We start from the raw sequence: 144,179 nt of genomic DNA on the forward strand, positions 1-144,179 counted from the left end.
TATTTCTGCTGGCTTAACTGATCGACTGTGGGTCCTGGAACTGCAAACAGGGCTGGTTTCTGGGATTTATATTCACATATTTGGACACAGTTTTAGAAACTGGGACCATAATGTTCCTCATAGCTGGGGATTTCATGTATTACACACTGCCAGGACAATCTCTCACCAGGGGTTTTTGGAGAAAGAATCCATCAGTGTTAAGATTACCACTATGTAACTGCCTAATGGTTGACCAGGTCAAGCTATCTACATTTAAGCCCTGGAGGCTAGGTCTGGAGTTATAAGAAGCCCACACCAGAGAGCCTTGGCCCTGGCCTGCCAGGCACTTGTTTAAGCCTCCTCTCTGATGGTTGGAGGCAAATTCCTCTGCCCGATTAACACCCACAAGGGCACTCCTTGTCCCGCTGACCATCTCTCCTCTCTGACCACAAGAACGATGATGATGTTGGGGCCCTGTTTCCTCTTCATCCTGCCACACTCCCCCAGGAGCCCTACAATGCCCCCAAGGAGAGGCAGCTGCAAAGACCACAGACATCCCAATTTACATAAAATTATCTCACTCCATTTTATTTAAGATTTTTTTCTCCAGTTAGTAAAAGAAAGATGTGTCTCTCTTTATACATATGTACAAGTTCAGTTATAAAAATAGACAGCACATTCAAAGAGAAAAAAGGCTTGGCATTTTTCTGATTCCCTCTAAACAGCATCTGTACATGGGAGTCTGGGTTTCGGCAGGGGAATCTTGATGATTTAAGTTAAATGACTCCCCTACCACCCCTACTCCCCCCAAAAAGAGTTTTAAAAATCAATCTATCTAAACTCAATTCCGCGATTTTCAGGTGTGCAAATTAGAGGCTGGCCTGCCCAGAAGCACCTGCTCCACCAGGGACATCAGGTCAGGGACAGGCAGAAACACCTCCCATGCAACCACCACCCCTTTGCCTCTCCTGGAGGGAAGCAAGCTCAGGCTGGTGGGGCCGGGCTAGGAGGGTGGGTGCTGAGCTTGCCCTCTCCATCCTCTCCACCTCACTCTGCTGTCCCTTCCTTTCTCAGTGCAATACAGACAGTGCATACAGCCAAGCAGGGGGCTGAAGGGCAAGGGTGGGGAGACTGTGCATTCAGGAAGGGCAAGGGGAGCCTGCAAGAGGGGCAGTGAGGATGTCCTGCTGATTGAGGTGGCTCCTGGTCTCTTTACTGGCTTCTGGGAGTCCCCGGGTGGGAGCTGCTGCTACTGTTGCTGGTGGGACCTGAAGGTTCTCTGGTACGAACCATGCAGGACAGGAGAGGAAATGCTGGGAAAACAACTGCCTCCAGGCGTGCTTCCTCTAGTCTTCTGCATCCTTACAGACCACTACCTGCCCTTGCATTCACTGCTCTCCTCAACGGTGACACTCTGGCAAATGGGGTTTGGAGACCCGGGGAGCTGCCCGACAACTGAGGACACGATGATTTCCTCTCTTTTCAGCCCCACAGGAAATCACAGCTCAAAAAGAAGTCTCCACCATGGAAGGCTCTTCACAGCACTTGTGGAGTCTTTGCAAGGGACATGGCCAGAGCTGAAGAGTGGAATGGGGATGGAGACTGTGCCTGAGCATCTAAAGGGGGTCTATGTCAGGCCCTTCCCCCGTATGAGGTTTAAGACTTGCCTATAAGTTCATTCCAGAGGCTGTGGGGCTGATCCCTGTCCTTGGGTCTTTTTCCTACAGGCAATCCCAGAGCATTCCTCTTGAGACACAGGTGATTAAAGTGCTCACACCAACCACCTGCCTGTCTTTGCCTTGCTGCAACTGGTCATCGCTGCCCTCTGACTCGGGATGGAAGATGCTGCACTGGGCAAGCCATCCAAAGACCATTTGCAGGCCAGGACTCTAGCCCTGGGTTTGGTCGAAGGAAGCGGGAGGGTCAGATGGTTACCGTCCTCCAGGGGGGTTGGTGCCTTTGCCCTGTTTCCGAACCAGGGAGTCTGACGCTAGGCTGCTGGTCAAGTGGAGGCTCTTGGGAGTCCCAGGAACATTATTCCCTTTGCTCAAAGGGGAGCTCAAGGGAGAAGAGGCGCTTGAAGGTCCAAAGTCAGCAAGCCCAGCAGGCCGAACAAGGGACGTCTGCAGAGGACTGCTGGCGGAGATTCCTGTGGGGATGGAAAGAAAGGCAAGAAGAATGTAAGCACCAGTCTTGGCTGAGCTGCCTCAGCACCTGACCTTGGTTATTGGAGGCTGGCCTGGAGATGAGGCTGTGAGGCTGTTTCTGCCACTCTTCTTAGCATATTTGCCTACTATGCCTGTCAACGGTTTTTTCAGTAAGAGGGATGTGTTTTTAAGAGAAAAATGATACCTATCCAGCCCTCTCCACACTACCTCATCTACAGGGAGTAAGGCATCACCTTGGCGCTCTAGGACAGAGTACACGTTACACAACCCGGAGAAGCCAAGGCCGTGGGATGAGCTGTAACTTATAGGCATGAATGTATTTTCTTATACATTCCTTCTTCCTTCTTGGGACACCACTTGTGATTAGCTGCTTCCTTCTTAATTTCAGAAGATGTCCTCTACTCCCCAGTCTGGCCAGAGGGCACAAGACTGCCCACTCCATCCTGTGTCTCTACTCACACAGTTCTCCTTGTGTTGGATGTGGCCACACCTGCTCTCCAAGCCCTGCTACTTCAAGGACCCAGTTCAAATCTCCCATCTCCAGTAATGGCTTTCTGGGCAACAACTCTTTGTAACCTTCTTAAAAGAGAATGCTAAGTGCTTGGTAGGCAGACTAGTGTCTCCTCTCATCCACAAGGGAACTGCAGGTGACATATGAATCTGTCCTTTCCCTTGTTTTCCATTCCCAGTCACCAAACACTGTCAATTTTTCCTGTGACGCTCACCCCCTGTTGCCTCCTTCACCCCTCCTGCCCCCTCCTCAGGCCAGGTCTCCAGGGGAAAGCCTGAGGAGTGTCATGTTTTGCCCTATCGGTCAGTGAAATCCTGCCATGGCAGCCTTGACTACTGGCATGATTGTTTTCCAAGGATGTGATGAGCTAGCAAAAGGTTAGGAAACACTGGGCTGGGATATTATACTTCATATTTGTTGAATGAACAAATAAACAAAAGCCGATATTCCTGCAAGAGGAGAAAGGGGACGTCAACTGACAGCAGTAACTTTCTACTCAATAATGCTCTTACTTGCTGCAACAACCCTAAATCCTAAGCCCATGTTTTTGTTTGTTTGGTTGGTTTTTAAAAAATTGTATTTATCTATTTATTTGCAGGGGGAGGTAATTAGGTTTACTTATTTATTTATTTTTTGACGGAGGTACTAGGGATTGAACCCAGGACCTTGTGCACGCTAGGCATGCACTGTACCACTGAGCTATAGCCGCCCCCCTCCCAGCCCATGTTTTGAATCGGGAGAGAGGTCTGTGGTGAGTGCTGCTCTTCTCACTACCAGCAGATGTCCTACATTCCACCGCTACAATTATTCTCTACGTGTCATGGTCACAAAAGCCACCTCCCTTCTCAAACTTTCCAGGGCCCCTGATCATACACCCGATAAGCTCTTGCCCATCAGGTCTTTCCAACCTTGACTCTCACAGCTCCTCTTCAGCACAGCCTGACTGACCTGCTCAGTGACCCTCAACCTGCCCTGGTCACTGCCAACTCTCTGTCGCCAGTCCAAATCCTTCATCATCCTTCTACTTCCTTCTGAATTAGTCTGACAACTTTGTCATCAGGTCCATGGTTCTTCCTTCTTCTGATCTACAACCACCGTCAAGGCCTTCCCTCTTTTTTCATTTAATACATGCATACTGCCTTGTACTGCTGTTAAACATATTCCGCACAGCTTCTCCTTCTTATTTACATTATACACCCAGGTGCGGGGTCCTTGTTATACTCCCACGCACACGGCAGATGTTTAACACCTAAGGTGATGGATCACAAAACTGGGTAAATGTTAATGCTAGCCTGGACTATTCAAATTAAGTACTAAAATGTGGGTCTGGGAAAAAAAAAAAAGTGCTCAAAGCAGAAAAAATTTCTGTTTAAAGTAGCATGGTCAAGAAATCCAGCTCTCTCTTTTCATAGTTACTGCCACTTTGAAGGCAGCGCTGTGCTAAGTCAAAGGTTAAGGGGAGAGTCAGGACCATTCAATGCAGAGGCAGAATCCAATGTGGGCTCTGGGAAGGAGCTTCTTGTCTAGGGGTGTCCTACCTGCTCTACCAGGCAGAACACTCAACAGACTCTCCAGACTGTCCCCGACCAGAATGGAGCCCACAGTTCCCTGGGCCTCCGCACCTTTAGACACATTGTACCCGTATGCAGCGTAGGCGGCTGCGGAAGCTGCCGCAGCCCCTGCTTTGGCTCCTGCCATTGCGGCAGCACTGCCCGCGGTGGACTTTCGGCTCCGGCCTTTCCCTGCTCCTTTGGCTGTGCTTCCTGAACCTTTGGGGCGGCCTCGGCTTCGGGCTGAGTGACCACGTCCTGCGGCTGGCATTTCCTGAATGGAAATTCCTGTGGGAACAAATGGGCCAAGAGGGGAAAAAGTCAATCTTTTCATATGTTAACAGAATCTTGTCCTAGACAGGGAACAGGCTGGACAGGCTTTCAGGGTGTTTGTTTCAGGACTCCCAGGGAAGTCTATGTCCCTATTTAATGACTGGGCCACAGAATAACACAGAATTAGTAAGAATGGTAAACAGTAAAACAGCTGGACACCTCAAACAACAGAGTGGTTCCATTGGTCCAGAATTTCTTCTTTACACTAGTTCATTACTAAACGAATCCCAGGATCATTCTACCTGTGATTCACCAGCACACACCAATGTTCTCCTGCCTGGGAGAATCAACTTTAACTCCTAACTTTTAAACCTAGAGCTCCTCAAGAAATAGTAGCAACACTGCGCCCCAAAGAACAAAGTAAGGAAAGGCCCAGAAAAGTTAACTTTCAGAAGTTTGAAATCTTTATGAAGTTCTTATTATTTTGCTTTCCCTAAGCCTTCTCTTTCTCCCGTTCACCTGAATGGGCTAATGAAAGAATGAGGCTGCAAATTCTTTTTGCTTTACTCCACTCTTCCTTAAAGAAAGTAGAAAACACCATTATCCTAGAAGCCATCGGGACCTCGTCAGAAGCATCCCTTACCATTCACGGTGTCTGAGACAGAGCCTGTTATGGAAGCGGGAGAATTGGTGGCTCGAGACTGAGGGGCTGAGGAGGCTGGGTCGTCCACAATGACCAGCATGTCGCTGCTGCTCTCATCAGGGGGAATGGAGCCGGTGTGCAGCTCACTGCTGATGGAGATCTAGAGGAGGAAGGGCCACAATCACTATTACTCCTAGTGTCCACAGCCCATGGCCCTTGTGTCTATGTGAGGACGGGCTTCTCAGCTCTCCATCATTTCCCTCTCCTGCCTGGCTTCGATCCTAAAAGTCAGACCCCCTGCTTTGGCTCCAGAGAAGCCAGCCTGTCCTCATTTGCTTTTCTCCTTATGGATTCCATGTGCAACTCCTTTCTACAAGGCAGGAGAATTCTAGGAAAAGCAAAGGCTACCAGGTCAGAACACAGTCCCCACTGCTGCAATGAAGGCATCCAAAAGGAGCCTCACCTCACTGAAAGGGCTGGGCATGGCCGAGTCCACGCTAATGAAGGAGTCGTCCCCGTCCGCAGAGAGGTTGGAGTTATCAGCCGAGGGAACAAATGGAATCACCAGGTTCACACCCTCCTTTCTCCTTTTCCCATCCAATTCATCTTCCTTTTTCTTCTGGGAACATACAAATCAAGAAATATGGAAAAAGCATGAGGATAGGCACCAAGAGAAAAGTAGAGTTGGAGAAGAAGGTGATGACAGAAACTTGACTCTTTGTAAACTTCTAGGTTTCATTTTATTCAATTAGCATAATATTAAGGAAGGAAAAACTCCTAAGGAAGGAAGAAAGGGATGGCTCAGTGAGAGTTTATGTATATTCTGCCACAATAAGGGAGAGTTGAAAGGTCAGTCACACTGAACCGAAGCTGTGCCTAGTCTACTCCTCATGGGGCAAGGTGCGTGGTCAGATTCTACCATGTCCAAGCTGCAGCACACTCATCAGGCACTGAACTGATGCAGTCCCACAAGGGGAGGGCCAGTTCTCCTAGTATATTTTCTGCACATCTGTTTTCACTTTGCCTTCTTTTTAAATACACATAAGGAGAATGAGGGTTCTTATCAATACACAAGGGATATTAAGATAGCTTTTGTCATTATTTCCTCAATTTAGATAAAAACGCTTAAGGACTGAGTGACTGAGCTACACTAAACAGTTCCAGAGCCAAGTTTAGTAGGGCTCTGTCACAGATTAGAGATGTAGAATCACAGAACATGCTTTGAAAATTCTGGGAATCACAACCAACCACTGCACCTAACTGCATTTGTATCTAGACCTATATTAGGGATAATATGGTATGCCTTTGTGTAGTTTATATTACCACTGGGTATTTATCTGAAACTTCTATGTTCAGATTAGGAATGGCACCTGCTGCAAACTCAGTAAGCTCTATAATGCCCTGTATGAGAAAACCTTTTCTTCTTTGCTATTGTTTCTGCATAGCAGTAATTTTTAATTCTAAATAACAGTAAGCAATAGGTTAGAAATTTGAGAGTGAAGTCATAAAAGAGAACCTGAGGACATGTGTAGAAAGAGCAGCCCAGTCTAGGAGGAATATGATTCTTCATTCCTGGGATTTGTCAACTTTGTAAATATAGTGACTACCAGGGGTATCGTTCAGGCTAGAAATAGTCTTGCTTAGTAGAAGGTACAATTGAGGGTATGGATTTTACAATAAGAAGAGCTGTATATTTACTGGAAGATGAACATATAATATAGGCAGGCTCTTAGGCTGCTGACCAACAAGGCCCAATATGAGCTTGGATAAGGCGAAGAAGCCGACCCCCACTTAAAACAGAACCAGCTTTAACGTGTGACCAGACAATGTGCTTCAAGCAAACCAAACAGTCCAGGAAAATGAGGCATGGACAACTGTCGGACTTGAGGGCCCAGAGCTATGGTGATGCATAAAGCTTAGTACAACCCAAAGGTAAGCTAAACTCACCAGAAAAAATCTGGAGGGTAGTAAAATGGTTTCAAACTAACAGTCAGGGCGTAAGAAGTCTGGGAACCTAATCAGAACTAATGGGCTGATTACTGAAACAAGAAAAAGTCCTGAAGACCCCATTTCTGATTTACATGTGAATAAGGATCAGTGATAAAGATTACTGATATAACACTTTGGTACAAACAGTAAGACAGGGATGAATGTAGGGGAACTACATCCCACTGTGCAGTTAGCCTGGTGGCTTCAAGCAGGAAATGTCAGAAGGGAGGCAAAAACCAGCTCAAATCCTTGGCATGAAATGGAGAAAATGGAGGATCATGTTCCACTTAGACTGGGCTGCTATTTCTACCCATCCTCAGGTTCTCTTTTATGACTTCACTCTCAAATCTCTAACCCATTGCTTATTTAGACTGGCCAGCAATTTTTTTTTCTCTTTTTAAAAAGTTTGTATACAATTTTTAAAGGTTACTTCCCATTTACAGTTATAAAATATTGGCTATAATCCCCATGTTGTACAATATATCCTTGAATCTATCTCACACCCAGTAGTTTGTACCTCCCACTCCCTCAACCCTCCCAACTGGTTCCCTATATCTGTAAGTCTACTTCTTTTTTGTTATATTCACTAGTTTGTTCCATCACTTATATGTATGACATATAAGTGATATCATACAGTATTTGTCATTCTGTCTGACTTACTTCACTTAGTATAATGCCCTCCAAGTCCATCCATGTTGCTGCAAATGGCAAAATTTCATTCTTTTTTATGGCTGAGCAGTATTCCATTTTACACCCCACCCCCCAAGCCCCCCCATCCTTTATCCATTCATCAGCTGATGGACATTTAGGCTGCTTCCATATCTTGGTAATTGTAAGTAATGTTACTATGATACTGGGGTGCATGTATCTTCGAACTGGTATTCTTGTTTCCTTCAGATATATACCCAGGAGTAGAACTGCTGGGTCATATGGTAGTTCTATTTTTAGCTTTTTGAGAAATCTTCTATAGTGGCTGCAACAGTTTACACTACCACCAACAGTGTAAGAAGTTTCCCTTTTCTCCACATCCTCCCCAACATTTGTTATCTGTATTCCTTTTGACGCTAGCCATTGTGACAGGTGGGAAGTGATATCTCATTGTGCTTCTGATTTGCGTTTCCCTGATGAATAGCGATGTTGAGCATCTTTTCATGTGCCTTTTGGGCATCTGCATTTCCTCTCTGGGAAAATGTCTGTTCAGTTCTTCTGCCCATTTTATTTTTCTAGTAGTTAGGTGACACTGAATGGTACACTAGCAGAATTATGGTGGAAGGTTTGGATCTAATGACCTCTTAGGCCCTTTCTAAGATTCTGCAAAATCTAATAATGTAACTAATATCCATCTTACTCACATTTAGCCTAAGCTTTTCAACAGTCCCAACAAATGGTTTCCAAAATTGCATGTGACTGCAGATAGGGTAAGTCTCAGAAGAGTACAGATCTACCAAGGCTGCATTTCTCCCTATAGAACATCAGTCAGCACAGATCTGCTGCATATCATAGAGATGGAGCAGGATACCAACCAGTAACCAGGACAAGCAATTTTCTCTGAAGTACCTTTTCTGTAAGTACCACCCTGTCCCTCACCAGTCCCTATTGGCCACCCCAAGCTTGAGATACCTTCTCTGCATACTTTTCCCTCTTGCGCTTGCGTTCTTTAACTCGGTTGGTTTCCTCCTGCTGCCGTTTCTCTTCTTGCCGGAGTCTCACTATCAAGAAAAAAAAAAAAAAAAGATCTGATGAAGTACCTGTGGCAAACATAATCCTCATTCTCTGAAATTAAGGTGGCCGTATTCTCTGACATTTATGTTTCAAGGTATGACTTCTATCCATCTAAGGCAGATGACTGGTGGTTTTCTAACTTAGAGAAGGAACAGAGTTCCTTGAATTCTTAACAGTTTTGGGATTCAACCCATGATTTCACTTTCATTATTACGAGTCTTTCCTTGCCTTCGTTCTTTTTCCTTTTCTTTTCAGCATTTTAACCTCTCTCTGCATTGCACAGATCAAGTATGGTTGTAGAGTCCCAAAAGGTTTTTAGAAGGTGGTGGGAAATGTGAGCACCATAAGAAAGGAGCTTCATCACATTCTCTGATGTGATGCTATGACGTCCTCAAAGGTTCACAAGGTAAGTTAGAAACCCACTGTTCTCAAAAGCCAGGAATGCTGGGAGAAGTCTGTATGTTACATACAGCAGTGTGCTTTTCCAAAATCGCCATAAAAAATTTCTCTGGACAGAACAGAGTAAATTAATTACTGCTGAGGAGTCTAGGGATATAGCTTTCCTGGTACAAATTTATTTCAAGTCATATTACTCTAAAAGGACATGTGAATTTTGCCTTCTACTCCATAACACATCCTTGTTTTATTTGTGTGTGTGTGTGTGTGTGTGTGTGTGTGTGTGTGTGTTTTCAGTGGAGGTACTAGGGATTGAACCCAGGACTTCATGCATGCTAAGCATGTGCTCTACCACTGAGCTATACCCTCCCCACCTTTAATTTTTTTTGCTTTGGTTTTAATATAAAATATTAACATAGAAACATCTTTTTTAGGGAGGAGAGAGCATTAAAAAAAGGTCTAGAGTACGTACATTTCTTTTCCAACTCTTCATCATCTAGAAGAAGACTAACCACCTCTTTGGGTTTCAAGGTATCTGGTTTGAAGTTCCCACCAGAAATCACCATCCGCTGAATCTATACAAAGCAGATCAAAACATCACTACCAGGCATCCATTTTCTTATGGCAAATATCCAGAAAGCAAGAAACATCTTTTTCAATCTGCTCTTCTGGTGAAGCCTCTGGATTTCTATTTCTTCTCCATTCACATGACTGGCTCATCCAGATCGTTTGTCCAACAAAAAGGACAATAAGACCTTCTTTGGTTGGGACTGTCAATCGATAGCTATAAGATCCAGTAATACTGAATCAAGAAGGAAAAGAGCCAAAAACAATCATTTCTTTAGAAACTAGCAAATATGGCACACAACTCAGAGGCTGATTACACTGGAAGTACTAGGGTGAGATCTCAAATATCATTCTTTCTTCCCATGAATAGGCAACTATGTCAAACATGAGGACCATGACTGGGGTTCTCTTCTCATGAACAACAAATGGCTGAATGTAGGTTGTAGACAGCACTCTGGTAGAAAAGGAGCAAGGAATGGCCAGGGCAATACAGACTGCTATTGTACAGGTCCTGATTTTATTTTCTATTCAGAAGAAATTTTAGAGTCTTTCTGACGAACTAAAGGCAAGGGAGTCTTAGTCAGTCAGTGTGGTTGGATTTTTCTCTACCAGTATAGCACTTCCTTTGCCTTCTGCTTACCTCACTCTTCTCTTTGGCTCGCTGCAGAATGCGTTCTTCAATGGTGCCTTTACAGATGAGCCGGTACACGGTAACCTGCTTTGTCTGCCCCAAGCGGTGGGCCCTGTCCATGGCCTGCTGGTCCACAGTGGGGTTCCAATCACTATCATAAAAAATCACCTGCACAGGCAGGACAAGAATATAGCAATGACTGAGGCAATCTCAGGGGAAGACCAGAAATTCTGAGACCAACTCAGCCACTCATCTGTTGCAACAGTTTAATGCCAGACTTTGGTCTATGATTTAAAGATGAGCAGATATCCACTCATAAAACCAAGCCATTCCTTCACTTGCTGTAGGCGAAAGGGACATACTCTGGACATTTTTCAGGGTTTTCATTTAATAAGAGAGCGTGGCAATAATATTAGTAGTTAACACTTAGGGCTCACTATTTGCCAGTCATTGTACTAGATGCTGTATGTGTATTAACTCCCTTAAATTCCACTACCACTATGATTTAGGTATTATTAAAGACCTCCATTTTATAGATGAGGAAACAGAGGCAGAGAGGAATTAGAGACTTTATCCAAGATTACACAGCCTAAGTAAGCAGTGGGCCTGGGATGTGAGGAATATGAAAGCCTTCCTTTTAACCCTAGGCCTACCTTGGTAAGAGACAGGCATAGCTTTCCTAGCATTCTCAGGTTCCCAACAGCAGGATCATTTCCTGTCCCTTGAATTCCAGGCAAGAAATGTTTAAAGGGTTCTCTGGAAGCTACTTCTAGTTTGCTAAACAACAAACACAAATAGCAACAAAATGTACTCCCCTGTCCCCTGCCCCACAAGTGAACCTAAAACCAATAGACTCCTAGGGCCTCAGCCTTGAGGCTATTATCAATACAGTGGACCTTCTAAAAGAAAGCCAGTTCAAAATGACCCTCATCTCTCATGTGTCCTCTCCGACATTCAACCAAGTCACCAAATCCAGCCAGTGCATCTTCAGAAGCAAACTTATCCTTTCTCCAGTCCCAGTGTCATCTCCTGGGCCAGGCCCTTAACAGCTACATCTGGCTCACTATTGCTTCTAGACCAGTGAGCTTCCAAGATTTATCTCTTTCTTCTTCAGTCTACTTTGGGTACCACTGGTGACCACTCCAACTCTCTGCTTATTATACTGCAACACACCAAGTCCAAACTCCTCTCAATAATCAGGCCTTGCTATACTAAGCCAACTTCATTTTCATTCTTTCCTAACATAAACACAACTTCTCCCTTTTGTCAGATAGGTCTCTTTGGTGTTCTTTACTTATATTACATTTGTTTGCATCACTTCTAGCTCAAGCTGATTTTCTGACTTGGAATTCCTCAACTCTTCTCTATTGGTTAAGGTGCAGTTTAAGCTTCACCACTTTCAGGAAGACCTCCCTGACTTCTCTTGCCTGTAACAATGTCTCTTTTTCCTATTCCTCATGAATTCCTATTAGAAATAATAACAGCTGCAATCTGTTAAGCACTTCCAACAGATGTGTATACGTATTTCACTAATCTTCATAAAAACCTTATGTATTTCCTTCATCTTATAAATTAGGAAGAGACTGTCCTGAGTTCACAGTCTTAACAGTCTCCCTCCACCACCTGCACTATTGGCAAAACGTTGCACTGCCTACCCTGGTCCAAGTTCCCACTTAATCACTATCTTAATGGGTGTCCAATTATTTCATGTATATTACATATTTAAAAAGATCTTCCTATCTAGTCCTACATGAGGACAGACACCACCCACCAGTGCAAAGTAGAATTCAACAAATACTAATTGATTGGTACTAGAATCTCTTAGGGGCGATCACAACTGGACAGAGCCTAGAAATGTAAACTGAAGAGTGATGCATCTCTCTTGAAAATGTTCCTCCAGATGCTTTCCCCAATGCTTAACACTATCCCTAAGTAATTTACTTGTTTTCTCATTTTAAAATGGAAGCAATTCTTCTGCCATTTTCTACAGATTTCACTTTGAGTGAAGATGGATAAAAGACATCAGCATTTTCAATGTTCCTGCCTCTAATAAGGACCCTCACTTGTTCTTTGTTATGATGCTCCTTTTGTCTTGCCTGTAATAGGAGGTATATTCCCTCAATTTTTAGTATAGGTTAGAATCTTGGAGGAAAAAGTTTCAAACTGCCTGCCAAAGAAAAAAAAAATCATTACGAAAGCTTATTGTTAATCCATAGTGCCCACAGATCTAGGATGTGGAAGTACACAATGCCTGTCACTTGCAGGAGTATAGCAAATCTGACCACGTGACATTTTGGAGCTTGCACAGGATATGCAAAATTCTAGGATATCCAGTTTATATTTTCAGGGAGAACAAACGAAGGAAAGACAGAGTTAATGAAAATGAGACCTCCAGTTGTACTGGGGAGTGGGCATTATTTGCTCAACATACCTAACATGACTATCTATGTGGACAATGAGAATTGATGTCTCACTCAAAAAACAGTGGCTTTAATAGTCCAAGCCTGAGGCAATGGTTCAGCATAAATTCATAATGGGGAATCCTATATTATGAATCATTTCATAGGTGCTTCCTCCATATTTATATTTTTTTTCCTGGAAGTCTCAGTGACAACCAAAGCTGATTCAACTTGGGTTCTTTTGAGATCATAAACAGTTAAGAAGATTAAAACCTAAGGAGATAGGCTTGCAATTTAACATTAAGGTACCCGCCCCCATTTAGTGCCTATATATCATTCAAATGAATTAAAAGAGGTGAGGAACTGGGGAGAGAAAATAAAATGAGATTCTACTTAGAAAAATACCCAGGGAAAAAGAATACGAAGTATGTATAAACTAATAAAGACAAGAACAAGAGTAAGAGACCTAAAAACCAAGTTAGATGTATGGTTATTATCTAATGTGACAATAAAATGAACACAATCAACCATGACATGAACTTGCAGAGAGGAGTTCAGGGGTAGACAACACCCATGAGAGTGGCACAGAGATGACACCTGTATTTGGTAATCAAGTTTATGGAGCTCAATGAGACATTCTACAGAAAAACAAATAATTAAAGAACTGCAACAACTGACTTAACTAGGAAAGATTAAAGCCAGAGAATTCACAAAGCGTGGCTCAACAATGACTAAAGGAAAATATATTAATAGTCAGTACCTTTATGGAGTTGTAAACACCAAGCTGGACAGGCACTGGGGAGGGATGAGGGGAAGAAAGCAAAGAAGGTGACAGTTGAGATGGGGTGGAGGCACCTGGCTATACAGGTCAATAAGGGATTTCAGGGGATGAGGAAGTGAAATGGAAAACAGGAAAATTTTGAGAGAACAACTGGAAAAAGTTGCACCAACACTTGGAGGGTGGAACTTTCTCCTCTAAGAGAATGGGTGGAAGTTCAGTCCCCTGGGAGGGCTGAAAGCTGTACCATGTTGTCTCATGGGATATAGGACTTCTCACATTGCTATGAAGGGACAAAAGTGCCTCAATCTCTCTCTAAATATAAACATTTAAAACAGATCTGACAGAAACAAACCAACAGTGCAGTTCATAACAATCCCTCACTAAACAGTGTCAAATGCAAAGAGATCCCTACTTCAGGAAGAATACACAAAGAACAACAAAGGCAGTAAGGGGCAGCTGCCATTAATCACATGTTAAAATCATGTTTTACTAACAGAGTGAGCCAGACAGAGTCCCACTGTTTACAAATACATGTTTATATATGCATTCTCAATCATAAAACATTAAGTTTTTCCTAACGTTTTAGGCTGACTAACCTCTTCCTTATTCATAAATGGTTCTGGGGATCTTCCAAAGCTAAATCTCAGGACAAAGGAAAAATGCCAAGCAAGCAGTTAAACTTATTGTTTCTCTTATAATACATGCACACAGAGTATAACTTGACTTCATACAAAGCATAATCTAGGAACTCATTTCAATCCTGTGGTCTCATTTTTTTCTGAGGAGTATTCCAGGAGGTTTTAATTTACAAGTGAGTCCCTAAGCCGTACCCTCGAAATTAAATGTAAATTATTTTGGAATTGGGAACTCAGAATATTTAGAGCCTCTCTCTAGGCCTCAGGATATAAAGGGAATTCCCACTTCTACTCCTCTAGCTCTGGGGTTAGGGGTCTACTTTGGTCCTCTGTGGCTACCAGGAGCTCCCTAGGCAAACTATGTGAACTCTAAAAACAAGATGCAGATCTTCTCCCTTAAACCTGCTTATTTTTTGGCCATTCAAATGAACAACTATGGGAACCATTCCTTAGGAAACCACAGACTAAACCTGAGATAGGCAGGCTGAGAAGAAGGGAAAGACATTTTAATCATATGAAATATTGCTAGACCTCCTCTCATCTAGCCTCTGGCCTTAAATGTTATCTATGACCTGATGATTCCAAAATACATCTTCAGCCCTAATCTTTCTCCTAAACTTCAGACCCTACTGCCTGGGTGACACTGCTACTGAGAGTCTGCTAAGATTCTTACCACCTCCACTGCTTTAATCATTGTCCAAGTCACCATCATCTTGTGTCTAAATCCTAATTGAACTTCTTGCTTCTACTTTTTCCCTATAGTCTTCCCCACCCTACCCACCTGAAGCCAGAAGGACACATTTAAAACTCAAGCCAAAACATGCTCTTCCTCTCTTCAAATTCTTCCAGTAGCCTCCCACCCCAGAATCCTAACCATGGCCTACAAAGCCCTACATGATATGCTTCAGCCACACTCATCTCACACCACTTTCCTCTCATTCATTCTGATCTACCTACAAAAGGCTTGCTTTATTGCTTGATTATGCCAACTATGTTCTCACCTCAGGGCTTTGCACTTATCTCCTCTGCCTGGAATGCTCTTCTTTTCTGCCAGATATATAATTGGCTTGTTTGTCTCACTTTTGTCAGATCTTGGCTCAAATGTCACCTTATCACAGAAGCCTTACACTAGCCCATATAAAACAGCAACCCCTCATCGCGAATAAGGTTTTGAAAAACAATCAGAAGTTTACCAGGTGGAAGAAGAGATGTGCCCAGGAGAATGATCTATGCTGAGGGAGTTGTTAATGTAACATTGTCCTGGAAACTACAAGTCAATCATTATTTCTGGAGCATAAATTCTGGAAGGAGAAGTAGTCTGGCAATTAGACTGGAAAGGGAGATAAAGGCCACTAAATGAAGGGCCTTGTATGTATAAAGGATCTTATACTTTATCTTGGAGACGATGGAGACTTCCTGAAAAGTTTTAAGCAAGGAAGTAGGACGATTAATAAAGAAGGTTATAAACAAACTAACAGAGAAAGTATGGGGCTAGGGGCTGAGACTGGCGTCTAAAAGATCAGCTAGGAGGAAGTGATAAATCCTATACTCACATTAAGAGTATGACTAACTGGGACAGTATGGAATGCTTGAACAATAGAGAAAGCAGAGTACCAAGGGGCAAAGAGAAAGCCAAGTTTCTGCTGATATGACATCAAGTGAGCTACCACATCAGAGAACCTACCTACCACCACCAACAGCTGTCCCTTAAGATGACTGAGGCTTATGATGTGCACATTAGATACAGCATCTACCCAGCTGTGCTTACAGCAATCCTCAGGCCCTGGAACCCTGTCCCAACCTAATTAACTGTGACAAGGTTTAGATGCTGAGGAAAGTTCAGCTAAGTCCTATGGTCGACGACTTGGTGATATTACAGAATCTGTTTTTCATTCCTGAAGGCAGGCAGTTCTACAGTGTAGCAGTTAACAAAGAGAACAGACACAGCCTAGAAGTTGAGGCTGGGAAACTTGGGATCTAGTTCCAGCTCTACTATTGTGAGCTTATTCAAGCCTCTTTACCCCTGCATTTCATTCATTTCTCCACGACCCTCCAGGGTTTGCATCCCCCTCATATTTGTGGGGATTTTGATGCTCTGTATTTCACAGAGGCATCACAATGACCACATTAAATGACCTTTTTAGGGTTATGTCTTCTACAAAACAATTTCCTACTTATGCATTTTTATGTCTCTAGGTTACTGAAATTGTTATTAAATATATTTGAATCCTGGGGATAATTCTGAGGTTCAAAAGGAATACCCTTCTCTTCTCCCTTTCAGATGCTGAAGTATTCCTCCAAGGAGATGATGTATGAAAGGATACATAATTTGATGGAATGTCTTTTTATTTTATTTTTTAAATTACCAATTGTAATGCCCTCCAACCACCTTTTGAAGTTAGGGATACAAAAATATGAGCTTTTCCTATGATGGAATAATGTATAAGAGTAATAAAACAATCCTTTTTGATTTGTTCAGTTACAGCTTCTGAAACAAACAAGTCTAGTTGGTTGAACTGACTAATTTTTCCCAGACTGTGTATTCACTGACATATTCCAAATGTTTAGAACAGTATCAGACACACAGTAGGCATTTACTAAATATGTACTGAATGACTGTGTAAGAAACTTATTCCAAGAGAATGGAGAGATAAGTCCCAATAGAAAGCTAAAATGTCCCAGTTCCAGGCAAACTGCAACCATTATTTCTTAACATAACAAGAGGCAAAGAAATGAAAAGTCTGTGACACAAAATAAAGGGCAATACCAACTGAACGATATATTTATAATAGAAAAACTGCACTCCCAGTGTGTTTTTGTGCTCTTGTTACTTACTGTGTCTGCAGCAGTCAGATTGATACCCAGTCCTCCAGCTCGTGTACTTAGCAGGAACACAAAGATGTCATTTCTGCAGAAGAAGGAGGGATATTTTAGAGGGAAAAACTGAGAAAGAAAAATGGCATATGGCAAAAGAGAGGGATCTCTGAATACAGAACAGTGTCTAGGCCTAGAAAAGTTTTGGTGGTTACTCAGACTTGACCCATGTTTCTTTGACACACTGTACAAAGGTGCTCTGTTGCTAAAATCAAACCATGGTAATCATCTTCCAATTTGCAGATATATTTTTGCTGCCCACTAATACTGACTGATATGCAATATAAACATTTGGCAAATATCACATAGAAATTCGCTATGGAAGCAGAGACCTCTGTCTATGTAACAGTCATATTGTTAGCAAGTTAAATCATTCCTAGTTCATACAGAGGGCAAGTCAGTCAGTATTTCCTGATGTTTCCCCCAAGAATCATGACTTCAAATAATTTGGGAACCAATGATTATAATTCCAAACCACTCAATTTCTTATGAAGAAAGTTAGTCCCATAAAAATGACCTGAGGTCAGGATTAAGGCTCAGGTTATGACTCTGACTTCCATGTAATAAGTTGAATTTAGGATCAATCCATGAAGATAGGATGGAACTAAAGTTCTTTTTGATGAAGGCCAAAATAGCCCTTAACAGAAACAATAAAATACAATTTTCTGTTTCCCTCTACATCCTACATGCTTTTAAAGAAATCTAGAATTACAAATAAACCAGTAGGTGCCATTGTCACTCATTTTGGCAGCAAATATTTACTGAATATCTTCTAGGTACAAGGCCCATGCTAGATCACAAAGAGCAGGCTTTGACTACAAGATCTATCTCTGTACACACATACAATTAGGGGCTCAGTTTGAACCCAGTTCTTCTGGATAAAATTAACATATTTTAAGATTATCTTGCATTTTCATGTTCCTGCCATCTGAGGTTGTTTTCCAGAACATTTCTAAGGGAAAGGGATTGCATTACACTGGTTAGCAAACTTTACAGTCCTCTAAATCAAGCTGCTAATCCTTTTTCTTCATGACTATAATGAAGAATAAAAATGGAAATTCATTTACGTCGGTGTTACTCAAATTACACGTCACATCTATCATTGGTCATGAAATGAGTTTGGTGAGTCAACACCACATTAAATAAATAAATTAAACAAGGAAATGGAATTGATTAGAAAATACAGTAACACATCAAAGGTCATAAGGATAAGTACTGTTTTATGATTTCAGATACAGTATATATGTACTAAATCCCATAGTAAAATGAATTTTATTGTGTGGGTCCTATTTTAAAAAAGAAGAAAAAAGAAGCACATTGACATCAGGATGCTCTCAACTCTTAATGCTGTTCTTCCTTGGTAAAGTCACCTGCTGAAGGTCTGTTTCCTGCAATTTAAAATGAGGATGCTCTGAATATAGTTGAAGTGACTAACTGATGACATATCAATGGCAAACATGAATACCAGTGAAGGAACTATTTTGAAGTAAGAATTCTAGTTAATCACTAAGTTGGGTAGGTCCTAGTAGAAATCTGTCCATTATTTGCATTCAATTAAACACAGCCTTCCTAGAGGCAGGCATGGGTAAGTAACATCATGTTTGGAGGCCTCTTGTAGGGCATAATTCCAAATGTTCTGTACTCTCATGAAAGTTCTACTAGTTTATCCCTGAATTTTATCATAAAGTTTAATATTTCATAATTTTATATACACGATGTCATCTTTTATGGTTAAATCATAAAAGGCAAACCAGAAAGTTAAAAGGCAACTGCCAGTTGACAAACACATTTTCCCACAGATACAGGATAATGTAAATGGAAATTTTGATACCTCATATCCCAAAGGAGAATATTTAGTAATAAGGGTTAAAAAAAAAATTGGTGGAACTTTCCAGGGCCTTAATAATTTCTACAGAGTAATTCTTCCACTCTGGCCTTAAAAAGATTGCTCAATCCATGCATCTCTCTCTCCTACTTTGGTAGGTAGAGAGGCAGGGGTCAGAGGCTTCTCTTTGATCTCTACGTAAGAGCTGATGGAGTCATCCAATGGCTGGGACTTTTTCTTGGGGTGGAGATGGGGGAACAGGGATGGGACAGGGAGGGAGACAGAAGGCAAATGGGATCTACAATAAAAGAAAGAGTAGAGGCAGAAAGATGGGTTATGTCCATAGTCTGGACAGCCAGAGAGATAAGTCCCCAGACATGGTAATCACTCACAAACAGGTACTATATACAAAAAAATACCAGAGAAAGGAATCTATGTAAAAATAAATTAGTAGCAAAACTTAGAAATACAATAGTGGAAAATGTATTTTTTTTGAAATATTAACTATGTATTGAGAAGATGCTTTTTAATGATGAGGTAGGTGGTACAAGCAGCAATGTTTGGTTGCATTCAATATAATTTTATCATACTGTCATGGAAAAAAATAAGGATTATGGGAACCTTGGGTTGTTAAAATCAAAGAAATTAGTGTCCATCCTGGATCACACACTGTTCAGTTACAAACAAAAACATCTAAATCAAACTGCTGAGAAGTTCCTTTCTACTTAATAAATCTAGTATGGATATAACATGAATTAATGTTTTGGGGGCTAAAAGGAAACAGAATCCCAGAAGGCAACACGATGGTTTGGGTGCCCTCTAGGGGGCTGAAAAGGAATTTCAATTCACGGTTTCTGCTGGAACAAGCCTTAGAGAACAGGCTTCAGGGTGGTCTGGGAAGGAGCCTATGAAGTCATGTAACAAGGACATGCCTAGGTCTCACTCTTGTTCTTTAGTTAATAGCCTCTGAGGCCACTCTGCACCCAAATACCCAAACAGTGCTGGGCACAAAGCCAACTGCAGGAAAGACTTGCTGAATGACTGAAAAAGCCAGAATGAAAGAAGACATTGGAGCTTTATACTCCCCACCAGGAAAGAAAAATTCACACTACATTTACTTTTTCTCATGTTTTTCAAAGGGTCACCCTGAATGGACAGATAATCGGGGGGATCCACTTGGTAAATGTCATGGGGTAGGAGGAAGGGAAGCAAAGGCCAAGGCACCAAAGAGCAAAGACCTTGTGAATGGCTTCTAGGATCACGCACTGATCACATGTTCTGAATGTTGTCCAGTCAGGACATCCTGGCCAAACAGTCTTTAGTCTCAGTCAGACTCTTTCCTGGAAGGATCCCTCATAAATAAATCTTGTATGAAGGGAATGTAAATGGCTTTTTATAGGAGTTCTTGTTTACTCTAGCTGACCTTTGAGCCACAAGGCTTTCCAGTTGAAACCACAATTTTTTCTTTTGATGTCTTTTCATTAATAATAACGAAAACATTTGGCAAGGCATGCTTTTTTATTTTAGAAAACACCTGTCTTTTTCTCTATATTGGGCTACTGCAGCCACTCAGATTTGTAAGTTAAGAATTTTTTCCCACTTGGAGGGGTCTGCCTGACAAGATTCTGATCAGCATAGGCATAGTTCAGATTCTATACATGAGGAGATTATTTTTCCTACCCATAATCCTAACTCTAATCATTTAGCTCATAATGCAGGCAGGGAAGGAGAGTTTAGTCCATTTTTTCATTTTGCCTAATGTTAGATGCAGGTGTTTAAGTGATGGTTACTCAAATACTGATTTTAAATAAAACTCATTGCTCCCTAAGTAATTCTCAGTTGTAGGGTTTGGAAGCTCAGGTAAGGTATCCCAGGAAAGCTGTGCAGAATAAGGTATTTATTAAGTAGATCTTGTTCAGTTTAATGGTAAAAATACCCTTCTTTAAGAGCTAGGCTTTTCAAAACTAATGTGTGCTACTGGGATTGCCCAAATAACTGCTTCACGAGTTACATAAGAGATTTTAGAAGTAATAAATTAGGTACATCTACTGATTTTTTCCACTCAAACACACTAAGCACTGGATCTCACAGTCCATTTTTCTGGGAATTGGTTTAGCTAGATGAAAAGCTGTAGTTCTTAATCAGCAGAAAAAGCAATCTGACAACATGCACAGTCTTAAATGTTAATACTCTTTCAGTAATTTCTCTTGCTTGAATCCATACTAAGAAAATAATCTAAAATGATGACAGATCTTTATAAACAAAGATATTCAGTCAACATTTTAACAACAGAAAAGTGGTATAGTATACTCAGTGTAATGGAATATTTGGTCATTAAAATAATGATTACAAAGACTTCTTAAGTGATATGTGAAGATGTTTATGATATACTGTTAAGTGGAATAAATGATGACACAATCATATCTACAATATGATGTGAATATAACCACAGACACACATTGAAGACTAGAAGGATATACCAAAATGTTAACAGTAATGAGACTGTGGATGATTTTTACTTTCCTCATTAAATAATTCTCAAATTTTCCTCAATAGACATTTTACATAATATATAATGACCCAACTATTACTGGGGGAAAAAAAGCTTTTCTGTAAATGAGATTCTCAGATGTACAGTATCAAACTTATTAATGGAAAAAAAAATCAAAACCACGAACAGTAGTGGGTAAAAAGACCTCTATTATTCAATGGTTTTTCTTCTAATATACAACCCATGCTGCCTCATACCAATGTGCCCAAATCACCAAGGTGCTGACATGCCTGGAGAAAATACAGGAGAAAACATACAGTCTATGGTTCTTGTATGTAAGAGTCTTGTCAGCTGGAGATCTTAAGGTTGGACTAGGTAAGGACATACTGAGATATGCTTCGTTTGATTTCAAAGTCAAGAAAAGATGAAGATCAGCTGGTAAACTTCTTTTCTGGGGGAGATGAAGCACACAGCAAAATCGTGGGGCTATGAGGCACTACTATGTTTATACATGTCTCAAGTAGTCAATTTAAGAATCAGCTGATAGCTTCTACTAGGTGAGAGGCCAAACAGTTGGTCCAAGGTGATTAACTAAAATAGTTTCAAAGCAGCTCTTCCCCTCACTGTTGGTCAAATAGCCACCTGAATTCATAAGCAGTTTTAACTTGGGAGTTATTGGTCTGAGTATATACTGTAAACCAAAACATCAGGATGTAACTCTTTACCCTTGCTCTATTATAAAGGATCATGCAATAGCTAAAATTCTCAATCAGATGGCATTCTATGTTGAACTATGGAGTCGTTTTATGCTAAATTGTTTTACATTTGAAGCAAACCATGCTTTAAAACTGAAATGAAAGAAATTAAAAATTGTAACCTAAATACAAATGGCTATGTGTTTAATTTTTTTCCCAAGAACCCAAAACGTAAATAGTAATAGACTCCACAATTATAGGCCTGAAATTCCGAACTGTTCTGATTTACAGAACATTGAAATCTACTCTATTCCTTAGTTTTCCAGGTCTAAGGAAAATTAAGGGTGGATTTCAGCAGACCTATCACTAGCAGAGCTTGGCTCTTTCCTTGGAGAGAGCAGTAACCAGACTCTGCATATTATAATGAGAACCTGCACTTAAGATAATTACGGCTCTGTAAGCCATCAGCATCCAGCGGGCAGTATTTGAAATTTCATAGGCTCATTATCAAGTGGGAGAAGTGCTGTGACTGAGAGCTACCAGCTGAACAGATTGCACACTATTGCAATTTGTCATACTGAACTATATTACTACAGTGCTAGAGGGAAAGCAGGAAAAAGGAAGGTATTTTTTTTTTAAACTTATACAAAGTGAAACAGGTAAGCAAAAACAAAATGAAAATCAACTATACGACAACACCCAGAGATAGCCACTTAATATTTAAGGAATATAGGCTTGTAGACTTTTCCTACATACATACTAATCACATAAGGAAGATTCTAGTTCATACTCAGAAATTGTTTCTTTTACTGCCCAAAGAAATAGACACTGATTTGGTAAGAAACATTTCAAACACAAAAATTACCAACTCCATTTCCCCTCTCTCTCATAGACACACAGATCTATAAACAGATCTAGCTACCTCTAAAAATGGTAGGAACCATATCATGATTGTTTAACAATCTGAGATGTGTTGGTATTTCTTTTAAACTCACAAACTCAAGCATTAGAGGAAAATCAAATGAGAATTTCTCTAATTCCTACTAACATTACCTGTTCTGAAAATCAGCAACCATGTCCCGCCTCTCCGAGATCTTGGATGAGCCATCAAGTCTCATGTAGGTATGCTTCCTGTAAACCATATATTCCTGTCAATCAGAATAAAAAGATATAAGTCTGATGCAAATTACTGTATTCTAATTCCCACAAGCATCTCCCTACTTCACCTCCAGAATGATGAGAGAGAAATCTCAAAAGTACAGGAATATAATTTATAAATGAGTTTACTGCCAGTGTGTAAAAATAGTGGGTAACCTGAAGATTACAAACACCCACAATTTCAACTTGGAAGCTAATCTTATTCCTGCAGATGTCTGTAGATTTTGTGGAAAAAAACCAAACCAAACCAAACCAACCAACCAACCAAACAAAATGCAATCTCCAAACCAAAATGGCTTTTCAGTCACCAACCAGATGTCTCTCACGGCTATGGAATATCCAGTTTTCAGGGGTGAGGGGACGTTAAACATCAGAGTGAAGAGAAGACAAGGTAACTTTCCATGGCAGAGAATGTTCTTGGCATTATCTGTATGAAGAATTACAACTTTTAAGAATGGAGAAGAGACTTCAAGAAATGCAATGGAAAAGATGTATCTCCATTCTTGGAAATTCCAATTCCTCTTACAGATAATGTCCAAATGAGCACTGGTTTCCTCTTTCTTTACTCCTGATTATATGGATTACACTTTAAAAAGTCCACTTGTGGAAGGACTATTATCAAAAGCTCAAAACAGCTGCCCATTTATAAGAAACACCATGAAACATTTTTTTTCAGTTCTAGATAACTCTTTCCTATTGAAAATGATTAATCATTTCTACATTTAAGAGGTGTTTTTGTTAATTAATTTTTGGTGGTCAAATGTTCTTTTATTGCAATATTCTCATTATGTGGCTCTTATACCTGGCTGGGTATTTCAGCACAAAAGGTTGTTAAAGTTTGGTATGGCTGGTGCACTACTCTTAGAGCAAGCTGAATACCAGAAACCCCTTAATGCCTTGGCAGAGGTCTCTGGTTAGGGTACCTGTGAGGTGAAGCTGGCTAACAAAAGTAGACAAGCCCATCAAGAAATTATCTTCATTGTGTTTATATCTCTGTCTCTCTACATATATATTTCTTTCTGTCTCCAGGTGGTTCTTTAAGGGTTTTGATAATCAAAAAGAGGCAGCAAATATTCAGTCAAAGCAAGCTTCAAGTTCACATTTAGTGGTATAGTCCCAAAATGGGACTGGGTTAACAGCAAAAGAATAGGGAGTGTTTTGGATAAGGAGGAATTCAGGAAAGAAGAAAAATGACAGCATGATGGTCTTTAAAGCCTTACTATACTTTGGCAGCTAATCCAATCAGGGGATGTTGCCATCCAGAACAAAATACCTAGATTATAGAGAGCCCACAGATATGAACTTTAACCAAAAGATGGGCTTTGTGCATAGGCATTCTTTTGCTTTTTAAACCAGAACTTCTAACCTCAGCGAAAGCACTGATGAATGAATCTTCTTGTAGATCTTGTTGTTCATATCATTTATATATCAAGGTCAGAACACCACCAGAGATATTAATCCTAGACCATAATCAAACCAATGCTGATTACAGGCTGCCTGTTACTGAGGCAACGGAAGTGAATTTTTCCCATTTACTGATTTAAGCCTTTGTTCTCTCACCCAGGGGAATAGTGCGCTTTCAGAAGGCTTAGATGAGTTTAGATCCTATTTCAGTAAATAGCTTCGAAACAACAAGTAAATGGACATGGAAAAAGCATAAAAGCAAAACAGAGGAATGGTTACATTCTCAAACTACAGAAAAATGTCTGAAAGACAAAGAATGAGCTAAAAAAGCAATTCAATATTTCTTTCTTTCACAAATTCTGGTTATACCAAAGCTATTCTAGACGTCTCTCTAGAATACTAGGCCACTTGGAATATACTTAATCAAATGTTCATCTGGAAAGAAAAGCCTCATTTTTTTCCAATTGTTCCTTTCAAGAACTGTGCCCACTTCCATTTTTAGTTTAGTTTTCCTATGATCATAAAAACAGCTAATGATTTAATATAAAATTCAATTCTACTTTGTTAAAAGAAAAATGCAAATTCTAACAAATGATTTGACAGCAGTCGTAGCACTTCTGAAAATTCAGTTAAAAATCCATTTTAAAAAATCTGTCCCCACTTAATCTCTGTATCAAAAGGTTTTCTAATATCCATCTTAAGAGCCTTGCTTAATATATTCTTTTCAAAGCCAGCAGCTGAGAGCTCGTTAATGAGTAACTATTTGCTGGATTCTGCAGTCAGATATCTTTTAAAGATGGCACAGCATTCCTATTTATCCCCCAACCCTCTGTAATTCACTCTTATGCTTGAGGACTACTGCTGGATGATTACTGCTTGCTGCATAACTTCACTGTGTTTTGTAAGAACAGTGTCATACTCAGCACTCCTGTGCATTAAGAAAGGCTTATGGGACAGAAAGGCCAACCATTACCCTATTCTTCCTTACACTTGCACTCTGAAGAAACCAAGGGTCTCTCTCACCCAAGTATATTTGGGGTACTTAGGAAAGGCTTTGAAAATGATCCATCAGTATGATTAAATTTCCTGGAATCCTGTAAAGCAAGAATTCCTTCTGCCACACTTAAGTTAGCAAAGTGAAAAGAGAAACCAAATGTAGACCTTCTTTCTCTCCCAGAAGCCTCATAATTTAGTACTCTCATTTAATTAAACTTAATTAAACAAATACGAATACCAGTACTCTCAAGTGGATCATGTCTAACCAAAGTAAGTTATAATACTGCTTGAACTAATGAAATAAAAATTATGGCTTTTAACATTTAGGAAGTCTTAAGTCTTGAACCTACATAGTTCCAGTAGATACTATTTTTAAAAATTAAGGGGTTATGGACAAGATGTACTCTTGGCATTTGAGTAATGATTTTCAACTGGGATTAGAATTCCTGGGTCCCTCTCCAAGAATCCTGTCACTGTAGGTCCGAGTTTGGGCTGGACTGGCTTATTTTTAACAAGCTCCAAACATGATTGCAATAGATATCCTTTATCTGCAGCTGAGAACCACTACAGAGGGAAGGTTGGGCAGGGTTCCTGAGAATCATGCTATCTCAGATGAGCAACACCTGAAGTTTGTTAGAAATGATGAACTGAGGGGCCAGACCTAATGAATCAGAATTTGCATTTAACATATGTGACTTGTAAGTACATTTACACTGTTGTAGAGCATACCCCTATGCTATTTTTAAAGCTCTGGAACACTTTTTTCAAGCAAAATATTACACGAAACCTATCTACTATAAGACAGATAAACACTTCTTATGCAGTAGCATGCACACAGAATTACTAGCATAACTCAAAATAGTTTTGCAAGTGCCTCTCAATCCTTTAAAGTATACTAAATAAAAGCAAATATTCACACACCAGATGGTGTAATACAGAAGGACTAGGTTCATCCTGAAGTAGTAGTGATAATGATGATGGTTAGCATTTATTGAACATTTACTAAGTGACAATTATTCTGTGTATTTTACTTGGTTTTGCTTATCTAATTACACTATAGCTATAGCCTTTAAGGTAGGTGTTATTATTGTCAATTTCATTTTACAGATGTTAAGTGAGGTCTCTAAAGTGACACAGGTAGTTGTAACAGAGCCAGGATGAGAACCCAAGTAGATTGGTTCCAGAGCCTTTGGCTTAACCCCTTTACCTACTGCTTCTCAGACAGAACAGAAAGTCATCACCACTAGTGGAAAAAAGGGGGATGGAGAAGCCCTAAGAGGTTCTGAATACATTATGTCCATAACCCTCAATCATCATCATAAAAAAAGGTAATTGGGCACTTGAAAAAATAAAGGCAAATGCTTATATATTCTTAATACAAACCTTCCATTCCGAGAATTCTTTTCTACTTTAAAGTTGCCTCTGATGTTCATTCTAACCCAACTTCACTGTCATAAAACAAACTGAGGGAAAGACTCAGTATGATCCATTTAAAAAAAATATATATATAATATACACATTATATATAAATATATAATACACATATTATGTATATATATAAATAAAAATACCCCACTAGATACATACTTTGAAGTCAAAGATCACATTTAACTGGTATTTACCTCTGCCTAGCACAATGCCTTGCTCACAACTTGCATGAAAAAGAAACGAACTGAATAAACAAGTGAGTTTGTAAGCTGACATTTTCTTCTACCATTCCTAAGACCTAATGAAAATGCTAGTTAACAGTAATTCCAATTTGTTTTTCATTTCAAGGGGCAGTTTTAAAATACCCAGCTTCCCTGCATATTCAGAGTCACAGCTCCCAAAGGCTACCTGAAGCTCTAAGAAAAGCCAGCCCATAAATGATAGAACGCCTGTTTGGGATGGATCCTTCCCCAGTGAGGTACTTGCTGACTAGGCAAGTTACATAACCCAGCGTCTCAAATGTCATCATTACCTATGGATTATCTGGATTTAATTCTGTGTTGCATTATTTTCATATATTGGTACAGTTCAACATTTGTTTGGATTTCAGTACTTAACAATCACACCACATACAGCACCAGTTGGCTGACCCTTTCCAGTACTTTCGTACTGCATAGAAAATACTGAGGCTCATTTCCTTAAATTACAGACTCAGTTGCTTGATGCAACAGGAATGAATCTCAAAAGAGACAACCCGGAGATAATGTACGTCATCTGTTGTGAGTTAAAAAGCTCTCTGCAACTACTAGACTATGGGGTGGGAGAGTGTTCCAAACCAGGATAAAAATGGTAGTGGTGGAAAAGTTTGTCTGACATCCAGCTGGATGTCACCATCTCAACTGTATAAGGGCTTTGTGTCCATAGTGCTTCCAACCAGCCAAGACCTTATAGCTGACTCAGCAAATATAACTGATAACATAATATTTAGTAACCTGCCATACCCCCCCCCATTTATATCCCTGACATCTACCCATGGCACACTAAAAATTCCTGGCCCTGGATATTAAGTAGTTTCCTTTTTAAATCCTCTATCCAGAAATACTATTTCGGTATCATGAGAAAACATAAAACATTTCTGAATACAAAATTCTATTTGGAAGAAGATCTGACATATTCATTAGAAATTTAAAGTCAGATTTTTGCCCAACAGAGGCTATCAATCACTTTAGAAAACACTGAGCAAATACAAAGTGCCCAGAACTAGTACTTTTCACAAAATGGAAACTTGGCCATATAAAAGAATGTGAAAATTTTCACTATCTTTTAGTTCTTCTGAGTCCCAGAAACAAACATACAGCAAGACTAAGACACAGAACAAAAAACCCAAAAAGACTGTTGGACAAAGAGATGCTGACATGCTCCACAGCTACACAAAAGAGCATCAACAGCCCCAAGTGAGTTCTAACTCCTGCTCTGTTGGAAGTGTTTCTTCCCTCTTTGATATACAGGGTACAAGACGTCAAGGGAAAAAGAGAATCCCAAAGGGGAAAAAAAAAAAAAAACCCCAAACAATCAAGCAAACAAAAACCACAACACTTTGAGAATGAAGAAGCAAGGCCAAGGTCAAGGTTTTTTTTTTTTTAAAAGAAAAGGTCAAGTATACTAAAAGGAAAGCACCTTTATAGATGGGCCATTCTATAATGTGATCCTTAGGGTACATGTACCTACATTATTTTAATGTGGAAACATGACTCTTATGGATGTTTACAATGAAAGCTTCCATCATGAAAATAACTGAAAAACTCATAATACTCTTTGAAAAGATAATGAAAAGTGGATCTAATCTTGCACTGTCCCAAGATCCATAATACATTTACATTCCTATAAATGATCAGACATGTACTAAACATTGTGGGTACTGTAATTTCATACCCACAAAATAAATTTTGAGGACTAACCTCTTAGAATACTTAATGTGGTTCCTTTGAGTAAATAATATTAAAACAGACCAAGGGGGGGAAAAAAAGAACTTTAAAGAAAAGCAATGTTAAAAGGAAAAGAATAGTATAGTATTAAGGAAACTAGACAACAGTTTCATTTTAGTTTTTCAGTACAGTTGCAACATTTTCTGGTTTCAGCATCCTGGATGCGTATTACACACATGGCTAAGAAATGTTAGCAGTTGCGAAATTCAGGCTTTGAATTTGCTTTTCCCTAATTTAGAACTCCCCATAGAGAGATATAACTACATGTAGAGAAGATTCTCAAGTTGCCTAGTTTGCAAAGCTTACTCACAAAGTCCACACCCCTCCAAAAACCCCATTGGACTACAGAGAGATAGGAAGTGACCCTGGTAGGTAGGGTTTACAGTATGCATCCTGAACAAAATTCATTATCATACTCTGAATTACTTATCTTAGTCATATTTATGAGTACCTAGCAGTGTGCAATATACAAAAAAAGGGACTAAAATGTAGGACTGTATCAAACTTACACCACCCACACTCATCTTCGTCTACCAGAGCTAGCTTTTTTTTTGATGGTTCACTCACTTTTCCTTGGAACTTCCCTTTAATATGAACCATCTTTTAGGACCCTGTAATATACTGATATAGCCTTGGAAAAGAAAGATCATTAACCCCCTTACAAAATCCTTAGCATATTGCTTTATCTACAATTCTTAGCAGCAAAAGATCACTACTTCATCTGTACTTCCCTGACTCTTCAGGAAAAGGCAAGTGACTTTATCCAGAGTCTCACTGAAGGAACGTTACTCATGTTTTGGCTGGTGGCATCATTTAGTTTGAACAGAACATTAAAGATACAGGCAGTCCTTTTATTTTGGATTATTGCTGTTAGGAACTTTTACACAGTCAAGATTTACATCAAACACAATGGCTTAATTACCTCTACTGTGACTTATAGTCACTTATAAGCATTTTTCCATCATTTAGAAATAGGTGACCTACTCGCAATACAAACCAGCAAGTTTCACCGGCTGACAGCATTCCAGGGGCTAAACACTGTATTAAACATAAGACTTAGTGATTAAATTGACCTCGAATATCATTTGTTATGTCTCTTGTTATAAGAAGTTGCTTATTTAAAAAAATCTGCCACCGAATTCAGATAAACTCAATGCAAAATTCAGCAAGCCAGCCTTGGCTTGTGAAGAACCTAAAATTCTTCCCTATTGCTACCCTTCATTCCTTCTGTAATGATTCCCTTATTCCTAGATAGAGATAATCATGATCCAATTTCTACTTATTTATTACCAACCAGTCCCTGGAGTAGCAGGGTTAGAATATAAAGCCTCAGAAAAACATGAGAATATTTATACACTACAGATATCCAGGTGCTTTCACCTCTTGACAGGTGGCTTTCCAACTTTCTTAAACTAAAGACTTACTCTAGTGGTTTGTTATTATTTGTCTTCACTTTCACTCCTGTTTCTATGTTCATGATTTTCTCTCCCTCAAATAAGCCATTACTTCGACAAGAAAGCTGAGAGAATGTCAACACAGGAGTAACGAAAGAAACAAAACCTGACTTGCACAGTAAGACACAGCTGTATTGCTCACCATAACCTAATGGTTGTCAACTTTGGTTGCATGTTGGGAGCTTTTGACTATCCTGATGCCTGGGTCTCATTCGAAACTTATTATGTAAGAATCTCTTGAGGATGGGAGCAGACATTATTATTTGTTAAAGCTCCCCCAGAAGACTGCAAAATGTAGTCAGGTGGAGAACTACTACATTAGTTCAGGTTGAACACTGCTGTTTTTTTACATAGAGAACTAATCCTAAATCTTGTTTTCTATACAGGATTTAGGAGGATTGTTTAAGAAATTCCTAGGTTTCAATCTACTTTAAAAGCAGGGAATTTCTTCCCTAGTAAGGGAAGGGAGGAGGAGGGGTTCTATTTCATTGACATAAGGTAAGAATCAGAAGTCCTTTGCACACTCCCACATCTGCCAGGAGTTATTTCTCCTCCCTTTCTAGACAGTAAAATCACAAAGATAAGTTTTAAGTTCCCAACAGGCAGGACGGACATTAGTCATGCATGTCTGATTCCACAAGTTAAATATCAAAGTGTTCTAGGTCCCCAAGGTTCTTTCTCCTACCTCCAGCAGGTCTATCATCCTGGTCATCTGAGAGTAGATAAGGACCCTATGTCCTTGAGACTTGAGCCGAGTCAGCAGGACATCAAGGGCATACAGCTTTCCACTGTCAGTGATGAGGCTCTCCTTGCCTAGGGAGAAGAAATGGGGGGAAGCGGGAAACTATTTAACTGAAGCAGCAAAATCACTCACTGCAAAGCTGTATGCAGCCAATATTACTACAACCAGGATGCTTGTCATTGTGAGAGCGGACAAGTAGAGAAGAATGCAAGGCACTGTTAAATCATATCCAGTAGTGCTCTGGGAAGAAATATCCTTAAAGAGTGAAGTGTAGGTCCCCTCCCAGCTGACAGTTCCCAATCAGACATCTGCTGCTAAGGCATCTGAAAACTTCCCAGCTCCACATCCTTTATTCAAGAGACAGCAGGTGCACGTGGACATCTAAGAGTAATGCCCATGTCATACCTGCTTTAAGTGACCTGAGAAACCTGTTTTTTCTTTGTTCATCCTATCTCTAGATACGTTTCTGCCAGTTCTATGGCTAAATGGTTTACCTCTTGAAGGCATGCGAACACAGAGAAACAAGGGCTGCTCTTGTCTGCCCCTGAAGACACGTAACCACCAAGAAATGCACTTTTTAAAAAAACAAAACAAAATCAAAACTCCTTCTCTTGGATGATTTCAAATATGTTGGCTGGTAAATGTCATTATCCTAGGCTGTAATTCAATAAAGACACTAGGGCTTATTCAGCTTTTCAGAAAGACTTTGGGTTTCTGTGAAATGGAAGCTGCTTTCACTCACTAACTTGTGCTTTCTCCTTCCTCTTCCCACTTAAAAAAAAAAAAAAAAAGCATTTCAGGCAGAGATCTTTAAAGAACACTTAACTCACAATTTTTCATCTTATCCATTCAGTATCATTCAACTCCCATCACATTTCAGGAAGGAGAGTTTCCTGTTTGCAGACCAGTCCATAAACATGCCCTGAACAATTGCTGCTATTAAAAGGGGAAGAGATGAAGCTTAAGGAGCTGAGAGATGTAAGAGTGTATTTGGAAGTCACTGTGGGACACAAAAAGGGAGACAGAAAGGCTAGTGATATCACATAGACAACTAACCACTGAAAGTGAAAAAGAGAAAACTGTTGAGAAAAACACACTGTCTACCCTTAGTTTCTGGGTTTGAACCCATTATTTCCCCTCTGAATTGCAGAGGCTGACTGTTGAGAGCAATCCAAGAGTTTTCAACGGTCATTTCTCTGTTCTCACCACTATCTGCCAAGTACACAATTAATTGTACACACCAAACAAGAAAGGATGTGCTGACAGCACCACAACAAATCATCAGCCACTCTGTTTTTGCTACAAAGCCACAGGTCCTGGATGTTTACTTCTCTGCACTGCAGCCTGCCTTTTCCCACCTTCGGAACATTGCCAGGTCACATTTCTCCCTCCACCACCCCCTCCCTGATGCTGTGGCACACACCTTTGTTCAGTCTCTTTGTTTGGTCCTGTTTAGATTATTGAAATGCTCTCCTTTTTGTTGGTCTCCTTACCAACACAATCAAATGACTGCAGCTGGGACAGAACCGATTGCTAAGCCCTCATGCTGGCACCAGACAAGGAGGTCTGTATAAGTTCCCAGTCTCATCAGGCAGCAATGCTTTCATAACAACTTCAAGGGTTTCTTCTTGTTACAATTACCCTTCAACTTTAATTGGGGTCCCTGGTGACCCTCAATTTTGATAGCTCCTAAACATTCCCCACAGAGCTACCAATCAGCTTTAGACAATAAAGTTCTTTTTTTTTCCCCTCATTAAAAGCACAGGAAAGTGAAAAAAAGAAACCCACATATTTCTCAGTCACTGAGTGAGAGTGGGCAAGCTAAGCTCATCAGATTTCTGCAGCTTGCCTATCTACTCTCTCCAATCGCATATACTCCCTCAACACAAATATTTAAGCATATACAAATCTGTCTTGTGTCTGAATTTTAAGAGGCTTCTATTCATCTCAAAATCATGATTTAATGGTTTTCACACAATCCTGCTTCCCATATCTACTTTATTTTGCTAACCAGAACAAACTGATGCTAGGATTAGGAAAACTCAGAAATGAAGATGTATACACACTTAGAAGAACGCAGCTCTGAATTCGCCTAAAAGAAGCAAGGAATCATGTCTGTTGTTAGCTTGTTATAGTGTAGGTAGGGAAGGTGGAAGTGAATGAACTGGATTTCTTTGGACTTCCCTGAAGGAAGAGGCCCAAGAAGGAAGAGACTTCGGTAACAGCCTTAAAACTCTTAAGGAGAAAAAATAGGTTTCTTTCACTGCACACACTGATGTGTTCTGGGCCTGGCATCCATTACCCAATTTTCAGAAGCTACCACAGTTGCTCTGAACAAGAGCACCACCTGTTGCTAAGAAGGGCATAGAGCCAAGAAGAGCACAATTCCCTAGGAATTAGGCTGATTCTGCTAAGTCAAACCTGTGCCCAGCTGCTTCTTTAAAACAGAAGCTTAAAAAATGCTGAAAAGAACAGATCTATCCTACTTTCTTGCAATCTTCCCTACAATCCTACAGTACAATCTTACAGTATTTTCACTTAGACACAAGTTCTTACTGACCACAGTTTAAGATCCTGCTCACAGACAAAACGAATGCATCCCATGGCAGTAAAATTAGGGTAACAGATTAAATAGTATCTCCTTTTTCCAAGGAGAGGAGACTTTTAAAGAGATTCTACATACTTCTTTCTCCTGGTGAAACAGAGACACATTCAAGGTGTGAAATTCAGGAGATTTTGCTCAGTCTCTCAAGGAATGTAACAGAACCAACTCTTCCCAGGGAAACAGAAAACATAAAAGTATAGAGGAAAGAGAGATAAAATACAGGTTCCAGTGACCCTTCCACCCTCTACTGCCCTGCCTAGCCAGTCTACCGAGCACAATGGGGTCAGTGAGGAGCTGGTTGGTTCTCACAGTAAACAGCCAGTGAGGCTGGTGCTTTTTATCGATGCGAAAAGAACTCAGACACTTCCTGCTATTTAAACAAGGTCCATTTTTCTTTCAAAGAACAGGAAAAGCCACAAGAGATTCCCACAGCGCCAGCAATAAGCCTTCTCCTCCTGTACTGGGAATTTAGGAGTCAGTATGCAGAAGGGATAAAGAAACTTGTGCTCATCTGCCTGGGACTCTGTGGTCTCCATACCTGCTGGCTTCTACTCCTCTATTCCCACTGCTACTCAGGCCTGCTTTACACCTGGGCTTTCCTCTCATCTTCCAACAATATACCTTCGCCCGCTGCTTTCATGTGCTCTAAGTCAGCTAAGGCCATATACATATAGTTCTCATACACCCGAAATGGTGTTTTCCAGTTCAGAGCACTCCCAAAGCTACTAACAAGTAGACTCAAAGTCTCTCAACATTTGACAAAGTGAATATTAAATGGAAAAGCCAGGCCTTAAGCCCTAAACCCACTTATCTCTTAGAAATAGCAGAGCCTCTCTTTTGAATGCTTAACTCTAGTTTACTTCCATTACATGCCAATAAGATGAATACAATCAAAGTATCAGAGAAATTTGGACAACTGAAACGAACACGGTAGCTCTAAGCTGCCACTCCAGTTTGTCAGCAGGTGTAAGCAAAGAACATGAGTCTATGAATCCTGCATTTGGTTTCCTTAAAAGTAGTCTCACTAAAGCAAAGATGAAAACCTAGTTTCCTTTCAACCCTCGACCTTGACCCTAGAAGGTCTGGGAATCCGCTAGCATTTTGGCACTAAATACTGTTTTTCTTCTGATTATCATTCAGATCTCTAGTGCTTCGTGCAGGACACTGTTTACGCTACTTAAACTAGGCTTTCTGTGAGTGACGACATTCTCATTCATTCCACTGGCAATGGCACAAGACAACTGTACTCACTCGACCTGGAGACTTTCCTACCAAGTTTATTTTTATGGCCCCCCTCCCCTCCAAAGAGTGGTATTCCTTTTTTTAGCTGTAAGCTTGTCGAAAGAGAGTATTTAGGCAGAAATCTAAAAAAATTTATCTCCACTCCAGTCACAAATTACTTAAGTATTCTTACCTATAAGTCGCTAAGGGCAAAAGAGGAAATAGAAATCCCAAGAACTCTGAATTCCAAATATCTGAAACCACCAGAGTATTTCCCTGGTTCTTCTCTTGCCAAAGCTGGGAACATATGCCAAGAGAAAGGAGGACTCACCTGGAATCCTGATGAAAGACCAGCCATTCTGAGGCCTAATGCTCCACAGTCCTCCTGCTGGCTCTGGGAAGAACTGGGACCTTCGATTTAGCCAGTCTGCCGCCAGTTCAGGGGCCCCATTCAACAAACACTGCTTGGCTGCCAGACTCCCTCCTTCCTTCAGCACTCGCCGCTCATATTCTGCACTTCGGTCATTGCAGTAAGAATCCAATGGCACCGCGGTGACCTGCAGGGAGATTCACATCAGATGGCTCTTTCACATTTTTCCACATCCACTAAGCCTTTTGGGAACTTCAACTCTGAAATCAGACTAATCTGGATAATTCTTAGGCTAGTGATTTTTAACTTCTCTGCTCTGACAAACTAAGCCATCCTTAATAACTGACTTAATGAGCTTCCCCAAGTAAAAGGCCAACCTCCATAACATGAACCTGCAACAAATTAAAGATCCAATGAGTGCTGGAGTTTGCAGATAAACTGGAATACCAGGTCAGGAATAATTCTACCACAAATGTATAAATATCTGTTCATTTTGCTACCTCCCTTCATTGCCAGATAGTGCTTTTGGTAAAGTTCTATTAGCCAAACAAAGGATGGTGAGGCCAAAAAGGGAGCTAGAGATAGCCATCATTAAAGAACTAACAGTATCCACCTGGTGCATCTGAAGCTCTTCTTTAATGCTCGATGGCAAAGCTCCCAAGTTTATCAACACTTCTTTTTCCTCTTCCCTGACCAGGTTGCTGACTGATGGAAGATAAGAGAATCTTTCTTTCAGATCGTAAGCTGTGGGGAGCAGTATGCGTAGGGAGTGGAGCAAGCAATTGCCAGACAGTAGTGGATTCACTTCTTGGCTAGGGCAGAGGCTTTGCACAAATTCTTATCTCATCACAAGGTGCAACAACACTCAAATGCTGCTCTTCAACGGAACAGAAGGCTCCTGGCAATTTAGAAACATAGGCTTTATCCTTCTTTAACAACCTGGGTTTATTCCCACTCAAATAAGCAGTTATGTATTCAAATGGCGGTGAAATCATCTGATAAGGAGCCTGACGTTACCTTTTGTTAAAATTTGGAGGCTGTGATTACCTGTAAGTCAAAGTGGATTAAAATTGTAAAGTCCCATTATAAGCGGTAAATTGCTCAGAAGAAACTTGGAGCCAGACCAAGAAACAGGGAGAAAGTGGGTATAAGGAGCTAGGGCAGAGGTATGGGAAAGATCAGAACATTAACGTATTGACTGTACTTAGGTAGTTCTATTGTTTCTATCATTTCTTAGAAGTCAGACATTTAGGAAAATCTATCTTGCTATTAACTTTTCTATTTCCATGCCCATCAGTCTTTAGGGCAATGTCTGTCAAGTGTTTGTAGGCATAATAACCTCCTTGGGAGCTTATCTAATGTGTAGATTTTGATCCACATCTAAGGGAGGAGTCAATAGTTCTAGGTTTTTAACAAGCACCCCAGCATCTCAAGCCAAGCCTTGAGGAATACTGCCCTTGGGTACATGAACAGTCAGCAAGCTGATTATGGGCTGCAAGTGCCTCTGCTGCAAACAAGGATACTGAAACCAGAGAAAGCATCATTTACCAATAACCACAGAATACACTACTCTGGCTTGCAGGCTGAGTTTAAATTGCGTTTGCTAGGGAGCAGTGCCACCTATGGTCCAGATGGGAAACTAGAGTGCGTCATAGCAACCTGGGCCCCTGGACCTCTAAAACCCAGGTAGGCTCACATGTAAATCAGTTTACTCAGATAGTACTAGAAATAGGTTTTGGTAATCTCTTTATCACCTTTACCCACTCCAAAAGGAGTCTGTTCTCTTGCTTCGAAGTTACCCATTTTTCCCACTGAAAGTTGAGCATAGGCAAGTGAAGACTGAAACACAAAGGTGATTAAAAACTAGGTTTCTGCCATGACTTGCCCTGGCAGTAGCCCAGCAGATACTGGACCAGAGACGACATCCACCATCTAGGGTATGAATTCCAGAGCCTGACAATCAATAGTGGCTATACTTCCATAAAAATGGTTTGAGAAGCAGTGACCTGGGCTACAGAAGTATGACCAGTTCTATATAGCTCAACAGCACGTACACTCTTGGATGAGTAAGCACACTTAGTCTTTTCTAATGAGAGATTCATATTGACCAATTTTATACTCAAAGATAATTGCTTTAATGTTTTTCTTTATTTTGTAGAAAAGCAGAACCTATAATGGAATTATATATAAGAACTTTGGGCCCATATTCTCAAGATGAAAAAGCAAAAGCTAGAAAATCATGAAGGAATAGGGGGAGAACAGTGACATAGGAAAGAATGTTTTTCCTGTCTGGGACTCATTTCTAGGCACTCTTACATTTTAAAAACAAAACAACTTTTTCCAGTTACAAACTTTCACCTATTTTCCAATTTCATTTTGCTGACAGCCTTCCAAGCTCAGGATTAAAAACTAGGAGGTTTGCAAGGCAGTCCTTAGTGAAGTATTTTTTAATGTTTTGATAAGCTTCTTTGGTAGGAGCCCTGGATCAAGATATATGTGGAATCATAGAATGTCACTGTCCTCTTTTAAGTACGTAAGCAGTGAACTCATGAGGTCTAAAAAGAGGCAAACAAGTCCATTTCTACTTAAATCATGCTTTCCAAGTCAGCTCTATCCTAAACAGCCTCCACCCATTCTGGTAATTCCAAGTAGCCTTCCTGATTGCTCAGAAGCAGGGGTAGGTGAAGCATGACATACCATTCTCCCCACCCCACATCTCCACAAATGGAAATGTATACTCCCTGTAGTCCCATGAGCTAACCCCGTTTCTTGCTTCATTAACTTCCTAAACTATAGCATCTTCAGGGGCTGCCTCCTCAAGCATTCAGCGCGTCCTTCCTGAGGACACGTACATTCCTGCTCTAGCTCTAGGAAGCGTGACCGCTGCAAGCGCTTCAGTTTTCTGGTATGATGAATTCCCAGGGTTTTAGTTTATTAACCCTACAGAATGATTTCCTCAGCTAATGATAATTCCTTCCTTAGTGGCACAGTTCTTTCTGAAATGACCCTAAAGTTTTCATAGCATGTGCCACGGAAATTAGTCTTAACTCAAGGCTGGGGCTGAGGCTTCAAAGGAAATCAGTTTCTCCCCCATCAGAGATGCGCTGGAAATCAATATAAGATAACTGCAGCATCTCATGAAATGTTACCTTATTCACAACCCAGGCCAGATCTGAAAGGTTAAGAGCTTGTGTATGTGTGTATAAAATATTCAGACATGTTTAAACCTCTTCCTCCCGTCCTCACAACTGTGGTGTAATTACTCCCATTTCAGGTTTAGCGTATGCTACATGAAGAAGCTCTACAAATAAACCTGGGGAGAGGGGCCGAGCAGGAAAGGGTACTGGCCCCTGAGCCAGATGAGAAAAGCTTTCTCCTGCTTCCTGCCTGCCACCACACCTTTATGCTACTATAGCCTTCTTTAAGCTACTATTGTCTTTGAGGGAAACATCAGTACAAGGCATGACGGTTTAGACTTCAGGCTCCTCAGAAAACAATACTTAAGTAGTACAGTGGGGGTCTGCATGTGTAAGAATGTCAGGAGAGGGGTTATTCTTCAGAGCGGTTGGCTACAGAGCTCTGAATGGTACAAGTGAAGATTTTTTATGTCCATAAATGCAATTACAGCCTAGGGCAGCTCACTTTTTATTGGCTCTATAAAACACCAAGAATATGAGAAGTAAAAAATGTCTTGACATCCCTTTCTCAGAAATCTAAACTTCCTCTTATAGGCCTCTCATTATACACAACAGATTAGGAGAGAAAGGAGGAAACAAACCACACAATTATGAAGCCTGAAGAAAGCCTGCTTTCTATGGAAGCACTTGGTTTTAGATAATTCCTAGAAAAACTGCTTTTCCCTGCATCAACTTAAATTTCAAAGACCAAGAATGCTTTGGAAGAACCGGACATACACAAAACCCAAATACTTTCTGGATAATCAATAAAAATGAAACAAAGCTAACAGTGGCAAGGGAATCAAGTTTGTGTAGCACAGGACCAGGAAAATTTATGCAGGTAGGTAATCAGTGGGACTCAGTACTATCACCTCATTTCCATCTGTCATCTTTCTTTGGACCCTCTACCAACTTAATAAAGATGCAGGCTGACATAAATAATGGTAGAGAAATATCACTAAGGAAGATTTTTAAATTTCCATCTTCTTTGACTGGAACTTTGAAAACAACAGACTTGCTAGGATGAGCGGAGGAAACAAGATAAAAACACAGAGGGTAAGGAAAGTCAGCCTCTTAGTCTTCGGGCCAACTGAAAGTTGTCCCTTAGAGCAAAAGAAAACAAGCTGAGAAGACAGAAACTCACATTTGCTCTAACCACAGTCTGGCCACATCTTTACTCTGCGTCTCTCCTTTCATGTACTTCTTCATGGTTGTAAGAGAGCTACTGTCTGGCTCTGATCAGCAAAGACAGTAAAGAGCGGAAGATGTATAAAGTAAAAAGCTGTGGGGTGCTGGGGGAGCCTTTGCAGTGATGCTGTCAGCAATCACCAACCAGAGTGCCCTGTTTTGATAAACAGGGTATTAGGAAGGATCTAACAGCTGTTCAAAGTTGAAAAACACAACAGAAACTATTTCCAATCTGCAAGTAAGGCTACAACTGCTGAATGGCAGATAAGGCGCAAAAGACATCTTTCAGAGGGAACATACTTATGAACGACAGTCCAGGTAGGGCTGCTGAGAAAAGCGAGAACACCAGCTAAGAAATTTCTTGATGCTGGAGTGTTATGTTTCCTTTTGTTATCTGGAGACTGTACTGAGGCGATAAGGCCAGATCAAATCTCCCTCCCAAACTGGCCCCCTCCTCTGAAAAACCCTCGAAAACCTCAATGCAGGTGACAAATGGCTCCCTCACCTTTTCAAATATCCCACTGTCCCTGTCCCTGCTTTTGGGTGATAATCTACCTGACAGATGGCTTGCTCCCATGGTAGTTTAGCGCCCCAGACTAAATGAGAGGAACTACATAGGAGGGAAAGAAGCCACTGCTAACTACCATACAACTATTCTCAAACCAACACAATTCAAAGTGAGGAGTGCAGTCCTGGGAAAGCCAGGAGCATGGATGCTCTTCCGAAGTACTGAGCATTTATATGTTTCTCCAAGTCCAAATAGCTTAAAACAGTTCTGTTTAAGAAATGGATCTCTTGAAAACCGGTTTATTTCTTCAAATACCACCTATTTTATCTCTTTCCTTCTGTGGCACTTACTCGTGGACTGGCCACACACAAAAAAGATGGCAGCTCAGTGAGCAGGCAGCAACGAAGCGAGGAGGTAGCTGATCTCCGCTGATGGATGACCTGGTCTGAGTAGCCACTCACTGCTTTACAGTGGCTGCTGAAAACCAGAGACTACAAAACAAAAATGCAAATTAGTACCATTGACAATTATGTTCAACGTAAGAAAAACGACATGTAGTCAAGGTTCATGCTAAGTTCAAAATGTGCTTTTATTAATGTACCTTAAGTAAATATCATTTCTAAGTCTGTTTTTTTCTGGAAAAGATACTGTTTATTATAAATAGTCACTGCAAAACGTCTATTAGACAAAACAATATTTTGTGTATGTGAGGGGAAAGTTTGGTTCATTTGTTAAACTGTGGATACAAACTCTTGTCTTGAGTTAAAAACGATAATGACCAACAATGTTTCCTTCTAAATTTTTCTTTAAAGAAGATCAGCTTAGTATCATATGCGTGTACTAACAATGCAGTGCCGTTCTAGGAAGGTTCGATGTTTTATTTATTCAGAGACATCAATACAAGCTGTCAGGAACAGGAAATGATATCCTTTAGTTGCTCTGCCTCACTACTATTCAAAAATTTAAATTCTTCATTTATTTACCATATCAATTCATTTTAACAGACTTAAGTTCAGGTTAAAGCTTTAGTCTGTAGCCATTCATATGAAAAATTTTTAAATTGGAATGTTCACATACAAAGAATCTGTCAGTGGGATTACAATGCTGTATATCGCAGAAGCAGTTCTTCAGTTCAATGTTAGATATTTTTATCTTTGGATCTTAATTCTTCATTACTTCACTTACTTGTCTTACTGATTTCTCAAGGCAGCTGATAATCTAAGTAACTCTATGAATAAAAATAACACAAAAAAATGCAAGATGAACAGTAATCAGGATCCTCTGCAGAAGACTAATACTTATAAACCCAGCACCAAGAGTGTTCAGTACCAAATCTCTTCAAAGCTTCTTTGTTTAGTGTGTATCTTCTCCTGAAGTAAATCAGTTCTTCAGGATCACAGTTTGAAAGAAGCCATCTCAAGTTGTCTAGTGGGACCTATGTATCATTATCTGCTTCCACGAAGCAATCAGCATCTTCTAAATAACGGTCACGAACTGAAAGGATTTAACTGTTTCCAGCAGAGTTGGGACATCTTCAGTGGTTTCTAACCACACCATATGGAAGGCTTTACAACACTTTATTACAATGCTGGACCTCTGTAGCTTTGACACATTTGGTATTTTTCTTTAGATGCTAAGGTCCTTGCCATTAGCCAGAAAAGAATTTTAATCTTCTGATATAATTTTCTAACACTATCTGTGTTCTCATATTTATGTTGGCTAGCATCTGCACTGAAGTTCATCCACCTCTCTACATGTTTATGCCCATTATCATCCGAATGCCAAGTGTGAGGATCATTATGAAGATTAACAGACCAAGTGTCACCCTGTTCTTCCAATACTGAATAATGAAGAGCTAGAACACTGAAGATAAAAAAATGTAGCCAATTTTCTTGTTTTCCTTAAGTCCACTTCCAATTATCAGTGATAGCTCCTCCTGCCCCTCCTGGGGGTGGAGAGAAGATACAAGCCTAGCAACCGCTACTCAAATCAGTAGTAGTTCAAGGCTGCTAACTGGGGTGTCCACTGCCACCCAGGTGGCTGAGGTAGCAGCAGTGGCTGGCCTGAAGACTTGAACTCTTACTAACTTCTAAAGAGCAGTAGCTAACAGGGTCTCTGTCAGGGATCTCTTAAAGCTAACCCCATTTCCAGAATTCTTAAATGGCAAAACCCAACAGAAGCCTGTTTCTTACTTCATTTCTACAGTATAAAGGTAAGAGATGAAAGAACAACCATTTCCTTCAATTATTTTCTCTTCAATATTGTAGGTATTAACAAGAAAGCAATATAACAATCACTACAGGTAGTATTTTTTTTTATTTATTTATTTATTTATTTATTTATTTATTTATTTATTTATTTATTTATTTATTTATTTATTTATTTATTTTACACAGTATGTTATTTGTGATACCTTTCTGGGAAAAGTCTAATGATGATTCTATTTCCAGGGGTGGTCATTCCTAAATCAGAACATGTTCACTTGCCTTATAGGAGCTAGGTTAAGTTGGTATTCTCCCTGGAAGTCTCTAAGTCAAGGTGATTTGTAGCTTTTTGATTCCAGATTTAAAAAGTAACTAGCTAGCTCAAAATGTTCAACATACACAGCCTTGGCTTTAGAGAAGCCCTGAATACCCCCAGCATATTTCACTCAATCTATTCTTTTCTCTTAACATTAGTTTCACCAAATCTTACTTAGTACAGGTGGTCCTTGGTACCATATTACCCGTATTCCCTTCACATAATATGAACTGCTAGGCACTGCTAGATACAGAATATTTTAATGCTTAATACATAAGAACACAAAGGACACCTTAGACACCATTATGTAGGATGCCTGGCGAGGGGTGGGGGTTGCAGGAAGTAGGAATAGAAATGAAGGTTCTTTACTTCTTTAGTCTATTTTGGCCTAAAACAAAATTTTTTTAAAAAGAAAGAAACAATGTCACACTGTGGGAGATGTGACTCAGTAATAACGCGGTCACAGGTTTTGCTCTTCTATCGTCCCTTCTACATGTGCTTGAATGTTTTGGTACCCTGCAGGCACTGACAACTGTGTGTCTTGCTGCCAGCACCACAATATGCACACAGCAGCGAAGTCAGGCTTTTGTAAAGAGTCTTTTGGCACCATGAAAGAGTCTCAAGTGAAAATAAGTCAGGCAGTATAATAGGCCCCAGAGCTGTACACTTCTTGCCACTGTGTAGCATAGAAAACACACAGATGTTTGTCTCTCAGATATAGACTTACCCACTTAACAAGGGACTATATTTTACTGTCTTATTTAAAATTAAAAAGAATACTTATTCCAGTGTTTATAAATCAATTGCTCAGACTATATGGATTCTATTTTCACAGATATTTTAAGTGACCAAAAAAGGGGGGGAAATAAAATACAGAAAAACCCTGGATACAATGGCTTCCCAGAGCTTTCCACAAGGAGTGTTGGCAGCCCTCATGATCTCAGGAAATGATGACAGATACACACCATAGTTGCAAATTAACATCTAGTGGAAGTTTTTGGAAACTTTCTGTTTAGAGGATTCTTCATCAATAGCCATTCAAACCTCTCTAAGCAATTAATAGAGAATAATGTCTAAAACTTAAACACACACAACTCTTTTCAAAACAATTCTTTATGTTTAGATTCTTTTGTCTATTTTAAATTGCAAAATCTGAAATGCCCCCAATTTCTTTTTTTGATGGGGGGAGGTAATTAGGTTTATATATTTATTTATTTGATGGTGGTATTGGGGATGGAAACCAGGACCTCGTGCATCCTAACACGTGCTCTACCACCGAGCTATACACTCCCCAAATGCCCCCAATTTCTATGAGCTAGTTGGCTCACTAGAGTTGCAGAGTATATAAAGCTTTCAACATATATAATGCCTAAACAGACCATTACCACAATAGCATTACTGAGACTGGGACAGGAAATGGAATCAATGCTGGTACTCCTGTTTCTGCCAATCATCATTTTTAATGTGATACTTGCACTCTAACCTTGCAAAACTGTACAAGAAAGAGCTGGACAGAGCCCATAATGGGGAAGGAAGTGTGTAAGAATGAGTTCATGGAAGTTTTGAACTAAATACTATTCCTCCTTGAACTTATTATGCTGGCTTTTGCTCCACAAGCATCACAAGAGAGGGAAATACCAGAAAAGCATTCATGTCAAGTAAGAGATTTTAAAAGGCCCTAAACTTTTTCAGAATGACGATAAGATGTCATCTTATCTGTGTCCTTAGCCTAGTTCTTAGTTCCTTGATGTCAATGTATCATTCCAAAGCCAGTATTATGAGAATGATACTTTCTTGAACTCTGTAACACAGAATTCAAATTCAATATTCACTGCAGAGTGAAAACAAGAGTTTTACAGACACACTTAAGTAGGGAAGAAAAGAGCTTCTCACTATCCAGATTCTATGGGTGGGAAGAAAGATGGGAGGATTGAGTTAGACTGCCGAATATAACGTCAGGTAGTACGTGATATGAGACAGCTTACCAAGAACAAGACTACAACATAAAGCTAAGTCAACATTCACTGACTGTCTCCTCAGAGGAATAAGAACAAAGCCTTCACCTTGGTCTGATGATAGGAAGCCATATTTAGGAGAAATGCTGCTGGAACAATACCTACTACTCTTCATAAAACAAATGAAGGTACAGAAGAGAACAGAATGAAGGGTTTTCTTCAATAAGAGGATAAAGGTGAATATGGAAAAATTAGTTCAAAGTTAATTTAGTAGCTCCAAAGATTTTTAATCAAAATTATTACTTGAGTCAGATGAATACCCCCAAATGTCTGCCACCATGTCTGTGTCCCCAGGGTGAGCCACAGCTGCCCCATGCTTTCCCAGGAGACCCCAAGATTAGCAGGCCCCCCAAATCTAGACTCACTCTGATCAAACAGGTCCATCTGTGCATGTTAAGATTGAGAAAACAACTGGGAGTCCATAAAGATACGGCAAGACAGATATTCAAATTTGGAGTTCAAGGGAGGAGTTTAAATTGGAGAAATCTGTGAGTTATGGCATTACATCTTGAATAGATAAATGCAGAGCTAAGAGATGGTATACAGATACTGTTTAATACCTATGTACCTCCATTCTTATTTCCCATCCACCTGATTCCCACCCTCATCTCACCACAGGTTATTTGGAAGCCATGAGACTTGTGCCCATGGTTTTGTAGGACCTTCAAAGAAGGTCTGTCAGAAGTACCAGCAGAATGACTAATCTTTCTTCCCAGACCCAGCACCATTCAAATCACATGAGTAACTGACTGGCTGCCTAGTCCACCCACACCTCCTTCCTGAGCAGCTATGGCTTGTAAATTAAAGTACTTCCAGCTACCACTACCCCAATAAATACTCAGAAGAACTATGGGCCACTCAAAAGAATTTTTAAGAAATCCTTCCATGTAACAAAAAATAATACGAAATATATTCTACATATACACTGTATTTATATACATTAAAAAATTATTTGAATAGTACAAGAGAAAGAATCCTGGTACTTGCTTTCTATTTTAGCATTTCCCCTTGTCTCTTCTCTCAGGTTTGTCTGCCTGAAAATAATCCCGAACTTTACTTTTAAGACTGACTGTGAACGTGGAATCTGAATTCATGTTCTCCCACCAAAACGCTGAAACATAATTTGTGTTTACTTTGCATATTAAAACAAGGCTACTCCACTTTCTAGTATCATAAATGAAAGCAAAACCAAGAGCTGGAGAAACAGCACCTCTTCAGCATTATATTTACAATAGTCAAAGTTACATAATCAGAACTAGGTTGGCAAATCAAATGAAAATGCAAGATACAGAACAGAACAGAGATTGCAATGAAAAAAAAAATTGCTCACAAGGAGTTAGGGCTTATGAGCAATGAAAGACATGTATTATAGTGTAGTAATATCTTCCCCAACTGACATCTGCTGTGACTAGTAAAACTGTAAACAGACAGGTGACATGGAGAACATGAAGAGATATCAATATCCTTTCCAATTTAAGAATTTTCATGGTGTCATAGAATCCATCTATAGCCTAAGTCAAAATCTCAGAACAAGGAATACCAAAACAAACTTGATAATGAAGTAACTAATATAAAAAGCACCGTGGCTCCTCCTTGCTCTTTCTCTTGAATCACTCACTCTGGGGGGAGCCAGCTGCCATGCCATGAGGACACTGACACAGCCCCATGGAAAAGTCCACAAGTAAGGAATTGAGTCTTCCAGCCAACAGCCAGCACCAACTCACCAGGCATATAAGTGAGCTAACCTGGAAGCAGATACCATGGCTCCAATCAACCTTTCAGATAACTGCAACCCTAAGCGTATCTCCTGACTGTAACTTCGTAAGATTTTCTGAGCCAGAACCACCTACCTAGGCTGCTCCTAAGTTCCTGACCAACAGAAACTCTGAGATAGTAAATGTTCATTGTTTAAAGCTGCTAGGTTTTGGGGTAATTTGTTTATATAGGTATAGGTAATTATTACAGGAGCTAACATCCACAGTTAATATTCTTTTTGCAGTTACTCTTGAGATGTCCACACATTAGCTTCTTTCTGCTATTTCACTCCCAAGAAATTCCTCTAGTTCTCACTTAAATGCAGAGTAAAAATAACTAATGTGCAATAAATCAATGAAGGATCAAACAAGACACCAATCCTACCCACATTTCCCAACCCCCAAAGAAAAGTTAGAATTCTTCACAAAATTCTATTTTAAATATAGAGTAAGACAGTGTTTCTAATTTCAGGCTGAAGGACATTCCCTCAGATAAGAATACACAGCAAGTTCCAAAGAGAAAATCAACACTAACACAATGCACCAACACTCACTAAGTCATTCAGTAAACGTTTACTTAAACTTGTAAGTTCAAGATGCCTAAAATAACCCAAACACAAAGACAAGAGGGACCATATAAAATGTCCAAACACCTAAATTCTGTTGTCACTTGGGAGGAAAAAGGAATGAAGAAAAAAAAAAAAAATGGAAAAAACGACAGAACTGTTTAATAGCACTTGTTTTTTTTTTTCATGTTAAGCTTGATTTCATTCTTTCTAGACAGTGTGAAACATTCTTTGGGTTCAAGAAGTATCTTTCTGTTAATTATAGCGCTCCTATCAGTATTAACTAGTTTTCTACCATATGAAAAGAGTGATTAACTACTTTTGCATCCCTATTAATCATCTTTCTTGCATGTTCGATTTTCCTCTTAACCGCCTTCTTTACTTTTCATCTTCAAATCTGAGTCTCCTCTCTCTTATAAACCCTGCTTTTAGTTAAATGCAACTGTCCCTCCTGAATTACCCTCCTATTCTTTTTAACTGTCACACTTCATTACCCACTTTTTACACTTTCTTGCCAGAATCTTTCCCTCAGTAAACCCCTGCCTCGGGGCCTTCTCTGTTATATCTGTACTCATAATATCAAAGAGCTCCTAATCTCATTCCTAAATTTCCACTTTAAACTTGATATAGAATTTATCACTCCTTCTGAATCCTCTCTTGAACTCTGGGTTTTGGAAGTTACTCCTTCACTGCCAGTTCTCATCCATATCCAAATCAATCAAGAGTCCCTTTACCTTTTTCTTTGTCATCTTTTGGTTACAACCATTTCTATTGGGTCCTTTGTACCTAATACTTGGAACTTTAGTTTAATACCCTCCTTAACATGGACCCGTGTCCAATCTTTCCTCATATCACACTCTCGAGATTAGTCATCAAGTGCCAATGGCAGAGATCCCCACTGGTGTGCTGTAATGAGCTGAGTGATTTAATAGCCTTCCTGAAGCCAACTACCAGATTATTCCTCCCCATGGCTTGAGGGTAGCCATCAAAACTTTATTTCCCCAGGATTACAACTGTAGCATCTGTTGAAAAAAGTGAGCCAAAAAAGGGCTGAAACTCCTGGTTTAATATCTAAACTCCAATAGATTAGCATTCAAAGACCTCTTGGGAGAAAAGGTGATTTACCTTTCTGGCCCTTTTTCTCACTATTGCCCTTTATTTTGGCTCGTCTTTTAACTTAGAATATCACTCTTCCTAACCAGATCCCTACCACTCAAGATCCAACTAAAACAATGCCATTTCTATAAAAGAGTTTTTTGTCCATTTCAACCTAAAGTGACCTTTCATCCTGAACTTTACTAGTAATCATCTACCATTAGCCTGGCAGCTAATTATGTCATCTTTCAACTCTGACCTTGAATCATTTTTATTTTTAAAGTATTTTTAATTTTGTGCAGGTATTTTTACTATATACATGAATCATTTTTCAAAGCAGAAAATAGGGACCATGACTGTTAACACACCATGCCCACAGTAAACACTGATGCATGACAGGTTTGTAAGCAACATTAATTACATGTGCTTTCCCTCTGTGGGAGCAGACTCACACTGGGAAGAGGCTTTTCTGAAGGTAGCCTGGACAAGGATAAAAAAGGAGCATTAGAAAAGTCCCAGCTCTTAACCCAAGATCATATTCTATCACTGGAGATTCATTCACTTAATAAGCTCTTCTGACATATAAATCAATGCACCCGCTCACTCAATACCACTGTGCCTTGGGAGCAAGCAACTGAAAATAGCACTAGAGAAAGAATGAAGAGTGTGTGAGGAAAAACAGGAGTACTTTCTCCAATAAATAGTGTGTCTTCCCCTCTATTACATTCCTTACTCAATTAGGCTTCTTTTACTGTCCAGATCACTGGTCTCCAAAAACGGAACCTGCAAGCTTCACAATGTGAATTATATTAATATGTTATTATTTGTATTATCATTTTAAGTGAAATAATACATAGGTACTGGCAAAATGGATAAAGAATGTTTTAATAACAAGGGGGACACAATCAAAAAACATTTGGGGCTACTGGCATGCACTGTCTACATTGCTGAAAAGACTTTAAATTAAGATAGATAAGCTGATCCAAAATTTACATGAAAATGCAAAGTGCCAAGAACAGTGAAGGCAACTGCAGAAAAACAAAGCTAGAGGACCTGTGCGCTACCAGCTATCAAGCCTTATTATGGACCCATTAGTTATTAAGGTAGAGTAGACAGACAAATGGACTAACGGAAGAATCCAGAAACAGACCCACATATATATATACAGCCACCTGTTAGACAAAAGTAATGCAGCAGTGCAATAAAGCAATAAGGATGGTCTTTTCAGTAAATTAAGTTGAGTGAAATGGACATGGATCTCTATATGTAAAAAAATGACAACCCATAACACAGACAAAAAACCCAGTTTCTTGCAGATTTGAATGTGAAAGGTAAATCAAAAAAACCTGTGGAGAAAAACAGTGGATTATCTTCATGGCCTTGGTATAGGCAAAGATTTCTTCAACAGGATAGCAAAAATGCTAACTATTTAACAGAAGGCACCACTGAGAATGAAAAAGTAAGCTACAGAGTAGAAGATATCTGCAATACATAAAGAACTACAAATCACTATGAAAAATACAGACAACCTAATAGAAAAATAAGCAAGGGTCTGAATAAGCATTTCATAAAGGAGGTTATCCAAATGGCCAATGAGCTTTAGGAAAGGTATTTGATATCACCATTCATAAGGGAAATGTAATTTAAAGCTACAATGAGATACCACCACATAGAAGGGCTAAAAGGAACAAACAATATCACATTCTGACAAGGACATGGAGCAACTAGAACCTCTTATACACTGTTAATGGGAATGAAAACTGGTGCAGCTGCTTAAAAAAACCTGTTTTGGCATGTCTATTAAAGATGACCATAAATGCATATCCTGTGACACAGCAATTTGACTACAAGATATATATACCTCACAAAATACATATGAATTTTCATTAACAGGCGTGTTATTCATAGGAGCACTGTATGCAATAACGAAAACTAGAAACCACCCAAATATGTGCCTATAGTAATTCATGTGGGGAGGACATTGGGGAGGAACAGCAAATGGAAGTGGATACTAAGGAGCTTCTGTAGCAGAGTTCTGACAGGGTTTTGTGACCTTATCAGGCAGTATGTACACTTAGATTTGTGTCCTTTCCCATATGCATGTTAATATCTCTAGAAGGACAGCCAAGGCAACAAGAGAAAAGGTTTAACATTTTTAATATACCTATTACTTCTCCTTGTCTCTCTAATCTACTTGGCCTGTTACCTACTAAAGTAAAGCCAATGGTCAACTTTACAGAAAATCAAGTTAGCTGCTTCTTATGATTCACAAATTCAAATGGTTATTAATTTCATTAGAAAAAAATTTTTAACTCCCTAATAACTTACTAGGGTAATGGTTATCATTTACAAATTTTCTTCCTATCCTCTCAAGCTTTAAAGATAGAGCAGAGCCCACATATAAATGTCAGTCCTTTTTTATTCTTTCAAGACTTTTCTTGTCCTTCCTGAGTTTCTAACTCACCATATGAAAGATAGCAAATACCTCTCAAGTCATATTTTCAGGACATTTACTGAAAACAGGAAGCACATTGTAAGTTTGTTTTTTTGTGAAAAGATAAAAAAATTTTCTCTCTGATTTCATAGTAGTAGCAACCTATTTAAAGGGGTCTTCCAGAGGATTTGTAAATTGCATTAGCAACGCCAGAAGTATTTTTATAGGTCTCAATAATAAACAAGTCATATCAGTGAAAGGCACAAAGCACATACATGATAAAATTATCCTACATGAAGCAACAAACAGAAGGAACCCAAGACCTTGTATTTAAAACCAACTGACAAATCCAAACAACAGCATGACAGTAATTATTACATTTAGTCTCTGCATTGTTGTCCAAATTTGAAGAGTTATCTTTCAAAAAAGACTCATTTTGTCAATCATGCTTTTGTAAAAGACTGTAAACTGGCAGATCAGAGTAGACTATGAAATCTGGAAATGTGTTTTTGATGTGTGTGTGTGTGTGTGTATATATATATATATATATATATATATATATATATATACACACTAAAATATCATGCATCTTAAGTTTTGACTTTTAATTTATATTCTTAATGAATGAGTTTTCGAAATCTGTTCTAAAGGATTAATTTTCTTCTCTACTCCTCTCTGCAAAACAATGTTATATTCTCTAGAGAAATGTTTCCTGAATAAGGAAAACTCAGTTCGGAGAAACCAGTCTGAGAAACAGCACAATAGTGGTAACAGGCATATTCTAACAAAGCCATTCTGGGGGGACAGTTCCCATAATGAACTACTTTGCTCAAGTTTGAATTGGTCAGTTCTTTAAAAATTACTTATCTTTATTTATACTGTCTTTGAATACCAGGGATATAACAGGTATATACCAAAAATACACTAAGACAGAGACGGACCCCAAACACTTAACTACATGTCAGGGTAACTGCGATTAAATGTACATTCTGCCTTCTGAGTGACTTCTGGTCGTCTCTTTCATACTCAGAAACCGAGACTCTTCCTTAAGTCCCAAAATGTCAGTTTCTTTCCTTTCTTACAATTAAAAAGAATGATCCAGAATCTTTTTTTTTCAAGATCCAGAATCTTCTACATGGTGATTCTCTTTACCTAGTCCTCTGGGAAGTCTAGTATTGTGCAGTCACTGAATGATGTATTTTTCAAACTTGAGTAGTAAGGTCATGAAATCATTTTTTAGTAAGTTCCAACTAACATTAAGAGCAATGAATAAAAGGAAAAAATCAAGGAGCACTGTATATGAGGGTAAGGAGTGTTTCACGAATATTTTGTCTCAAAACTTTACATATGTGTATGTAATATCTGGTGTATCTATATAACTACCATGTTGTATAAAATATTCTTGTGTGTCATGGCCACAGTTCAAAAGCCAGAGATATAATGGGTTTTATTATATTTTATTAATTGTTACTAATGGAGCTTCAGCAAAATAATTCTTCATTTAGAACCTATTCTAATCCTTAAGGCTAGATACCATGTAAAAATCATTCTGCTTAATTGAAAGCAAATATTTCTTAGAATACACAGATCGACAAACTGGCAAGATACACTACCTGGCTGGTATTTCAATGTATGTATCTTGGACATAAGGATGAATGAGACCAAAATCCTGAATCATAATGCCCACATTTGAATCTCTCAGGAAATTAATCAGTACAAGGATCTCACTGAACAGGTGCTCTGAACACACACTACTGTATTTTCAGAAAGTAGAATATAAATAAGTGGTGCATATCTTTCAGTGTTAAGATACAAGTGTCTACATGATAGGGCATAATAAACCCCTGGAAGAATGGTGCTTTCTGTACCCAAAATAAAACTAGTAAAAAATTGTAAATGTAGTAATATACAATACCAAATGTAAGGAAACTGGTATGCAGGAGGTTAAGCAACTCTTCCTCAGACATTACCAGTATTGACTAATAGGAAGTCACCTTGCCACCACTGACCATATTATTCCAAATAGGTTGGAACCCAATCCTAGTCTCCTTTTGCATTAACAATCATATCTTGAGTCCAAAAAAGTACATGGAGCAATGCTTAAGAAACCAAATGGGAAAATAGAAGAGAAGGAAATTGTATGGGTCTTCAGTGTATAGGGGTAAATATCAGATCCACACAAAGAACATCCTACATTCAATAGCAGTTAATTATTAAACTAATATGACTCATTAAATTTTCTGAAGCATACAAAGAAAATGTTCTACCTTCTAAATTTTTATTCTAGTTGAAGAACTATAACATATAAACATACAAATCTCTTCTCAAAACCCTTCAGTGTTACCCATTTCATTCAGAATGAAATCCAAATCCTTAGCAATAACTTATGAGGCCCCACATGATCTGCACCTGCATCCAAAACCTTATTTCCTATCACTGTTCCCCTTACTTGCTACACAATGACCAGCAATTACACGAAAAAGTGCTCAACATCATTACTTTCCATGGAAATGAAATTTAAAATCACAAATTCAAAAAAACTGACTGACAATACCAGAGGTAGGAAAGGATGATGAACAACTGTAAAATCTCACATTGCAGGTGAGAGTGTAGCTTTATAAAACCATTTTGGAAAAATATTTGGCGGTGGGTACTAAATCTAAACATACACGTATGTAATGATATAGTAATTCTACTCCTGGATATAAACCCCCCAAATCAGTGGTAACATTCATCAAAGACATGTACAAGAATGTCTATAGCACTTTTATTCACTATAGCTCCAAACTGGAAGCAACCTAAATATCCAATAACAGTAGAAAAGAGTAATAAATTGTGGTTTATTCAGACAATGAAACACTTCACAGCATTAAAAAAGAATGCTATAGTGCGACATGAATGAATCTGATAGACATAATAACTGAGGGAATCTCACAGACATAATAATTGACACAAAACAGTAAATACTGAATAAAATTCCATCTACATAAAGTTCAAAAACCAGCTAAAATAATCTGGGATGATAGCAGTAGAATAGTGACTACCTTTATTTGTTGGTTTGTCATGAACTAGAGGTATTAAGTGAGAAGTATGAGGGAGACTTCTGGGTGCTAGAAATGTTCTATACCTTAACCTAGGCAGTTGTTACACAAGTGTATATACATATATAAATTAGAAGTACTATACATTTAGGACCTGTGTACTTCATAGTGAAGTTATATACAAAATATGTATTACACATACACACACACACATATAAAATGTCTATAAAGTTATATATTATATATAATAAGTTATAACAATACGCTGCTTCTACTACTCTGGGAACTTTCTGGATCTGTCAGGCCATCATTTACTTTATTACTTTTATTGATTCAAAGAAAAGGGAAGGGAGTACTACACAGATAATTGATGCTGAAATAACTGCTTACCTTTAACAAAGGGCAGTTGCAAAGGTTGGGAAAGGAGAGTGGAAAATTAACCCCAAGAAGGAAATCCTTGTTTCTCAGATATTTCTGCTGGATTCCCCCTTCTGGCTCTCCCCAGGAGCGCAGCTGATGGAGCCTGTAGGAGGCTTTCAGAGACAGGAAAAGAGCTAACCATCTGAAACAAACCACAGCAGACATGCTTATTCAGTGCTCCATGGAGGTTTGAGGGTAGTTCATAGCAGCAAGGAACCTTGTCTCTCATTAACATGTCTCTTTTGTAAATCTCGAGCATTTTAGCATAGTTCTTTCCTACTTTCAGATAAAGTCATTTCATACTTTTGTTCTATAAATTCTATCTTTGGCATGACTTGGTTTGCTACTATGAAAACGAAAATCCTCCGTAAAGCTCCTCTCAGTATTAAGGAACAGTCAACTCTAATCACAAAAACTCTCATAAAAACATCCTCATGTTATGGAGACAGCATCTCCTAACGAGGTCACTACTTATTACATAAATGCAAAGTAATAATTTAAGAAAAAGCCACTATCCCAAAGAACTAGAACACAGAACTAAGTTTCCCATAATAGTTAAGGCAGGCTATGCTGCAATCACTACTAATTAAAGGAATCAGCCATCATTTGCCTTATAGAAGCAAATAAAAACATAGTAGTCTACCTTGAAATTAAGAAGACTTGAAGACCTTCTGGTAGCATTTGGAAGAAGAGCCTAAATAGTTTTTATTTAAGGTATACCAAGAAGCATCATGCAATTATTAAATGATCAGAAGAAAATTATGATTTTCTTATAAAACTTTTATTCTTAACAAGACAAAAAGAATGAGAGACTTTCTAAGATGATATAATATTAAATATTTAATCTCACAGTATTCAACCTTTGTCCCTATTTATTTCCAACTGTTCTCTCATCAAACAATGAACCAACTTCTTACCTGGCCAAAAGTCCCTGAAGCATGAGGTTTGCCATTTCGGCTGGAGATACATCAATAAAGCGAAGGAAAGAGAAACAGCTTTCTTCATTAACACCTGGAATATCAAAGGACAAAGTTTAACTTAAGAGAAAACCAAGAGATAATATTCAACTAAAACCTGCTGAACTGCTGAATTTTGACTTAAGAGACAAAGGCTTTTCTAAAAGTTCTGATACAGCCACTTTGATAGAAGACAGACTGTCATATTTTTGTACTACAATCACAAGTAGAAGGGGCAGACCTATGAGATATGCTATCTATGGGTCAGAGTGGAGTTGGCTCATCAGTTCCCATTGGGGTTTTTGGATCCTTGGCTAACCACCTTTCCCTTTTTATCATGCCAGGAGAAGAAAAGGAAAGCAAAGAACAGAAGTGAAAGATTCTGAACCTTTGCGCTAATACTTTGGACAATGCTCAAAGTTGAGTAGCTTCTTTTCCCTAGACTAAGGAAGAGGGACCTAAATCACATTAATAAGAGTCCTGCATTGTGTGTCTCACACCTCTATTCAAAAATTTAAGGAAAAAAAAAAGATAAAAGATATTCTTAAAAGGCAGCTACAAACTAGAGATAGACGGTCAATCAAAATGAAAAACAATTAATCCAAAAAAATTCTTATTGCTATCTCCTATAGCCATAAAGCATAGCATCTATAGATGAGGGCTACTAATTTACTTAAATCTTATGAAGACTTTATAAAGGCCTAGCATTCAGGCACAGCATCTACTAGTTCCAAATCAACAAAACAAAGAGCATCCTGGTAAATCCTTGGCATACTTTCTTTCTCAAAGATCAAAACGCCTACCTTTTCTGTGAAAGAGAGACTGTTGGATATAGTCTGGTGCAAATGGAGAAAGAAGAACCCTTAACCACCTGTAAAGTAAGTAAATAAAATAAATCCAAACCCAAATATAACTATTGGGAAGTTAACTAAACTGGAGGCTCCAAACTAAAAGAATCTTTTAGGTTTGAAGCTGTTTCTACTTTTGAGAAATTTGCTGCCATACTTCCAGGCAAAAATCATAACATACATGTCAGAAAGTACTAAGTACTTAATAAAGGTATTAGATAATATTATAAGTTCAAAGTAGTCTCGTTTTTATCTCAGAGAATCACAATTCTAGCAAAATTCTGCAAATTATCACGTATCATATTAAGAAAAAAAAAAGCACTACAACTCTGGTCTCTTTCCCCTTGTCCATTTATTTAAATATTAGCCTGGAGTTCTCACAAAGGATTCTTTAAATTAAACACAAAAAATGTCTCTATTTCAGTTTCATTAGGCTAAATGTTGTTAAAAATTATTTTGATGATACTGTTCACACTGTTTCTCTACAGAAGGAGCTTTGTAAATCTAAGGTTCTCAAATGCAGGTGTGCCTAAGAATCCTTTGGAAGTTTGTTAAAAAATCTAGAAGCCAGGACCACTCTCACTCAGAGGTACAAAATGGGCCTCACAACTATTTTCTAAATGAAAGTAGTTTCCAGCATATTATCATTAACAATCACTTCACTTTACCAAATCTGTAACTCCTGATTCTGGAAAGAAGGTAAATCTGATTAGTCTGAAATGCAATCAGTTTTTCCACAAGTGCTATTCCAAGTGTGAAACAAGGCACCACAAAGCAATGTCAGTACAGAGCAGAGACATTTGCTGATCTCTCTCGGTGCAAGTACATATTTGCACCCAGGTGCACATTTCTCATTCAGAAAGGCAAAGGGAAGTAGCTAGGGCCTTTGAGGTCATTCAGGTAAACCCTTGACAGGGAACAGATCCTATCACAAGATCCCTCAACAAATAGTTGTCCACCCACTGCTTAAACACCTCATTGTTGTGAAACTCAAACACTCTCTATTAGATTTATCTGCTAAGCCACAAAACCTCAAAGTACAAAAACACTCTTAGAGCAAATAGATATTAATATTTGCTCACCTGTCTCGTGAATGGTTGAAGACCCTGATCTGTCCATGACGGTAGATAAACTTTGAAATCTGGTATGGCTTTAGGGAAATATGAAATGGTGACCAAGTTTCTTGGCGTTCAAACAGCTCTGGGTGATTACACACCTAAGTGGAAAGGAAATGATATGACAACATTGTCATGTGCAGACATCACTCTATGAAATGATGGGAGATCCCAAACCCTGCATGTTTACCTTTGTGAATATATACTTTCCTTCTTTCACCATATATATATATATATATTTTTTTTTTAACCAGACCGTGTTTATTTGGCATCAAGGCTAGAAAGAGGCTTTTTCTTTAAGTGAGTTAATAAAGACAACTCCAAGGCAACTGACCTAAGCTCTTACCTTTCTAAATTGCATGACCAGATTCATCAGGCTGCTGGTGGTCGTCTGTGCTTGCTGGGTAGAGCCCATAGAAGACTGTAATAAATCCTCAATGGAAATTTTGTTCTTTAGTGCCTGATATAGCAGCTTCTGTCGGCTGGTCAGTTGGCAATACATTAGAATCTCAATCTAAAAAACCAAAAAGGATATTTATATTTTGAAAAATAGTCTGTAAGAAAACTCACTATCAGCATAAAGTTGGAAACTCATGCAAGGTAGATTGTGATTGGAAAAAACAATACATACAGCTCTAGAAACTCAGTATCTCTATATAGCTATACTGTGGCTAGTTATCCAGAAAAATGTTCTTTCCTTGACCCTCTTCCCTTGTCTCTCTACTTGCTATTCCTCGGCAATTTTCTTCCATTTCCAATAGCACCAACTACTCTCCACTGCAATGATTTGCAAAAATATATTTCCAGACATTCCAGCCTGACATTTCCTACTACTTACTATAATAGTACTACTCAGAGAGCCTGCAGCAATTGCATTTGTTACAGGTCAGAAAAACAAAAAAATTCTGTCCTCCAAAATTTACATAATTGATTAATAGCATTACCATTCACTCAGTTACCCCAATAGCAGCTCTGATTTTTTTCTCTCTCATATCCTATGTTGTATCGTTTCCTAAGTCCCTCAACTCAACCTGGAAATTTACCTCTCAACAATCTTTCTGACCATTCTCATTGCCTTATTGCAGAATCTCATATTTAATCTAGAATGCTATCACTGTGGGGCCTCCCTGCCTCTAGTCTCTCCTGGTTCTAAGAAGCTTTCCATATAAATCTTATAAGATCCTCAACTGCTAAAAACCTTCATTGTAAGTTACTGCTTACAGTAAAATATTAAAAATTAACTTGTAGACAGAGGCCTCCCATAATCTAACCCACTGTATTGTCCCAGTCTCTTCATCACCACGTCCTCCTATATACCTTAGCAACAATAATCTGAATAATGTTTGCCAAACATGCTGCATATGAGTGTTGCTCTACCTTTGTTCACATTGCACTTGTTGCCTAGCATCCCCTTCCTATCGTATTTTCCTAGTAAATGCCAACTCATTATTCTAGATCTAGCTCAGATGTCATCTCTGCTTTGATACCTTCTCTAACTTTCTGTAAAAGAACTACTCCCTGACTATGTTCCCATTATACTTCACATAGATAATCATGGTATATCTTATGATACAGTTATTAGCTATTTATGTATTCATCTCCCTTGGAAATCTGAACAGAACCTGGAAGCTGCATCTTTATTTATCAGCTGCTGCAGATAGTAAGAGTTCAACAATACATATATATTTTTAATAATAGAGTAGAAACATTACTAATGTTTAAGAAATTAATACTATGCACAGTGGTTAAGAACCATACATCTTCTGATCACATCTAACACTAAATAACAGACATTATGATACTGCTATGGTTTTTAAGGCCTTTCTGATACAAAAGATCCATTTTTCAATAAAGTATTCTCCTTCTTTCAAGTACATCTGTGTGACAGTGCTATTTGGTTTAAATCAGCCAGTTTCACGAAATAGTCATTCATATTTAAAAAAAAGGATTAAAACAAAGATACATTTCTACTCTTCTCTTTGAAGGTGTACAATCCCACCACAATCTTATAAGAGAGATTATTTCAAAATGAACCAGCTTTCTGACAGTGATAAAGGAGAACCACTGGATATTATGAAGAATCTGGAAAGATGCCTTTTACACAAAGAGAAGAACTGTGAGAAACAGGTGCAATCTATGGAAGATGGGAAAATATTACAAAGGACTGGGAACTGGAAGAAAAGAGGAGAATATGGGAAGGATTCACAAGAGATAATAGAAAATTACAGAAGTCTAGTAGGGATCCAAAAAAAGACATTTATAAGCCAGAATTATTGGCTTTGTATGAGAAAAAGTATTACAACTCAAACCACATTAAACTTCTGAAGCTAACTCTCAGTTACCGTAAGTAACAGGAGACAGAGGAATATGTTAGACAACACTACAACGATGCAATAAGCAAAATTTAGTGTGAGGAAAACTTAATACGACAAACAATTCAGTCTCTTCAACAAGGAATTTCAAGGGAAAAAAGAAGGGAGGGATTAAAAGATACTAAAGAGACATATCACCCAAATACTGTATGTGAACCTTGCTTGGATTCTGATTTCGAAAACTGAATACTTGAAGTGAGAAAGAAAAACACACACACACAGAAACAACTAGGGATATCTGAGCACTGACTGGATAGGTGATACTACAACGGAGTAAGCGCCGTTTTTTAGTAGGGGCGATAATGATATATGATTATGTATTTTTAAAAAACACCGAATCTTTGAGAGGTACATATGAAAATATTACAAAATGAAATAAAAGACATCAAGGATCTGTTTCAGAATAATCCAGAGGGGTGGGGCATGGCCATCAGCTGACCACAAAAGCTGTATAGTGGTTACGAGAAGGTTCATTATACTGTTCTTTCTGCTTTTGTAAAATGTTTCAAGATCGCCATACTAAAAAGCATAAAACAAAAGGAACAAAAACCTATTACCTGCCTTGATTAATTGACTCATTTTAAGTCTTCCTTGACTCTGAAGTTTAAAGGTGTTCTCTCAATCAAACTAATTACCCTTCAACTAAAATTTACCAAGAAATTTTTTTTCATGCTGGAACCCTAAGTTGGTGCCTCTTAAGGCCCAAACTCATGAGGTTTTCTTTCCTTACCTTGTCAGACAATTCATTTTCCACATCTTTCTTGATTCTCCTCAGCATAAATGGCTTCAAGATCATGTGTAAGCGAGAGAGTTGATCTGAAATGCCAAGAGCCCCCCAACAAATAATACATCGTATCAATTTAACACAAAAGAAATATCATGATCATCTCTCACTAAACTGTTATAACACCTTTTCACTTGATGATTCTCTGAAAATGACTTAATCTTTTCCCAAGAAGGAAACCAAAAGATCTGAACTTCCCGTATCATCTTCCTATATTCAACTGGACAAATGTGTTTTGCTCTCATTTATTCAGACCAACAATAACTACTTCATTTTTATTAGAATTTACCTTTAGAGTGTTTTAGGAACATTTTATTAATAACAGGGTTCTTATACAGGTCTAATGCAAGCTATGTGGGACTCCCAGTGTTCCCCTCAAATCGTTTCTTCAAAGTATGTCAGCAAATTACCAACATATAGTATAAAAAGTTACTTAAGGAATTTTCTAAGAGTTAGTAGATATCACTTCATGTCTATGTAATAAATACCTCAAAATTCTCTTAAAAGACATTATTCAACAAGGTAAAAAAAACGATGTTAAAAATGTTTACAGTGGAAACAAATCCTAACATAGATAGAAAATAATAAAAATTACCCTTCTAATATTTTGTTTTTATCAAAAGAAAAAAGTCTTACCCCCTTCCACATAGAATCATATGAATTTTTCAGCATCTATATGGAAAATGAGGGTTTCATAAGCCAAAATGTGATACTTTATGAACTTTGCCTATTCTGCCTTGATTAAACAGTCAACACTACATAGTAGCAGTATCACCTGAATTAGACCACTTTTGACTCTCTTAAATATACACAAAGCACATAATTATTTTATAAGATAAAAAATTTTTATCCCCATTCCTTCTATGTATATTTGAAGAAAAATTCTTCACATTGAAGAAAATAAACAATTATGTGGTTGCCTACATTGACAAAAAGAAGGAAAGTTCACAGAAGTACTCACTCTCATCAATGGCGGATTTGTTTTCGGCGTGGCTCTCAATGTCCTTGGAAAACCATTCATTAAATTCCTCATGTGAATCAAACAGTGTTGGCATAATGAAATGCAGCAGAGCCCAGAGCTAGAAACAAAGGAAAAGTGAAATAGCTATAGGGCAACAAAATGACAGTCTGTGAAGAGATAAAGAGGGTTTGGAGAGAGAGTGAAAGTTGTAGAGTTGTGCGTGTATATGTGTCTAAGCGCATGTGCATGTGTGAGTGAGAGAGTGTAAGCACATCATCTCATCAATCAACTCTAATTCCGTAAGGTGCTTTAGCAAAATGTAATTTTTTCAATTAATTTCACGCTGAAAGGCTGAAAGTGCAAGTCCCACTCAGATTTTGTACTGGGAAAGTTTGAAAGATCTTACATAAAGATCCATTCCAAAACTGAACATAGTCTGAGGTAGCATAACTTGCTAATAACTCTAGATAAGGGGTCAGTAAATTATCACCCGTGGTGCCAAGTCTGGTCTGCCATTTATTTTCATAAATCAAGTTTTATTGGAACATAGCCACACCTATTCATTCATGTTATCATTTATGGGTGTTTTCCCATTAAAATGGCAAGGCTGAGTAGCTGAGGAGTGACTGACTCTATGGCCTATGACGTCTAAATATTTATTATCTGGCTCTTTACAGAAAGTTTTCTGACCCCTTTTCTAGATGATCAAATTATCTTTCTTTCTAAAGAAAGAATTTTAGCTCCTCTTAGTGTTAAAGAACATTACCTTCCCATATAAAGTATCTCTGCATTAGATGAGAAGCATTCTTAATGTGACCATTATTTATTACATAAATATCAATGAATATAGTAATTTATTTGTCTTGTGCCAGAGAATAAGAAATTAGGAATGATGTAAAACAAACAAACAACAAAGAACACCAAAACCAAAAGCCTACTTAGGGCAAGCCATGGTCAAATTCCTCCTTTGATATGGAGATTATAATTTGTAGAGAGCCGTAACACCCCAGGTGGGCATGGGAAAAGAACTCTATTCTGCGCTGGAACCACTGTTTAACGCACACATAAAACTGAGGCCTCTACTAGTGCCTACCTCTGCCATGGTGTTCTGAATAGGGGTACCAGTTAGCAACAGCCGATTCCGACACTGGAACTGCAAGAGTATCTTCCAACGAACACTGTCCAATAAGATGAATTACAAATTCCAAGTTAGCAGTAAATCTTTCTTTACCCTACTGAGACCCCATATTTCTGAAAATGCTTTTCAAAAAAATAACAAACATTCAGAATCAAGTACTCTACGAAGTACAAAACTGAAAATATTACTCAACAAAGCTGAGGATAGGAAATTCAAAGGAACTGATTCCTCTATACTGAAAACATGGTATTAGGGTATTAAAAAAAAAAAAAGTTCTCAAATAGGCATAGTAGGATCCTTTCTGGCTTGACAAGGGCCTCTACCATCTTTGGTCAATTTTGTTGATACAAACTATTTAATTATAAGATACTTATCTATAGTAGAAAGTTTAAAATCATTACTCTATGTGCTCCAGTGTGAGTCTGGAGGAAAGCAATGGAGAAAGGGGAAGGGTAGACGAAAATGCAAAGTGAGTCTATTGCTCCTGGACACAAGCATGCCGTACTTAAAAGAATGCAATATGAAGTAATGCTCTTCAGAGGATGGAAAATTCCATAGGAAATATCATCCTGCCAGTTAACTTGGACCTCTAAGAAAAATCCTACAGGCTCACCAAGAGTTAATAAAAATGCTTCAAACCTAAGGTGATTTTAAAGGAAATTTTAAAAACCACTGAGTAACACTTTATAGCCAAGGACTCATTTACTATTCACTTTAGGACCTTAAAGGTATTAGAACACTTTAAACATATAACTTCCTATAAAAGGATTCTTGGGGGTCTAGTAACCAACCAGGGACTAGGATAACCTGCATAAAACAACAATGTTATATTTTGTGGAACCTACAATCCACAAAATATAACATTCTACCTCCTACTAAGACCTCCTGTCTAAAATAATCCCTCAAGCAAAGGGCAGACACCTTCTACAGAAATTTTCCTTAACAAAGACATCTGTTAAAATGTCATAATTATTGAGTAGGGATATAGAAGTTGAGAAAAACCCTTGTACTCTAAACATTAATATTTGTATTCCATGGAAGAGAGAATTGTTGCCTTCTGGTCCGATACACATCTTATGCAGTGACCATATCATACCATGTTTTGAAATCTCTCTGATCTTTATTCACATGTGTATGTATATCATACACCCATATCTATGTATCTATATATTCTTAGTCCCACAGACTTTGTTTCTACTACCCATATTACCTGGAACTACTCTTGAGAGCCTGAGCCTCGTCCAGTACCATATACTGCCACTTGACTCGCTGGAAATACTTCACATCCTGCACCACCAGTTGGTAACTAGTGATAACCACATGGAAGGGGGCATCCTGAGTGTAGAGAGTCTTCTGTAAATATAAGAAGCAAGGGTGAAAAAAGATATCATTATGATCCAGCAAATCACACTCCTGATATGATATAGCAATCCCATTCCTGGGCATATATCTGGAGGAGGTTCTAATTCAAAAAGATACATATACCCCAATGTTCACAGCAGCATTATTTACAATAGCCAAGGCATGGAAACAACCTAAATGTCCATTGACAGAAGACTGGATAAAGAAGTTGTGGTGTGTTTATATGATGGAATACTACTCAGCCATAAAAAAGAATAAAATAATGCCATTTGCAGCCAACACAGATGGACCTGGAGGTCAACATTCTAAGTGAAGTAAGCCAGAAAAAGAGAGAAAAACACCATATGATATCATTTATATGTGGAATCTTAAAAATTACACAAATGAACTCATTTACAAAACAGAAACAGACTTAGACACAGAAAACAAACTTATGGTTACCAGGGGGACAGAGGGTAAGGGGGCAGGAAGGTCTAAACTGGGAGTTTGAGATTACAGATACTAATTACTATATATAAAACAGATATACAATAAGTTTCTACTGGATAGCACAGGGAATTATATTCAATATCTCATCATAGTGATCTCTAATGAAAAAGATGAAAAGGAATACATGTATGTATATGTATGATTGAAACATTACGCTGTACAATAGAGACTGACGTTCTAAACTGACTATACCTCAAATAAAAACAAATAAATTAAAATTAAATTAAATAAACAAATTAAATTTTAAAAACAAAACAAAAAGATACTAAAAATTCATAAGATAATGAGGGGAAAACTATTTTCTAAGGCCAAGAAGTTTAAGACAGCCCTAAAGAGATGCTACTCCCATGTAGATGTGGTGTATTAAAGCATAACTTTTTAAAGTAGTCACCTAAAGCACAAACCATGTTAAAAACCTGTCTTCAGCTTATTAATTATTAAGTTCTTACTTAATCCTGGACTTCAAGTCCAGCTGATTGTCAATAACTGGAAAAGCATTATAAAAGAAAAAACTGTCCTTGCCTAGTGTCTAGAAATATATAAGGAAATTTTATATAAGAAAAATTACTCAAATCCACTGGAGAAATAATGACTGCATACGTGTGTGAATATCACATGCACATAGTAAGCGGAAATTACCTGACTCCAGAACCTCCTAATGACTTTTCTATCGTGAGGATTTCCCCAATATGGCAGCACCTAGAAAAAAGGACCAAAATACTGATTATTTCCTACTGATAACTTAAAATTATCATCACAAATATGTTACTCAGTATGATTTCTAAAAAACCTAGAAGAATGAATATAGTTCCTCTTCTGTCATTGCAGCACTAGGTGCTGGACTAGTACTCCTCCTGTTGACCAAACTAAAACACAAATATAAAATACTTGTTTGAAGGCATCAGAGACCTAAGGCTGTAGACAATTATAGAGCCAAGATCTACAAAGGAGAGCAAAGCCTGGCATTTCATATACACTCCCCCTGAAGGTGCTGATCCTTCCCAAAAGTTCCAGTTGGAAGGCTATGAAACAAAGAATTTTTTAAAGAGACACAGGGAGCTGGCAGTCAAGATGGAGGAGTAGAAGGAACCAGAGGTCACCTCCTCTCACGCACACATCAAAATCACAACTAACTGCAGAACAACCACTGATTAAAAAAGACAGGAATCTACCAGAAAAGACCTTCTATAACTAAAGACATAAAGAAGGAACCACAACAAGATGGGTAGGAAGGGTAGACTCGTGATATAATTAGATCTTATACCCCACTTTGGGTAGGCAAGTTGGTCAATAACTATACTTAGAGGGTCTCTCACAGGAGTGAGAGTTCTGAGCCCCACATCAGGCTCCTTAGCCTGGGGGTCCAGCACCAGGAAGAGAAGCCTCCAAAGTGGTTGGCTTTGAAGGCCACTAGGGCTTAACTGCAGGCTCTCCACAGGATTAGGGGAAATAGACTTCACGCTTAAAGGAAACACAAAATCACACACACACTGTGACCAAAGGCAAAAGCAGTAATTTCATAGGCACCTGGGCCAGACCTACCTGCTGGTCTTGAAGGGTCTCCTGGAGAGGCAGGGGTGGCTGAGGCTCACCCCCGGGACACAGACATGGTGGTGGACATGTTGGGGAGTATTCATATGCATGAATTCTCCTGAAGGCTGAAATCTTGCTTGGGTCACCAGCTGCAAGACCTGGTCCCATCCAACACCCTTTAGGATTCCAGTGCTGGGACGTCTAGGACCAAACAACTAACTACTTGGGTGGGAATACATCCCCACCTCTCAGCAGACAGGCTGCCTAAAGACTTCCTGAGCCCACAGCCACCTCTAGACTTGCCCCTAGACATGGTCCTGCCCACCAGAGGGCCAAGACCCAGCTCTACCCACCAGTGGGCATGCACCAGCCCCTCCAATGAAGAAGGCTGCTCAAGCCTCCAGATCAGCCTCATCCACCAGGGGGCAGACACCAGAAGCAAGAAAACGTCTATCTTGCAACCTTGTGGAACAAGTCTGCAAACCAGGCTGGATCCTACCCTGGGAACTGCTGCCCCATGGTTCTCCCAACAAACAAAAGTTCAGGACCAGATGGCTTCACAGGTGAATTCTACCAAACATTTAGAGAAGAGTTAACACCTATCCTTCTGAAGCTATTCCAAAAAATTGTAGAGGAAGGAACACTAACAAACTCATTCTATGAGGCCACCATCACCCTGATACCAAAATCAGACGAGATCACAAAAAAAGAAAATTACAGGCCCATATGACTGATGAACATAGATACAAGTGGGATTTATCCCAAGGATGCAAGGATTTTTCCATATCTGCAAAATCAGTGTGATACACATTAACAAACTGAAGAATAAAAACCATATGATCATCTAAATAGATACAGAAAAGCTTTGAATTTTGGTAAAATTCAACCATTTATAATAAAAAAATCTTCAGAAAGTGGTCACAGAGAGAACATAACTCAACACAATAAAGGCCATCTATAACAAACCCAGAGCTAACAACATACTCAATGGTGAAAAGCTATAAAGCATTTCCTCTAAGATCAGAAACAAGACAAGGATGCCCTCTCTTGCCACTTTTATTCAGCATAATTTTGGAAGTCCTGGCCACAGTAATCAGAGAAGAAAATATAATAAGGAATTCAAATTGTAAAGGAAGAAGTAAAACTGTCCCTGTTTGCAGATGACACGATACTATACATAGAAAATCCTAAAGATGTTACCAGAAAACTACTAGAGCTCACAAAAGAATCTGGTAAAGTTACAGGATACAAAATTAATATACAGAAATCAGTTGCATTTCTACACACTAACAATGAAATAGCAGAAAAAGAAATTAAGGAAATAATCCCATTTACCATCACATCAAAAAGAAAAATACCTAGGAATAAACCTACCTAAGGAGGCAAAGGACCTGTACTCTGAAAACTATAAGACACTGATGAAAGAAATTGAAGACAACACAAACAGACGAAAAGATATACCATGTTCTTGGACTGGAAAAATCAATACTGTTAAAATGGCCATACTACTCAAGACAATATACAGATTCAATGCAATCCCTATCAAATTACCAATGACATTTTTCACAGAGCTAGAACAAAAAATGTTAAAATTTGCATGGAAACACAAAAGACCCCGAACAGCAAAACAATCTTGAGAAATAAGAACAGAGCTGGAGGAATCTGGCTCCCTGACTTCAGGGAATATACAACGGAAAGAAGACAGTTTCTTCAGTAAGTGGTGCTGGGAAAACTGGACAGCTACGTGTAAAAGAATGAAATGAGAACACTCTTTTACACTATATACAAAAATAAACTCAAAATGGATTAAGGACCTAAAGTAAGACTGAATACTATAAACCTCCGAGAGGAAAACATTGGCAGAACATTCTGACATAAATGCAGCAGTATTTTTTTTGGCTCCATCTCCTAGAGTAATGGAAACAAAAGCAAAAAATAAATAAACAAAGGGGACCTACTTAAACTTAAAAGCTTTTCACAGCAAAGGAAACCTAAACAAAACAAAAAGACAACCTACAGAATGGGAGAAAACATCTGCAAATGACATGACCAACAAGGGACTAATTTTCAAAATATACAAACAGCTCATACAGCTTAGTATCAAAAAAACAAACAAATCAATAAAAAAAAAATGGGCAGAAGACCCAAATAGACATTTCTCCAAAGAAGAAATACAGATGGCCAACAGGCACATGAAAAGATGCTCAATACTGCTATTTATTAGAGAAATGCAAATCAAAACTACAATGAGGTATCACCTCACACCAGTCAGAATGGCCATCATTAAAATGTTTACAAATAATAAATACTGGAGAGGGTGTGGAGAAAAGGGACTCTTACATTGTTGGTGGGAATGTAAATTGATGCAGCCACCATGGAGAACAGTATGGAGGTTCCTTAAAAAACTAAAAATAGAGTTACCATATCCTTCAACAATCCCACTCCTGGGCATACATCTGGAGAAAACTCCATCCAAAAAGACACATACATCCCAATGTTCACAGCAGCACTACTGACAACAGCCAAGACATGGAAGCAACTTAAATGTCCATCGACAGATGAATGGATAAAGATCTTGCATATATACAATAGAATATTACTAAGCCATAAAAAGGAATGAAATAATGCCATCTGTAGCAACATGGTTGGATCTGGAGACTCTCATGTTAAGTGAAGTAAGTCAGAGAAAGACAAATATCATATGTATTACTTATAGGAGAACCCTTAAAAAAATGATACAAACAAACTTATTTACAAACCAGGAAGAGACTCACAGACATAGAAAACAAAATATGGTTACCAAAGGGGAAAGGGGGGAAGAGGGATAAATTAGGAGCTTGGTATTAACAGATACACATTACTATACATAAAGCAGATAAACAACAAGGACCTACTGTATAGGACAGGGAACTATATTCAGTATCTTGTAATAACCAAAATGAAAAAGAATTTTTAAAAGTATATATAACTGAATCACTTTGCTATCCACTCAAAACTAACACAACATTATAAATCAACTATACTTCCAAAAAAGAGACACAGGGCTCTCAAAACAAAAACTGTAGTTCAAGGAGGATGGATTCTGATAACCACCACCTTCTAGGCCTTAAGCTGGGAATCAAAAGATACATACACACTGGTAGTAAAGGTAAACCATACATACACTTGCTTTAACAGGTACTGAATCTCAGCTTCAAATCATCTACATTCCTGACTAGGTTAAGAGAATTTTGGATTATTAGTGTCCCAGAAAAAAAAAATTACCAGGGCAAAATAACTGAAATAAAACCCAAACACATAATAATCCTCTCTCAGGAAGAAGGAAACAGTATTCAGAGCAATTATCTCTAGAATTATCTCTAGAATTTTTCCTATATAATGTCTGGCCAGACATATGGAAACACTAGATCATGACTAAAAACCAACATGAAAAATAGATAAAAGAAACCCACAGAACATGGGGGTTCTGAAACCAATGAAAACACCAGAAACAGACTTTTTAAAAATGCTAATTTGTTCATAAAATTAAAAGATTGAGAATTTTAATGGTACACTAGAAAGTATAAAATAATCAAGGGGAATTTTTAGGACTATAAAAAATACAATAATTAAAATTAAGAATTCAATGATGAGTTCAGCAGCAGACAGATTCAGCTGAAGAGAAAATTAGTGAACCAGATGAGAGGCTAGAAGGAAATATCCAGATAAAGCATGGAGAAACAAAAGAGTGTAAAATTCAGCACTTTTTCTGTGATGTTTCTAGGTATGACTTTCTTTTTATCGTTATAGGGCTCAAAGTGCTTTGAATCCATAGCTTGATGTCTTTTTTTCTTTGGAAAACCTCAGCTAGATGGAAGCACAAATATGCAGGAAGGAACGAAGATAAATGAGCACAGTGAATATGCAAGTAATATGAGTAAGTCTAAATAAATTAAAAATGTATAAATAATAAAAAATGTCTTGTGGGGTTAAAATATATACAAAAACAATAGCATGTAAGTCTAGTGAAGTGGATGTAGTTAAAGTCTTTGTGCTGTTGGGAAAGTATTAGCAGTATTAATTTCTACTATTTTTGAAAAGGTTAAGAGTGCATGTTGTATTCTCCTGGGTATCTACTGAATAACAGAATGAGTATATAATTAATAAGCTAAGAGGGGAAGGAAGAAAAATCTAATCAATCCAAAAGGACCCAAAAGGAGAAAAACGGAAAGTTGATCATGTTAAAGAAGTATAAAGAAAAGAGCAACAGATTTAAACACAATATATCAATAATTACATTAAAAGTAAGCATAAATATTCCAAATAAAAGGCAAGAAATACACCTTAAATATAAGGATAGAGAATGGTTAAAAGGAAAAGGAAAAGAAAGATACAATGCAAAAACTAACCAAAAGAAAGCTAATTTATCAATGTAATATAAAGGTAAATAGATTTTTAAAGGTAAAAAGTCTTAGAGAGGAATTTCATAATAAAAGGTTTAATTAACCAGGAAGATAAAATTATGAATTTGTACACATCTCACAGACTCAAAAGCAAAAACAGACAGAAGAAACCAGAAATGGATAAATCCACAATTGTAAATATTAACACACCTCTTTCAGTCAGTAATAGGACGGCAGACAAAAAAATCAGTAAAGATACAGAAAAGCCAGCGAGTTAACAAATTTGATCTAATCAACACATATGCAACACTGTACTCAACAACTGCAGAATACCTATTGTTTTCAAACACAAAGAGGACACTTACAAAAACTGATCATATGCTGGGCCAGAAAAGCAATGCTCAACAAATTTCAAAGGACTAAAATCATACCAAGCATATTTTCTTATCACATTGGACTTAAGCTATGAATAATACCTTAGATCCCTAGAAAATCATCCTTTGTTTAGAAACTAAGAACTACACTTTTAAATAACCATGAAATCAAATAAGAACTTGTAGTAGAAAATACAGAGTATTTTGAATTTTAAGATAATGAAATATGACACACTGAACCTTTGGATGGCTACAGTCATGCTTAGAAAGCAATTAATACCCTTAAATACACATTTGAAAAAGCTGAAAATCAACAATCTAAGCTCCATCTCAAGATGTTAGAAAAAGAAAAAAGTTAACAAAAAAGGAGATAAGAGTAATAAACGATAAAGCAGAAATAAATGAAGTAGAAAACATACAGAATAGCCAATTTCAGGAATGAAAAGTGTTACATTAACTACAGAAAAAATGTAAACCTTATTTCATGGGAAAAAGGAGGAGGTCGGAGGCACTGATCATACTAGAACCATAAAATAAGTGTTACTCAGATACGTGCCAAATAAAATAAACTTTCAGTGGTTATCATCATAGATAAGTATTTTTTGAAAGCAATCAAACTATAAACCTGAGCAGTTATTTCTAATTATGTTCTGTATAGAAGTAAAGACATTTGACAATCTAAAGCAGTAGTGTAATAGAAACAGTGAATCAATGGAGTAGAGGTCATCAAACTTTTCCTTTAAATGGCCAGATATTAAGTAGTTTTAGCTTTCCAGGCCATATAGTTTGCCACAACTACTCGACTCTGCTGCTGTAGTGAGATAAATAGCACATAATCAAAGGTACGACTGTATTTCAATATGTATGTATTTAAACTTCATGTATCATTTGCTATGAAATATTGTTCTTTTTTAATCAACAATTTTAAAATGTAAAAACTATTCTTAGCTCACAAGCGATACAAAAGAACAGGTGGTGGATTCCTAAATAAGTTAAATATAGAATGAGTTAGCAATTCCTAGTTATATACCCAAAAGAACTGAAAACATGATAGGTCTTTAAACAAAAACCCGCACATGAATGTTCATAGCAGTACTATTAACAATAGCCAAAAGGTAGCAGCAACTGAAAAATCCATCAACAGATGAATGGATAAACAAAACAAAGGATACCCAGATAATGATATATTATTCAGTCATAAAAAGGAATGAACTGCTGATACAGAGGACAATACGATGGGCCTTGAGAAAATTTCTAAGCGAAAAGAAGCAGCCAGACACAAAAGGCCACATATTGTAGGATTCCAGTTATAATACTCAGAATAAGCAAATCCACAGACATAAAGCATATTTGTGGTAGCCAGGGGCTAGAATAAAAGGGGAAAGGGGAGTGACAGCTTAACGGAGAGGGGATTTCTGTTTGAGATGATGATAAAATTCTGCAACCAGACAGCAGTAATCATTGCACCACATTGTAAAGGCACTTAATGCTACCAAACTGTACACTTTAAACTGGTATATTTTATATTACATGTATTTCATCACAATAAAAAAAAAAAACGGGACAAACAAGTGGCAACTGCAATTGGCCCATAGGCCATATTTTACTGACCCCTAAACTAGAGCTTCAAGAGGAAGCTCGATATGCAAGTGACAGCTCAGTTGCAGAGGTATCAACGATATAAGCAGCACTACATTGCCATCTATCGGCCAGTGAAGGAAATATTGAAAACTTCAGTGGTTTGGAGGAAAATTTTAAGACTTTTCAATTTCCTATTTGTTCACTATGTACTAAACAACAACAATGAAGAGCAGAAAAAAGATGAGGAGCTCTATATTCCATATGGAAACAACTCTAGAGAAAATATTCAACAAATTGCCTTAAAATGATCTCACCTTCTTAGAAAGTTAAGAATGAGTCAGCCAAGCTAAAAGCCATACAACTTACTGTGCCTTGTAAACAGTTTCTCTTAGTCTACAATCCAGTTACAAAGGTGGGGCCACAGACACAAAGATGCCCCAAAGTAGAATATCCCAGACATGTCCTATTTCTTAGACAGTGTAACCCAGAAAAATACCTGCCTCCCTTCTCTACCATATTCCACGTCCTTTTAGACTGCATGGAATCTATGATTATTTATGGAGATCAGAGAGATCATGTCAATATCAGTTCATACATAATCTCTATAAAACCCTCCTCACCATGCAACTTCATTATTATATCTCTTCAGGGACAGAACACATACTTAATTCATTTCTCCCTTTTTACTTGCAAATAATATAATAAATTCTACTCATTCTTTCTTCCATCCCGACAACTTTCCATAATTAAACCCCCATTTAAATCTTGTCCATGAATGATGTAACATACTTCCCTGCTGATCACTTCTTATCTCAACCTCAATTCTACTCCTCTGAATTATTTAATATTATGTATTTTAGACATTATAATCTGGACCAAGACTGAAGATCTGTCTTTGGAATATCAGGAATATGGATCATTTATTAATATACTTGGGGAGGACTGTGAACAACAATGCCATAAATTACAGTATGACTTGCCAAACTGATATGATTTGCCAAACTCTACATTATACTAGCAAGGTAGGTACTTCCTATTATGGCAGTACAACCAGGAGCTTCAATTCATGTGGCCAAATGCAGCAAATCACTCAAACTGGACTTTGGCTTTCTCACTTACAAAACATAAGGATGTGATACACTCTCTAATCGCTCCAATCAGGAACTTTGATAGGAAATGTATGCAAGGTTATTGTGGGAAAAATGCAAGAAATTAAAAACTACTACGAGCAATTTAATAAGGAAGGTAGCAAAAGAAGAGTCAGAAAGTTTATTTTAAAGAGGGAGAGAATTTTTTGTTGGGATTGATTTTTACCTTAAATTTAGGAACAAATCTAGTAAACTCCTGGTGCCAATTGTTCAGTGTAGAAGCAGGTGAAATTATTAAGAAAGGTCCCCAAATGTTTTCTCTCTGCAACAGAAAAACTGGGTTAGTTAACTGCAGGAAAACTGAAGAAATTTAATTCAAAATTATAATTAACAACAAGAGCAATTTAACATTAGGAAATGCATTATAACAAAAGAAATGGTTCCTATCTGCACACTCAATATTAATATCCTATGTTAATAACAAAGGCAAGGAAGTTGCTCTCACACACCTTAAGAAAAAAATACCAAGCAATCACTGCCACTCCCATACCTCTTACAGATTCTAATTTATATCATTCACAAAGCACTTATGACATAGTGACTTGCATGTGTTATTTTCCCTTACACTACATGATCACAACAATTTTACTATTATTTAATTGGTATGAAGCTCTTTGCTTTTTTCAAAATGCTGTAACATATTTTCTCATTTAATTCTCACAAAATTCCTGTAAAATTAATAATTATCCTAACTTTGCAGAAGAGGAAACTAAACCTCAGAGAGTTAAAGTGAAGTGAAGTCAAAAGAGCGTTTAAGTGAATTGTCCCAAGTTTACACAGCTGGTAAGCAGAGTTGAGATGTGAACCCAGGTCTTCTAATCTAATGAACTAGTGTTTTTTGCCACTATACTAGTGGTTCTCAACAGAACAAGGAGTGAAACCACACAGGCTCAAAATTTGTCCTAGTCTTCTTGAAAACCAAAACATTTCAGCACACTGTGTCACCTTGTGAAGGCCTTGAAGGCAAGGAGCAAGTCCTACTTTCTTGGTATGCTAGAGTCTAGCACAATGCTAGATAATAGCTGATTCTTAACAGAACATGACCCTAGGACAGACAGAGAGGCAGATAAAAAGACTGCATGCATCACCCACCTCAGCCAGGTGGGCCAGAAGGGCAATACTCTGTACTGTTTTACCAAGGCCCATTTCATCTGCAAGAATGCCATTGATACCCTGGAAAAACAAAATACACATAGTTAACACCTCTCACGTTGCATTACACAGGGTTCAATCTACTGTCAAAAAGAACTAATCAAAGTATCAGACTGGTTCAAATAAAAGTGACTAGAGATATAGAGCTTCAGCACTATTACTCACTGCTGTAGTGATTCCTTTTGCCAATTTCACAACTACAACTCTGAATCATGATACATTAGACAAATGGGCCAAAGCCAGTTTTTCAGCTAATGTAACCAGCACAAAGGCAATCAGGTTTATTAAGACCACTTAAGACAAACTATACAATATATTCTCCAATAAAATCTCAGAAACATAGAGACATCTTTTTGATTCTTACCAAAGGCCAAGCTTTTCAAATCTAAGTGAAATCTGAAACATTATCTTGTGCTCATTTCACAATACACTGAGAACCAATGGTTTTAGGTAAACAGAAACAAAAGAGAATGGGTATGACATAGTTCTAAAACTCACCTGTTCGTAGAGGTTTGCCAACCAATTCATGCCTTTCAGCTGATAACCTTTTAATTTGCCATTAAAAATTGTAGGCTGTGGAATATCTTCACCAGCCCGGATTGATGGGTTTGCCAGGCTGTAACTCTCCCCAAACCCAGTGCCAGATTTGTTTGCTGCCCGTAGGGAAGCTGCTCGACTTTCTTTTGCATCTTCATCGAATGACCTTGTCTGGAAAACAAATGTATATTAGAAGAAAAATATAAGAGGAAAATAATTAAATTCAAATAAAATTCATAATGATAACATACCTATCTGGGGCTAGTTGAAACCAACTTTCTGATAATAAAATATGATATATCATATTATATATAAAGCATAATACAGTTGACCCTTGAACAACACAGGTTTGAACTGCATAGTCGACTGATACGGGACTTACTTCACTAAATAACATACTATAGTACTACATGATCCTGCACTTGGTTGAATCTATGGATGTGGAACCACAGATACAGAGGGTTGACTGTAAACTTACATGCAAATTTCTGACTGCAGGGTGGGTTGGCACCCCTAACTCCTGGAATTATTCAAGGGTTAACTGTACATTAAAGGATACTATTAATATTTTTAAAAATTAATTTAATAATTATAGAATATGCTTTTCATAGATAGACACTAAACCATACCACACAATTACTTGCTTCATCAAAGAATTTATTAAAGATTTGATATAAAATTTGTTTGATTGGTTGGAGATGATGGGAAATAGGTTGAGTTTATCTCTACCCGTGACTTGGATCCTGTCAAAGTTACCTACGGGCTTCTATGCAGTATAATAAATTGTGTTTTCTTTACTTTATTTGATCTAACTGCAGTTTCTTTCTGATTTCATTAAACATCACTATACTATGAATAAGCAAGTTTTTTTTACTGAAGTGAAAGAAGGTACTAACTTAGCAGTTTTAATGTATATAGCTTTCTTAATAAGCAAGAATGTTTGTGATATTTTCCACTAAACAACCATGATGCATCTCACATTGTATTACCCATGATAATCAAGGAGGATAAAAGAAAGAAAAAAAAGAGACATACTGTCTTAGCTTCAATCAACACATTCCTAAAGCTTAGACAAGTGAATGCTTGTTTTCTATCTTTCTTCAAGTATTCCTACTAAAATAGCTTCCACCCAAAAAAAAAGCAGACACATACACATTTGCCAAGTTTTTAATTGAAAACATGATTAAAATTAAAGGAAGACCACCTAAGTAAAAGGTTATGGGGTATTTCCAGGGCCTGTTACAGTTCACTAAGACTCACCCGAGCTTGATGAATATGGTAAGCATTTTCAGCATTCTTCAGGGCCTGAGCTTTGAAGTGGTTACTATCTGAAAAGGAAAACAGAGATTATCACACCTCATTAACTGATCTCCCTCCAAGATGCAATTCACACTAACATACGTAGATCCCTGACTCCCACATTCTACTCAGCTCTAGGTTCACAGAGAGTGAAGGAGGACAAAAAGCTCAAATTACTTGACAAAGGTTAAGGACTTGGAAGTGGCAATGGAGGTAGAAGGCTGCCACGGTCTCCAATAGCCAAAGCCAGCTCACAAAAACCACCAGGAGACTGCACCAGTATCCCAATCCTGAGTTTCTTGCATGAATCAATGTCAAAGCCAGGAAAAGCAAAGACAGTGAGGATTCAAAATTGTAATACACTTATGCTGGGTGACACTATTCCAAAAGAAGAAATAGAGAATGTGTAAATTCCAAGATACTCTGAAAGACTCATTTTCTCTAATTCTTACTCAACATGATCTTAACCACTATTCTCTGTGATATTCCTCTCAAAGTTTCCTCAATTCCTCCTCCCCTCCGTGGTTACAAAAACATCAACACTAAATAGTCTCTTCTCATGCTTGACTCACATCATCAAAAATCTTGTTATGTGTTATTTCCTCTGCTGAGATATGTTCACTGAATCCTTCTGATTCAGTACCTTTTATTTCTACTAACATATCAAAACAAAAAATATTCTCAAATTTGCAAGATTGTATAATCACACCTTTTACTTTTCAAATCCTATATGTTGTTTTATAGAAACATTCACACTTTCCTTACTCCAATAAAATAAATCCCCCTTTACTGATCTACATTACCTACTGATCAAGATGAAACCTGTAAGAATTAATAATGAGTATAACCTAAGATATGAAAAAATGTTGGTATTTCCTTCCTCTAACTCCCAATTCGGAACTCACCATAATCCTCCTGTGTGATGTTAACTACCACCCCTCCACCAATGTCAATTTGTCTCTGGGTAGAACTATCTTCCAGTTTCCTTAGGATTTCTTCCTGGATCCCATCATGACCCATGTCTCGTTTTCGACTCATGAAATGGGCATACAACTCAGTCTGGGTGATTAGGAAATTAAGTTTTCGCTGCTGCCTCTTGGCCTAATAGGGAAAAAAGTTGAAAGTGAAAAGAGAGTCAAATCATCAATCATACACAAGTGGCAGTGAACAGAATTCATTAAACCTATCCCTAGTTTGCATACAATTCTTTTACCTCCAGAAAGGTAAAGACTGCAAATGAACAATTTTATTATAATGAAGTCAGTGGTATTACAAGAAAGGAATAACCCACATTTATAGTCTAGTAATAATCTATGTTTGGCTCTCCTTTACAACGTGAAATCTTTTCTCCACAGGCTTCTGTCTAGAATGCTTATTTCTTTATTATATTACTTTTCTACAGTGGTGCTGAGATACCAACTAAATTCAAACAACATATTTTATTTCATAACTTGGTTACTGGTAAATACATGTGTACAGCTTTATTATTCTGAAAAACATAAATGTGTTAAAAACCCTTCTTTATCACCAAAACACGAAATAAGTGAAGAGCTGTGAATTACTCTGAAAGTCAATGTGAGAGGCATCTAACAATAAGAAGCTCACTGAAGGAAGGAAATGTTCCCAACCTATAGTTCACCTGTGATGATGATAGCTACAAAACACGAATATAGACCAAACACATACACACAAAGACATATACTTTAAATAAAATATATGAGAAAACTAAATTCAAAGTACCTCTGAAATAACCTGGTAAGGAAAATAATCGTTGTGTCAATAAAAATCATTCTTCGAGATAAACAATAAAACGAGTAAATAAATGATCCAAAAGACTGAAATACATGAAATACAGCACACACAATAAATACCAAATCGAAGAGTCATTATTTTGCATAAACTATTTTATAATAAAATTCACATGAAGTATACCTGATTTATCTTTGATCCACCTCCACAAAAGAAAAACAACAATAAAATAAGGAACATGGCCAAGAAAGGACGTTAAGTCCTGAAGTATGCTACATAAAACTATACTTTCTCCTTAAGGTTTTATAACACTTCAGCCAGATTCAGATTAGAAGAAAATATGAAAGTATGGGAGAAAACTGAGTTCATAACGGATATAGATGTTCATGTTTCAAAGCTAAAGTAATATCAAGAAAATCTTTCTAAATTAAAACAAAAGAGTAACATTTCCCTTTACTGTAAAGAAGTCAACTATTACATGTTTAAATAAAGAAGGCAAATTAAGGGAACAAAGATCCATCAAACATGTTTTATCTCAAAAATTCAGAGAAAAAGACACATCAACAACCACAGATGAAACTCTCATTAGTTAGCTATCAACATAATTGAGAGAATATCTCACAAACCTAGATCATAAGGCAAGCCACTTGCAAAACTTCAAAATTTGTGACTAACCCTCAAATGTCTCTAAACTCAGTGAGCAAGTATTTCCAACAGCATCAAAGGTTTACCAATTCAATAATATGTTTATTTATCTTGCATACAAAGATACAAGTTACCCAGGGACTTAAGAGAACTGGGCAAAATCCATGTTCCCTCTTAAAGGCATGAGACAAGAAGGAAGACCAAGAGCTTAAAAGAGGTTCCACAGCTCTGCTGTGACAAAAGAAGTACTACCTATACCTGAAAGACAACATCCAATCCTTTGATTCCTTTCCTTCTCAGACCTCAACGTCCCTTCCACTCATCCCAAAGGATTTACCAATGGCAACACAATAACTTTGTCCTCTTAATCCCTCTTCTTCCCTGAACAGTATACTCAGCCTACACCAGCTAATATCAAGCTTAGAAAGAGAATTGACCAGCAAGTTAAAACAGCAAAGTTGGGGGGTGGGTCTCAGAAAACCGTGCTAGGTGTCCATTGTCCCTATCTGGCCCTAAATTTTGGCAATCAGCCTTGATCTTCCAAACCAAAATTACAGCCAGCACCTGGAGCCTATCTAAGTTGTAAGAGGTTTTTCTTTCATTCATTTCTCACCCCCCTCCTTTTTTTGTCCTCCAGAAATACACAAGAAAATAAAGCTACAAAGAATAAAGGAAATTAGCACAGAAGAGCGGTAAAGGCCAGGCAGAGAGCCTTACTAAAAGAATAAAACCAGAATTGATTTACTGAAGTAAAATCACTATCCTTAGAGTTATGTCTTAAAATACTTTTTCAGTGATTTCATTGGTTAGATTTATTATGTATGAAATGCAAACCAATCTCCTGATATGGCCACAGCAATTACAATTTTCAAAATTTCATGCTACTGCCCTACCTCCCGCATTTCCTCATCCAACTTCCGCTGCTCCAAGGCTTCCTTCTCTGCACGTTTGCGGTGTTCCTTCTCCACCTTCTCATACTTCTTCCAGTATAGAAGCATTTCCTTGGTGAGGCGGCGGGCACGAGGTAAGGTCTCCTTACAGTTCTTCTGGGCCTGCAAGGCAGCTCGACGAACCTCCTTCATGCATTGGTGGGCAAGCTGCAGACAATGACAATGTTATTACAATGCAGGAGGACCCAACACCAGAGCCAGTTTTCCCCGGGCTCTAAATCACAGCATTTCTGTTCAGTGCACACAGTCCTCCTATGACCACATCTCTTTCCCTCCCAATCTGATTAGTGTTCCTGTATAGCAATGGGAGCCAGTTCCAGACAATGAAGTAATGCAAGGGATGAGAAATCTATAGACATACTGCCTCAGAAGGTGAAAAAAAAGTAAGACATTCTGGGGAGTTACAAAGTGGTATCACATACACTAATAATAATAGCTGTAAATGCTTATTATATGGTAGGCACCATTCTAAGCTTCAAATACTAAACTGCTTCATTCTTCACAAAAACCCTATGAAGCTGGTTATTACCATCATCCTCATCTTATATACAGATGAAGAAATGAGGATAAGTAACCTAACCAGCCCAGGGAAACACAACTAGTAACATTACCTCATTTAATCCTCACAACTCTCAAAGAAAGTTGAGTTAATTCCCTCTAATGGAAGGTATTAATACCATTATTTCTTAGATAAAGAAAATGAATACAGGATGATTCTATGATCTGCCCAAGGAATTAGAGTGGGCTATAGTCTTACCCAAAAATGTCTGAAAACCAGAAATGTGAGGAAAAGCATTTTATTTATAAAATGGATTGAGAATATTTAGGAACTCTCTTAAGTACTATTAGATCCACTATCAACAGGTCACAAGAGAAAAGAGCAGCAAGCATGGATCTAAATAATAAGAACATATTCCAGCAAAACATAAAACGGGAAATACAAAACTACAACCTTACCTTTCGGCTATTGGTAAGAAACAGGTTACGAGCTGAGGCTTTCTGCTTGTTAGCCTAAAATATTTAAAAACAGTATTTCATTTAGGATTCCTTTTTTTTTCTTTTTCTTTTTCATTTTATTTTTTTGGGGGGTAGGTAATTAGGTTTATCTATTTAATTATTACTTTTGGTGAAGGTAACAGGGATTGAACCTGGGACATCGTCATGCTAGACACACAGTCTACCACTAAGGTATGTCTTACCCCCTAGGATTCCTTTCTGAAATAAGATTGAAGAGACTGATGCTGTCTTTTATTCAACTCAAAAATTAAAAAATAAAATGTCAAGTCAAGCATATGCGAAATACGTTACTTCTAAAAGTCATTCAAATATACTGACCAGACCACATATAGAGCTCCTAAAACAGCATTAAAAAGCCTAAGCTGGGGCTGGGACTGCCTTTAATAGTTTTCTGTTTACTTCTGGAAAGAATTTAAGTTGTATTTAACACTTGAAGCAGACTAGTAAAATGTTACAACATATCCTAACCGTAGCACCACTGGGATTAAAACATTCTGCTCTCTAGTGCCAACAATCAGTAAAGAAACAGATGGCAGGGCACTCAGAAGCAAAAACTGTTAGTAGAAAGGTAAACTAGCCTCTCAGTTTGTAAATATTGGAGTCCCAGCCCTATCTCCAGCCAGGGCAAACCTGCCATCTACTATTACTTAATTTCTGTCACCACCTGACCTCATCTTCTTCAACAAAAATTCCAAGGCAGACCTAACAGAAGATGATTTAGCAGTCCACAACCCAGTCTTGAGCTGCTTATTATGTCTTCCACTTCATTTTAAAAAAAAAAAAGCCTCAATAAAGAAACCTGATTTTCCAGGATGGTCCATTTATGTGGGAGAAGACACAGAAGAGGCAGAGCTGAGTCGCTTTCTATTAAAGAGCTCTCCTCCTAACTCTAAAGTAACAGTGAGTTCAAAGTCATACAAAGGGCCTGAAAGCCATTTCTATAATATTCCCACCCGAGGCTGTCTGCTTAAAGGAATTTCTAGGCCTCTTATCTAAGACTTTCTCTAATTCTTAAGCAGCTACTGCCACTTTAAAGAATCTCAAATATTCCTATTGAATTCCGTATCATCAGAAGGGCATTATCTGAAGCCTCTTTGCCAGATATTAAGCAAGTTTTCCCCTTTTTCCATCACCAGAAAAATGCAAATCAAAACAAAAAGAGATGATCACCTCAGACCTGTCAGAATGGCTGTTATCAAAAGGATCACAAATAACAAATGTTGGAGAGGATTATGGAAAAAACGGCACCCTGGTACACCATTGGTGGGAATGTGAACTGGGGCAGCCACTGAGCTAATATAATCAGCGATTTGAGTAACTTTCATGTGATTTGCCACATAAATGTCTTCTTTGGAAAGAAGTCTATTCAGGTCTTCTGCCCATTTTTTGATTGGGTTGGTTGTTTTGCCTTTTTGATATTGAGTTGTATGAGCTGTTCTTACAAATTCTGGATATTAACCCCTTGCTGGTCATATCATTTGCAAATATCTTCTCCCTTCCTGTAGGTTGTCTTTTCGTTTTGTTGATGGTTTTCTTTTGTTGTACAAAAGCTTTTGAGTTTAATTAAGTTCCAGTTGTTTTTTTGATTCCTTCGGCTTTAGGAGACAGATCCAAAGAAATATTGCTACAATTTATGTCAGAGTGTTCTACCTGTGTTTTCTTCCAGGAGTTTCATGGTTTTAGATCTTACATGTAGGTCTTTAATCCATTTTGAGTTTATTTTTGTATATGGTGTGAGGAAACTGAACTAATTTTAGAGCTATAGAAAAGGTGCAAAAAATAACAGAGTTCCCTTACAACTCTCCACCCCTGCTTTCTCTAATTTTAGCAACTTAAATAACCACAGTACAACTCTTAAAGAACAGAAATTAACACCAATAAAGTATTAACTAAATTATAGGCCTCATCTGAATGTCAACTTTTCCACTAATGTCCTTTTATTATTTCAGGATCTTATACAAGATCTCACAACACATTCATTTAGTTGCTCTTCTCCTTAATCTCTTCCTGTATGTAACATTTCTTCAATCTTTCTTTTTCACATCCTTGACACTTTTGAAGAGTTATTCTGTAAAATGTGGTTTTCTGATGATTGGAATGACATTATGATTTTGGCAAGAATATCATAGAAATGATGTGTTAATGATGTGATCTTCTCAGGGAGTCACATTAAGGAGTTCATGGTGTCAAAATTTATACTAGTGATGTTTACCTTGATCATTTGGTTAAGGTGCACTCTCTGACAGTTTTGAGTCTATGCAGATTCTGTCTCTCCTCTAACTTTTGCCCTCTAATTTTAGCGTTCATAAATGGATCTAGTCTGCAACTACTATTACTACTGGGTTTGTTTTGCATAAGGATATTCTCTATTTCTGTCTTTCCTTCTACACTTGCAGTTCATACTGTAAGAAAGAGTTGTTCCTTCTACACCTCATTTATTTGTTTATTCAACTATTATAACAGTATGGACTCACATAAATACTTTTTATTCTATGAATTAAAATCCAGTATTATTATTATTTATTTTGTTGCTCAAATTATTCTAACTTTGTCCTGATACCTCTGATTACAATCAAATTTTGAGTCTTCATTTTAGCTTTCCCCTTTCCCCTTACTTAGACTTTTTCTTCAGCAGTGAGAAACTGGTTCTCATCTACAATACATTTATTTGTTCAGTCTTAGAATACACATAAAGTAGTTTCAAAATTGTTAACACATACCCCCATGAGAAACACTTTTACTGTGTCAATCATGGTATTTATGTTTAGTTCTTTTGGTCTTTAGCCTTATATATCCAGTCAAAATACTGGTTTTCCTCAGTTGCTTCAGTAAGTTCTTCCTTCCCCACTCCCTGCAACTTGACTATGTTACTCATTTCTAATTAAGTTCATTTGTTTCTGTTTTCTATTCCCTTTTGCCCACACATCCCCTCAGCCTCCCTCTCCACCAATATCCCGGTTGGTTTAATATTTTCATTTTGGTGGTATGTCAGAAATATGTGAAATATTACTATGGTTCTAAAAGTCAGCCCTATGCAAAACGTATTCAAAGACTCCTTCCTCCTCCTCATCATTGCTACCCCATTCCCATTTCTTTCTTTCTACCTATTTCCTACCTGCCCTCTATAAGAAATCAATCACTTCAATTTCTGGTTTAGCCTTCTGGAATTTCTTTTGTATGAATGAGCAGATATTTGTTTTGCTTCGTTTTGTAGGGGGAGGTAATTAGGTTTACCTGTTTACTACTTCTGGTGGAGGTACTAGGGATTGAACCCAGGACCTTCTGCATGCTAGGCATGCACTCTACCACCGAGCTATACCTTCCCCCATGAGCAGATATTTCTGCATTTTCCTGTATTTCCTTTGTGCTTACATAAAGGGTATGTTTACTTTTTTTGTGTTTTTTGCCTCTTTCACTTAACAGTATGCCCTAGAAATTACTCCGTGTCAGTTCAGAGAGGTCTGCCCCATTTTTTAACAGCAACATCCTGATCCACTTGATAGATCCCACCATCATTTAATTCAAGCCCCATATATGGACATTTAAGTTGTTTCTATTACTTTGCAATTGCAAATAATGCTGTAATGAATAACTTTGGTTCCATGTATTTTTGTATTGTTGGTTTAGCTTTATGGTAGATTCCTAGAAGTGGAAGTGCCGATTTGAAAGGTAAGTGTATTTTTAGTTTGCTAGGTCTTACCAACTTTCCCCCCAGCACAGTTCTAATTTGTATTCCTAAGCAGTAATGTATGAAAGCACCTGTTTCCCCAGAGCCTCCTTAACAAAACGTGTTGTCATTTATGTTTAATTTTTGCCAGTGTGATAGATGACAAATGGTGTCTAAGTGTTATTTTAATTTGTATTACTTCAATTACCAGGTACTTTGAACCTTCTTAATATATTTGAGAGCCACTTTTATATCTTTCTTTGCTAACTGTATATTCATGACATTTTCCCATTTGCCTACTGAATTTGTGATAATTTATCCCTCAATTTTTAAGAGTTCTTTCTATATTAGAGACAACAGCCCTTTGATCATAGTATTCAATGTAAATAATTTCTCCCAGTTGTCTTTTGTCATGCAAAAAATGTATTTTTATGTGGTCAAACTTACCAGTATTTTCTTTTATTGCATCTGGAATGTTGAGTTACAGTTACAAACGCTTTTACTACCCAAAGGTTAAACAGAAATGCAATCATTTTACTCTAATATTTGTATGGTTACATTTTTCTACAATGAGATCCCCAATCCATTTGGAGAATATGAGATACAGATCTAATTTTATCTTTTTCAGAATGGCTATCTAGTTGTTCCAGCACCACTCATTAAAAAGTGCTCTAGTCTTTTCTGCTGGTCTCTTTGCCTATTCATGTGTCAGTACCAAACTGTTTTAATTGTAGAAATTTTATAGTATATTTTAATGTTTGGAAGACTTTTTTACTGTTTCCCTAGCAATTCTTGCATATTGACTTTTTTCATATTGAGTTTAGAATCATCTTTTCTAAATTCATAAAATATCTTCCTGTCCATATTTCTATTGAGATGATACTCAATTTATAATGAGGCAATTAATCTGATAAAACACAAACTACTGGTGAATCTACGGAAGGATATATGGACATTCTTTGTATTATTCCTGCAACTTTTAAGTTTGAAATTAGTATATCAAAATAAAATGTTATCAAAACCAAACAAATTAGAAGACCAAAAAGAATGCTTATACACGTTTTTCTTAAATCATTCACATTTTCTTCTAATGCCTGTGATCATTCAATCACATTCTATGAATTCTTTAAGAAACACATCTCCACCATCGTATTTTAATTTTCTCTGTTATCACCTATCAGTTTGCTGTCAAGTCTCTATTGCTGTATGTAAGAAAACAATATTCCTTCCTCAAAGAAGTTTCTGGGTTTTTTTTCTTGGCCAACAATTAATTATCTTGTGAATTTGGATCAAATTCTAGAAAAGAAGTTAACTGGAGAGGGTACTATTCAGGATTCTCTTAATTCCAACAGATTAGTTTTCATTCTGAATGCTGTGAAAGTATCTAGCTCTCACAGCTTGTCTTTGGAGGGCAGGCAGAGAAATCATTCTTTCACCTCCTATCCGGAGGTACTCACTTACCTTTGGTAGTTCCTTTTTCACAATGCTGAGCCATACTTTCCTTCGACGAGCATTAAGCTGCTCAATGGATAAGTGCTTCTTCTTGGTGCCAGGAGGAGGTGCATCATGAGAGAATTTGGCAAAGACTTTGGTCTGGTGGTGGTGTCGACGAGGGGATTCTTCAGAGGAAAGTTCTTCATCTCTTCGCCTTTTTTTCTTCACTTTTTTCAACTTAGCTGCAAAGGAAACAGACTCTTAGGAGGTTGCATTTCTTCCCTACCACAGGAGATAGCCACAAAATAATCTCATCACTTGTAAGAAAATTCAAGGTTCTTTCCTCATTCCACCTGAGAGTGGGAACGTTTATCCCTTTCTCATTTCTGCTCCATGAATATTCCAAAAGGAAGATCACACTACTTTGGAGAAGAACACTGGATACTCCCTCTGTTTACATGAAAGAGAAATAGAAGAGAACCTAAGAACTGAATTTTTGACTCTTAACAATAGGAAAAGAAGCTTATGAGGTATCATGAGCTCAAGTAAATATCAAAAGGAAGGAAACCAGGAACTCAATAAAGGAAGGAAATGTTTCTCCTTGGTGGCACTGTAAAGTGACTAAAGAGAAATAAGAGAGAAAGAAAGAAATGCATTAACTGATACAACACTAAGACCTCTGAAGAGAAAATCATACATGAAACAAAAACCTAGTCTGAGGAGGATGGTGGAAAGACGAGAAACTAGAGATAAACAAGGAGGATGTGGAATTAAGAAGGGAAGAAGGCTGAAAAGAGTGTTTCTGAGTAGAGTTCAAGCCTTTTAAGAGAAGCTTCTTGGAGCTCAGTAAAAGAGGAAAAGATATTTCCTGGCAAACATGCAAACAAACACTACAGAAGATAATGAGGAAGTGATCTATTTTAAATCACTACATACTGCAACAATTATAACCTATTTCAAATACTTTAGGTTACTCTTCATATTTCCCTGTGCATAACCAACTTCTTCCTGTCCCAGAACATTTTCAGTATTTGGAGAGTATATATAAGAAAAAAGGAACAAACGAATTGGCTTAAACCTCTGACTGGGAATCTATAGTTCTTAAGTCTTTATAATTTTAGAAAAGATCATAAACCAAATACAAATTAAGGTTAATAACACTTAGGTCTAGTAATCAGATAAGGCAGACTAGTTTTCAGATAAAGAAAATTTCTACCACATGAATTATATTCAAAGTCTAAATGTACCACACACAACCCTGAAACTAAGAACAAGTAAAGGTAGAAGACAGGTCAATATGCTCACCTTTAAGTTTCTTTTCCTCCTTGAATTTCTTTTTTTTGGGTCCAAGAAGGTGCCGTTGTTGTTCATAGAAAGGGTCATAAGTGGAGAGCAGGCCTGCACTGTAGTATTGGTATTGCTGCAACTGAAGCAGGCAAAGATAATGATGCTTACAATGGCCTGTCTTTGTTCTATAGCACAGTCTTCAAATCATCTTTACTAAAGAAAGCTGAGCCAGAGAAAAACCATAGGTCCTAAATACAGTATTCCCACAAAGAGATCAATAAAGATTTAGTATATCAAACTGAATTATTTCCTTAACTTCAAAACAAAATGGGTTCATCAGCTATGCACATGGCAAGGTTGTTGGAAATTTAAAAACAAATAAAAATATCCCTTCATGATTCTAAATCTCTATCAGGATATTTACTTTGTCATTGTATATACGTCACAGCAGAAGGTCTCCTCTGGAACTCATCAATAAGAAATAAACCATAATTCTAAAACCAATAGGTCCTCAGATTTACTAAGGTTTCTGATGCCTGCTTTCTTGGCTCTTAGTCTTATATTTTTGGTTTCAACAGTCCCCATCCATCCCAAATTTCCAATCTCTCAGGTCTTCTCTCTTCACCTGCCACTAAATAGCCTGGAAAATAGCCTGGTAGTTCCCCCAAAGGGTAAGCATAGTGTTACCATATGACCTAGTCTTTGTTGCCAGAATTCTAACATACGAACAATCTATTTTTGTCTGTCCAGGAATTAGTTAATCTTTTCAAACATATCATTTAAATTGACCTCCAAAGCTCAAATTTTGTCTCACATATTACAAACGGGTAAATATGAACATAAATAAAATTAGGTAGTTCAGTATTAAATCTCTTTCCTGGATTACAGCCAAATGATTTGTCCAAGAACCAAAACTAGGATAGTAGAGTGACATGGAGAACTATTACAAGGTCTTCTGTTAAAAGCATTCATCAAGCTGTGTACTTAAAATCTGTGGACTTTCCCATGTGTGTTTTCCTTCAATTAAAAAAAGACCAAATATTTTGAGCACCAAATGCCTTAGCATCATATTTTAAGAAGGAAATTTTTGTCTAAATCAAAAAAGTCAAAAAGGTGTGTTTATCACTTGTATAGGTTTATAACCTTAAACATATTCAAAACCTTTTGAACTAACTTTGGACCTTAACTATTTGCTGGAAAGTTTTTAGGTCTTCAAATATTCTATTGCTCATTGTGTACAAAGTGCCACACTACTGACAAAAATCAGAAGACTTTGGTAACAGCATTCAAATAGTTGCCACTTCAACTATCATCAATCTAGAGTTAGTATGGGAAGAAAGGGAGTTTTTCCAAGATAAGAAGACTTCCAAAGACCAACTGCATTAAAAAGCAACCACTAGAATTTAAAATAGTGCAGCTGCTTTGGAAAATAGCCTGGCAGTTCCCTCAAAGGGTAAGCATAGTGTTACCATATGACCCAGTGATTCTTCTCCTGGGTATATATCCAAGAGAAATAAAAACAGAAGTCCACACCAAAAACTTGTACACAAATCATAGCAGTATTATTCATAAGGGCCAAAAAGTAAAACAATTCACTATTTGTAGCTATAATTCATAAAACCCCAAAAGTAGAAGCAATCCAATTAGTTCATTAACTGATGCATGGATAAATAAAATGCAGTATGCCCACACAATGGAGTATTATTTGGTAATAAAAAGGAATGGTCACTAATACATGCTAAAACATGTATGAACTGGAAAACATACTAAGTGAGAGAAGAGGACACAAAGGTCCATGTTGTTCCATTTGTGTGTCTGATGGCTGCCTGGGGCTGAAGGGAATGAAGAGGATGAGGCAAGAGCTAAGAGGAGTGGGGTTTCTTTTGGGGGTGAGAAAATGTTCTGGAATTTGATAGTGATAATATTTACAAACTCTATGAATATACTAAAAACAACTGAATTGTGCACTTTAAAAGGCTGAATATTTTTGTTACGTGAAATATATTTCAATAAACCTATTAGAACCACCACCATCTAAATATAAAATTAAAATGATATATTTTCAATGAATATAAACCAGAGAATAAATACTCAGCATGAAGATCTGAGATTTCTCCTGAAACCTCTTACCTCCTTGTCTTTACTATACTTATTCTGGTGAAGTTTCTTATATTTGTGCAGCCGCAACATATTATGCAGTTCTTCTCTGCTGAGATTGAGTTCTTCATCTTCATCGTCATCGTCATCATCGTCTTCACTCTGAGAATCTGCCTCACTGGACTCATCACTTAGCAGAATGCTCTGAAAAAAGAGGAAATAGAAATGGAACCTCTGCTACAAAGCAATTCCTTTTATACTCCAAGAATTTCTTTCAGATCCAAAAACAATGACAGAAACAGTTAGAGAACAGTCATTTCAGTTTCCCTTATACTATTACTTCAACTGGAAAACAAATACCAATTAAACCTAGTGGTACAAATCAAAGAGCACTAAAACAAGGGAAATGCTGTAAACAGCAACAAGGCTAGATTTTACTTAGTATATATACTACACAAGATAGTTTGACTAAATGTCAAATATCCAGGCAAAAAAACTAAACAAAGCCTAAAAAACTACTACAGGGTTTAAAGGAATACAGAAAGCAAGTTGTAATAGCTGAAAAAGGACAAACAACCCAAAAATCCATTAACTGATAAATGGATAAACAAAATGAGGTATTATCCTGATAACAAAATATTATTCAGCCATGAAAAGGAAATAGTACCAATATGTGCCACAACATAAAGAACCTTGAAAACATTATAAGAAGCCAGACATAAAAGACCACATTTTATGTTTCCATTTATACAAACTGTCCAGAATAGGCAAATCCATAGAAAAAGAAAACAGATTACAGGTTGCCAGGGGTTGGGGAGGGTAGAGAATGGGTGGCTGTTAATGAGTGGAGTTTCTTTCCAGAGTGATGAAAATGTTCTGGAATTAGATATTGGTGATGGCTGCACAAACTTTATGAATGTACTAAAAATTACTACATTACATATTTTACAAGGGTAGATTCTATGACATCTGAATTACACCTCAATTTTCTTAAATGTGATGGCTACGCATAAAGGTTACTGCATACCCAACAGCTTAACACCTCACTAACATAAAGCAAATCAGGCCTTTCCAAATGAGTCTTTTGAAGGGCCTAGTGATAAAAATTAAAGAGTATTTTTAAATTACTTTGAGCTCTTCACAAGAAAAATATGAAATAGAGAAATAATTAGTTTCAACAGAAGAAATGCTATCCTTAAGTCCAGCTAATGATAGTAATCTTGTAAGAGTGTAAATGAGATTATATCACTCCCTTCTTTATAAATACTCCAACTGCCTACCACTGTAACTAGAGTAAAATACAAATTCCTTAACATGATGTATCAGGCCTGACACAATCAGGCTCTCTAACCTCAGTTTCTACCATCCTCTCATTTACTGTGCTCTAGCTATACTAACCTCTTTCTCCTGCATACTGAGTTCTTCCTTTCTCAGGACTTTTGCAATTGTTCATTCTGACTGAAATGCTCTTATGTTAAATCTTCACAGAGTTCTTTCTCTGATCATTCAGCAATCAGCTGAAATGTTACCTCTTTAAAGAAACTGGGTGTATGAATGTATGTATTTACTTATTTATTTATTTACAGGCTTATTCCCTGCCTCCCTCCATTAGAATGTAAAATCTTCAAGGCAGGAATCCTGTGTATCTATGATACTATCTCCCAAGGCAAGATGCACTCAATCAATAATTGAATGAATGTACTACTCAGTGACTAGTAAAAAATAGATTAATGACCCTGATTATAAGCCAGTGAGGGAAAGGATCTTATCTGATATATATACTCAGCACAGTGCTTCATTATCAGAACTGTTTGCCAAAATGAACTTCATTGAGTCCTCTAGATTTTTCTTTGTAATCTCTTCAAAAAACTACACCCAGAATAAAAGACTCACATCTAGGAAAATCTCTGCTAATGAGCCATAAGTCAATAACTTTCTCTTCTATTTGTAATTTTAGTAGGTTATGTGAATTATAAACATTTTGCTTTGTCTCTTACCTTTAGCCACTTTCTGCTTTTCTTCAATTTAGAGAAGTTATATAAATTCCCTTTGTCAGACTTCGACTCTGTGTAAAGAAACACAAAAAATAAAAAATAAAAGGACAACTGCCCCAAGAGAACTGACAGTCCAAAGAGGGATCTTATATCAAACTGACCTGACTGTAGAACTCCATTCACCGAGTATGTGTTTAACATTCCAGAACTGCTTGCTCCAGAAGTTTCACCAAGCAATGAATTTGGAGGTTCTTCTTTAACTTGTATCAAGGGATCCCCAGACTGGGGCAATAAAGGATTATTGTCATCCAGTCCATCTTCACTTTCATCACTATAAATTGAAGAATGGTGAATCCACAATAACAGCTAACCCAGCAAAATATTGTAATTTATGGTTAGTAGACTGAACACTTCACAGAAGAAACTGATTCTCTGAATAAATTGACTGTCTTATTTGAAAGAAAGAGGAAAGGAAAAAAAAAAACCCAAACATCCCAAAACCCATAAAATACTGTAACCCGAAAATTTACAGGGGTGATAGAATCAGAAATGTGGCCAAACATTGGGAAGATGGAATAGCATACCTAGAAATATTCCTGTTGAAGATGGCTGATGTTTGTCGCAGGAAATGGTCCAACCGGAGGGCCCTCTCCAGGTACTGAAGATAGAGGGGCTTTGCCAGCTCGGTGCAGCCGCCATCGTCCCCGGCACCCAACTCCGAGGCCATAGAACAAATCTATCTTCATGCACAAGGGTCTCCGACTACACGGCTGAAGAATGGAGGTAAGTAGTGAAAGATAAAATGGTATTCATTCTCCCCTTATCTTGCCTGCCTGCTATCAATAAGAAGAGAAATCAGACCTTCTAGAACACAAGAAGAGAATATGTTGCAAACAAAATTCATGACACTTTTCTGAAATAGTACTTTAAAATTTATACCCAATTCTCTTTCACAACTATCCAAATCTATGCCACAAGTTCACGGCTGTACATCTCACAGAGGAGCACTTGTTCTCAGTATCACCTTCAAAACAGCTGCTTCCCTTTTTCATTTTGTATTTACATTCATACATATAGGTGAGGTAGTCCATTTACATTGGAATAGATATACTGCAGAGTATTTTTACAATTCCTTATAAACATGCCATGAAGTATAAAAATTTAGAAAACTGGAGCAAAGAAAATAAAAGTGAGGGAGAGAAACCTGAGCATTCTCTTTACTATCTTATGTTGTTAAGGACAATGTTAGAGTCAGAATGTCTTTTTCACTAGGAAACAATATAACAACCTTCCCCTCAACTGTCTTTCAACATCTTTCCACTTTACAACTTGATATCTTTAAAGAATTAAGGGGTTAAGCCAGGATGAAATAATGGGACGACACAGAGCAATGAGCCCACCATCTGACATACAATGAGTACTCAATAAATAGATTATCTTGTAAAAGTTCATAATCTAATAAATTAAGGTATAAGCTTTAAAGGAAACCATAACATATTTATCGTAAGTTGTCCTCTCTTTTTACTATATATTTTTTGAAGTTTCTCAATATAATCTTTCTCCTAAAGGGAATGTTAAAAATTCTCCAATAGAGCTATAGATTCAACATAATCCCTATCAAAACCCCAGCAGGCTTCTTCTTTTCTCTTTTTCTCCTAGAAATTGACAAGGTGATTCTTAAATTTAAAAGGAAACACAAAGGAAGTAGACTGGCCAAAATAATTTTGAAAAAGACAGGGCTGAGTGACTTACACTTCCTCATTTTAAAATATATTATAAAACATATTATAAAGCTACAGTAATCAAGACGGTGTGGTACTGGCATAAGGATAACTATACAGACCAATGGAACAGACCTGAAAAATCCAGAAATAAACTCTTACATAGTCAATTAATTTTCAGTGAAGGTGCCAAGGCAATTTCAACGGGGAAAGCATAGTCTTTTCAAAAAAATTGTGCTGGACAATTGGATATCCACATACAAAAAGATGAATTTAAACCCTTACCTCCTACCATGCACAAAAATTAACTCAAAATGGATCAGAGACCCAGGTGTAAAACCCCAAACTCTATAAAACTTCTACAAGAAAACAAGAAAATCTTCTTGACTTTCAGTAAAGCAAAAAGTCTTTAGATATGACATCAAAAGCATAATCCATTTTTTAAAATCTGATAAATCAGACCATCAAAATTTAAAATGTCTGCATTCAGAAGATAACCAAAAAACAGACAAAAGACTTTGAACAGACATTTTACAAAAGATATACAAATGGCCAATAAACACATGGAGATGCTCAACATCAAAAAATGCAAATTAAAATTAGAGCAAGATACCACTTTACACCCACTAGAATGGCTACAATAAAAAAGATAGTAATAATCGTTGGGGATAATGTGGAGAAACAAACCATCATACACTGCTGGTGAAAATGTAAAATATTTTCACTACAGAAAACAGTTTGGCAATTTCTTAAAAATTTGAATATAAAGTTACCATATGACCTATCACTTCCACTCCTACTCACCTACTCAAGAGAAATAAAAACATGTCCACCACCCGAAGTCTCTTATGTGAATGTTCACAGCAGCATTATTCATAATCGTCAACAAGTGAAACAATCTAAATGTCTACCAACTGGTGAATGGATAAACAAAATGTGGTATGTCTACACAATGGACTACTATTCAGCAAAAAAAGGAATAAAAAATTGATACATGCAATAACATGAAGGAACCTCAAAATGGAATGTTACTTAACAGAAGCCAGATATGAAAGACCACATATTGTAAAATCCCATTTATCTAAAATATGCAGAAAAGGAAATCTATAGAGACACAAAGCAGATTAGTGGTTTGCTGTGGGTGCAAAGGAGGAGTGACTATAAATGGATACTAGAGATCTTTTTTAGGGGAGTTGGAAATGTTCTAAACCCACACTGTAGTGATGGTTGCACAATTCTATAAATTTGCTAAAAATTACTGAATTGTACATTTAAATGAGGTGAATTCCACCGTATATAAAATATCAGTCTTGGTAACACAGTTAGATAAAAAAGAACATTAAAAATACTTTAAATACTTTTTATAAAAGTATTTATAAAATACTTTTTAATAAAAGGCTTTTTATAGAAGACTTCAATAAGTTCTACTTTTCAAAATGAGACCCAACATGTACCCATTCCAGAAGATTTCAAAGAAACTTGGTTTTAAAAATAAAGCAAAATTAAATGTATTCTTAGAGAATACACATAATTCATCTCGATATACATACATATAAATTCAAGTATATAATATGCTGCTTGGCTCCCTCATAAGGTTTTATTACAAAATAACTGATCTCATGCTCTATTTATTTTGGCTGACAATGAAAATGGTCCTAATTAAGGGGGTATGAAGGTGTGCCTCCAGTGAAATACTAGGTGATTAAAAAGAACTATTTTCAAAAATAATTTCTCAAGTAACTGGGCTATACAATAACATGATGTCAAAACCAATCTGTCCAGGAAAGAACATAGTTACTTCTGTGGTCTTAACAATGCTCAATACGTGCCCCCTTGTGACACCAATAACACATCAATCCTCTAGTCTGATTTTCCCAGAATTACCTCTGTAGCACATCACCACTGGCAGCTGAAACAGCAACCATGAAATACCACTCTCTTACTTCCACAAGGCTAAAAGAAGGAAGTGCTACAAGCATAAAGTTCTTGACATATCTCCATGAGAAGAAGTCCTATGATGAGAGCTGAAGAGTCAAGGAATATATTTGAAGTGTTTCGTTAGATTTTTATTGTAGTAAAATATATATAACATAAAATTTACCATTTTAATCATTTTTAAGTGTACAGTTCAGTAAGTACATTCACATGTACTTACATACCCAGACTACTGCTTCTTAATCTGGCTTCCCATCTCCAGGTTCTCACTCTAATCCATCTTCACAGCTACTGCCAGATCAGTATTCCCAAAACATCACTCTAATTATGTTGCTATCCCTCAAAAGCTTTCCAAAATTCAATGAAGTCTAAATTCCTCAACTTGAAATTCAAAGACCTTTATCATCTGGCTTCAAGTTACTTTTCCAATTTAATCTTTTACTATTTCTCTATACTATATACAAATTAAGAATATCCTTAAAAATGTCTCTTAATTTCCTGTCAGATCCATCCCAATCTTCAAGTGAAGAGCTCCTTAAAATCCATCTAACTACAGGCTCACTGCCATTTCAAAGAATGGAAGAACTATTAATATATGCTGCCAAAGCAATTCACCACTGATTGTCCTGGTCCATATCCTGAACTCTGGCTCCTTAATCCTGGTTATCCCGCAACTGGACTGTGATCATCCTTCAGTTCCCCTGATTAGCGTCTGTTATCAGTGGTAAAGTGTTTGCTTTCAAATCATGCTCACATATATTAGACTTCCCTATCTGTGTCAGTATGTGATCCTGGACTGACTGCTTTGTACTCTCTAATTACTGCTATGCCTTATGGATGCAGTCTTGCCCTTACCCCATGAATAATATCTCTATAAGAAAAGTCTTACCAAGTGGATATTAAATCCTTCAAAGACAAAATGAAATACCCTGTTCAAGGAAACAGGTTTAGATTATTATTAGCTAAGACTATTCTCTTCTCTGAACCTCTAAATGGTTATTTACAGAAAGCACGGCACTTATACAATCTTATGGTCTACTTACGTATACATGCACACCTTAGCTTCCTTACTAAACTATAAACTATTTGGGCAAAGAGTCCCTATTTTATGAATCTATTCAGTTCTGATATTTACAAATGACCTTATTAATCTGCTTTTTAAAGCATAGTCCTAAGTGTTAAGGCCACGAAACTCAATTTCTAACATTACTTTCTATACAAAGACAATCTGCAATCAATGACCATAGGCCTCTATTCCTATCCTGGATACATGATTTGGGGACAAAAGTATAAATAAGACAAATCAAAAGAACAAAATCGGGTAACAAACTTAAGCAGAATGAGTTCAATCATTCATTATCCATCCTTGCTGAACAAGGACAGGAGAATGCATAACTGAGTATCTTTCAGGGAATCCTCCATAAATAAAATTTGTCTCTCAAGCAAGCTTAGATAAATTTGTAGAAGTGACAGATCAAAGTGTTACTTCTAGACAAGAATCTGAAGGACACTTCCATCAATTGCCAATTCTTAGCTGAGGATAGGATTTCCATCTTCCCCCAAATGAAAAGCCTGAAAAAGGTATCTACTAGGAGGGAAAGACACCTTATCTCTGGATGGAGATGAGCTAAGAGGCACTGTTCAAATAGCAGCCTAGTGTAACAGTTTTTAGTTTGATTTGGTTCCTAAAAAAGTTTTTTAAGGGAAGGGAGTGAGTTTTAATCATTTTTCCTAAAAGCAACAGTAAGAACATTTTATATAATGATCACCTCATAAAATACTATAATTACAATTATGACCATTAAGTATTTGTCCTAAGACCTACATAATTAGCCTTCCCATACTTAACTCTATTTTTACTTCTGATTTCTCTTTATAAATGCTGCCCCAAAATGGTTTCATACCAATCATTTAGGAAACCACTTCACAAAGTTTGCTTCTCTGAGGCCTAGCTCACGATGTTAGCAAGTGTCCATTAATAGTAAAAATACTTAAGCATTTAAGTCAGACTTAAGATACTTTGGTCTTCAATATGCTAATATGCTCTGAGTCTGTCTCCAAGAGGAATTCCAAACTTATTTGACCATTCTTTGACAAAATACCCATCGAAATACCTCAGAGAAGACCAGATTGAGAATCACTGATTTAGTCAGACATCTTTTAATTGCATCTGCCTTTAAGCAGTAAATACTAAATTTGCCAATACTAGTTCAGAAAAGGCTGAATAAAGGTACGGGTCTTTTGAGAACACCTATAGCTTTAAAGTATTTAAATGACTAAAGACAGCCTGCAGCACATTATGGGCTGTAGTCTCATAAAAGACAAAAACATTGAGGGAATAAAATAACTAGATTTCCACCTCTGCTCCCTTATACAATCAGACAATCTGTAGCCCAAACCTATTATGACTGAATGTGATCTACAGAATCAGAGCCACAGGTTATTTATAATTTGCAGGGCTATGGCACAAATAACAGAATCAGGCCAAATAAACAAACTCCATAATATTTTAAAAGATGGAAATAAGAACAAAAAAGAAGTGAGATGCTATCTACACATGAATATTAGCATAACATTTCATTCACTCAACCACTCAATTGCTGAACTCTAAGTGTAATGTACAAAAAGGTATTTCCTTCACAGAATTTAGTTTAATAGAGAATATAAGGCTCAAACATAAATAACCACTAAAAAGCACACATGGAAAGTCACTTAAGAGATGTATAGATAAAGTGCCATGGGAGATTAGGAAAAAATTATTACTTATGAGTGTTAGACCATGTTAAAAGGTTACATGAGGAATTAGTTACAAGTATCTGTATCTCTGAATGAGAAAATAGCAGGTTAGGATTTGGATCCTTTTTTATGCATGTATGATCAAGTGAACAGAAAATGAAAAGTCTGATGCATATGATCATCTAAATTTTAGTGCTTCCAATTCCCTACAAAGAAATCCCAGGCCAAACAGCTCTACTGGTGAATTTTACCAAACATTTAAAGTAGAATTAATATCAATCCTTCACAAATCCTTCCAAATAATAGAAGGGGAAAGAACACTTACCACCTCATTCTATGAGATCAACATTAGCATGATTTCAAAACCAGGCAAAGACATCACAAGAAAACTACAATCAGTCCTTCGTATTCACAGATGCAGATCCCACAGATATGGAGGGCTAACTATATAGTTTTATATAAGGGACTTGAGCTTCCACAAATTTTGGTATCTGCAAGGGGTCCTAGAACCAATCCCCCACGGATACTGAGGGATAACTATATAGACTAATATCCCTTTCAATGCAGACACAAAAAATCCTAGACAAAATACAGCTGACCCTTGAACAACATGGGGGCTTGGGGCACTGACCTTCCTTGCAGTAGAAAATCCATATACAACTTTACAGTCAGCCCTCCGTATGCACAGTTCTGTATTCCTGAATTGAATCAACAATAGCTGGTGCAGTATTTATTGAAAAAACAAACCACGCATAAGTGGACCCATGCAGTTCAAGGGTCAATTGTATTAACAACTGAATCCAGCAACACATGAAAAGAATTATACGCCATTACTAAGTATGTAATTTATCCTAGGAATGCAAGGTTGGTGTATTATCAGCAAATCAATGAATGTACTATGCCACATCAACAGAACAAAGCATAAAATCTACTTGATTATCTCAACAGAAACAGAAAAATAATTCAACAAAATCCAATACCACTTCAAAATAAAAACACTCGACGAACTAGGAATATAAGGGAACTCCCTCAACCTGATAAATGACACCTAAAAAAGCTCACAGCTAACATTATTACCTAATAGCAAAAGACAGGATGCTATTCCCCTTAAGATCAGGAACAAGACGTGGTTGTCTGTTTTCACGATCTCTACTCAAAATTGTACTGAAAGTTCTAGCCAGGGCAATTAAAAAAAGGAAGGAAGGGAGGGACGGAGGGAAGGCATCCAGATTGGAGAGAAAGAAGTAAAACTATCTCTATTTGTAGATGACATGATCTTGTATACAGATAGATAGTCCTAACGAATGCATTAAAAATGACTAGAACTAATAAACAAGCTCAGTAACCTTGCAGGATACAAGACTAATAAACAAAAATCTATTATATTTCTACACACTAGCAAGGAAAAATCTAAAAAATGAAATTAAGAAAATAATTCCAGGGAGAGGGTATAACTCAGTAGTAGAGTATGTACATGGCATGCACTGGGTCCTAGGTTCGATCCCTAGAGCCTCCATTAAAAATAAAATGAATAAATAAACCTAATTACCTCCCCATCTCAAAAGTAAAAACAAAAATAAAAATAAAATAATTCCATTTACAATAGCATCAAAAAGAACAAAATACTTAACTAAAGAACTGAAAGAATTATATACTAAAAACAAGGCATTGTTGAAAAAAATTAAATAACTAAATAAAAAGACATCCCATGGTTAATGGGTCAAATGATTTAACATTTTTAACATGGCATTACAGATTAAATGTAATTTCTATCAAAATCTAAGCTGCCTTTTTTTTTTTTGCAGAAATAGACAAGCTGATTCTAAAATTCATATGGAAATGCAAGGGACCTAGATGAGCCAAAGCAATCCTGAAACTGAAGAACAAAGTTGGAGAACTCATACTTCCAATTTCAAAACTTACTAGATAGCTGCATAAGTTATTAAAATATGCGGTACTGACATAAGACTAGACATACAGATCAATGGAACAATTGAGAGGCCAGAAATAAAGCCTCACATTTAGAGTCAATTAATTTCCAACAAGGGTATCAAGATAATTCAATGGGGAAAAAACAGCCTTTTCAACAAATAGTGCTGTGACAACTAGACAGTCACATGCAAAAGAGTGAAGCTGGAACTCTTCCTTACACTATACACAAAAATTAAAAGAGATCACAGACCTAAATTTAAGAGTTAAAACCTTAAAACTCTTAGAAGAAAACGTAAGGGTAAATCTTCATGACTTTGGATGAGGTAACGATTTCTCATACAATATACCAACAGCAAAAGCAACAAAAGGAAAAATAGATAAACTGGACTTAATCAAAATTATCTTTAGTGCTGTAAATGATACTATCAAGAAATTGCAAATCACATATCTGATAAGGAACTGATAAAAGCTCTTGAAATACAATAACAAAAAGACAAGTAACAATTTAAAAATGGGCAAAAGATGTAAATAGGTAATTCTCTCAAGGGGAAATATCAACGGCTAAGAAGCACATGAAAACACACTTTATCATTAGCCTTAAGGGGAATACAAATCAAAACCACAAGAAAACCCACTAAGATTATAATAATAAAAAAGACAGATAATAACAAGTGTTGACTAGAATGTACAAAAAATGGAACCCTCATACACTGCTGGTGGGAAATGTAAAACAGTGCAGCCATTCTGGAAGTCTGGTAGTTTCTCAAAAGGTTAAACATAGAGTTACCATATGACTCAGTAATTCCACTTCTAGATATACCCAAGAGAAGTGAAAATACATGTCCAGAAAACAAATTAGACATGAATCTTCATAGCAAAATATTCACAATAGCCAAAAGGTAGAAACAATGCAAATGTCCATGAACCAATGAGTGGTTAAATAAAACGTGGTATATCCATACAATGAAATATTATTTGCAACAGAAAGGGGTAGGATACTAACAGGTGGTGTAACATAGATGAACCTTGGAAACATTATGCCAAGTATACAAGCTAGTCAACAAAGGCCTCATACTGTATGATTACAATTATATGAGATATCCAGAAAAGGCAACTCCATAGAAACAAAAAATAGATCAGTGGTTGTGTGGGACAGTGGGCTGCAACAGGGGTAGATGGGGCACAGGGGGCAGAGTGACTGCTATTAAGCAGGGATTTTTTTCTGGGCTAACAAAAATGTTCTAAACTGACATTGAGGTGATTATTACAACTCTGTGAATATATTTAAAACCAACGAATATACTAAAATTATATATACTTTAAAATGGGGAACTTTATACATTGGGAATTTATATCTCAATAAAACATGTTAAAATGTATCATTTCTACACAGAAAAAAACAAATACAGTTAAAAAGTAAAGGATAAATTGTGAAAAATATTTGCAACACTTTACACATTTAAATCTCATACAGCAGATTCTTAAAAATTTCTAACAGTAGTATAATACTTCTAGTACACAGAACCCACCCAATAATTTTCTGTTTAAAGAGACTGTTACTATTATTATCCCACTTAACAGATAAGGAACCAAAGGCCTATACATGTTAAGTAACTTGCCGAAGGTCATACCACTTAATAAGGAATGTGGATTTGAATCCAGATAATCTGACTTCTGAGTCCTCACCTTCAACCATTATAAGACTAGATACTCGTATAAAAAGAATCATACTACATGTATACTTTTGTGTCTGTTTTTTTTTTTTTTCAGTATGTCTGAGATTCATCCACATTGGTGCCTATAGTTCTCTCCTTTTGTTGCTGAATCAGATTCCATTTCAAGAATAAATACAACCATAATTTGTTTATCTATTCACCTATTGTTGTTTATTTACATTTTCATTTCTCTTTGGGTAAGTTCCTGGGAATAGAACTGCTAGGTTATAGGTAGGTGTATGTTTACCTTTATAAGAAATCATCAAACAATTTTTCAAAATGATTCTACCATTTTACACTCCCACCAACAATGAATAAGAGTTCTAGTTGTTTCCCATCTTTGTCAACACTTGGTGTTATAATGCTATCTCACTGTGGTTTTAATTTGTACATCCCTGATAAAATAAACATCCTTTACTGATAACATAAGCATGATGAAGACTGATGAAGTTGAGCACCTTTTCATATGCTTAATGGTCATTTGTATAAATTCCTTTGTGAAAGATGTGTTAAAGTTTTTTTTACCACATCTGAAAAATACTCATCTTTGTATTATGGAGTTATAGAAATTCTTGATATATTACAGATACAATTCTTTTGTCAAATATATGCATTACTATTACATCCTTCATGTATATTTCCCCCTTATTTATCTACAGATTTCTTAACCAAACCTCAGAAGTGTTTTTTAAGAAAATGACAAGCTCAGTCTAAAACTTACATGGAAATACAAAGAACCCAGAATAGGCCAAACAAGTTTGGAAAAGACAACCAAAGCTGGTGTTTACACTATCTGATTTCAAGACTTACTAAAAGTTACAGTAATCAAAATGATACTGCACTGGCATGATGGACAAACCAACAGTACAAAACTGAGTCCAGAAAGAGACTCACACTTAACATGGTCACACTGTTTTTGACAAAGGCATTAAAACAATCCAAGAGGGAAAGGAAAGTTTTTCCAACAAATGGTGCTGGAACAACTTGAGATCCATACAAGGGAGGGGGAAAGAGAGGGATTGACCTTCAAACCCCTACACCTCATAACATACACAGAAATGAAGTGAGAGGTGAGTCACAGACTTATATGAAAAGCTAAAATGATAAAGCTTCTAAAAGAAGCACCTAGGAACATATCCTTGTGATCTTCGAATAGGTAAACATTTATTAAACAGGATACAGGAAACACTACCATAAAAGAAAATACTGATAAACTGACTTCATCAAAATTAAAGTCTACATTAAAAAACTGTTAATCATTTTTTTGCTTGGTTTCACTCTTTATCAGTTTGCAAAGGTATTAAAAAATCAGTCTGTAGAAAACATTATTGCAAATTACATGCAATTAGGGTTAGTGGCCCCCTTTGCATCTCCACACCAAATAAAGGTGCAAATTCCCTCTAACACACATGCTATAACCTTACCAGGATTCTCATGGAAGTCTGATGGCTTCCAACGGCACCCAGAATTACTCCACTTTCCCTTCTGCACCTCAAATCAGGATTCAATCTCTAGCCATGGCCCTTAAAGTACTTTTTGTGTTCCTCCAGTACCAGGTAACATAAATACTAAAAGCTCCCATAACATATGCTGTGCTTAACCAGCATCCGTTAGTGACAAAATAAGCAAGAGTATCTTCTCTAGCTCTCCAATACTTCACAGGCAATAACAGCATACTTAAATGGGCAAACTAAATAATCCCCTTTTCTCTTAGTTCTCTTATTTGGACCTATCATTGTGATTGTTCTTTGCCCTAGGTCTTTCTGCATTACCTTATTGTCTGTTTTGCAATAAGTAAGGAATCATATGCAATACCAGAAGTAGTTCGAAGACTCAGTACGAGAATACTTCCCTTTGGTTCACAACGTGGATCCTTGTACTAATGCACAAAGTACAACAAAAACTGCTTTCCTTTAGTTTCCTTGTAAAAAAAATCACAAGTAATTAAAATGGATTAAATTAGCAAAATGTCAAAACAACAGAGGGGGAAATAATTCAAGTTCCAAAAGAAAATACCTAATTCTGTACAGTATAAATATTGACAAGAAACTTAATGAAATTCTCATTTAAATCAATACTTTTCTAACCAATAAAACTTACTTGTATCATTCCATTTAGCTGAAATAGAGGTTACCAGTGACTTCTTTCATTGCTAAATCTAAACTATTAAAATATCTTTTAGCAATTATGCAAAAAATCACGAGGGAAAAAAGTTTTTCATGATTGTTTAAAGAAAGAGTTAAGAATAATTAGATCTATAGGCATTCGTTTCCTGTCTACCATAATTATATAATTTTAACAACAACAAAAAACGCTCAATGGCTCAGTAGAAAAACATTTCTGCATTCACTGAAATGTTTCACATAATCTTAACCATAAAAAAAGCTTTCAAAGGCAGCCTCAGTTCAAAGTAAAACCTCTAGTTATGGTGTGAGGAAAGGAGAGGAGAGGACAAGGGACCCAACACTGGTAAGAGCACACTAGTATGAGGGGCTTTTCTGTCCTCGGTGCTTTAATAATACTAGGTCATTTAATCCTCACAGTAATTTAAACTGTATTCTCATTTTAGTTAAGTCAAATAACCTGCCCAAGTTAGAATTAGAACTCATATGCATTATCAGTGACTCAAAAGTCGTAATTCTTCACCATCAGACTCTATTATGATATGTCAACAAAAAGACTAGGGTGACCCTACCTCCTACTTGGTTTGCCCAAGACAGTTCAAGTTTATGCCTGTTGTCAGAAACAAAATTACTAAGTCTCTCTCTCCTCACTTTCAAAATCTCCTCCATTTTCAAAAACTGAAAAAAAAAAATTTGGTCACCCTACTCGTGGCTAATAAGTAAATAAATCATTAAGCACTCTTTAAGTATTCTAGCTGAACCTAAACTTTCCATTCAGTTCACTAAGAAGTTACTACGGTACCAAGCAATGAACTAAAATTAAATAGGAGGAGGAAAAGACTTTGCCCTCAAAAGCAGAGGCTGACAGAGCCCCTCTACATGGAAGCCATTGAGAAACCACCTGCTCAAACAAAGGGATTACCATAAGAACACAGGAACAATTCAATAAGACCAGAGTTTTCCCAAAGCACAAAGTTTCATAGATGAAAATAACACCTGCATTTTAAGTGGAATGAAGAACTCCTAGCTAAAAAATGACGACCCTTTCAGAAATTTCTAAAACGGCAAAGAGAAGATACTTTGGCCACCTCATAGGTATATTGTGAGAAAGAAGAAAGCACTTACCCACATTTTCCCTTCCCTACTTTTCTTTTTTAATGAAATTGAAATATCATACCCAAATGAAATGTTTCCAAGACAACAACAACAACAAAAAAATCAATTACAACAAATTTGCTTTCTTCTAGGAAAGAACCATTTCAACTTCCTAGAAGAGTATCTTCACCAAGGCAGGGAAATCATCTTATCAAAATAATAAAAGCAATAGGTTACAAGCACAACTGCCTCCAGGGAGTTCTGTATTATCGGGGGACACAGCATTTGGGCAAACAAGTATAACCCTCATTAATAAGAAATCAAAAAGTCCAAAAGGGAATAAATGTTTTCTGAGGTAGACACTTTCACCTTTCATTTTTTTTTTAAAATTTGTTTTTAAGTTAGGCTATATTAGAAGTGTCTAGCATATTTCATAAGTCTTCTAGTGAAAAGCACCCAATCTGAATTAATAACAATTTATCAAATTAAAAATTTGAAAATCCCTCTTAAAGAAGAATCAGTAACTTCAGCAATTTTCACAGCTAAATCCATGAAAACACCTTTTTCAGGAAATGAGATAGCTGAGGAAAAAAATGCTCATGTAAAAGAGAAATTAAAGGACTGAATTCACAGACCAAAAATCTTGAGCAACTCAATTCATTCCACAGCAAAGGGAAGTTAACATTAGCTTACTTGATAGTTATTTGTGAAAAACAGGGTTTCACACAAAGAGCTGGGGAATTTTAGTTATCAGTTCCTTATAGTTAACTGTTTATTATTACAAAAGTGATGGTGAGAGATTATTACTGAGACTAAAATGTAAGAGACAACCATAAACAATCAATATTACAAAAACCACTTTTCTATTTAGTTTTCCTACACTAAAAGTCAGTTTTCATATTGGGAGTGAACACACTAAGCAGTGTGGGTGGTAACAGAGCAGTTGTGTAGAACTGTGTTCTCCAAAGGAAACCTGAGAAATCAAAGTTCAAAGAATTCATCCTAAGGACAAATGATCTGTAAATAAGTATGAGTTGAATTGTATGCGAAATGGATCTTGCTTTTCAATTGTTAGATATTTTAGTCACTTAGCTGTGTGATTTTATTAACACCAAATATAATTACTCTCATTCTCTTCATCATAACCTATACAGTTAATTTGAACAAGGCAGGTATGTTTACATACAACTAGGTATCAATAAACACTTTCCCCTCTATTCGAGAAGGCTGGGGATGGTGGGAGGGGGGACCTCCATCAAAGAATTCCAAGTGGGAATCCAAATTTTTAATTTTGTTGTATAAAATGCTACTGTAATAAGGAGGCTATAAACACATATTCTATTGAGAGCTATGTGCCAAACATTTAATTTACATATGAACTTTATATATATTTCACTTATCTAATCCTTTTATGACATAAATACTATTACCTCTATTTTACAGACAAAGAAAGTGAGCTTAAGGTTCCCCACCAAGGTCACCCAGCCAGAAGTGTCAGAGCCAGGACTGGAATCCAAGAGGTCTGACTCCAAATTCCCACGTAATTAACTACTCCAGTATTATCCAAAAGACCTCCAGCAAGCCAGAGGCTCCTAGGGCATAAAGTGATACTACTGGAGTATTTGAAGCAGTATATTCATTTATTCAATCATTTATTTAGACCAATACAGATTCATAAATATTGATTTTATATTATGGGTTATAATCCAATGTTACTTTATTTTGCTGCTCAAATTGTTCCAGTTTTGGCCACTGGAAGCTTTTTCAGTTGGCCCCTGTGCTCCTTTGATGGTGGTGGTTGTTGGATCACTACTTTACTTTCTGACACTACAAGATTCTACAGGCTCATATTGCGTATTTCCTGCCCCAGTCCTAGAATCAGCCATTACTCCAAAGAACTCTAGTTCCTTTTATAGGATAATGGTGTTAGAAACCAAGATCTGGGTACTAGGTGTGCTCCTGGGTTTCCTTTAACCTTTTCAGATGAGAGAGCATAGAAATACACCTGTGTGTCTATAAACCCATGTTTGTACCTCTATAAATATTTCAATATGCAACCATCTGTAGCTGTATTAAGCTAAACATGGGTTTGCACTGAGTCTCCAACTCTAATCCATCACAAGGATCATTCAAGCCTCCTCCCCTTGCTTATCTGTAAACTTCCACTCTAACAGTGAGAAGCCTGTCTCCTGCTATACACTTATTTTGTTATTCAGTTGCAGTATGTATGTATGTATGTATGTATGTATGTATGTATGTATGTGTGTGTGTGTGTCTGTCTGTCTGTCTATCTCAGTATCAGAATTAACTGGTAATCCCATAGAACACAATTTTATCAGTTAGACTACAGTGCTTATGTGCAGTTCTTTGTCCTAGACTCCACTTATTTCCAAGGTTACTTAGCACTCCCCACCTCCCCATTTTAGTAAGGTTGTCTCATACATTTGTAATATAATTAGATTCTCCTATCACAATCGGCATTCCTTCCTGGGATCCCTCAACCTCCTAAATGATTTTCATTTAATTTGCACACATGAAAGTTTACTCTTTGTCCTTTAAGGCCCTATAAGTTTGGCAAATGCATAATGTCATGCATCCACCATTACTTTATCTATTCTACAGAACAGTTTTATCAACTGAATTAAATGGTATTACAATCCTCTATGGAAGCAGCACAGTTGGGTACAAAGAAGCTGAAGTCAAGAGCTCTTGACAAGTCTTGACACACTTTAGGACTAACAGTTATCCTCTGTGTCCCAACAGCCTCATTATAAAATGAGGGGGTTTTACTAGATAATATATAGCATGTATTAAACGCTTACTATGTGTTGGGGATGGTGCTAAGCACTACACGTGGGTTATCTCATTTATTTCTAACAATTCTCTCTATAAAGTATTACATATTATCCCTATTTAAAAGATGGAATTAAAGAATTAATAGTATTAACTAGCACAAGATCACCAAGCCAGGGACTTGTAGAGCCAAGACTCTAGAGCAGGAGTTGGCACAGTAATGGCCTGCATGTCAAATTCAGCTCAATGCCCATTTTTGTAAATCCTGACAGCTAAGAATGGTTTTTGCATTTTGAAATAATTTGGAAAAAGAATCATATTTACACACATGAAAATTATATGAAATTAAAATTTCAGTTCCCATAAACCAAGTTTTATTAGAACACAGCCCCACACATTCATTTACATATTGACTATGGCTGCTTTCACACTACAATGGCAGAGTTGAGTAGCTGCAACAGAGAAGGCATGACCAGCAAAGCCTAAGATTTATTATTTGATCCTTTATAGAAAAACTTTCTCAAGCCCTGCTCTAGAGTCTGGCCTACTCCTATCTTCTAAGAATGATTCTAAAAAAGGCAAACTATTACTAACATTAGAATGACATCCTGGACAGAAATATTTTAAGGCTTGAACTAAAAAAGTTTAATGCTGTAGAACATCACCCCTTTTGAGTTATAATCTTAAACAGAAAGATATTTCTATCTCCTGGTATTCTCAACATAAACACAAAGGTTAACGCATTATAATGATTTTCTTTACTCATGTATTTTTACCTGCCTTATCTAAAAAAGATTTGAGATATTTTCTACTCATAATAAAAAGGTTCTGGTTTCACTACTTTACAAACTAAAACTCCAGATTAAATTGTCAAAACAAAAGGGTACTTGTAATTACAGCTAACACTTGTTGAGAGCACTATGTGCCAGGTACCATTCTAAGCATTTCTAGGCATTCATTTATTTCTCACAATTATCCTCTATGAAGCAGGTACTACTATTATCCTAATTTAACAGATGAAGAAACTGAGGCTTAAAGTTTTCCAAGGTGGTGAGGGTATGGCTCAGTGGTATAGTGCATGCCTAGCATGCATAAGGTCCTGGGTTCAATCCCTAGTACTTCCACTAAAAAATAAATAAAAAAGTAAATAAACCTAATTACCTCCCCCCACCAAAAAAAATAAAAAAGTTTTCCAGAGGCCACACAGTTAATGAGAGAGCGAGCTAAATTTCAAACCCAGGTCATCTGGCTCTAGGATCTAGAAGAGGTTTGGCTATACTACAAGGCCACTGCATTATAATGCTTCTGTTAACAAGGCAAATCAGGGTCTTTAAACAAATGAAAAGAATGTCTCAATATAATTTAAAAAACAAAAACTAAGTACTAGTAATTCATATCAGCACCTCAAAAGAAACAGGTCATACTCCTTTAGGGCACTTAGAGTTTGCATTACTGTGTTTCTCTTTGCAGAGCAGAGCCCTGCTGTACTCTCCATACACACACACACACACACACACACACACACACAACTGGATTAATTCACTTGTACACCCTAGAGTCTACCATGGTCCCTTGAGTGTGGCAGATGCTTAACAAATCATCACTGGAAGGATCAAAGAGCATTCACTAGGTGTTCAATAAATATTTATTGAATGAATAAATGAACAGAATAAGGAGTTTCATAAACCATTAGGTTCCAGTATCATTAAATGGTTTGTTGACCTGAAATGAAATGGGGCTGAATCACAAAAGTTTCTGGCTTTGCAACCTTTAAATTGAGTCTGGTCTGTTCTTGAGCTTCAACCACTTTCTGTGTTAGTAAGTTTTATAAACAAACCACTCATTACACATCTGTCAAATAACAGTTATCTTTCAAGATTGTTCTAAATTTCCAGATCATTCTTCAAATTTTTCCTAATTTAATACAATTCAATCACGGTCCATCTCAGACTTCATCACTCCATTGTGGAGTCAAATTTCTTTATCTTCATATGAAAGCCTCACCATTGCCTTCATCATTTATACGGTCATTTCCTGGAAACTTCTGTTACTTAATTTGTTCTTCCTTGAGGTGCAATAATTCAATAGCCCAAGAGTGGATATATTGTGGTTTCCTACCAAGATAATACAGTCCATTCCTGAATTTTATTTTTCATACCTCTCTCAGGAATGACTAGCATTTTGACGGCCTTCCTGGTAACTTTCAGGCAACAATCATAGGGATAAAATGAGCACTTGGCCTAGCATTTTTTACCATACTGATGTTCACTACCATTTTTCTGTTCATGCACAGGATACGAAAGATTTACCCACAGTTTATCCTATTTAGCTACTAACTTCTTGCCCAGAAAAGCTAGTGGTCACACGCAAGCCCAGAGGCGGCTTATTTGTTCTTTTACAAGAAATATGAATAATTTTAGTACCATTATGAAAAGGTGAACTCTATACATGAATACCCTGAGAAAACCCTATATGCCATTCACGTTTTTCCTTCAAATTGTATAACAAAGGAAAGTTTCCCCTCTTCCAAATCAAAACTAAATGTCATAGCCTTTGGTATGTTCTTCAAAGATGAAAATAAACTAACATTTATAAATATGCTGTCTTATAGTTAATATGTCATTTAATCCCGGAAGTGAAAATTAATTATATCCATTTTAAAGATAAGGAGAACTGAAAATCAAAAAAGTTCAGTAACTTACCCAGTGGTAAGTTGGACTCAAACACAAGACTTTTCAAATCCAAAACCAATGTCTTTCCATTACACTACCTTTAGTTAAATTATCATTTGCTCTTCTAGTAGTAAGTCATGTACATGTTCATATGAACATGAATTCAATAATTCATGTCAACTTGAGTCAATAATCCTACTTCTTTCTATGGAAACTAGTGGTGTGCTGCATACAAAATAACATGTCCAGGACTCTGTAGGGCAAAGGCATTTAAACTAGGGTCCAAAAACCTGGATGAAAAAAAAATTTTACATCCTTGTTTTAACTAATCTATAAATGAAATTACCATTTCCTTCAATTCTGAATGTAGGTATCACATCACAGCAGTATTAGCAGGAGTATCACTAGTTGTTATTTAATAATAAAAAGCAAATTTCTTACATCATAAATTTTTTTTTAATGTGAACTATATTTTATACATTTAAAAAGTCATTCTGAGAAGAGGTTCACAGGTTTCTTTAGGCTACAAAGAGGTTCAGGGCACATAAAAAAAAGTAAGAACACTGCTCTAGAGACCATCACAAAGACTATCTATCAAGCCTTGGTAGTGAAGGTTTACGAAGATGTATCAGAGTTTACTCACTGCCCTCTAGTCTGTTAAAAATATGGACACCATTTAGTCCCAGTGATTTTTTTTTCCTATCTAATTTGCCAACTACATTTGCTAGTACTGATCTCCTACTTCTGACCTAATACATGGAAATCTCTCTTACGTACTTATTAAACCCAGGCATTAAACTTCTTTGTGACCAACTTTTCAACCCTAAGCAAATCTACTGTATTATTGTATCTACTGAATCCATTGCTTCTATAACTGAATTTCTGACTTAATGTACAGCCATGGTCTAAATGCTTGTGTCCACTCCCCCAGCTTGTATGTTGAATTCCTAACCTCCAAGGTGATGGTATTAGGTTCAACCAGAGCCCTCATGATTAGGATCACTGCCCATGAAAGGTTTTAGTAAGTATTAGGGACTGTGCTCTTCTCATCTTCTGCATGTTACAGCCTAGCGTATCAAAATCCTTATTCTTAGGATGTCACTTTAAAACTTGTCATTACTTCACTTATTTTCCTACATAAACTCAGTTTCCTATTTAACTCTATCCCATTCTGTCCATTCTAAATTCACTGCATCCCAGCATTTGTATTTTGTGTGAACTTATATGTTGACATGTTATATCTCAACGCCAGTTTTAATCTTGTGGGCAGAAAAGACGTCTATTATTCCTTCCCTAGCCCTATGTCTACACAAGTAACAGCAGTCAAAAGCCGTTAAGATACTTTCCCTTGGTAGTACTATGATAATTTTGATTAAGTGATATTATAACACCATAGTTTATGGTCTGTTCCTGAGACTGAATCACATTTCCACCTTGATGTATTCATGTTTTTATTAGTCATGAAACTCTCTAATCATATCTGTGCTCTTTACAGTTAGTTACTTCCTATTAAAAACACAGAGTTTTAAAAACTGATTTTAAAAAATGATTCAGATTCTTCTAAAACAAAATGTAGAGGAAAAGAACACAGTAAACTAAATAATGAAATTTAATCCTTAAAAACACAAATTCCTTTTAGAACCTACTAGGTAATCAACTTTTATCATATATTATAACCTCAAGTTGATGTTTCATAGGAAGAGCTTGAGAATTTCAAGCATAAAACACAACTGGAATTGGAACATTACTTAGCAATAAAAAGGAACGAAGTCCCAATATATGCTACAACATGGATGAACCTTGTTCACTGAAAGACAGCCACAAAAGGACACATGTTGCATGATTGTTTATAATATACAAAATATCCAGAGTAGGCAAATCTACAAAGACAGAAAAGAGGTTAGTGATTCCTAGGGTTGGGGGAAGGGGAATGGGGAATAACTCCTAAGGGGGCTTCTTTTAGGGATGATCAATTAGATAGTGGTGATAGCTATACAACTCGATTAGCATACCAAAAATTATGGGACTGCACTCTTTAAAAGGCTGACATTTTTGATATCTGAATTGTATCTCCATAAGTGTGTTATTTCAAAAATAAATAACAAAAAGCTGCCACTAACAAACCACAATGAAAATTTCCTTGGTAAAGGAAACCATGAAAGTCACTGATTGAAAAATAAGCTGGTTACCTGTGATATTAGCAAGGTCAACCTCCTCACTTCTTCTCCCATTCCTACCAACAAGTACACGAACATACAACTAGACAGTGTATGAATCAAAGAATTCGGGCACAGTTGGCTGTTAACTAAAATAGTGAGCGCCTTCTTAGAATCTCTCACTCCTAAACTGTAGGGGGCTTCCACCCTCGCTGATTACGGAAGTAGTAGTTTCCATCAGCACTCGCAAGAAGGAATGTCAAAATAGGATGACACTTGCCTAGACGCCCTACAAAGCCTAAAAGGCTATCAGAGGTGACACCTACACACTCCTAAGTCTGTACACGTGTTGGGCTGCCCCCACCCAACACCAACAAGCAGCATGTACCATTCACCCAGATCCCAACTTGCTCCCCACAAACTGACACACGCTCAAGCCCTTAGAACTCATTTGTTTAAAAGGACAGATACGGCCCTCTCCAGGTTCCCACTAAAGCCCAACCAGCCCTCGCCCTGCCCCACCCCACCCTCAAACCCACACACGTGTTAGCCCTACACCGCCCAACCGGGTCCCACGTGCACCTGGTCTAACACACTCCCCACGTGTGGGCGCCCCACGGGCTTCCTCGGCTGGCTGAGGTCACCGCGTGACCCCGGGTCTCCAGAGGTAGGAGAGGGAAAGGACGAGGCCCAGGTCCCTGAGGTCCCAACCCTACGGGGAGTGTCCACACCCATCCTCCCTACTAACCCCAACAAATCAAGGGCCGGGGGCGACGGCCCCTTTAAGACACGGCCCAGTCCTCGCCCGCAGAGAGGGGCGCAACGGGGCCTACACTACACCCCCTCCGTTCGCCCGCCCACGTCTAGTCGCCTCACCTCGGGCCGCCGGGCCCCGCCGCCGCGGTGGCGGCGGAGGGGGGGGCGGGGTGCGGGCGGGGTCCGGAGGGGGGGGTCGCCCCGCCGACGGTGGAGCCGCGGTTCGCTCTCTGAGGCCGTGGGACGGTGACTGCGTTGGGCGTGGACGCTCCTAGCTCGCTCCCTCGGCGGCTCCTGGGACCCCAAGATGGCGGCGGCGCTGAGGCGGCTGCGGGCGCTGGGCCGGCGGCGGCGGCGGCCACTTTCACTCACTGAGAGGAGCGGAGCAGGGACACGGGGAGCCATGGCGGGGGGGAGGAGAGGCGCCATAGCCAGGCCAGAACAATCGAGCCGCTACTCAGCGGGCTTACCCCCGCCCCGCCCACGCTCACTGCTCGTCGCCAGCCCGTGGCCGTCCACAGTGCCGCTGCGGTCGGCCTCGTGCAGCTCTCACCCCCGCCGCTGCCGGCTGACGCCCCGCGCGGACTGGGGTTCAGGGGGAGACCCAGATCTATGCCATCTGAGTGCAGATTGGTCGGGGCTGGGACTGGCGAAGATTGCCGAAAGGCTGCGGGGAGGAGGAGGAGGATGTCATCGCTAGAGTGAGCAAGCAGATCTCGCGGGAGCAAATGTCGCGAGACTTCGGTAGGTCTGCAACCGCCGAAGAAAGGTTACTTTTCCCGGAAGTAACGTCAATCGAAACGGCCTGGAATCCTGGGAATATATGTTCCCGCAGGCAGGCGGTGGGAGGGTGCTTGTGATTCTCTTGATAGGTGCTACTAAACACTTGAGGGGAAGGGTTGCCTCGGATATGATATTTTATCCAGTTTTCGGCCCCTTTGGGCTGGGTCGTGCATCGTCGGAAAAGTGCCTTCTCTGTAGAACCGCCCTTACCCAGTAGTCTGGGGCTCCCCTTTAGGCTAAGGCATAGTTAGGCAAGGTGCCTGAGTGAAGGCTTTAAGATTCAAGCACTTGGGAACACATAGACCCGTCATCAGAAATGTCTGCCTGTTCTCACACTGATCGAGTGAGTCTCTGAAAACAGAATTGATTTGTCTATGCCAACTCCATTGTTTGAGCCCTCTAAACACGTTTACTAACGTTAATGCAACTCAATTACAAAGACCTGTGATGAGTCTTAGCCGGCGTACAGCCTAACTGCGAATAAGGATTAGAAGAATTTAACGAAAGTTAACTATTCTATTTCAGTTCCGTCACGTCTCATGTTTTAATTCATTTAAATCTGGCATTAGCATTTTTTAAGGTCACTAAGTAAGCCTTCTTGTGCCATATTCCCTAGGTATAAGTTAATTTTGCTTAAATGCAAAAGTACAGTATTTAACCTTTATGGAGGAAGGAAGGAAGGAAGGAAAGGAGACATAAAACAAATACCTGCTCATTTGGGGGGATGGGGAGGATAAGCCAGAAATTAAAGTAAATGGTGTCCTAGGTGAGAATTGTGGGAAGAAGGGGAGAATGGGAACAAGGCAGCAGGATTGACAAGGGAGTGGCAAATATTTTTGTGTAGGACTGACTCTTCGATCCATGTGTTTCACATACCCAAAAACAAACACCTAAAACCAACTAGGGTAATATCTGAGTAACAACGAGCTGACTGTTTGGAACATAGATCAAAAGGAATAAAGGGGAAAAAATCAATAAGCTAGGGAGGGACCAAGTTGTAGAGTCCTTTAGAGTTCAGATGTAGGTTGTCTGTTGTATTCATTTTCTACTGCTGTGCTAACAAAATGCCACAAATGTAGAGGCTTAAAGCAACACAAACTTATTATCTTACAGTTCTGTAGGTCAGAAGTCTGACATGGGTCTCAAACTGGGCTAAAATCAAGGTGTTGACAGGGCTGCCTTATTTCTGGAGGCTGTAGGGAAGAATTTGTTTCCTTTTTCAGCTTCCAGAGGTTACTTGCATTCCTTGGCTCCTGGCTCCCTTCCTCCATCTCAAGGCGGGCAATGGCTGGTTGGGCTGGCTAGGTACTGCTCAAGTCATCTGACCAACTCTTACCCTTTAAAGAATCCGCTCAGGTTATCTAGGATAATCTCCCTATTTCAAAAGCAACTGATTAGCAACCTTTAGCCCACCTAAAACCTAAATTTCCTTTTGTCTGTAACATAATATATTCACAGGTTCTGTAATCATCCCTGTGGGGAGGGTATTATTCTGCCCCTCAGATCTGTCCTAGAACTTTTGATGTACAACTCTTTACATCTTTCACCCATAACTCTCACTTTAAACTCCAGTTTTTTCCAATCTCTAATACAGTCTTGCATTCTTGATTAAAAGTCTTTATACATTCTTTGCCTCAGAGATTTAATATACCATGTAAAATTTAATCCACAATTTCTTTGTAATTTGGATTTAAGTTAAGATTAAATGTTTTCCAGACATATCTCAATTTTATTTTACAGTTGTAATATTGTAATATTTTCTGCTTTCTATCCAAATAGAGGAGTCTCTTTGGCTTTCTTTAAAAACTGTTCACATTCATTCAAAATGCAATATTTAATTTTATTAGGGTATTGTTTAAAATACAAAGAAAACAGTATTATTTAATGATCATTTTGGAGTGGAGAAAACTTGTGCAGTCAATTTAGGATATATATTTTATTTCCAATAATAAAAGCAATAAATGAAAACAAAACCTGCAGGGGGTCAGGGGAAGCGGTTTGAAAGAGACCCAAGACTGAATATAAACACTAAAGAATGAACTTAACTGTATTATAAATGAGTAACATAGCGACTCTGCAGAGGGTGGAGAAGAACTCACCAAGTAACTGAGGGAAACAGTATCCTGACTGGATACCTAACTATAAGACCAACTGAACTGTACATAAATTCTGTGATCCACAAAGTGAGTGTTTCAGATATATTGTAGATTGTGAGCTGGGTTTCTTTTTGTTAGAGAAAAAAGTTATTGAGTAAGGAAGAGGCGAAAGCTAAAATGAAGCCTGTGGTGTTGGATTGGAATCTGAGATATCAGTATAAACTCATGGCTTTTAATATATGTACAATAGGTACAGAAATATAGATTGGTGTGTTTATGTGAATTATACATATACATATATTTCCTACTTATATCTGCTGAGAGTATCTAAAAGCAACAAGGATACCTAGTACCCAGATCTTGATTTCTAAACACCATTTCCAAATAAAAAGAACAAGGAGAGCCTTGGAGAAATAATCGTTTCCTGGGCTGAAGCAGGGAAAATACAAGATAAGCTTGAAATATATTGTGGTGCCAGGAAACAGTGCTCAAAAAAGGATGTCACAACAACACAGGAGCCAACCTGAAAGAGCTTCTAATGGTCAAACCAACAAAATAAATGACAATATTGCATTATGATCCATAGACCCATAGATAGTTATTTTTAATATTCATGCATCCATACTGCTATAAATAATTGGTTATTTAAATGGATGGGACAGAAGGGACAACTCTTTCTTAGAGTAGAATTCCAGTTAATAAATAGAGAAGGAAAGAAGGATAACAAAAATCACCATTAGGCAAACATCACGGTAATAACTTTTGTAGACAAGATCCACTGGTGGATGCTAAACTAGTGGGTGAAAATTTGAAGAGAAACAGAATTTACATAGATTCAAAGTGTCTCACCCAAGATACATTTTAGCACAAAGGGGAAGATAGTAACTTAATAATGGTGAAACTCAACAAATCAAGATTAATTTACATCATGAACTCCTTGATATTTTGCATTGAGAAGGACACTATGGCAGGGGAAGGGTATAGCTCAGTGGTAGAGTGCATGCCTAGCTTGCACAAGGTCATGGGTTCAGTCTGTAGTACCTCCATAAATAAATAAACCTAATTGTCTCCCCTCTCCAAAACAAAAATAAAGTTAAAAAAAAAAGACACTATCATTTCTGTGGTATTCTGTGGTATTGTCAAAAATGTATAACCTCATTCCAATCATGAAAAAAAATTAGACAATCTGAAATTGGGGGACTTTCCAAAAAACAATTGATCAATATTCTTCAAAACTGTCAAGGTTGTTAAAGACAAGGAAAGACCCGGGGACTCTTACAGACTGCTAGAGACTAGAGAGAAATAACAAGTAAATGTAATGTGGAGTCCTGGAAAGGATCCTGGAAAAGAAAACTGGTGACATTTGTATGAGGTCTTTAATTTAGCTCATAATATTGTACCAACGTTAATTCCCTTGTTTTAGTAATTGTACTACGATTGTGTGAGATGTTGACATTGGGGAAGCTGGGTGAAGAAAATACAGAAAAAAATTTTGCACCTTCTCTGTAGGTCTATACTTAGTTCAAAATGAAAGGTAAAAAATTTTTTCATTCCACTTAACTTTTCAACTGTATTAATCTACATTCTTGAAACACTGTCATCCGCTGACTTTATAATCACAATTGTCCCCTAGTTTTCTTCTTCACTTCGGACACTATTTTTCACAACCATAGCAAATAGTCCACTGATTCATAGATTCTGGTCTTGACAAAATTAGGGATATGCCGGAACTTACCTGAGAGTACAAAACTATTTTAAGACACAATCTTCTCAAAGCCCTTACCTAACTTGAAATCACAGGAGACATAGGGGGACTTCACTTGTGAGAAGCTGGAAGTATAACTCAAGCTTTTCTCAGATAAAAACAAAGATGGCAGCAATCTGAGCAATAATAACCATGAAACTGCCCCCACCAACCACCAACTCCATCCAGAGAAGGAATAGTTGCCACCATCCTAACTGCTCTCTGAGATTCCAGGGAAAACAGAGAGGTGACAAGCAAGTGCATTCTGCCTGGGGTCTGCAGCATACACACTTTAAGTATTAAAGCAAGGGCCAGAAACTGGTAGTCTTTGGCCATAACTGGCCTCCAGGTGTGTGTTTTGTTTTGTTCAAGTTTTTATCCTGAAAACTAGAATATCTAGGAACACTGATCCAATAGCTGAATGAAAGTGAACTGTAGCTTCTCCCTCTAGGCACAGTATATGCTCTCCTCTTCACCAGAGTGCTCATAACTATTAAACCCATTCCACTGACACTGTTTCCACAGCTGCCCTACTTTTGCAGATATTTGAGTTTGCAGTGCCTACAATAAAAGATTTGTATTTGAGTTTGTCACTCTCGCTGAGATGGTTTTGTTCTAATCAGTATGGGTTAGTAAATGCCGTTTTGAAAGCACATAAACATCATAATTGTTACCATTTTGTCAGCTCCTTGAATGTGCTGGACATTGCTCTAGGAGCGATACATATTTAGCCTTCATAAAAGCCCTTTATTTCCATTTTATGAAGAGGGAACTGAAGCTTAACGTGATTCCGTAATAATTAATTTGTTCAAGCTCACACAGATAGTAAGTGATGAGCAGAGACTCAAAACCCAGGTGTTCAGATGCCAAGTGCTGTATTCTTACACTATACCAAATGTTTGCTTTTATCACTTACATTTGCTTTACTGACTTGGTTGGCTGTCTGTAACCTTTGATGTTATCACCTCTGTATTTTATTTTTTTAATTTTATTTTTTGGGAATTAGGTAATTAGATTTATTTCTTCACTTATTTTATTGGAGGTATTGGGGATTGAACCCCAACCTCGTGCATGATAGGCACACACCACACCCCTGAGCTATACCCTCCCCCTTCTTTATTTTAAAATTATGAAATAGAGGGGAGGGTGTGGCTGAAGTAGTAGAGCTGCTTGCTTAGCATGCTCAGGGTCCTGAGTTCAATCCCCAGTACCTCCTCTAAAAATAAATAAATAAGCAAGCCAATAAAATAAATAAATAAATAAATAAATAAATAAATAAATAAATAAATAAATAAATAAATAAAATTATGAAATACATACCACACACAAAGAAAAATATAGAAAAAATATGACATTTGGTCCCCACCACCAGATTTATCAATCCTTAATTTTTTTATATTTGTTTTTATTAATAAAACATTACAAATAAAATTGATGCCATCCATCTAGCCTTTTTTGATTCCATTTCCCCTCTTTCCCACTCCCAGGGTAACTATTATCCTGAATTTGTTATTAACAATAGCCATCCATATTTTATATATATATATATAATATATCTCTCCATAAAAATTATCCTATAAATTTATATACATATATAGCTTCACTTGCTCTTTTCAGTTAACATTATGTTTTTGAGGTTTATGCATGTTAATATAGAGAGCTTTATTTTTTTATTATTATTTTTAAATTTAGGGGGCTTCAGTTTCACAAAATCAGATTAATCATAATCTTTGGCTCACAACATATCAGAGGTCTGTCAGTGGCTCCTTTTTATTAGTTTATTTTTAATATTATAATAAGCACTTGGAAACTTACTGTCTAGGTCCTTGACAATAAGTTGTGTCTAACCATATCACATCCCCAATTCCACCCTGTGCCTCTGACATAACCATCATACTGAATTCCATTTTCATTATTCTCTTACTTTTTATTGGATCTATGTACATTTATTAAAAGTATACTTGTTAATTCTAGATGTTTTAAACATATATATGTAAATAGTAATATCATAGTCTCAAAATATCTCTATACAGATACTTATTACAAAAGGTAGAATAGTAAGTTTATAGTTACTATAAATAGTAATTTTATAGATGGTTATACCATCTTAACCAAGTGATCAAAGCTATTGTCTCTAGTAAGATTCAGGAACTGTTCCAGATTAAAGACTAAAGACTAAAGAGATAGGATAACTGAATGCAATGTGTGAGCCAAGATTATGTGGGGGAGTGGCATTATATAAAGTATATTACTGAGGTGCAGCCATTATGGAAAACAGTGTGGAGATTACTCAAAAACTAAAACTAGACTTACCATATGTTCCAGCAATCCCACGCCTGGGCATATATCTAGAGGGAACTCTAAATTCGAAATGATACATGCACCCCAGTGTTCATAACAGCACTATTTACAATAGCTGAGACATGGAAACAACCTAAATGTCCATCAACAGATGACTAGATAAAGAATCTGTGGTATATTTATGCAATGAAATACTACTCAGCCATAAAAAAGAATAAAATAATGCCATTTGCAGCAAGATTAATGGACCTGGAGATCGTCATTGTAAGTGAAGTAAGCCAGAAAAAGAAAGAAAAATACCATATGATATCACTTATATGTGGAATCTAAAAGCGAAGAAGAAGGAAGAGAAGGAGAAAAAGAAGACACTTATGAAACAGAACTTATCTACATTACAGAAACAGATTCACAGATATAGTAAACAAACTTATGATTATGGTGGGGAAAGGGGTGGGAAGGGATAAATTGAATTGGGAATTAGATATCTGCAAATACTAACTAGTATATATAAAATAGATAAACAACAAGTTTCTTCTGTATACAGGGAACCATATCTTATAGTAACCTATAATGAAAAAGAATATGAAAATGAATATATTATATATATATGTGTGTATGACTGAAACATTATGCTGTATGCCAGAAATTGACATATTGTAAACCAACTATATTTCAATAAAAATAAAGTATATTATTGAGATAATTGGCAACATTTGAGTAAGATATGTAGATTAGATAATGGTAGCCTATCAATGTTAATTTCCTGGTTTTTATAGTTGTGTTATATAATTTCTTGTTTACATATGCACTAATGTATTTAGGGTTAAAGGGCCATTATGTTCACCACTGAAACTTGACCAATTTAGAAAAAAAAACTGTTACATATATGTATATATATAGAGAGAATAAGGCAGATGATAAAATGTTAATATTTGGGAAATCCAGGTGAAAGGTATGTGACAACTCTGTGCTTTTCTTGCAGCCTTTCTCTAAGTCTGAAATTATGTCAAAATAAAAGTTAAAAGGGTATCCTATTATATGGAATCTTTGGGGACCTACCTTTTCCACTTAATACTGATAAAATTAATCACAACTGTTAGGTGTCACTGGAGCTTGTAGTTTTAAAAACAACTTTATTGGGGTATAATTCACCTACCAAAAAATTCACACACTTTAAAGTGTATAATTCAGTATTTTTTAGTATCATCACAGTGTTGTGCAACCATCATCATTAATTTTAGAACATTTTCCTCATCCCCAAAAGAAATGCTTGAACCTATGAGCTTTGCTCTCAATTCCCAACCTCCAACTCCACCCCAAGTAACCACTAAACTTTTTGTCTCTATAGACATTTCATTAATTCTTAATATTGTGTACTATTACCTTGTTTATACCAGTTTATTTATCCACTCTCCCACTGATGGGTATTTGTATTGTTTTCCAGGTTTTTACTGTTGTGAATAATATTGAACAGTCTTGTATTTGTCTTCCCTTACACGTGTCAAAGAGTTTTTCTTAAGTACACACATAATAGTAGACTTACAGGATCATGGATATGCAAGTGTTCAAGTAAAGAAAATAATTAAAACTACTAGGAAACTATATTCCAAAGTAGTTGTGCAAATTTACACTCTCACCAGCAATAAGGGAGGCCATGGATTACCATCTGTCCAAAATTTTTTATCAATCAATCGTTTATAAAGTTGAATAGTTCTTCAAACGCTTATTGGCCATTTGTGTTCTTCTTCTGTGAAATCCCTGTTCATATCTTTTGCCTGTGTTTCTGTTGGGTTTGTGTGTGTGTGAGTGTGCATGTGCACTTTCCTTATTGATTTGTAAGAGCTCTTAATTTATTCTTGATATAAATCCTTTGCTAGTACTGTCTTTTGTTAATATCTTCCTCCAGTTTATTACTTGTCTTTTCACTTTCTTCAGTGTCCTTTTAAAAGTTGTCAATTCTAATAGTCAAATTTATTGATATTTTCTTCTATATCAAATGTTTTTAACATTTTGCTTAAGATATCTTTCCCTATTCCATGGTCTAAAAATAATCCACCAATATTTTCTACTATGAGTTTTTTTTAACATTTAGATCTTTAATCCAACTGGAATTTTTTTATGTATTGAAAAATATCCAATTACATCTTTTTTCATATAGGAATCCATTTTTTCCAAATTCATCTATTAAACAGTTGGTCCCTCCTTTCCTACTGCTCTCATGTGCTATCTATGTTTTGTACTAAAGTTCTACATTGTGATGGTCTGTTTCCAGGCTTACTCTATTCCATTGGTCAACCAGTCTCTCCCCGTGTCAATATCACACTGTCTTAATTACTACAATTTCCAAATAAGTTCTGATACCTGATAGGCAAGTCCCTCTCCCTTCTTCTTCAGAAATGTTTACCTATTTTTTGGTCCTTTATTCTTCCATTTAAATTTTAGTATCATCTTATCAATTTTTATGAAAAATATGGTTGGTATTTTTATTGTATCTCATTGAATCCGTAGATCAATTTGGAGAGAGTTGACATTTCACGCTGTTAAATCTGCCTATCTTTGAACATGGTAGCTCTACATTTATTGGTTTTATTTAGATCCTTTTTATTGCCTCCTAATAACATTTTATAGTTTTTCCTGTAGAGGTCTTAGACTACCTCTGTTAGATTTACTCCTAATTACTTGATATTCCCAGATATTATTTTACCTCAGGTATTAATAAACAAATTTTAAGAGTTGTCTTCTCTTTTATGTTGTGTATGTTTCTTATGCACCTATGGGAGTCTCTCTAGCATCATAGGATACATGCATCTTCAACTGAAACTTCTCTGTGAATAATAACAACCAAAAACCCACACACAAATGTAAGTTAATAGTAAACATTTAAAAAATATTCAGTGAAGGAATTATCACAGTTGAAAGGATGAAATGAATTTTACCACATTTTATCACTTAGAGACTAGATCTCCCCAGTAATATCCCTCAGCACCCCCTTCTCTTTCCTAGACAATGCTAAAACTAAAACAAAATGAAAAAAAACTAGAGGTGTTCTTAAATTAATCTAACAGTGGATATGTCCACATTTTAGCTGTTCATAATAATCCGGACATGGTTATCACTGAAATTAAATAAAAAGTGATAATAGTATAGACCGGAGGCCAGTCTGGTTCTAGCCCAAATCAAAAGGTGCTATCAGACTGGGAGAGTGTTCCTCAGCTGGTCCGTAGCAACCCTGAGTACCTGTACATGTCCCAGGCCTATCCTAATCTGAACTCATACCCCGTAAATCTGGACCATAACTGGACCAGTGTCCGGGACAGGGTGAATAATGACTCATCTTCTCTTTTCTTTGCCACTGCAGGCAATGTATGCCTGGGGAATGTTGTGTGTCAGATCTAACAAAGGAGGAGAAACCAGTTTGACTTCATGCCAGCACTAGAAGTGACATGACAAAGAAGGCTGGAGCTGAACCATGCATGCACAATTGACTCTGAAATAGAAGAGAGGTACTCCTCTAGCTTTAATGCAAAAGACAAACCCAATCACAGGTTCTAGGTTGTTTCTACAACCAGCCTGTTTTCTTTCCCTAAGTCAGCAGAGTACTGGGCAGGATCTAGAAGAATTTCCATGTGCTTGTTTCCCCTTGACAGGTGCTCAAGGCAATTCCCAGGGAAAACAGACCCCCTACTCTAAGAGGACCAAATCCAGCTAGCTCTTAACAGATCCATTCATTCCATGAAAAGGATGAAACTTTCAGGCAGTTTTCCAGCCTCCTCTCTGCCACAGTCAAGTCTTGGAAGTCCCCTCTGCTTTTCAGGCTCTTCCCTCACCCAGAGAGATGGCAGTGCCAGGTCCTGCCACTCCTCAAGGAGGCATTTTGTCCCATTTCAGTCAACAACACACTTTCCACAGTACCCTTTGCCCTACCAAACTCCATCTCTGGGATTGTAAAAAGAAATTGGAGCAGAGTTCCCAGAGGAAGGGACATTAACCAGAAGGGAGTGTCTCTGTGTTCCATCTTTTCCCTAAGGGTCTGTGTTTTTTTTTGTTTTTTTTTTTTTTTCCCCTTCTGACTCAACTTGTAAATTTGAGGGGAAGTTAGTAAGAAGGAGGAGTCAGTCAGAGAGAACCAAGTATGGAGTGTGAGGCCCAGGGAGATGCTGCATTCATGCTGGCAACAGGTTGTCCAACAGACTGAGAGGTTAGTGCAACCTTGGTTTAGACCTTGACTATCATTATTCAAGACTTCTAACACAGACAGAACAAAGCTATACCATTAGAATATAGTTCAGTTATACATTAATGCATTCAGTGAGAAACCCAGAAGCTGACTGGAAACTACTGGGTATCTATAATTATGCTGGGGTACATTTCCTGGGTATGAACAAGGATCTTCTGGTTCCCTAAGGGGCTGGACCGAAACAGTGGGTTCTGATAGCCACTACCAGAGCATGGGCTTGTAGAGCAGGAAAGAGATTTCCAAAAATGTTGGGGTGCTCCTCTGGGTAGCCAAAACTTTAAAATTGTGTCAAATGGAAAAATAAAGCCATAAAGGTACTAGAAGAAAGCATAGATTAACTTTTTTGACCTTGGAGTGAAGGATCCCTTTTAAGCCTGCCATAAAATCCAGAATTCATACAGGAAAAGGCTGATAAATATAACAGAAACAATTAATATAACCCAACCTAAAAATCACCATAAGTCACATGAGAATTTTTTTTAATATATAGAGAGCACTTACATACCAAAGTTTAAAAATTAACAGCCCCAAAGGAAAAGAGGCAAAAAAGAGAAAACATAATTAATTCACTTGTTCAGTAAGTATTTATTGAATGCTTAGTGTATGCATAGCATGGTTCTAGGCACTGGAGATGTGGCTTTGTGGAAAAGCAACAAAAATTAAGTAAATGCCAAAGGTTAATAAATATATGAAAATACTATCAACTTCACTTATAATCAAATATATGTGTGTGTGTGTGTATACGTATGTGTGTTTTTAAGTTGAAACACTTACCAAATTGGCAAAGATTAAGCTTACTACAAGCAAGGTCCAGGGGATGCAGACACCACCATCCACGAATGAAGAAGTTAAAATTGGCAGCATCCTATTAGAGCACTTTTACCTCTTACTTTAACACATCTGATTAGTTTTGAGCCTTTTTTTTTTTTTAAACAAGTGTCTATTATTATTCTTTATAATTTAAAAGGATTATATTAAAAATGAAATCATAAAATATACCTTTCCTTTCTTAAGGGCCTTTGAAGGTTTCTGATTTTTACCTGTGCTGAAGTCAGAGGAAGACATTTGGTTTATCTACAGAGGCTCACTCTTTTTGGCTTAAGTAATCAACACTAACTGTAGCTTGGTATTTATTTTATTATTCACCCTTTCAGTCAGCAGACATTGACTGAGCTAACTGCTTTATGCCAAGCAATGTATTAATCACTGGCTATTTAGTCTGATGAGGGAGACAGACCAAATAATCACAGCATAACCAGCACAACAAAAGAAGAATACACAAAGTACTTAGGAAGCCAAGAAGAGGCATCAGTAACTGTCAACAGACTTCAGAGAAGACTTTTCAGAGATGATATTTAAGCCAGCTCATGAGAGAAGAGGAGACTTTCTTGCCATGGGTTTTCCACCCAATAAACAAATGGGAAATGGAAAGAACCACATCAACATCAAAGTCAGTAGAGAGGCAGATTTAAATATGGCCACCATACTTGAACTACAATGTGCTGAAATTAAGAATGGAACCACTGAGAGTCGGAGGAAGCTGCTGACATGGGAGACACGAGTCTAGAAACTGAAAGCTGAACTTGAACATGACATCATCATCAATATCTCCCTTATGAAATTTGAGGGATCACTGGCTCCTCACAGGAAACACGATTACAGGGACATTTCTGGTTGACACTGTTGTTCTGATTATCGCTGCTGATCATGGTGAATACTAAGAATTTCAAGGAATGGGCAAACTGGTGAGCTTACAATATCAGTCTGTATTTTTCTTTTCTTGTAATGTCCTTTTCAAATTTTTGTAACAGGGTAGCGTTGGTTTCTCAGAATGATTTGGAAGTGTCTTCTTTATCCTATGAACTAGTTGGTGTGATTATTTTTTTAAGGCCTTGTTAGAGATGTATAGTGACATATTTACAGCGGAAATTATATGATATCTAGAATTTGTTTTAAAGTACTTCAGAAAAAGATAAAAAGAAGAGATGAAACAAGAATGATAGAATGTTGATAATTCTGCAAAGATGGTTATGGGTACCTAAGGGTTTATTATACTATTTTCTGTACTTTGAAATTTTCCATAAGAAAAGGGTTTTTTTTTTTTCAGGGAAAAAAATTCAGTCTAGTATATTTCAGCATACTTGAGTCGTAATACTGACTGATCTTAAAAACCTTAATCTTCACTCAGCCCACAATGATGAGACCGATCCAACCTTCCCCTGGAGGAAAAGACATTAGGATTGTCAACTTGACTAATTAGCTGTGGAGGCAATGCAAGACTTCAAACCATGTTGTTTCAGTGGAGAGTTCTTACTGGTGACTTTCTATGCCTTGATCCGGGCATGTTAGAGTTTGACTCTGGCAGCTTGTCCCCAGTCTAACCTGAAATGCTACTGGGTCTGGATTTTAGCCAAATTCTTTACTACATATAGGTATCAGCTTCAACAATTTCATATTTTCTTTTATGGCTATGGGGCGGCTCAGTGTGATCCATTTTGTTAATACCATCAATCAGCTGTTCTGTACTTGGTATTGTTACCGGCCCTTTCAAGCAGGCCCCAAAGAGAATCCGCCTGTTCAGTGTCACTCAAGCCAATAGAATAAGACCAAGTTTAGTTCAGCAGCTTTATTGTTTTGTTGCTGAAGAGTAGGTTCTTGTTTCATCACAGAAAGAATTCAGAGACAAGGCACAAAGGCCAAAAAGCAAAGCGAGGATTTATTAAGTGACAGTCCACCCTCAGCAGGGAGAGCAGGCCAGCTCAGGTGAGAGAAGCTGTACCAAATTCCTTTGGCAAGCTGGTTATAGGGGTCGTGAAAATGATTGGGCGGAATATTCATTAAGCAGGGAGGGGTTTGAGGTTGTATTTCCTGGTTTTCCCTCCAGCTCCACCTTCCCCAGGGAAGGGAGGATTTTTGTCCTTATTTGGTCTTGATCAGAAGTGTCATGGCATCACTGCATGATGGTACTTCTTGTTTGCAAGGCTAATTTTATTGTAATAAGGGCATGATAAACAAAAGGTTACTTTCAGACACCAGAGATGCCCGGTTTTTCCCATCTTTCTTTGTCTCTAGGACCCCTGTTGCCACAAGATGTTGGTTTCCTGCCACATGGCCCATGCCCCTCACTCTTTATTCTTACCTGGTTAACTGCCTGCTCTCACAGTTTGATCAAAGAATGGAGAGCTGCGAACTCAGGCTGTAGAATACATACTCTCCCTGAAAGGCTGTGGGTCAGGCAGCTTTACAGGGGTCGTGTCTGCAGGGAAGGGGTGGAGTTCTCACAGACAGAGCACAGCTGTGCTGCTTCTGTTGGCGCCAGATTGCAGCAGTCTCTCCACCTGGCCGGCTACCGCCATCTTGAACTGAGGTGAGGCGCACAGCGCCTCTGCACACGGCCAGGCCCGCAGAGCAGAGCGGTTCACAGCCGCCTCGCGCCAGGAACTCTTGTCTGAAGTGCCGGGTGTGCAGCCTCTGCGCTTGGCCCTCTGAGCAAGTGAAACTAGACTAAGCACAAAGGAAAGGAAAAAAAGTTTAGACTTCATTTTATTACCCAGATTCTATTTTTATTTCCCGGGAATTGTTAATGGACTTTGCCAGTGACAAATCCTTCCTCTGTCTTTTGTCCCTGCTCCTTCTTGAAGGGCGCTGGGAGGCCAGGGTCTGTCCTCTGTAACTGCTTCCTGCTGACTTTGGGCATTGTCATAACCCCAGGCAGAGGAGCAGAACATCTCCCCAGCTGCCTTTAGATCTGTTTGATTGTCACCAGGCCTCTGCCCTTACAGTTTGTATCCCTGGGCTGTTTGTGTAACCTTTTGGAGACAAAGGACACCAGACAATTTAAGATGCATAGCCCAAATATTAACAAGAGACAAACGATCACATGTTAAATTTTCCTAAAAATGAAGGTCTCGAGGTCTTTTGCCTGTAGGCAAATGTGTGCCCTGAGGTTGAGGCTCATTGCTGTGGCCTGAATGGTCACACTTCTGTTGTTTTTCAGAAGACAAGGTTCTGGTCAGAGAGAAGGTCACACAAGTAGCCAAGGGGGTCTGTTGCCCCAGCTTGTCTCTCTGGAGGTTGGAGCTCGGGGTCCTCTTCACTCAAATGTGATATCCCCATGGAGTGATCCCTGAAACTTCAGGACAGGATGGGTGGTTAGGATCACTAAGGGGAGTTCGTTCCACTTAGGAGTGAGCTGATTTTGCAGGCTGCCGGTTTTCTAGGTTTTTAGATACACCTAGTCTTTCAGCTGGAAGGGGTGGAGGGAGGACCAAGTCGGTGGGTATGGGCAGCACCAGATTCCATGAGAGCTTTCGTGGTTTCTCATGTCTGGAGAGCATACTTGAATTGTTCGATTTCGAGGGGGTTAGGGTGTTCCTTCTCTCGGGCTTGGGGAATGCATCTACCATACTTGAGTTCAAATGCACTTCCATATAGTGATTGGATTCTTTAGAGAAATAAGCAACCACCCGAGGAAGGGGTCCCAGTTTTTGAGTTAATACCCCTAGTGCGATTCCCCTTCTCTCATGAATGCAAAGATCAAAGCATTTAGCTAAATCTGGGAGTGCCAGGGCAGGGACCTGAAGTAACTGCTTTTTCGCTTCTGGAAAGGCTCCTTCACATTCTTAATTCTATTCAAAAGGACCATTCTTTCCTTTCAACTTTTCATATAGAGGCCTAGCTATTAGACCATAGTTAGGGATCCAGATACAGCAAAGCCGGTCCATCCTCAGGAAACCCCTAAGCTGTCTTCCAGTTTTAGGAAAGGTGAGGCTTCTTTCCTTTTCTGGGGTAGGCTTCTCTGATCTTCTGTGAGAATGAAGTTTAGGTAGGTCACCCTAGTTTGTGATATTTGGGCTAAACCTGGGAGGGCAATGTATGTCTGGATTTTATTATTTTTTTAATTTTTAAATTAAAAAAAACTTTTTTTAATTGTTGGGGGAGGTAATTAGGATGTAATTTATTTTTAGAGGAGCTACTGGGGCTTAAACCCAGGACCTTGTGTATGCTAAGCATTTGCTCTACCATTTGAGCTATACCCTCTGTCCTCCCATGTCTTCGTTTTAGATGGACTATCACAGGACTAGCTCCTACAGCTCATCCCACCCATCCCTGGGCCTAGACCTCTGGATTTACTCCAGGGAGGTCAGCTTGCTCTGTCCACGGATGTTTGTCCTCAGCCATTAACATTATCGTCTTATGCCCCCGTCTAGGGGAAAGCCAATTTCAAGTTTGTCTCCAATTAAGTGGATAGGAGCCCCCAATGTATGTAGGATTATTTCTTCCAAGCAGGGGTATAGGGCATTCAGGGACATACAGAAAGGAATGGGTGAGTGTGTATTCATCCAATTTACATTCTAATGGCTCTACAAATGCCCATTCTTGGGCCTTCCCTGATACCCCCATAATTTTACAACTCTGGTGACCAAGTTTGCCTGATCAGGTGTTTAGAACCGAGTAAGTGGCACTGGTGTTAGCTAAGAATTTGGCAGGCTTTCCCTCTATGTCCAATGTCAGCAAGGTTTCCTTGGGGGTTAATTGGAGTGTCAATTTAGGACACCTCAGGCCCCATCATTCTTCATCTATTTGGACCATCTACCTTTGAGGGTAGGGGCTAGGATCTGCCATTTCTGTCCTACTTCAGGGGTGGTGAGGACATTCTCTCTTCCAGTGTCCCTCTTGTTTACATATGGTGCACTGGTTGGGTCCTAGTTTCCTTGACTTGCTATCCCTCGGTGGGAGCCAGGGGTCATTCACTGGAGTTGAGTCTCCACGGGCAGTTAGTCCAGATTCCCATGCCAACCAGCTGACATTGGAGGGCAACAACCAGTAAGTGGGCTTGCCTCCAGGCCTTACTTTCCTCTGACTTTTCCTCCTCTATATCTTGGTTATTAAATACCTGGCAGGCAACCTCGACCAGGCGAGAGGTAAGGGTATCTGATTCTATTTCCAGTTTCTGAAGTTTATGCCTAATGTCAGGGGCACTTTGGGAAATTAAACACGACCTTAAGATTGCATTCCCTTCCAATGACTCAGGGTCAGTGGTAACATAGCTTCAGAGGCATTCCCTGAGGGGCTCTAGGAAAGTTAAAAGGTTTTCTGTTGGCTCCTGATTGATTTCCTTTATCTTATTCCAATTGACAGGTTTCTTTCCTGCTGCCTGAATTCCCTTTAGGATCATATTTTCATTCTGGGTCAGCCTCTGTCTTCCACTCCTTCTCCATTGGCTGGAGGTCCCAGTTGGGTTCCTTATCTGAGACTGCTAGATTCCCCGGTCTCCCTCTTGGACTTTGGAAAAGACCATGGCCTTATTTTCCTCTATTAGGAGTATATTGAGGAGTCTCTGGATTTTAGCTCAGGTGGGGTCATGGGTCTGAATGATTACCCTAATCAGATTCAGGAACCCCTCTGAATCTTCCCTCAACCCTTTACTATGACTTAGCAGTTATACAGATTAGAAGCGGTAAATGGGACCTATACCTGGATGAGCCCTCCTTCTCCATCCGGGACCTGCCTCAAAGGGAGTCCTGGTAGGTTGGAGTCCTGACCCTGGTTGGTAGTCACAGCTCACAGGGCTTCCCATCACTGGGGTTTCTGGTCTTGCAAACAACTCACAGGGCTCCCCAGCCCACTTCAGAGAAACTAGTGCTGACTAGAAGAGCTAGGAATTCTGGTCTGAAGTGCTGGGTACAAGGCCTTTGTACGCGGTACCCTATGAGGAAATGAAACTAGACTAAGCACAAAAGGGAAAAAAATCAAAGGTTAGACTTATTTTATCACCCCGATTCTATTTTTATTTCCTGGGAATTGTTAATGGACTCTGCCACAGTGACAGTATTTGAGCCAGAAGAGCAATCTGGAGCATTGAAGGTCTGCCCTGAAACACGCACAGAGCCCTTTGGAAAAGTCTAGATTATAGGGTCAAGCATTTAAAGCTTTTCTCTATGTACTCATAAACTGAATCCTAAGCTAACTGAGAAGAAAAGTCTGACGGACAATTAGGTTGTTTCCATATCCTGCCTATTGTGAATAATGCCACAATGAACAAGGGAATGCAGGTATCTCTTCAAAATCCGCTTTTCATTTCCATTGGTTATATACCCATAAGTGAGATTATTGATCATACACTGGCTCTATTTTAAATTTTTTTTGAAGATCCTCCATAGTGGATCCCACCAATTTATGATCCTACCAACAGTGATAAGGGTTCCCTTTGCTCCACATCCTCGCCAGCACTTGTTATCTCTTGTCTTTTTGATAACAGTCACTCTAACATGGGTAAGGTTATATATAACGCGTTATATAGTCACTCTAACATGTGTAAGGTTATATATCAGTCTTACTGTGGTTTTGATTTTCATTTTCATTAGTGAAGTTGAGCACCTTTTCATGAACCAATTGATCATTTGTGTTTCTTCTTTGGAAAAATGTGTATTCAGCTCCTCTGCCCATTTTAAAAATCAGATTATTTCTTCGTTTTGCTACAGAGTTGTATTTTTTGTGTTCTCTTTTTATCTTTTCCTAACTCACAAAGATTTTCTCCTGCATTTTTGTTTAAAACTTATACTCTAGGTTTCAGGAATTTAGGTCTATGATTCATTTTGAGTTACTTTTTAAAAATTTGTTTCAAGGCAAGGGTCATGGTTCATTTTTTTACATATGTATTTTTTACATACATCCAACTGTTTCCACAATAGTCTAGATCCTTTGTTTTTTCCTTGTTGGTTACTCTAAAATATAAATTTTAGAATAAGCTTACCAATTTCTACCCCAAAAGCCTCCTGGGATCTTGATAGGATCTGTATTGAATCCATAAATAAATTTGGGAAGAATTAACAGCTTAACAATATTGACTCTTCCACTACATAAACAAAGTAAGTCTCTCCATTTATTTAAGTCTTCTTTAATTTCTCTCAATTGTGGTTTCAAAATACAAATCTCACACACATTTTGTTAATTTTCTCCCCAAGTATTTTATGGGTTTTTTTTTTTTTTTTGCTGTAAATGATATTTTTAACATTTAATTTCCAGTTGCTTGTTGCTATTACATAGAAATATGATTGGTTTTTATATATTAATCTTGTGTCTTACAATATTATAATACTCACCTATAGTTCTAGTAGCTTTTTAATTTTGGGGTTTTCTACATAGATAATCATGTGGTCTTTGAATAAAGATATGTCACAGGGAGATAGGAGTAACTAAAAGGAGAGCCCACTGGCTAAATCTGGGATAATTAGAGCATCAAAATAAATAATAGTAAGGGATTATTATTTATAATATAAGAATCCCTACACTGATATAAATAAATATATACACAAATGAATGAATGAGTGAATGAATGATGGAGAAGGGAAAGCTCTTTTTTTAGTTAGATGTTAATTAATAATTGAGGAAGGAATGATAGAATTGGAAAATCATCATTTGAAACTCATAACAACTGATTTAGGCAAGTGTCATCAATGTATGATATTAAAACTGGCTGGTGAAAGTTTGAAGAGTAAGAGAATATTCACACAGTCTCAAAGTATCTCCCCACAATATACTTATTAACTGTAAAAAGTAAAAAAGTAACTTCATAGTGGAGAAGTCTGGCAAAGATCACCTTAACCAACTGAACAAAGCTAACAAAGTTAACATCACTGGTAATGATATTAATTGACAGCATGTGTCTTCTGATAGGATATGGCTAAAGTAGTGCAACCCAACTGTATTCATGAGGGAATGTCAGGGAAAATCAAATTGAGAAACATTAACTCACAAAATAACTGGGTTTCCAGAAAGGCATAATAGACAAATTTCCCTATTCCTTGTACTAATTACAACTAAAACCCCTTAACACTATATCAAAAACAAACTCTAAAAGGCTGGAGAGAAGAAGACTAACAAACAAGGAACCTCAGGACCCAAGGAATGACATGGCTGCAAGTTCCCTGGGTTTTCTTTTTGTCTCATGTATCAGACTTGGATCTGAAGAAGTTGGCAACCCTGAAACCAATGGATACAGACAAGAAAGCCCCAACAAAAGCCTGCTTCTTCGGCCAAAAGACCAGGAAAGGGGCCACCTCGAAAGACAGAAAATTTTTACATTAACAATTTGACTCCAGCCAAACACCACAGAAAAAACTGTGGCCCAGCCCATGTCCATGCCAGCAAAGGCTGAGTGGGAAGTCTAGACTTCTACCCTTCAACAAAGTTACTTCTACCCTGTAACAAAGTACCTCAACACCCTTGCAAGGTGGCATCAGAGAAAGCCAAATAGGGAGCCAGTTCTTTCATCCTCATCTGGGAATTACAAGGACCCCAACTCCATGGCATCAGTGGAGACCATCTGAAGATCTGGAACTCCAGCCCCCAACAAGCAATAACGAGAACCCCTGCATTCAACCTCAGTGGAAACCAAGTGAGGAACCTGGATTTCTATCTCCACCTGACAGTAACAAGATGGCACCCCTCTACCTTCCCCTGCTGCAGTGGTGTCAAAGAAAGCCAGCTAAAATAGGTAAAAGGCCCAGAAACATATTTTAAGACATAATATGAAAATGTCGAGGTTTCAATGGAGAATCACCAAGAACCAAGTAGATCTCAAACTGAATGAAAAAAGACAATCAGTAGAAGCCAACACTAAGACGACAGAGATGACACATTACCTATCAGGAAAAATAATTTGAATGACAATAGATTTCTTATCAGAAACCATGGAGGCCAGTAGAAAGTGGTACAATATTTTTCCAGTGATGAAAGAATTGACAACTCAGAATCCTATACCCAGTGAACATATAGCCTGAGGAAACTCTAATTCAAAAGTATACATGCACCCCAATGTTCATAGCAGCACTATATACAATAGCTAAGACATGGAAACAACCTAAATGTCCATCAATAGATGATTGGATAAAGAAGCTGTGGTATATATATACAATGGAATACTACTTAGCCATAAAAAAGAATAAAATAATGCCAGTTGTACCAACATGGATGGACCTGGAGATCATACTAAGTGAAGTAACCTAGAAAGAGAAAGAAAAATAGCATATGATAGTACTAATATGTGAAATCTAAAAAAGTGACACAAATGAACCTATTCACAAAACTGAAATAGACTCACAGACATAGAAAACAAACTTATGGTTACCAAAGGGGAAGGGGGAGTAGCGGGATACATTGGGAGTTAGGGATTTGCAGATATGAACAACTAAAAATAAATGAACAACAAAGTCCTACTGTATCTCACATAAAACTATATTCAATATCCTATAATAGCCTATAATAAAAAAGAATATAAAAAGGTATATGTCCATATAAATATATCTAGACATACATATAAAACTGAATCACTATGCTGTACACCAGAAATTAACACAACATTGTAAACTGACTATACTTCAATTAAAAAAAAAAGAATTAACACAAAGTATATCATGGACTCAAATATAAATCGTAAAATTATACAACTTTTAGGAAAAAACAGCAGAAAATCTTTGGGCCATAGGATAAAGCAAAGAGGTTTTAGATTTTTAAACCAAAATCATTATCCATAAAAATAAACTGATAAATTTTACTTCATCAAAATGCAAAATTTTGCTTTATGAAAGACCCTGTTAAGAGAATGAAAAGAAAAGCTACAGACTAGAAGAAAACATTTACAAGCCACATATCTGACAAATATAAATATCTAGACCATATTTTTAAATTCTCAAAAGTCAACAGTAGCCTTTTGCCTTGCCACATCCATGAAAACAAACTTAGTCACAGCAGTTCTGCTGGAGCCACTTATGAAAATTTAGCCAAGGTTCTCACTCTTGTTGCTGTGCTCCTTAAACAAAAACGGTTTGATCCGGAAATATAGCACTCAGTAAGTGCTGCTAGTGTCTGCATCAGTACACAAGGATATGGGGTTCATTAAGTTGGACTAAGTGATCTTCTTTGAATGGATCATCCAAGACATCTACCAGTCAAAAGAAATAATGCTAGCTCTTCTTACAACAATAACAAACTCTACGTAAAAAGGAAATAATCCAAATAGCAAACAATCCAAAAGCAAACAATCCATGGACAAAAGACATAAAGAGACAGTTCAGCCAAGAAGATCTACAGATGGCAAATGAACACATGAAACGATGTTCAACATCATTAGCCATTAGGGAAGTGCAAAATAAAATTATGATGAGGTACCACCTCACCCTACTCACACTGCTAAAATTAAAATACAGACAGTATGTACCAAGTGTTACTGAGGATTTGTAGAAACTGGATTACTCATATGTTGCTGCTGGGTATGCAAAATGGTATGGCCACTTTGGAAAACAATCTGGCAGTTTCTTAAAAAACTAAGTATGTAATTGCCATGCAACCCAGCAGTTGCCCTCCTGGGCATTTATCCCAGAGAAATAAAACTTACATTCACATAAAAACCTGAACACAAATGTTTATAGCAGCTTTATTCATAATAGTAAAAAAAAAAAAACTGGAATCAACCCAGTTATCTGTCAATAGGTAAATGGTTGAACAAACCACCTTAGAGCCAAACCATGGAACACTACTCAGCAAGAGGAAACTATTAATGCAACAGCCTAGATGAATCTCCAGAGAACTATGCTGAGTGAAGAAAAAAGAAACCAACTTGAAAGGTTACATACTGTATGGTTCTATTTACGTGGCCTTGTCAAAATGATGAAATGTATAGAAACAGAACAGATTTCTGCTTACCAGGGTTAAGGAGGGGTAGGGAGGGAAATGGGGGTGATTATAAAAGAGCAACATGAGGGAGCCCTCAGCTGCTGGAAATGTTCTATGTCTTGATTGTACCAATGTCAATATCCTGGATTTGAAATTGCACTATAGTTTTGTAAGATGTTACCATTGGGGCAAATGAGTAAAGGATATGTGGGATCTCTCTGTATTATGCCTGACAACTTCACCCAGCTCTACAGTTATCTCAAGATAAAAGCTTTTTGAAAAAATAACTTGCCTATGTTCTTCAAAAAATGTCAATGTCATGAAATATGAGGAAAGACTCAGAATAAAGAAGACTAAAAACACATGACAACTGAATGAAACACATATTCTTGGATTTTCTTTTGCTACTAAGGATATTAGTGAGACAACCGGCAAAATTTGAACAAAGTCTGTAGCTTATAAAATAGTACTGTATCTCTCTCATCTCCTGATTTTGTTAAATGTACTCTGGTTATATGACATAATATTTTGTTTGTTTTCAGGCAATATACACTAAAGTATTAAGGAGTAAAGGGATGTCATGTCTCCAACTTGACATAATTCAGAAAAAAAAAATAGAGCAAAAGACAAGGTTAAAGCAAACGTAGGTAAGTGTTAACATTTGGAGAACCTGGATGAAGGCTGTATAGAATTCTTTGTACTATTCTTGCAACTTTTCTATAATCTGAAATTATGTCTAAATGTAAAACATTCAAAACAAAAAACATAGAATATGGTATAAACATAGAAATGCTACTCTTCAACAAAAAGGAACAAATTACATGGGACAACTCGGATAAATCTCAAAAATATTATGCTGAATGAAAGAAGCCTTACACAAAAGAGTACATGTTTTATCATACGTTTACATGAAGTTCTAGGATAATCAAAACTAATCTCTGATGGAAAAAATCAGAACAGAGGTTGCTTCTGGAGAGCAATGTTTCTAAGAAGGAGCATGAGGGAAATTTCTGGACTAATGCTCAGGATGTTTTGAACCTTGATAGAAGTTTTTGGTTGCACAGTTGTGTATATTTGCCATAACTCATCAAATGGTACATTTATGATTGTACATTTCATAGTATGTAAACTTTACCTAAAAATAAATAAATAACCAAATTCTGAACACTACCTAATATAATATATGTTCAGGTGTTTGGGGCAAAGTTCTGCTTTCTCTAACTAACTCTGAAAAGTATCGAAAAATAAGATGGCAATTTTAGGGTCTAGGTGACGGATATAATATGCACTGTAAAATAACTTTTCTGTATGTTTGATATTTTTATAGTAAGATATCAGGGGGAAAAAGTCACTAGAATCAAATGGCATATATTCAGGATTTTTGAAAAATTCTAGGATTCAACTGTATACAAATAATGAAAATAATTTAATTCTGTCACCAGGCAAAGCTTTTGATGAATTGCTATATATTATTTAAACCTGAGAAGGATTCCAGAAGTGACCTTGTTATCTCAGAGCAGGAAGTTTAATTTTCTGTGCTTAGCATTGATTTCTCAAGCTCTTTTTAAATTCTCTGTCCTTTGTGAAATTTTTCTTGATTACCCTTTCTTTCTTGTTAACTCCAGTCTATACTATATACCTTTCTTATACAAAAATCACATTCTAGTGGGGAGGGTATAGCTCAGTGGTAGAGTGCATGCTTAGCACGCACGAGGTCCTGAGTTGAATCCCTAGTACCGCCGTTAAAAAAGAAATAAATAAACCTAATTATCTCCCCATCCCCACCCCGCTAAAAAAACCACAAATTATTACATGAACTGCTTCCTATTTGTTTCAGTCCCTGTGCCAGACTATAAGTACCAAGAGCCCGCTATTTGCAGACTTTGTCCCACCAGCCCCAAACTAACGAGGACCCACCTGGCACAATTTCTGTCCCTTTTCCTTTAATGGGGATGTGTCTTCTGCCCTCCGCCTGGTGAACAGTCTTGGATGGCTGTAGGAAGGCCGCATTGAGTCTTCCTGTTTACTTCTCTAATGTGCAGTCTAGACAAAGACTTCTGGCCTGGGTCCCTGGTTCTCACTCCAGTTTCCTTCCAGGGTTGCGGCCTGCCCCTGGAGCCTATTTTTCAGTGGAAGCTCTGACCCCTTACACAGTTTCAAACCATCTTTCTTGCAGTATTGCTTATACTGACTCATATGATTCTCTCTCTTCTAATTGTTATCTACTACCTGCACTGATGAAAAATCCTGCAAACATGTTCTGACCCTTCACTTAGAGACCTTCAGAGACCAACCTCAAAATTCTGGGGCTTCATCCCAGCACTCCCTGCTTCATCCTGATCTCTCCCATTCTAGGGTTCTTATTAGAAGGTCCCAGCACGTGAATCTGAGAGCCATGTCATTACAACAGTTATTTCCACACATCTTACTTTTCTAATTATAAGAGCCTTAAACACAAAAACTATGTCTAATTTCTCGTAATACTTAGCACATTGTTTGCATAGAGTAAATAAATAACAGACTGGCCAAAATACAAAACAAATTAGAGGGTTCTGAGAATAGTTTCATAAATTGCTGGGAAAAAATTTCTCATTCTCAAACTGGACAACTAGGTATGACCAAATATACCCTGGGCTTGCATCTACGTTTTAACTACATGTATTCTCAGAATTTACCCTAAAGTTACTGAAGAACAATCTCTGAGCATAAAGTCACAGTGTTTGTTGTGTGGGTGGGAGTTTCACAAACAGCCAGTTTTGTAGAGCAAATCATCACTGGGGGCTCTGATTCTAGTACTAAATCACCTGCTCCAGAGGCCGTCTCACTTTAGGGTACCACCTGTGGAGCCTTTCAAAGGCAGAAGATTCCTTGAGCCCAGCTCCAGAAACTGGAAGGTCTTGAGAGGAGGCCCAGAAATCTATGTTATAAATCAGCACCCAGTGGCTGTAATGCTGGCAGCCCTGGGACAGACTCTGAAAAACAATGACTTGAGAAATAATCTTTTCACTAGTAGAAATTCCTGTCATTCCCTCCTGGCTGGCATCATCACAGAGAACACTTTCGCTGGGTGCCATTTGGTTCATCTGAGAATCTGACCTCTAAAGTCTGACACACATTCCCTTAATTCCCCAAAGTGATCACCTGCAAATCCCCTCTCTGATATCCCATCAAATCCAGTTCCGCTCTCACCACAACCTGCTCATCATTCATTTATTTGCTCCCCATTTACTCATCAAACATCAAATATTGACCATGTACCAGACGGCTGGGTTGCAGAGTTGAGCAAACCAATCATTATGACTCAATATAGTGAGTGCAAAGATAGTGATAAGTGTGGGGAGCTAAGTGATATACCTAACTCAGTCTGGGGTTGGGGGTTGGGAGGCATCAGAGTTTCCTGAAGGACAGGATACCTGAGTGGGAACTGAAGGGTGAGTGGGAGTTGTCAGTTCTCTCTTCCTCAGACGAATCACTTCAGAAAACCCGTAGGACTCTTATCACTTTCACTCAAGGACTACTCCAGTTCTATCAACCCAGATAAATGAGGCTTACCAGCCTGAAAAACTAGCAAATCAGCCATCATAGATAAACGTCCTAAGTGAAGAAGGTAACAACAGCTGCAATCCCAACCCTGAGTTCTGTCCAGAACATACTCCACAATGACTTAAGAATTTCTTGGGATGTAATGAGATGGGAAACTAAGAATACATACTTGACATTCTAGCCTTCATTCCAGGTTTTAACACTATTTACCTACAAGAGACATGAATTTTTTCAGTACACGTTGCTTTTTCACTTTCAAAAAGTATTACCATGTGTTCATTACAGAAAACTGGATTAAGAGTTTTTTAAAAAATCAGCCATAATCACATAACTCAGAGATGACTACTGATACTGTTTGGGTACACTCTCTTCTCATCTTGTTTTAATATAAGTTTTTAAAAACAAAATTGATTTATAATTCTGATTATTGCTTTCTAAAACAATATGCAGGGAAGAAGGTATAGCTCAGTGGTAGAGCGCATGCTTAGCATGCACAGGGTCCTGGGTTCAATCCCCAGTACCTCCTCTAAAAATAAATAAACCTAATTACTTGCCCCCCCCAAAAAAACTTTAAAAAAACCTTAAAACAATATGTACTGTGAATATTTTCCCACATTATTAAAAATTCTTCAAGAGCATTTTAATGGACGCATCATGTAGATTTATCATAATTTATTTACTATTCCCGTAATACCTAGGCTATTTATGAATTTTTTCACAATTAAATATAACGCTATAGTTAACATCTGTGTCTACATTTCCATCTACTCAATTTCTGAGAACTGATTTTCAAAAGTGGAATTACAGAATCAAAGGGTTCTGTACCTCTTACATTATTGTTAAGTTGACCTCTCAAATGGTCATACCAGTTTTCACTGAGGCTGTTTCCTCTTACTCTTTTTTGTGGCCCCTTTTTTAAAAATTAAGATACAATTTATATGTAAAATTCACCCCTTTACAATGTATAATTCAGTGGTTTTCAGTATAGTCACAAGATTGTGCAATCATCACCACTATCTAAATCCTGAACATTTCCATCACGCCCAAAAGAAATCCTGTGTCCATTAGCAGTCACTCTTCATTTTTCTCCCCCCAAGCCCCTGGCAACCATTAATCTACTTTTGTCTCTATAGATCAACCTATTGCTTTATTCAACAAACATTTATGGAGCACCTCTTATATGCCACACAATCTTCTAGATACAAAAGATGTGTAAGACTTCTATGGGGAAAAGTGTAAAAGTTTTTAGAGATGTGCTAAAGGAAACCTAAATAAATGGACAGGTATGCCAAATTCATGGTATAGAATTCATTATTTGGTAAAAATGTCAGTTCTCCCTAAAGTAATTTGTAGAGACAATACAATCCCAGTAGATACAATACGATCCCAATCAACACTTTAAAAGTCTTCCAGCTTAGAATCTTAACATTTTTATGGATATACAGAAGACCAAAAAGAGCCAAGATTCTTTTGGATAAGAACAAGAATGAGTTGTTTTAGAATACCAAGATCTATTATAAAGCTATAGTAATTAAGACAGTATGCTATTGGCATAAGATAGACAAACACCCAATAAACAGGAAGCGAGAACTCAGCAGCAGACATTGACTTTGGATCCACAGAGTGTATCAATGCTGGATATCTGATAGTAGGACTACTGCAGTTTTTCAATAAATGGCACCAATCAGGAATCTGTATAGGGAAACCAGTAACATTGGATCCATACCTCATACTATATTTAAAAGTCAATGCCTGGTGTATTATTGACCTAAATGTGAGTGGCGAAACAAAACAATACATAACATAACAAAGAAAATGTCTTCAGTAAAAAAAATGTTCTTAAATAAGAACTAACTATGAAAGAAAAGCACTATGAAAGAAAACAATGATATACTGGACATCATCAAAGTTAAAAATTTCTATTCATCAAAGGATACCATGACAAGTGAAAAATGAAGCAACAGAGTAGCAAAAAAATGGGCAACAGATCTGAAGAAGCACTTTAAAACATTCCTAGCCAACTAGTATACAAAACAGTGTTCAATCTCATTAGTATTTAGGAAAATGCAAATTAAAACCATAACGAGCTATAACCATTTACTTGCTAGATTATGTTACGTAAAATTTAAAAAGACTGTACCTATAGTCAGTGAGGATATGGCACATTTGGAACTTTCATTCACTGTTGGTGGGTGTGTAAAAATTCAAAAACAGGCAAAACTAATTGCCTGCTGGGGAATTCATAGGTAGATGGTGACACTGTGAAGAAAAGCAAGGACATGATTGCCACAAAAGTCAGAAAAATGGTTATCTCTGGGGGTGGGGAAGTGAAAGGGAGCTGTAATGGAAAACAGATATACAAGGTAAGGTTCTATGGTACTGGCAATGCTCTAGTTCTTGAACAGGGTGTTCATTTTTTATTTTTCTTTAAACAGTGCATTATCATTACATAAACTTCTATGTATATTTCACAATAAAAAAGTTTTTAAAAATTCCCTGTCATTGCTCATTTGTTCCTCTAACTCTTCTTTGAAAGTTTCCAGTTACCACTCTCACCTGGAAATCACTATAAATTAATTTCGTAATTGAGATTTCACAAGATGTTAGCTCAAAATGCTTTACTGATAGCCCAGTCTAAAATATTTAACACTTCTCTTCTCTTGTTCCTGGAATTCATAATCCAAAAACCCCCGAGAAAACCGCTCACGCCAGTCTGGCAAGGTCCGTTATTTATAATTCATCACTGCTGTTGATTAGTCAGAATTCCTTCATCCTTTGGAGGCTTACACATTTTTTCTTTTTAAATATTTATTCCACTATTTTATTGAAGGTTGAGACCATAGTTTCATGATGGTGATTTCCAGGAACATTTTTTTGAAATTCATGTATTTCTTCCTCATTCTTCTCTAATTCCTATTACTTATTCAGCACCTGCAGTACAGATGGAGATGAATGAAAATAAAATGATGTATTGTTGAGATTTTGGAAAAATTACAATAAATAGAATATTTAACCCCTGTCATACAATGAGAAGCGCTACTAATGGACAATGCTTTGATTTCCCTGTTGTTTTTTAAATATTAACAATGAGTCAAATGATAATACTGCTGTTTGCAATTCATCATTACTGGGCCTTTTTATTCCCTTACTGAAGGGAGATTTTCAAGGTGCTTTCAGCTTTTCAGTCATCTGCCTGACTTTAATTTCTTAATTCCTTCTTGGTTATCAAGTTTCATTTAATCTTATTTATAGGATACCACTTCCTTTCCTACAATTACAAATCATAAATATACCATTTTCCAAAATATCCTTGTAAGTTTTCCTCATTTAATTCCAAGCGCATCTCTGAAAACAGATTTCTCTAATACCTCCAGGCATTATATGGGTGGCAGGACATAGATAAGACCACATAAATCCATACAGTATAATTTCCTATCTCTGGGAGAAATCACAAACGATTGTGGTCAGCACTACAGGTACCCTCTTAAGACACATCTCAAAAACTAGGTGGTATACCCCTATATCAGTCAGTATCTAACCAGGAAAGCAGAAAACACTCTTAAGTTTTTGAAACAGAGGGAATTTAATAAAGGAAATACATTACACAGCTGATGGAGGACATAAGCAAAGAGTGGATGGTGAGGCAGTCCAAAGATTACCAACAGTAGGAAGGCTCTACTATACCTAGACTGGAGGAACAAAAAGATGTGGTATTACTGGGGCCAGGGCCACCCTGTAGAAGCTGGAACCATGGCAGGCCTGTCAGGCTGGTAAAGGAGCCACGGAGTAGAAGCAGTCAGTGTTGGAGATAACTCCCAGGGCTTCTCCCTCCCTCTGATCTTCCACCACGCTTCCTACTAGCCAGAACCAGCCGAGAAACAGCAGAAGCAGGACAACAGGAGAAGGGCAAGAAGTGGCAGGACTTGGGTAAAGGGGGATTCAGAGAAGTCATGCCACTTGTCTCCAAATTGCCAAAGGGCTACCACTTGGGAGAGGGAATGAGTTTATTCTCCATGTTACCATGGAGGATCAACGGATGGAAAATTCAGTAAAATGAACTTCAACTCGAAACAAGAATATTTAAGTAAATAGAACTATCTAAAAGGGGGAATAGTTTGCTTGAAAAGTGGTGATCTTAGAGTCCATAATTCTGTAAATACTTGGAAGTATTACAAATGGAATGTTTTCCTATAAGTTCTTTTTTTTTTCTTTTTCTTTTTTTGCCATTTTAGTTTTTTGTTTGTTTTTATTGAAGTATAGTTGATTTACAATGTTGTGCTAGTTTCTGGGATACAGCATAGTGATTCAGTTATATTATATACATATATATATTCTTTACCATAATATTTTTTATTATAGGTTATTATGAGCTATTGAATATAGTTCCTGTGCCTACAAGGTCCATATGATGTCATTAAAAGCCACAGGAAAATGTTGATAAAATCTAGGTAGTGGGTGTACGATTGTTCATTGTAAAATTTTTTGACTTTGCTGTATGTTTGAAATTTTCTATAATAAAATGTTAGAGAAACATCACTGAACTCAGTAAGACATCTGGGCCCACAAAGGGGGACCATCTGTTCATAAATGTATTTGTTATCAGCCACTGGGTAAAAAATTCCCCTCAAACTTAGCAGCTTAAAGCAGCAAACATTTATTATATCATAATTTCTGAGGATCAGGAATCCAGAATCAGTTTAGGTGAGTAGTTATGGTTCAGAGTTTCTCATGAGGTTGCAGTCAATTTGTTGCCTGGGGCTACAGTCACCTGAAGGCTTGACTGGGGAGGATGCACTTCCAAACTCAACAACTCATGTGGTTGTTGGCCAGACACAGTCCCTCACAGGCTGTTGGCTGGAGTTCTTAATTTTTGCCAGGTTGAGTTCTTCATAGGACCTCCTGAATGTTCTCCTGACATGGCAGCTGACTTCCCTCAGAGCAAGTGATCTGAGAGAGAGTATAGCCAAGAAGGAAGCTACAGTATTAGACTTTTCAGTGAAAATAAAAGTATATACCTCAGGTCTGGGAAGATGGCAACAGTGATTATGGTGGTGTAAGTTTGTATATCTTCCAAAATTCTCTCAC

The 144,179-nt window shown here is 37.6% G+C and overlaps 1 protein-coding gene across 2 annotated transcripts; it reads right to left on the bottom strand.

The window, feature by feature from the left end:
• Positions 1–540: 540 nt before the first annotated feature.
• Positions 541–113,228, bottom strand: INO80 (INO80 complex ATPase subunit). 2 transcript variants are annotated; one of them, XM_074365917.1, is made up of 36 exons: positions 112,835–113,228; positions 91,665–91,850; positions 91,242–91,411; positions 91,084–91,151; positions 89,120–89,290; positions 87,008–87,128; positions 85,730–85,944; positions 80,542–80,595; positions 79,528–79,731; positions 77,146–77,341; positions 76,202–76,269; positions 74,903–75,112; positions 74,345–74,425; positions 73,419–73,514; positions 64,874–64,933; positions 63,594–63,736; positions 62,339–62,423; positions 61,246–61,363; positions 60,231–60,316; positions 57,475–57,642; positions 57,096–57,229; positions 55,969–56,036; positions 55,127–55,220; positions 54,180–54,351; positions 40,715–40,855; positions 35,454–35,679; positions 31,240–31,367; positions 23,183–23,277; positions 17,080–17,152; positions 10,439–10,597; positions 9,704–9,806; positions 8,734–8,822; positions 5,588–5,740; positions 5,125–5,284; positions 4,281–4,496; positions 541–2,128 (listed from the first exon to the last, which is right to left on the bottom strand). In XM_074365917.1, the coding sequence occupies exons 2-36, from the start codon at positions 91,805–91,807 to the stop codon at positions 1,911–1,913; spliced, it is 4,686 nt and encodes a 1,561-aa protein (XP_074222018.1). In that variant the 5' UTR covers positions 91,808–91,850; positions 112,835–113,228; the 3' UTR covers positions 541–1,910. The 2 variants fall into 2 exon arrangements, with proteins under 2 accessions (XP_074222018.1, XP_074222016.1); XM_074365915.1 differs by having other exon boundaries at positions 5,588–5,743.
• Positions 113,229–144,179: the final 30,951 nt, after the last annotated feature.

Source organism: Camelus bactrianus, chromosome 6 (assembly GCF_048773025.1).
Source record: "Camelus bactrianus isolate YW-2024 breed Bactrian camel chromosome 6, ASM4877302v1, whole genome shotgun sequence".
NCBI lineage: Eukaryota > Metazoa > Chordata > Mammalia > Artiodactyla > Camelidae > Camelus > Camelus bactrianus.

What these genes read in the sequence shown, in the direction of transcription:
- INO80 (XM_074365915.1), bottom strand. Translation starts at nt 91,807, where the DNA reads ATGGCCTCGGAGTTGGGTGCCGGGGACGATGGCGGCTGCACCGAGCTG. An exon ending in GTCTTTCATCAGGATTCCAG is followed by an intron (nt 31,368 to 35,453) that starts GTGAGTCCTCCT and finishes TCTTCTCCCTAG; the next exon opens with GCAAGGAGAGCCTCATCACT. An exon ending in CGGGTACAATGTGTCTAAAG is followed by an intron (nt 2,129 to 4,280) that starts GTGCGGAGGCCC and finishes CCATCCCCACAG; the next exon opens with GAATCTCCGCCAGCAGTCCT.